General features: G+C 44.9%; 5 protein-coding genes and 2 long non-coding RNA genes across 7 annotated transcripts in view; 2 read left to right on the top strand and 5 right to left on the bottom strand.

Moving 5' to 3' along the window:
• Positions 1-8,591: 8,591 nt before the first annotated feature.
• Positions 8,592-17,577, top strand: DEPDC7 (DEP domain containing 7). The gene is made up of 9 exons (XM_027735702.2): positions 8,592-8,669; positions 10,899-11,286; positions 13,216-13,346; positions 14,229-14,418; positions 15,211-15,425; positions 16,479-16,621; positions 16,786-16,911; positions 17,006-17,084; positions 17,258-17,577. The coding sequence occupies exons 1-9, from the start codon at positions 8,597-8,599 to the stop codon at positions 17,470-17,472; spliced, it is 1,560 nt and encodes a 519-aa protein (XP_027591503.2). The 5' UTR covers positions 8,592-8,596; the 3' UTR covers positions 17,473-17,577.
• Positions 17,578-20,018: 2,441 nt separating this feature from the next.
• On the top strand, positions 20,019-31,378 carry TCP11L1 (t-complex 11 like 1). The gene is made up of 10 exons (XM_027735697.2): positions 20,019-20,084; positions 23,533-23,699; positions 25,622-25,754; positions 26,643-26,763; positions 27,468-27,688; positions 28,765-28,901; positions 29,330-29,523; positions 29,862-30,043; positions 30,709-30,881; positions 31,065-31,378. The coding sequence occupies exons 2-10, from the start codon at positions 23,546-23,548 to the stop codon at positions 31,298-31,300; spliced, it is 1,551 nt and encodes a 516-aa protein (XP_027591498.1). The 5' UTR covers positions 20,019-20,084; positions 23,533-23,545; the 3' UTR covers positions 31,301-31,378.
• A 3,183-nt stretch (positions 31,379-34,561) lies between these two features.
• On the bottom strand, positions 34,562-83,387 carry CSTF3 (cleavage stimulation factor subunit 3). The gene is made up of 21 exons (XM_027735695.2): positions 83,246-83,387; positions 74,639-74,740; positions 74,413-74,508; positions 50,944-50,976; positions 50,442-50,539; positions 49,002-49,068; positions 48,867-48,901; positions 48,642-48,768; positions 45,944-46,021; positions 45,589-45,751; positions 44,982-45,091; positions 44,427-44,543; positions 43,283-43,357; positions 41,806-41,949; positions 41,593-41,695; positions 39,796-39,865; positions 38,393-38,588; positions 36,764-36,917; positions 36,294-36,388; positions 36,108-36,168; positions 34,562-35,271 (listed from the first exon to the last, which is right to left on the bottom strand). The coding sequence occupies exons 1-21, from the start codon at positions 83,273-83,275 to the stop codon at positions 35,069-35,071; spliced, it is 2,157 nt and encodes a 718-aa protein (XP_027591496.1). The 5' UTR covers positions 83,276-83,387; the 3' UTR covers positions 34,562-35,068.
• Positions 83,388-90,784: 7,397 nt separating this feature from the next.
• Positions 90,785-92,711, bottom strand: LOC120325109 (maestro heat-like repeat-containing protein family member 6). Its single transcript, XM_039390490.1, has 6 exons — positions 92,651-92,711; positions 92,257-92,433; positions 91,973-92,128; positions 91,713-91,814; positions 91,360-91,462; positions 90,785-91,087 (listed from the first exon to the last, which is right to left on the bottom strand). Exons 1-6 carry the CDS (start codon positions 92,702-92,704, stop codon positions 91,023-91,025), a joined length of 657 nt encoding a protein of 218 aa, XP_039246424.1. The 5' UTR covers positions 92,705-92,711; the 3' UTR covers positions 90,785-91,022.
• Positions 92,712-99,708: 6,997 nt separating this feature from the next.
• Positions 99,709-105,348, bottom strand: LOC113995588 (maestro heat-like repeat-containing protein family member 6). The gene is made up of 16 exons (XM_027735790.2): positions 105,294-105,348; positions 104,861-105,008; positions 104,556-104,620; positions 104,294-104,443; positions 103,961-104,109; positions 103,558-103,705; positions 103,125-103,312; positions 102,900-103,037; positions 102,508-102,622; positions 101,946-102,083; positions 101,552-101,728; positions 101,268-101,423; positions 101,008-101,109; positions 100,655-100,757; positions 100,327-100,383; positions 99,709-100,018 (listed from the first exon to the last, which is right to left on the bottom strand). The coding sequence occupies exons 2-16, from the start codon at positions 104,982-104,984 to the stop codon at positions 99,903-99,905; spliced, it is 1,926 nt and encodes a 641-aa protein (XP_027591591.2). The 5' UTR covers positions 104,985-105,008; positions 105,294-105,348; the 3' UTR covers positions 99,709-99,902.
• A 14-nt stretch (positions 105,349-105,362) lies between these two features.
• LOC120325110 lies at positions 105,363-105,950 on the bottom strand. The gene is made up of 3 exons (XR_005566933.1): positions 105,929-105,950; positions 105,625-105,689; positions 105,363-105,506 (listed from the first exon to the last, which is right to left on the bottom strand). It is a non-coding gene; the product is annotated as an uncharacterized LOC120325110 (long non-coding RNA).
• A 10,948-nt stretch (positions 105,951-116,898) lies between these two features.
• LOC120325111 overlaps positions 116,899-118,507 on the bottom strand; it is a 1,697-nt gene continuing 88 nt past the window's right edge. The window contains exons 1-3 of the long non-coding RNA XR_005566934.1: positions 118,404-118,507; positions 117,254-118,211; positions 116,899-117,062 (exon numbers count right to left, since the gene is read on the bottom strand). The exon at positions 118,404-118,507 is cut by the window's right edge and continues 88 nt beyond it. This is a non-coding gene — a long non-coding RNA (uncharacterized LOC120325111). The remainder of the gene's footprint in view (positions 117,063-117,253; positions 118,212-118,403) is intronic.

The raw sequence follows: 118,507 nt of genomic DNA, 5'->3' as shown, positions 1-118,507 counted from the left end.
TAAATGGTGAGTCAGGGAAAACAGCAAACAAAATTTCAGGGCTGTACCTCTTTTGCCCTGGGTATTTCTTAGGTTTCTGCTTTTAAAAGTTTCACTGGGCATTTTCTTTTGTGTGTGTGTGTTTAGTTTTGGTTGGTTTTGTTGGGTTTTCTTAGCTACATGATGCCCAAAGGGAATCAGCAGTAACAGCAGAGCCCACAAGCAGGACTGAAGGAGCAGTTAAGGCCCTTCATTTTAGGGGGAAAAGACTGGGAATGATGTGGAAGGGCTCATATGTATGTGATGGTTTGTACAAGGAGGAATCTAAGGGAGAAGAGGGGTGGGAAGTTGCAAGAAACATGGGTCAGGACACTGGAAAGGAAGAATTTGGGAAGTGGGCAAGCCCTGAAACAGCCATCAGAGGAGGGGCATTCAGTGAGTGAACAGCAGTAATGCAAATGTGTGAGCAATGAAGTCAGCAGTAACTGAGCTGCAGAACTTCCAGCCAGTGCATTAACTTTAAACAACTGAGCCCTAATGGAACGTGCAAACTACTAATCATACAGTTTGTGTAACAGCTTCAAAATCAGAGTAATTGTCATCCTTTGGACACACTGGGATGTTTACACACAGGAGAATTTTAATTGTGCATCTGATTCTGTGTGTATGATAAAGATTATAGATGGGAGTGGCCACTCTTAGATCCAGTCACTAATGCTTTGAATTTTAAAAATCCAATTTAAAATGCTGTCATTGATTTCTTCATAGGTGCTTTTGGCTCAAATTATTAATAAATGAAGTCTCTTTTTATTCTGCGTGTGTTACTTGAAATCTTAAACTCTATCACTGGAAGTACATGCTGTAGCCTTCTCAGGCTTCCAGGGCAAGACCTTTTAAGTAAAACTGTGTTGTTTTCCATCATCCTTTCCTCTCTAACCATGGTGGCTGCTGTTGTGACTTGTCTATGCATTATTTATGTATCAGATATTTTTTGCTGAGACAACAGAAGGTAAATGATATGATAATTGAATAAAAGCTGAAGGATCAATGTTTTATCATGAGGTTAGGTCATATGGGCAAGTCATTCAAAGCTCTGGGAGTATAAGGATTTAAAGCTCTTCTCTAAATAAAGCAGCTTTGGTGGTTTCTGAAAGCTCCCAGATTTTTGTTGGTGGTCAGAATGCATAAATCCCTATCCCTTTCATAACAGAAGACAGTAAGGGAACACTTCTTTGTTTCAGTGCAACGTCCAGCAACTTTGTTTAAACAGCCAGAGAGGTGGTTTGACCACAGTCAATGGACTTTGTACTAAAGGAGTTGAAGAGAATGCTCACGTGTTCTGGGAGAATCCAAGTGTTGCAATTCTGGAACCAACTGGCTTAAAAAAAAAACCCACAAACCAGGTAATGAGAAATGCTTGTCCAGGGGTTATTACTTTCTTTTTGACAGGCGCTCTGCAAGTTCCCTTTGACTTTTAGTGGGGTAATAAAGCTCTCTGTGGGATGCTTCCAGGGCCATTTTCCCATTATAAACTGTGGGCCTGGCAAAACATGGCATAATTGAGTTTGGTGGCCCCGGCACATTGCACAGTAATATGAAAGGTAAATTACAGATCTTCCTGCTTATAACATGCATAAACAATAAGCCTGATTTTCTTCTCTAGAACATAAATGGTATGTAGCCAATTTCTAAAGAAGTCAAACCTCATGGTCAAAATCAGGAATTCAGTTTTGCCCAGCAAATCCATTTAGATTTCTCATTTTCCTCCTCCCTCAGCTCCCTCTGCCCTGAGATCAGCTCAGTTGGTTAGAGTGTAGTGCTGATAATGCCAAGGCTATGGGTTTGCTCCCTGTAAGGGCCATTCACTTACAAGTTGGACTGGATGATCCTTGTGGGTCCCTTCCAACTCAGAATATCCTGTGATTCTGTGATTCTATCCCATTAAGCTGGTGCCACCAATGACTGCTCATGTGGGGAGTAGGAATGTGGAGCTTATCCATGATAGATAAGTTAGTACCTCACCGTGCCTCAGGTGGACGTCACTGCTCATTCAGCTGGTCCTGCACAGGCTCTCCACAATTGTATAAACTGGTGAGAGCTGCTCCCTTAATTCTTTGTGGCTTTACCTAGAGCCCCTTTCACAGCAACAGAAGTTAGTGTATTTGGGTTTGTGGTGCAGGGTACAGGAGTTCACATTTGCAGCTCACCTGAGAATTGGTAACTCCCAGCTTGGGCAGAGAGGGACTTCTGACATTTTAATTATTCAATGTGTCTGATTGTACTTGCCCATTCTGGTTGAACAGGTTTGTGGCGTGTAGATGACAGTGAGTCTTTACTGTTCTGCGAGGAGTTGTTATCCAAACAGTGACCGTGCTATCTCATGGTGTACTCAGTCTCTGGCTAGAGTATCTAATCCTGCTTGGAGATCCCAGAAAACCTCCTCAAGAGGGAAAAATTGAAAAATCCATTTAAGGCAAAATCCTGTTGTCTTTATTAAGATTGAGGAGCAGAGGCTTGTGACATCACTACTGGTGGTTTTGGTGACCTCACGAATAGTCTTTGCCCCCTGTAGCCTTTCATTTCCTTACCACAAACCACCTCGGGTAATCCTGCCCACAGCCTGCTCCCTTTCCAGCCGCTGTGTGTGGACTCCTCCTCGGGGTGCAGCGCGTTCCACCGGGGGTCACTGTGCACCAGCACAGGCTCCACACGGCGCCTCCTGCCCTTCCCTTGCCACTGCCCTGCCTGACTTGGTCCCGCCGCCGTCACATTGGTATTCCAGCCCGGGAATGGAAGGACTGCGCCCCTGAACAATGCGCCCCTTTGTCGACTCGCTGTCAGTCACCCAGAAGCTTTTGTCCTGAGAACTTGTTTATTGTTCCAAAATGCCAGGGTGGAATCCTTACAGATTTCACTTCAGTGTCAAATACGGGAGTTGCACTTGGGGAGTAAATGGTGCTTGTGCCAAGCCAGAGAGCACCTGCAAGTGGCTTCTCCACGGTGGGGCAGAGGCTGAGTTTGCTCTGGGTTGAATGTTGCTGGGTGGCATCACTGTATCCCACAGAACCTAGTACTACGTGGTCTTTTTTAATTCAGGTAGGAAACTGGGACTAAGCAGAGTGAATTTGTGGATAACCTGCTCTGCACTGTAAAGGAGAGTGTCCGTCCTCTCCAGCCGGTGCAGTTCAGCCCTGAGCAATCCCTGTGCTCTGAACTGCAGTGGCAGAACGTGTTCCCTGGTAATTAAAGGGAGATTCACTGCAGTTCTTTCATCTGCCTTCACATCTGTCCAGTATATCAAACAGCCCTTTGCAATCCAGTATTGATGAATAGCTGTTCATTTTCTTAAATTTGAGATTAATAGAGAGGGCAGAGAGTTTTCTAATTTTTATAGGTCCGTTTGAGTATGAAAAAACAACCCATTGGACTTGTATCTTCAAACAATAAAACAGAGGAGATTTCATAATATCATGGTAGTTGTGACCTAAAAAAATAGCAGTTTCTGTAACTGAAGCTGCTGCTTTCCCTTACACGAGTATCTCTGTGTGACACTGTGACATATGTTGAACTTTAATTTGTCTCGACATTTGTGACTGGAATGGAGCAACATTTTAAGGGTTACTGTTTAAAATGTTCTCCTTTCATCAACTTCACCACTGTAGAGAATACAGGCATTGTTGATACTTAAGTGGGGAAAAAACAGAAGAGTAACTGTTCTAAATAACTGGAATATTTTTCTGAATTTTTATGGTAATTATTAATGGCTGTGCTTCTTCAGAAACGGCCACAAAGGTTGGGTTCAAGAGATCCTCGTGATTATGGCAATAAAGTTTTATGTATGTATACATTTAAGCTGTGTTGACATGTACTTAATCTTTAAAGCTTATATTGTTATGGGAAGACATTTGAAATCTAAAGAAAAAAGTTTGGTACAGGAGGGAGAGCCTTTTGTTGTGTGAGACGTAAGACTGGCATTTGAAATGCAGAGTTCTGGGTTAACCATTAGGAAAAGTGGATCTAAATTCTATTGAAAATAAGAAATTGGATAGTATTTTTCTGCAAGAATCCCCCCTTATTTCATGGTCAATTTTCAGTGACAAATCAATATCTATTTTTGGCACTTAAAATTTGAATAATAATTGGAACATTAAACACTGCTTGGTTTTAGAACATCTTATGTTCCAGGTATGGTGTTCTTTAAGTTTTTTTTTTTAAATTTTAAACTTTTTCCTCTGTTTCTTTCATGAACAGGTAACATTTCCCAATCACTTAACCAAGCATTGACTTGCTGTAGATAAAAAAAGCAGCACCCCATATTTTCTATTAATATGTCTCCAGCTTTTCTCTTTTTGATAGTGATATTGAAATACTTAATCACACATTCATGTTTTTACTTTGTAAAGTCTTGTATTCAATTATGTCTCCTTCATTCATGCCCAGAATACCTGGAGACTGCAGGTGCTCTCACATCCAAATACTGGTTGGCTGTCCAGCTTCCAAGTTCATTATGGAAAAATCTAGACAGCATTTTGCATAAAGGTGTGCATCATTCCTCACTTTGTGAGGAAAAAATTTCCATTTCGCCTTCTCTCTCCCCATGATCAGAGAAGACCTGAATGTGGGTCTTTATCCTTTATCATCATCTTTATCCTTGAGCAAACACTTAATTGACATCAGCACGTCAATCAGCTCCTGAGCAGCAGACATGCCTGAAAGTGTGGCTGTTGAATTTCAGTACTCTCTATGTTTCTAATTAAACCCTCAGCTCTTACATGAGACTCAGAAATTCTTGAAAACTGAAGTTTTTAAGTTCTCCAAAACGTAGCCACTCTCTTGATCCTTTTGTAGGTGGTAGGAGTATTTCTCCTAGAGATACGACCTGGAAATAAATGAAAATAGATTTTTATCTTGCTGTTCCTTGCTATAAAAGTTCTTTATGACAGCTGCAAAGAATCTGACATAACTGTACAAATTAAGACTTGGTTGCATAATTTGTTAAAAATACATTTTTAGTCACCATAACCATATCACAAAATTGTTGTTCTGTGCAACTTCACACAACGTTAATAGACAGAGAGCCAACAGTAAAGCTGTGTCTATCTTATCACTTCCATCTCTGGTGCTGTTTGCAGTCTCATTTGCAGATTACACCCCACAGACCAGGTTTGGGTATATTTGCCTACAGTACCACCTGTTTCTGTATGTAGGTCTGTATTTTTCAGAGGAACTGCTTTTGGAGGATAGTTATTGTTCCATGTGCGTGTAGGAATGCCACTAAGTTGGTCCTAAGTGATTTTAGGATTTAATTATATTAATTATGTCTTTGTAATTGGCATTCCCTTATGCATCCTGTGTTCAGCTTTATGGAGGTTAATTTGGGCAACATGCTGTGGAAGGGGAAACCAGATACAGGGAGCTGCACATTCACCCTGAGATCTTCCCACCACAGTCCAAGGAATGACACCAGCCAAGACCATACTGGCTGTAACAGGTTGCATTATTTAAAGTGACTATATAAAATATAAACAAATCAGTTATGTATATATTAATAATTAATAAAAGTCTTAACCGTGCTTCAGGAAAGCATTTTATAATGGTGTTATTTTAAGAAACACCAAAAGACAGCAGTTTTCAGCATTCTTTGATACCAGATATTGTTTGACAACAGCTGTCTGAGGAGCCAATACCTGCCATGTGCCCGTGGAGAAACGTGTGTCAGGGTTGTGGTCACTATGGGAAGAAGTACAGGGTAGATTGCTGATCCCCCAGTAATAAAATACAAGAGGAAAAAAATCTTATAAACTTCTTGATGAGCAGCTCACAGTGCTGTGATTCACTCTGCTCCCTACCAGCAGTATTTTGACAAATCATTCTCTCCTGTAAGGTGTAATGTTGTTTTTAGCTGATTGGTGCACCTCCTATTTGAAATTGTGTGTGGTTTTAAATTCTCTCCAGATTAGGTGAACCACTGCAGAATGACTGACTGCATCACTTTATTTCAATAACTATGCTAAAATAAATTATTTTTTTTTTAAATATGAAAATGAGCTCTGGCATTCACTGATTTTCAATTACATTTTGGCAATGCATCAAAAAACTGCTACAAAGTGCATCAAACTGCTATAAAAGTAGGGAATAATAAAATAACATATCATGGAAATCCCCACTAACCTGTGCATTATATGTTATTTTATTAGGTTCTTAATGGCACCTGTGAGTCAAGACAACTTCTTTTTTAACATCTTCCCCTAAGAAAGAAATCTCTGTTTGTCACTTCCTATTGTTGAGAAACGATAGGAACTTTCATTTTTAAAGGCTGGCATTTTGCTATGGTTTGAATAGGTTCCTTTTTCTCTGGGCCCAGAAACTCAAGACTTCCTTATCTGAAAACCTCCACAAGAACTTCCACTCCTAGAACTCCCATTATTAAATACTGTATTGCTCAGGCAATGAAACATCTGCTGCAAGTTTGTGGTATTAGTTCCCTGTACTAATTTTTCACAGCTTCAAATGAAGTGCATTGTTTATTCATTTGTATACGATGAATAAACTTGCAGTGCCCTACCTTTAAGTGTGACAAATTAAGATAAAAGAAGGCTGACCTGAGCTTCAGTGGGTGGCAGACATCCTGTATTTACACCTGCTTGCACAGAACTTGTCAGGGGACAGGCTGAAGTTTCACAGGGGATTTTGTTTTGCAAAACTGCCAACAACAGTTCAGTAATCTGATAACTCAAAATGAATTTTTGCATCGCTTGTAACATCTTTATTATTTGGTCTTTTATGGGCATTATGTACTTCTGAGTTTATATATCATGGAGATCGATTTGGCTTTGTTCCTCTTGAAATCAGTCTGAAAACATGATTGATTTTATGTTGTTCTAATACACTTTCATTGAGTAAGAATGAATTATCAAAATAATCCATGCTTAGAAAATGATGCTGAATCTCTCAACAGTTTGCTGCAGACAGTAGAAAACACTTTTACTACCCTGAAAGTGAATTTATTATTTTATTGCAGTGAGAAATGCCTGTTGCTATAATAAGGAGCTCATAGAAGACAGTAGAGGAAAACTTCAACCATATGTGGGTGTTCAAGCCATAAGTCCTGGTGACAGCCAAGGACAGTGTTCAGTTGTTCAGCCATGGTTATATACGAGGCCTGTGCTCAGGTTAACTCACAGAACTAGATCTGGCTGGTTTGGGGTTTTAAACAGCATGCTAAATACAGGGTAAATAGAGAGATTAATGAAGAGATTAATTAAGAGAGACATGGAGCTCCTTGAGTGGGTCCAGCAGAGGGCAATGAGGATGACTGGGGGACTGGAGCGTCTCTTACGAGGAAAGGCTGAGGGAGTCGGGTGTGTTCAGCCTCAAGAAGATACAACTGAGAGGGGACCTCGTTAACATGTATAAATATCTAAGGGGTGGATCCAGGCTCTGCTCGGTGGTGCCAAGCGATAGGACAAGAAGCAACTGGGCAGAAACTGATGCACAGGAAGTTTCACCTGAACATGAGGAAGAACTTCTTTACAACAGATTGCCCAGTGGAGTCTCCCTCACTGGAGATATTGGAACCATCTGGAATATGGTTCCACAATCCTGTGCCATGTGCGCTGGGATGACCTTGCTTGAGCAGGTTGGACTAGATGACCCACTGTGTTCCCTTCCAAACCGACCCATTCTGTGAAATCCAGCACCTGATCACGCACCAGGGATGAGTATCCCGGTGCCAGGAATGCGGGTGGTGTTCCCAGTGCTGTAGGAAGGGCCAGGCTGCTCCCGCCGGTGTGTAAGGGCAGAGGGCGCAGTTCCCCGCCTGGGAACAGCAGGGCCCTCGTACCGGGGCCCTGACCCCGGGCAGCACCAGCTCCCTGCAACATTTCCCCCCTTCCCGCTGCTGCCTATGGATCCCACAGCTCTTATTTGGAGAGCTGTGTCCAGTTCTGGGCTCCTCAGTGCAAGAGAGACAAGGAGCTGCTGAAGAGGGTCCAGCAGAGGCCACAAAGAAAACGAGGGGTCTGGAGCATCTTCCTTGTGAGAAGAGACTGTGGGAGCTGGGCCTGCTTAGTCTAGAGAAGACTAAAGAAGAGGGGATCTCATCAGTACACGTAAATCTCCCAAAGGCAGGTGCCAAGAGGATGGTGCCAGCTCTTTTCAGTGGTGCCCAATGACAGGACGAGGACCAATGGGCCATAAACTAAAACACAGGAAGTTCCACCTCAACACGAGGCGAAACTTCTTTCCACTGAGGATGGCAGAGCACTGGAGCAGCCGGCCCAGGGAGGTCGTGGAGTCTCCGGAGACATTCAAAACTGACCTGGATGCGTCCCTGTGTCACCTGCTCCGGGTGACCCTGCCTTAGCAGGGGGGTTGGACCGGACCATCTGCAGAGCGCTCTTCCAACTCTGGGCATTCTGTGATTGTCCAGGAAGTGAAACCGCGTTGGCGGACGGCCGGGCAGTGCCCAGGAGGGTCAGGCCAGGCCGTCGCTGCATTTTGTGCCCCGGGCTCGGGCACCTCCCCCGGGCGTGGGCGCGGCAGCTCCGCCCCCGCGGGTCCCTCCCTGAGCCGCGGGCCCGCCCGGCGCGGCACATCCGCGGGGACGGCGCTCGCCATGGCCACGGTGCGGGAGAAGGCGGCGGCCCTGAACCTCAGCGCCGTCTGCAGCCCCGCCGCCAGGCCCCCGGGTACGGCCGGGGAGAGCGGGGAACGGAGCTGGAGAGAATAGGGAGCAGGGAGCGGGCTGCCCGCACCCGGGCGCAGCGGGACGGGACGGGACGGGACGGGACGGGTCGGGGCTGCCCCGCCGTGGGATGGGGGCTGGAGCCGACCCGCTCCGCGCCGGAGCCCCGCCGGCTTCAGCTCCGTGTGGCGCCTTTCCCGGCTCCCGGAGGTTCAAAAGTTGGCCGCGCTCCGGACCCGGGAGGCGCTTCCGCGCGGGGGCCCCGTCCGGGATGTGCCGGCACCGGAGCAGCTCCGCGACAGGGAGAGAGACCCGGGAGAGCCCGGAGCTGCGGGCGGGGAGGGTGACAGGGCAACGCGGGGCAGCTGCGTGGCCGGAGAGCGGGTTGAGGTTAAGAGCAGGTGGCGCTCGCTGGGAACTGGTTTTTGGTTTTCTTTCCTGCCTTCAGCACTTTAACTTTGTGGGAACTTGTATCCTTGACGCCGCGCTCGTACCTCCCTCAAATCTTTTCTGTGGTATTATGTGTGTGTGTAAGGAAGAGGTGATAAAGCCGTGGTTAGTAGTAAAATTACTGCAGGTCGTATGTGTTGATGTTTATTTTAGCAACAGAACCAGCGCTGGTGTGTGTTTGGTGGTGTCGGGCTTGGGCTGTTTTTTTTCCTTCCGAAGAGGTCAGTCTGCTGTTCAGGTGTAGGGCTGGAAGCGAATTCTGCATTCTGTTGAGTTTCCTCTGCGTTCTGTTGAGTTTGCTCTGCCTGCCTGAAGGTGTCATCAGGTTAAAGTACCAGCAAGTGTCTGTGCCTTGTCTGTCTTGTACGTTTAAAACTTCAGAGATTGCTGGTTCTGAAAGATTGCTACCTTGGCTGGCTCAATGCTGTGCATTAAAAAGCTTTTTTTTTTTTCCCCATGGCATGAATCTTTTCAGAAAGATAACTAATGCTGTCCTTTACAAGTGTTGGTGCGTTCAAATTATATTGTGTTCTCTGCTTCCCCATCAGTCTTTACTGCCTCTCTACCTTCCTGCCTCTCCGTGCTAATTTGCTAATTTCTGGGCTTTCTGGTAGATGGAGATCAGCTGGAAACACTGGTGCTCCAAACTGGAATACAATTCTCTAAGTAAAGCCACTTCAGACTAAACAGAGCAGGAAAAAAACCACCTCCTGCATCTCTGTGGAAAATGCTCATGGTAATATGTTCCAGAAGGAGTTGCATGTTGGTTTTTTTCAAACACTGCATGGCACTGTTAATTCATTTGGTTTGAGGTCTGTCACAATCCCAGATGGCTTTCTGTAGGATTGCTGCCAGCTCTTCATTCCATATTTTATCCTTCAGCTTTTGATTTCCCTCTTCTTCCTCTGTTTCCTGTTTTACTAAATTATTCATCTGACTTACTGAAAAACATGTTTTCTAATTCTAGTCTCTCTGGTGGCTGCAGCCCTTCCCAGTTAGGTGCCACCTGTAAACTTTGTGTGTTTTCAAGTCCTTGTGGAGGCTGAGTGTAGCCTCCGGTCAAACTGTTGGCTGCTGGCACGTTGCTCTAATCAGACTGGTAAATGAGTAATAGTTCAGTGGCTTTACTGGGGGAGGGAAGGCTCAAGGAAGTGGCACTGAGCACACAGAGCCAAGGTCTCGGCGGGAGCCGTGGTGGCAGGACCTTGTTTGGTGGGACAAGCGTCCAGTGAGTGGTGTCTTAAGAGAATCCTTGAACTTGTCAGTGATGTGCTAAGCACTGATATTAGGTAGCTTGTGTGTGCACAATCCTGCAGGAAACAAGGTTCTGATGTGTCTCTTCATCCCTGCTTCCCTCTTCCCTGCCCAGCTGTTGGTGTTAGTAGAGGAACTAACAGGGCAGTTACAAGTACTTACAGCTGGTTTATGGTTGTGGGACACGTGTGCCTAGGAGTAGGTTCTGCAAGTGTAACCATTAGGTGACAGAGGGACACACAAAAGGACAATGCCAGAAAGAGAGGCTGAAAAAACCCAGGAACTCATGGTAGAAAAGCTTTAGGTTGATGTAGCCAGAGGAACCACCAGAGAGAGAGAGACAGCAGCACACAGCAGACAGACCTGCTGAGGAAGTCACAAAGTGTTAACGCATATGCAACCCAAGCCAAAGTGGAAGTCTCAAAGATTTTTTAAATCCTTAGGAGATTCATGAAAGCTAGGAGCCAGAAAGGGGGCTGTTCTGTTCTAGCTGCAGCATGAATTCAGTCTTTGTTGTCTCTGTTCTCAGGCTTTAGCTTGGCGCAGAAGCCGTTTGGAGCGACGTACGTCTGGAGCAGCATTATCAGCGCTCTTCAAGCTCAAGTGGAAGTGAAAAAGCGCCGCCAGAACCTGAAGTGCTACCATGACTGTTTCATTGGCTCAGATGCTGTGGATGTTGTCTTTGCCCATCTCCTACAGAACAAGTATTTTGGGGATGTGGATATTTCCCGTGCTAAAGTAGTGCGCGTGTGCCAGGCGCTGATGGATTACAAAGTATTTGAGGCTGTTTCAACGAGGGTCTTTGGGAAAGACAAGCGGTCTGTGTTTGAAGACAGCAGCAGCAGCCTCTACAGGTTCACAAACGCCTCAAACCAAACAGAATTCGATAGAGACTACCTGCAGTGTACCCCACAAAGGTTAGTACGTGGGGTGTGAAGGGAAGAATTTCTTTAGAGCAGGAAAATGTTAAGTGTTCCGGGGGAGAGAAGGGAAAACCGCTGTACAATTATAGGACCTAGAGGGGGAAAAAACAGATCACAGATGAGATGTTTGTGGGTGGAAGACAGGTAGGAAACAGCAATTTGAAGAGAGTAAATCACTCAACCTGCATAGTAACTTGTTTTCTGTGTCTGTTATCACATTGCCTTGGGGGAAGGAGGTAGGAGGGCAGAAATTAAGTGCATATTGATAGTGATCTAAACCCATATAACCAACTGGAATTCAGGTGCATCAAACAGGATAATGCAACAGAGCAATCTTTAGTCACTGCACATCTGGCTCTGGCATAAACCAGTAATCCATGCATCTTTTAAAGAAAAATTGTTTCCCCCTTTCATCATCTTTGCTTCTCTACACTTCAAATTTGGCTTTTCTTTTAGCCATTTCTTTATGCATATATGACTTCTTCCTAGGCTAGGTGGCAGGCTGTTTTGCTGTTGTGCTATTGCACACCATCCTAGAACCAGAGGGAAGTGCAGTGGTGAGGTTTTGTTTCCCTGTCTCTTTAGGAGTGGCCAAAGAAAACCCAGGTACTAAGCAAACCCTCACAAAGCAGAGCACATGCTATGTAGATGCCACTTTGCCAAGTAACTTCCCTTGAACTATTTTTGAGTCTTCATCTCTACACATAGTCCAGCATATTCTTACAAACTCCACTGATGTATTAAATACAACAGCTTTAGCAATATGCACTTTTGAAAATTGCAAATATTGACCTGAAAAAAACCCTCCTTATGTGACTGACATGTTAATGAGAGTAGCAGATGTGAACTTGAAGGCATCAACCCTGATGAAAAAATTATAGAAACAGACAGAATAAAAATAATTCCTTGATCCTGCTTCTCCTCTCTGGACCACTAGCTCTTGTTGTGTACTAAATCAAATAGTCCCAAGTCTTTATTTGGAAAGAGGAGAATTTGTGAGAAATTAAAAACACTTTAATCAAGTGTGGTATTTAAAAATATTTTCATCACAAGAATTGTTAAAGTAGACTTAGAACATATTGGACAAACAGTCATTAAACATGAGTATTTATGTTTTATTAGTGTTGAATGAAGGTTGTTTTCTTCCAGGCAGGGCACAGACCCATTGGGTTACATTTCTTCATTTAGTGAAAGGAACAGATCCATTGATCCATGCAGCTTGTCACATCCATAGTAAAGACAGTGGGCATCAGAAGGATTTTTGCAGTGTCCTAAACCAAAGAAACCCTGGGAGTTGAAATTAAATAGACGTGCTTGGAGAAATGCTAATTTTGTGGCTGGAGCAGTAATTCTGTCTACTCCACAGCCTGTGCAAGCAGTTGGGAGAAGAATTGGCCAGCACACAGAAGCAGGTGACAGGTTTCTGAAGGCTTCCATTAGCTGAAGGCATGAACAAGCCCCATAACTATGGAGCAATCGCCTCCTTGGTTTTTCAGGAACATCACTTAATTTTTGTCCTCACTTCGCTATCATGGAATATGCCTTAACACTCTGGAAGTTCTGAGGGGGGGGAATCTTATTTGGGTTTTGAAAATTAATTTCCTCTGCTTAACCACTTATCCTCTTAAACTTTCTCTGTGGTAATTGAAGTAACCTGCTGATGCCAGCTGTGACAAGCTCCAAGGGAGGAACTGTGCACACAACTGTTATATGCAATTAATTCTTTAAGGTATCATTTGTTCTCCTGGGTGGACAAAGGAAGTGTCAGGCAGCAGAGAAGAGGGGGAAGATAGTGTAAATATCTATATAGGAGAGAACACTTTTTAATCTTGGGACAGTTATTCATATCTATATGTTGCATGATACGTTTGGTTATCTATACGTACAAATATAGTTATATATAAAAACTGGTTTTAATCTCAGACACGAGAGGAGCATGTTGTTCCACTCCACTCCTGTCAAACCGGAAAACTTGGAGGATCTTTGGGAAAACCTGAGTCTAAAGCCTGCAAATACCCCTCAAGTAAACATCTCGGATAGTTTGTCCCGCCGAGGTAAGCCAAATAATGTCACAGTCATTTGTTTGTGGGAGAAGGAAGGTAAATCTGTAGGACTGGAAAGACTTATGCCTGTCAGATTGGAGAGGGAGACAAACTGAGTCTCACAGTATTTTGTTTTGAACACCGTGTCGTGAAAAGGCAAATTACATTTGTTGCAGACTTACTTTTTACCTTTCTATTAGACAAGAGCCATCATCTCTAGTTTTGTGGAGAAGAACACCCAGTGTGTAGAGCTTGATTTGAGTTAGGAATGTTCTTCATAGTATTCAATTACCTGCACTGCTTCTGTGCTTGACTAAGTCATGGCCAATAGTCTACTGCCAGCTAGAGCTCCTCCCTGGCTTTTGAACTCTCTATCTGCACATCCAGCACTCCTTCAGTAGTGTGTGAAACCATTCTTGACAACTCATGTCGCCCCTTTTGGATTAAACTATGATCTAATGTGGTTTTTTCCTTGGTTAAAAACGCTAATGCATCCTAGAAACTGTGGTTTCATCACAGGGAAACATCCTAGGAAGCTGTGATAAGGACAGTGTTGCTATTACGCTTTTTTTTTTTTTTTTTTTGTATCTTATCTAGAACAACGATTGTTTGCAAATTAGAGCACAAAGAATGTAAGGCACTTCAAACTTATCCAAAAAGCAGTTCTCTCACACTTATAGTTAAGTAAACAATTGGGTAATTCTTGCCTTTTGTGGTGATAAAAGGCACTTCAAGGTGATAAGGGGCCACACTCTTTGCTACTGTAAATCTCTATTTTAGTAAAATTAGTCTGGTAGGTTAGGCCTGATGGGAGGAAGGGGAGTTGTCCTTTTCTCATAATCTGTTTTTGCACTTGCTGAGTCTCCATGTGCTTTGTGTATCCACCCTTCCCAGTTATTAATGAAGTGTGGCAAGAACAAACAATTGCTCGTCTGCTGCAGCTGGTCGACCTTCCCCTCCTGGAGTCTCTGCTGGAGCACCAAGAGATCAGACCTCAGCTCCCACAGCCAAGGAAGGGAGCTGGGTATGTCATCACAAGCAACTACCTAGACAGAGAGATCCTCAAGGCTTTCAGTGACTCACAGTAAGTATTCATTGCTCTCCTCTGCAGATTTGTAAGACTTTCTGCTTCCATGGGAATGCAAAGCATAGTTGATCTTTGGGTAGAAATGTAGTAGTCTCAGTCCTACCAGAAAGGACTGAGCAGGCACTTTGCTCCCTGTTGGACTTGACTGGAATAACTGGTAAATAACAATTGCTTAGCTCTAAGCCAGAGTAGTGGGATAATTTCTGCTGCACACTGGAATGGTTTTTGAATGCAATGATGGTATTCAGAGGGGAAATTCTTTGCTGCATTGAGGGAAGAATAGAGCTTTTTACTACCAACCTGAAAGTTTTCCCTAAAGCATTACTTTTGAGGAAATCGTTTAGTTCCTCCTACTATATTAAAAGAGCCAAAAATGCTGAAATTGAAACTGTGCACAGAGTTAAAAATACTGTCTGAAAAACTTTTACCAGTCTAAATCAGATCAAGGTTCATGTTTCTGTTTATCTAGCAATAATTATGTCCTTATCTCACAGTAGAGGACATCACTGACTTCAGGTTTAACTGCTTGTGACTGTTTACCTGTGTGGGTTACTAATTCTTCATCTTGATTAAATACATAACAAAGAGGTATATGACTATGATCCACTTGAGTGTGTCAGGTAAAGTGTCCTCTGTGTGTGAGAATTTCTAATGTATTTAAGTACCTACACATGCAGTTTTCACTGGGATTGAGAAACCAGTCTACCTGCTTTCTGTGGAAAGCAAAGCAACCAGCTCTGAAAGGCACCTGTAGGCAATGCTACAAACCTAAATCACTCTGTCTTCCAGGACAGACGAATGGCTCTCGGCAGCAATAGATTGCTTGGAATACCTTCCGGATCATATGGTGGTGGATATTAGCAGGAACTTGCCTGATCAGCCAGATCAGGCAGATACATGGAAACTGCTGCTGTTTGACAATATTGGTAGATACTACAGCCAAAAAAAGGAGCCGCTGTTAAGCCATGCACCCGAAATCCATTTAGGAATTGCAGAGCTTTTAGGTAAGTAAAATAAAGCCGTGTTCCAATGCTTATGTGAGATATGTATTGAGAAACTGAGTGTTTACCTCAGCAGCCAAGATTAAATATTGACTTCTGCAAGTATTTTTTTTTCCTTTTCACTTCTAGCCATAAAGACTGTGCTTGATTTTGGTCCTGACTTTTATGCAGTTCTGTAATCTTTGATTGGGTCTGTGTAGAATGGCTGTGAAAATGGTGCACTATAATTTGGTAGCAATTGGTATACATAGAAGTTAAATATCCATGGGAAATGAAACAATAATATTAAATATTTATGCTATGAGAGCTAAACTGAAAGCTGTATAGATGCTTTGTACCCCATTCACAACTTTTCTTTTTTTTTTTTTACACAGAAATGTTTCTTAAATTTTGCTTAGACAACATTTTAGAAAGCTTTTGATGTTTTAGTCCTCAATTAACATCTTATCCCTGTTCTCCATATTTTCCATCCTATTTCTTGTTCCATGGGAATAGTTTGTCCTGTTGGTGGGAATAGTTTGCATTTATATCCTATTCCTCCTGCCTACATGAGAAAGGGATGATATTAGTACAACCTACTTCATTTAAATAATTCACATCTCTAAAATGGCTATTCTGCATAGTAAGGCAAATTAAAACTTAGCCAAGCTCTACAAAGTGGTTTGCAGTTAATTCCTCACACTAGCCCGTGTATTTAGAACATATTTCTCATTTTTTGGGAGATCTTTATTTCCTCAACAAGAGTTCACTCATTTCTTTAACAGAACCATTTTCTCTTTGCAATATTTCACATCCCATTCAAGATGGCTGAACTGTAATTGAACTTAATTGCAAGTGAGCTTACTTAAATATCAGCCTGAAAGCCTGTATGTGGGATGTTCTCAGACTGTCTGCAAGCAGCTCTCATTAACCTGTGAGAAGTTTTTGTGAGAATTAATTGCTTAGTTTGAGCAGTTCTGTGTAGAGAGATGAACGTCTCTTCAGTGGATATTTAGGTGTTTTATTGCAACATTTATGTAAATAAATATGGCAATAGATACCCTTATCTCTCCCCAGTGAATGGGAAGATGGAGCAATCTTTAGAAGCTGTTCAGCTGTATTTGAAACTTCTAGACAGCCAAGTCAGGGAGGAGTTCAGGAGACTGTTGTACTTCATGGCTGTTGCAGCACACAATTCTGAGCTCAAACTACAGAAGGAGGTAAGTGTGTACTTAATAGATGCTTTACACTTACTGAAATCTAGAGGTCACAGACACTGGTAAGAAAACATGTTTGTAGCTTAAATAGGTGACTACAGGAAGAGCAGTGACTCTGGAAGAACAACGGGGGAGACTAACTCTCTTCTTTTGTCCTTGTTCTTTAGAGTGACAACAGGATGGTTGTGAAAAGAACATTCTCTAAAGCTATTATCAACAATAAAAACTTATCCAGAGGGAAAACTGACCTCCTGATCTTGTTCCTTGTGGACAACCAAAGAGATGTGTTAAAGGTAAGAGCTAGAAAATGACCAGGTTTTGGCTAATCTTGTATGCCTATGAAGAACTGCCTTTTCTAAGATGCATTGTCATCTCTTTCTCTTCAAGATCCCAGGGACTCTGCATAAGATGGTCAGCGATAAACTGCTGGCTTTGCAGAAAGGCCAGGATCCCAGTAAGATAACAGGTAACAGTTCAAACTGAGCTTTTTAATCTCGTCATGCACCCAAAATGAGAAATAGGTGATGAAAAAAGACTTGCTGTAACGATGACTAATTTGACTCTAAAGGAGGATGGGTCTGTGGAATCCCTAGGGTGGCTGAGTGTGGTGTTAGCTCTGAATGTCTCGTTTCCTTTTAGGCTATACCTTTTGCCAAAAACTTGATGAAAGAGAGTATCGCTCCAATACAGAGAAGACCACAAGAGATGAGCTGTTGTCTCTGTTGAAAGCTATCGATGAAGACACAAAGCTCTCTGACAAAGAGAGAAAGAGACTGCTAGACCAGTTTCATAGTAGTAATCCAAGTATTTTTATGCAGTATTTTGGAGACAGAGTTACTAATATGTGTGTGTGAGATTTTAAATAGAGATTACTTTGTATACTCCAGCATTGAAAACACTAATATATTTGTAAATTTTTGTATTCATGTATTGTGCCTAATAAAGTTATTTTGTGGAAATGGATGGAATGTATTCAGTTATTACCAAAGCCAACAGTACAACAGTAGCCTTTATTTATAGTTTAGCTTTTCTCATTCTTAATTGCTATCGGATCAAAATAATCCTTCCTTTTCCTCACCTAAAGCCAAGTCTATTGACTCCCTCTCTTCAAATATCAAAATTCTTGAGATGGAAGACACCATGAATGAGATGTCTCTCTCACCTTTTACCTCAGCACTGAATCTTATGCTGAACATTTTTTTTCTAATTTGCCTTGCATTATGTGACTGACACGTAGCATTGATCTTTGCCTTGCTGTGTAATGGACAGAGCTGAAGAACATCTCCTGCTTGATGTTCCACAGCTTTCCTTCAAGCTTGCCAGCTAATGATACTGTCTATGTGTATGACAAATTACTGTGCTGTTTTAAGCTAAAATGGCACCATATTGAGGAATTGACTGTCCTGAGATGGTAAAGATATTCTGGATTTTTAAATCAGTCTGGCTTTGGTTGCCACAGGATGTACTGTTTATGACTGGTTATCTTCATCCCTGCAGTGTTTTGCTCTGACTGTAACTCTTATTGATGGCACCAGCTGTAATTAGAAAAGAGCTGGAGCGAAGGAAAGGCCTTTGGCTTGTCTTGTGGCTGTATAGTTTATCTGTGTCTGGTCTACGGTGGAAATCCCAAGCTTTGCAACACAGGCAACTGCAGGCAGATATAGAGCATGATTAGAGATCTAATTTTGGCTCTTGTGGGGTTATCTTTGGGATGATATCAGCCAAACTTCGTTACAGCTGCTGTTGAAAGAAATAACAAATTTTGTTCCATTTCTGTTCTCTTCTATTTGGGAACAAAAGCTAGTTTAATTATGACAACAAAGTAGAAATAACTGTTACAAGCACATCGTGATCTGATTTTTTAAAAACACGGCCCCATGTGAGATACTGTAATGTCTCCCTAAGTTACTCTTCAGTCATTAGTGGTGTGTGGTGCCAGTGGCCCAAGTGCTTTCTGTGAACAGAGTTGAGGGCTTGGTGTGCAATAGGACAGTGTGTTACTGTGTCCTGATGGGGGATGGATGACAAAGGTGTGAAAACCTTATTCTAGTCGGTTAGAAAGGACTTCTAAAAAATATCCAGTTCTAGTAGTGGGGAGGAGTATAACCCCTTTTTAGTAGTTATATTTTGTAGTTCTTAGTCTTAACTGAAAGCTTTCTATTATAAATGTACTTCCTCAGAACAGTTGGCTTAACTTACACTTTAAAATGTGGGGGTGGAAAGGCAGTTCCTTGTTCTTAGGAAAAATATGTTAAAATAAGTTACTTATGGTGCTGCATTGGTTCCCCCTTCAGCAGAAGTGTATTCCCTTTAACTCCTGCCTAATGTAACATCATGGTTAAGAGGATGAGATTTCTATCTTGAAAATGAGTTCCTGCCTGTGGGCATTGCCTGCTGCAGTGAGAGTTCTGAATTACAGATCCTGCCCTGTGAGTTACTGAGCTGGCTCTGCTGCCAAGTTTGCTTTCAGGGTAAGGAAAAGCAGCCTCCAGGGAGGAATGGGGCTCAAATGTTCACCAGTGGGCAAAAGGCAGGGGCAGCATGGCCTTTCCTCTGCTTGGGGTGGTACAGCTCCTCCGAAAGTCCCTAAGATTTCTCTTGGGAGGAACTGCTGTGAGCTGGATGAGATGTCTTAAGGACAGCAAGGACAAGCCATGGCTGCTTTCCCTGCTTGCTGGGTGGGTTTAATGTGAATCGGTACAGTGTGGTTGGAGCAGTTGTACATCTCTCTATCCCTCTATGTTAGAGCACAAGTCCTATGAGGAGCAGCTGAGGGAGCTGGGGTTGTTTAACCTGGAGAGGAGGAGGCTCAGGGGAGACCTCATCACTCTCTACAACTCCCTGACAGGAGGGTGTAGCCAGGTGGGCGTCAGTCTCTTCTTCCAGGCAACCAGCAGTAGGACAAGAGGGCACGGTCTTAAGCTGTGCCAGGGGAGGTTTAGATTAGACATTAGGAAGAAGTTCTTTACCGAGAGACTGACTGGGCACTGGAATGGGCTGCCCAGGGAGGTGGTGGAGTCACCGTCCCTGGAGCTATTTAAGAGACTGGATGTGCCACTTAGTGCCATGGTCTAGTAGACAAGGTGGTGTTAAGTCAAAGGTTTGACTCGATGATCTCAGAGGTCTTTTCCAACCTCGTTCATTCTGTGATTCTGTAGAGCCCCGGCGCAGGTTATTGGGGCGCAGCCCTTGCTCTGTTTGGGGTCGGGACCTCGCTCGCCCCAAAGCCGCCGGGAGCCCTGAGGGCTGTCGGTGCTCCATCAGCGCGGAGCAGAGCTGCTCCTCACCCCTTCCTGGAGGGAAAACCCCCCGTTCCCGGCGCTGGGGCCCCTCGCCCCGCCCCGGAGCCGCCGCGGCCCGCCCTGCGCTGGGGCTGCGGCGCCGGCCCAGCCCCGCTCCGCGGCCGCCGCCGGGAGGGAGCCGGGCCCGTCAGCGCCGGCGGCCGCGGCCCCTGCGCCGAGCGGCGGTAAGAGGGGGCGGCCCGGCCCGGGGGGCGGCCCCGGGCGTCCGGGGGCGGTGGGAGGGCGGGGGGCGGCTGGCAGGGCCCGGGCCCGGCACCGCCGAGGGGGCGCCGCGGCGGCTCCGGGCCCGGCCGGGTAGGGCTGCGCCGGGGCCGCGGGGTGAGCTCGGCACTGCATCCCCGTGCTCCCTGCGCATCCCACAGCCCGCTCCGGGCTCGTTTTCCCCCGTGGCTCATTGATGAGCCTCGGCAGCGGCGCCGGGAAGAGCGGTGCCCGGGCCGGGGCTGCAGCCGCTGCTGCCGGCGGGCGGGGTGGGATGGGGACGGCACCCCGTGTGCTCCCTCGGGAATGGCGCTGGGAGGGACCGGGGAGGGCCTCGCGCGGAACGGGCTGCGGAGGGGAAAACTGCGGAATTTCACAAGCATCCCTTGTCATTTGGAAGGCGGACGGGGCTGCAGCTCGCCTTTTTCCTGGGATGCAAGGGAAAGCAGGCTGCGATGTGGCAGGTGAACAGAGAGCGAGCTCAGCGCTGGAATGAAGCCTGAGGCAGGGCAGCCCTCGGGGTCAGGGCAGCTGTCAAGTGCTGTCTCCTGCAGAGCAGGTGGTGAGAAGGAACTGCTTCAGCCTTGGTCAAGGTGTGCTCCATGGAAACAGAGTGAAATTTATGTAGTGCTGGTGTGCATCTGATGGTTTGAGGACCTTTAGCGAAAAGAGCCGGTGGAAAAATGTTTTGTTTAAATTTTAATCTGTTGGGGTTTTCTCCTGCGTTTCTGTTTTTATTAAAAATAAATGAAAGTGCCAAGAAGTAGGCTTTGCTCCATTAAGAGGCAGAATTGTTTCTGTGAAAGGAAAGATGATGATTGTGCTTCTGGAAGAGGTATTGTCGAGCTTATTTACCCAGTGGAAAGAGGATATGTTCTAGATGTGTTCTGGCAAATAATAGCAGTAATCCAGCAGAAAAGAGTAGACTATTGCAAACTAAACAACTAAACCAACAAGTGTGCCTTTTTAATTCATCTGCTGAACAGTCACTTGGTAGAATGGCCCAGGAGTTCTTGTACCTGCCTTCCACAGCTGAAATAGGACTTTTTTTAAACAAATGGTAATTAAATGAAACTTTTGGGTTTGAGGCTGTAGCTCTTGAGCTGCCATTTTATGGGATGTAGTCTGCATGGTAGGAATGATGGCCTGGTGGGCAAAGCTGGGGGTAGCAGTCATGAGACTGATTGTCATCTTATCCCTGTCATTTATCTTCTGTGAGTCCTCAGGCAACTTAACTCACACCTCAATTTCCTCTCTGTAAGTAAGGTATATTATATTTCCCTGCTTTTCTCAGCATAGTGAGCCTAAAGTGCAGTGAGAGATTGAGAGGCACTAGGAAGTGTTATGTGCTTTAAAGACTTAAGTGTGTTTTGGTTGAGTCATCTTTGTGGTTCAGATTTTGACTTCAGGAGGATGCTTTGTGGATGAGACCGGATAGGAAGAGTGGCTGTCTAGTCTGGTGGAATGAATGTGGAAGCCTTTATGATAATGCTTTTATCCCAGCCAAATTCAACAACAGGCCTCCCTCCTTTGTTTAACCAGTCCTGGTTTTTATTTTATATTGCAACTTGTTGCTATGATCTTCTTTATGAACAACTCCTTTATTAACAGAGCTCCTCATCCTCTTGCTGGTGGAGTGTTTGCAGTAACAGACCTTCTGTCCCCCAGATGGGAGATCCACTTCTCCTGGAGTGTGTTACTGGTTTCCCACTGGTTTCCCAGTTCCTTGCTGGGTGGGATGCCTGCAGTTACACCCAGCTGGAGGCTCTCTCTGCCTTGGTTCAGAGGGTGGCAATGTGACTGCAGCTGTGCACAGATCACCCCTTCCATGTCCCAGCCTTTTTGTGTGTGAAGAGGGACATAGTGAAGCATTTGGAGCAGGGACATCAGTGACTCTGTTCCAGCTGTAGGCCAGTGTATGATTCTAACAATATCTGTACTGATGCCTTGGTTTTCCCATGTAATTTATCCCATGTTTTTTGTGCTGTTTCCTTTTCTAAAATAGAAATCACACAGTGCTGTGGGCAAGTGTTGCATGCTGTTGTCTCTCATGCATCAAGCAAGATGATGATCCTGAGTCATTGCTGTGGAACAAAACTGTTTCTTACATGCCCTGAGCTTTCCAGCTGTCCTGTAGAATCCCTCTGGTGCAGTCAATTTAAGCACTGATGGAGCAGGGTTGGTTATTACAGCTGTTGTATGAAAATAAAAAAGTCTCAGTGTGCATTTTATATTTTTGCTCTGTTGCTTGCTTCTGCTGCATCCTCTTTGGTGCTGCAAGTATTTTCTCCTAGTAGCTGTGAGGTGCCTCTGGAGGGTGAATCTCTTGCTCAGAGCTTGTTTCTTTCAAATTTTGAAAGTGGGGATGGTGAGATACCAGAGGAAAGAGGAAGTTTTTCCAGAAGCTTTCTTTTATTTTGAAAGGCAGAATCCTTCTGACTCCCACTTCACAGAACATCCAGGCTATTTAATTGAGTTAGAGACATCATATGCTCTCTAACAGATCTCTGTAAAACTGAAATCTTAACAGCAGCTTCCTGCATGACAGTTTTCATGGTGGATGTACAAATTACATTCTTCAGAGGGAAATCTGAGTGTGAAATAAGTGAAGATAATGAATGGTGAGGCTTGCTTTTCTTATGGTAATTTTTTCATTATAACTTTGGCTACACTGTATGTGTCTGTGTCTGTGATGTAATATAAATATTTTGGTAATATAATAAAAAATTAATGTAATAAACTAATATTTTAAATACTATAACTGCTCTTTACTGTCTTTATTAAAAACCCCTGAAATTTTATGCATAAATCATGACTCTTGCATGGAATGAAAATATGGGAGTAGAATTTTATATTGATTTCTCTCTAGTCCTTTTCCTGCTCCTTAATGCTTTTGGATGGCTCAGAGCAAAAGCTTTTAAGTTCTGAGCAGTTGGGGTAGATCATAGTTCAGGAGTATGTTATGCTGAGGAAGGCTTGTTGCTGTGTAGTGAGGAAACATCTCATTTGACATAATCTTTTTGTAAAACATTTCTGTGATACTGTTCTGAAGGTCTTTTTCACTGCTCTCTCAGAAGCAATGCTAAGAAAGAGAACTAAATATCTTTTTCTCTCTCGTCTGTATCATTATGGCAAAAGGGAGCAGTTTCAGATTTTTGAGAACTTAGTCGGAATGCAGATTAATAAATGGTAGCTGTGTTGAAAGCATCCCATTTGGTGGGACATGGGAAGTGAGTCACTGAGTCCAGGTCTCCTACCATTATAGGGATGACATCATATAATTCCTCATAAGAATTCTTTCATTCTTAATTTTTTTCTCAATCAGGAGAACTCCTGGTGATGTTTTCCCACCCAGCCATGTCATAAAATGCTTATTCATTCCCTTTTCCATATTTTTTCTTTTTCTGTAAGGAACCAACTGAAAATGTCTCAGAATCCTGACAAGCTACACTCAAGTGAAGAAAGGCTGAGTGGTTTGGAGGATGGTCAAGAGGAGAACTCGGATAACCCGGATCAGTCTGTCCGAAAAAGGATCCGGCAGAGCGCTCCAGGGTCACACAGAGATGACACACCCAAGTGTAAGCAAAACTGCTTTATATGAAATATAATTAAAAAAAAAAAATCTGTAGGTTTTGGTGAAGGCAATCCTAATGTTTCATACCATTCTGTGCAAGTTTGACTGTCTTGCAGTTAAATGTAGTGTGACTCCTGATGGTTTGCTCTGAAACTGTTTGTAACACCCTTTTCCCCATTTTTTTTAGTACTTAATTATACACAGTGACCATGTTGCTCTGGTCCCCATATATCTTAAATACCCTGGTGTGTCTGTGCTCATGGAAGGGGTAAAGCACCATCCTGGGGTGTTCCAGCTACTGCTGCTGCTGTTTGCCTTATCAGCTGAACCTTCTGGATTGTTGCAGCCTCTGTTTCCACTGCAGGGCAAGGAAGGCTGTTATCAACAATGGAATGTCCTGTCATCCCCCTCACAGTATAGATGGAAAGTTGTATGTTTTATCCTAATGCTACTTCCAGTGTCAAGCAGGACTGCATATTTTAAGCTTATTCCTAAGGCGTATTTTTCCTTGTCATTCTGCTTTTAACATGAGGAGCTGGATGCAACATGGCTACCAAATATTCCTGGCAAATCTATAGATGAAACCAAGGGGAGGTTTTTCTGGCTCCAGGGGTTCAATTCAAAGAGGCAGAAGTGCTCAGATAACTAGTTCTAAATTTCTGTAGAGAGTGTCTCAGCCTGTAACATTTTGTTTGTTGTATTTTTTTTGGTTTTTTTAATGGAGTTCATTATTACTTGAGGTTTAGTGTTGTGTTTAGTGTCATGTTACACAGAAGAGATGTTCTGAGGGAGTTTATGTTCTTATGCCCTGCTGGTTGCCTGACAAAGACGGGATGTATGTGTGGAGAGAGGCTCTGAACACGGGAAAGTAAAAAGCATAGCACAGTCTTGCACTGCACTGTACCACAAAGAAATGGTTGGTTTCAAGCCCTTCCCTTGTTTAAGGGAGCAGATGATGTGATTTAAGAGTGTTCTGTGGCAAATGAGAGTCTTGGCTTTTAGTGCACCCACTGCTGGAGTGAAGTCATTTGGCAGGGGGACAAGAGCACTCTCATTCAGCTGTGAACTTTGCTGTCTGCTAGTGCTTCTCAGAATATCAATCCTTGCTGTGTTCCCGGAGTCACCCTGCAACATTAAGCTCCAAGCAGAAGGAAACAGGGATTTAGGAGGGCTGCAGCAGAAGAGCAAGATATTGATGATAAATTAGCACATTGGTGCTACTCACTTATGTGCCCCAGGGCCCAGTTTAAACCTGCTGGTCCATCCTGGGCAGTCCCAAATGCCTGCCAGGGAAAGAGGTCTTAGGCATTGGAGCTGGGAGTAGGTCTTGACATCCTTTGTTGCTTGGATGGTGGCCTCTGGGGGAAAAGAAGAGTTGGGAGGAGTGCCAGTTGCACTGGAAGTAATGAGGATAATTAGCTACTGGTGTGTTACTGCTTAACACTTTTGTGATTTGTTTGCTGGCTGCTTTAAAGATGAAATAATTTCCCTAAAAAATGTAAAATTGAAATGGCAATGTCTACACAATACTTGTGGAAATAGTGTGGTGAAAATGCTGGTAATTTTAATTATTTCTTCCCACAGTATGGAGAAAGATGGTAAGATGCTATTAATCCATCATAAAGAAGTACTGGTTTGGGTGTGGGGTTTTGTTTGGGTTTGATTCTTAAAAGAGCTTGATAGAACTTGGAAGCAAGTTCTGAGCCCTGAATATCAACTGGGACTCGCTCCTTTGCTTTCTGTAATACTCCAAACCTGTGTCATCCACTAGATGGGAAAGGAAGGGAAGGCAAAACATCTTCAGGTGACACTGCCATTTGACCCTCTGTACTGTCAGTAAGGTGGAAAGGGTCCAAAAGTCTTAGGAGACTTTATTTTCTGCAGGCTTTTGTAGAGAACTGTCTGACAGTGTAATTCGTGTTGCAGCCAGTCCTCCTCGGCCTGTGTCCATAGAAGAGCTCATGGAAACAGCCAAGGGAGTCACCAACATGGCATTAGCACACGAGATTGTTGTCAATGGAGACTTCCAGATTAAACCAGCTGAATTACCAGAACACAGGTAAGATTGTTACCTAATATATCTATTAAAATATATCTATATATATATCTGTAGATAAAGTTTGCATTTGTAGAACTGCAGAGCAGCTCTGGGCGATCAGGTGAAGGCTCTGGCTGGTATCTTGTCTGGCAGTGCTTGGTAGGGAGTAGGAAACAATGTAAGAAGAAGGTGGTAAAAGTGCAGTTCTGCTGCCCAGATATATGTGTGAGCATGAAAGGTGAACCTCTTGGAGTAACTGTGGGACAAATCCCAGTGTGCTGTGGTTTCTTGTCCCAGGAGTCAGGCTGCAGTCTCCCACATAGCCCAGTCTGACTGCAGCATTTTGAATTAGGAATTGGTACTGAAGCAGTGGAATTCGTCTATTTTTTTTTTACACAAAGTGATCTGGGCCCTTATCTCAGAGTAGTTGCAATATTTATGCACTGAAACACAGAAGCTTTTGTGTCAGGGAAGTTACTTCATTTCTGTTAGGTTTACTAATGACTTTTACCTGGTAGAATTGCCTTTACTTAGTGAGGCCTTTAAAAGGAACATGAATACTGGTCTTTTGAAGACACACTGTAATTTTTGTGATTTATTTTTTAATTTATTTTAGTTGTCTAGTTTAGGTGTAGCATAGGATGAACTTTCAAGTACTTTAATTTGTAGCCGGCTTTGCTTGTATGTAACCCTTTATTAGGACATAGGCCATTCCAAATCCTGCATCCAGTTTTTCTTGCTTTTCCAAGGAACATAAAATGACAGATCTCTTCTCTGTTAATCATCATATATTCATTATTATGTTATATTCATATTATTACGTGCTCTTCCTCAGGAGCTGTAGGTTATCTTTGGAAGGTGGTGCAGAGACAAGTATCATTCTTTCTAACTGGTCATGTTTACCCACAGCTTGGAAAAGAAAGTAAGAGACATTGTGCATAAAGCTTTCTGGGATTGTCTGGAAGCTCAATTAAAGGAAGACCCACCAACATATGATCATGCAATTAAACTGTTGGGAGAAATTAAAGAGGTAAGATGATGTGATACCAAGGTAAATTATTGAATTTGAGTAGTGCATTGATATGAATGAGCAAAAGTGGTCGAAGCTTGGCTTTTCATAAAAGACTCTCTTGTTCTTTTTCATTGCTGTATCATTGTCTGTGAACATATATAAGTTGTATAACCCCAGAGGAGAAATTTGAATTTAAAACCAAATGCAAATCCATGTAAGATGATTAAAAGGTAAGTAATACCAGTTTCATAATTCCAAGCTTCCTTCATGTTATGGCAGCAATATTAGTTATGGAATCAGTGAGATGCCCCAACACTGGGCTGATAAAACTGAGCACAACAGTCTGAAGTATGATCTGTGCCATAGAGTATTTACCACTTAGTAACTTCAGTATCACACAGAACAAGGTAAAACATCTGAAGTTGGTGAGTGGTTGGTTAAAAAAAAAAAAAAAGAGAAATTCTACTTTTAAAGGGCAATTAATTTAAATAAGAATATGCCCCATCCCTTGAAGTGTCCAAGGCCAGGTTGGATGGGGCATTGAGCAACATGGTTTAGTGGGAGGTGTCCCTGCCCATGGCAGGGGGCTTGGAACCAAATGATCTTTACAGTCCCTTCAACCCAAACCATTCTGTGATTCTATGACTCTGTAAGAAGTGGTTTTGATCCTTGTGCTCTTTGATATGTAGAACTAATGCACTGTTAAAAACCTTCCATTGCAGAATCTCCTGTCTTTCTTGTTGCCTGGTCATACTAGACTGAGAAACCAGATTACAGAAGTTCTTGATCTGGATTTGATAAAACAGGAGGCAGAAAACGGGGCCCTTGACATTTCTAAGTTGGTCAAATTTGTTATTGGGATGATGGGGACTCTCTGTGCTCCAGCTCGAGATGAAGAAATTAAGAAACTGAATGATATTCATGAAATAGTTCCTCTGTTCAGGTACTGAAATGGTGTTTATTAGTCATGTTCAGAGTCCCTTAAATAGTTTTAGATGTGGGGGAGGGGGGGTTCCAGCAGGGCAACCTGCAGCTCCTAGGAAAGAAAAGAGTGATAGGGAAAGGGAAACAGCTGTGGGTGTGAAGGGGAGAGGTGCTCCAGGAGTCATTAACAAGGACCATCTCTGTTCTGGTGAGTTGGGGTATTTGTCTGGCTCCTGCATGTCGGTGAAGGACATTTTCTTAAATGCCAAATGCATATAAGCCTTAAGACAGCAGGTGAAGAGTCAGTTTGTATCAAAAATTAACATCAACAGCAAAAGGAGAAAAAAAGCCCACAGGAGCATAGGGAAAAAGTTCTACTGGTTTCCAACCAGTTTGTCCTTTCTTTCCAGTTTGAGCTCTCTTTACCCCACTCCCTGTGTAAAGTCCTGTCAGTTCTAAAGGGAGTGTGTTGTACCCACATCTGGGAGCATCAGGGCTTCTGCTGTCACCATATTCTCAATTCAAGGTCTCAATAGTCAGAAGTTTCACTAACCTTGCTGTTTTCTAACTTGCAAAGCTTCCAAGAGTTCAGGATTGGCTTGGCAGAATTATGGCCAGCAGGAATTAGGTTGTTTTAAAATTAAGATGTTGTTATTTGGTGGGGGGTTTTGTGTTTGTTTTTTCTTTTCTTTTTTTTTCCCTTGGGTCTGATTATTCACTTCCCACTGAGGTTGGCTTTCTAGGCTGCCAACAGAGAGAGCATGCAAGGTTGGAAACCCAGATGGCTTTTTATATACTCAAGATACAGCACTGCACATCCTGGGAGATGTAACCTATGGAGCTAGTGAAGTTAATTCCATGGAGGCTTTTTTACAGGAGAGCAAGATTTCTTTCCTACTTGGAAGAGGCACATGCATGCATGTACATGCTTGCTGAAGCTTTCTCTCTGTCTCATGCTTTTAAATGGTTAAGCACCCTGTTACTGTTTCCCATGCATGTTTTTGCTCTTTCCTTAGACAGTCTGTAATAAATCTTGTAAACAGCACCTCTGAAACATCTGCAGCCTTGAATAACTTTTTCTGTTTGTTTGTTTAGAGCCATTTTCTCTGTATTAGACCTAATGAAAATGGATATGGCAAACTTCGCTGTCAGTAGTATTAGGCCAAAATTAATGCAGCAGTCTGCTGAATATGAAAGAAAGAAGTTTCAGGAGTTTCTTGAGAAACAGCCAAGTATGACTTTGTTCCTTTCTTTCTTCCCCTCTGACCTCCTAGTAAACTGCGTGTCTTTGCTTGTAGAACATGAAAAAACCCCAGATATTTTTATAAGCTCATATGGTAAATGACAGCTCGTGCCCCAAAACTGTGGTTAGAAAAAATCTGCCAGAACTGTAGTTCTGCACTTAGTGCACTGGAGTCCAGTTTAATCTCAATACAGTGTAGGGCATGATTACCCAGCATCATCTCACCTCTGATTTCCTGTAACTGTGTGGTTTTGTTTTAGATGTTCTGCTTGATGCAATAAATGAAATGCATGTCACCAGTTGATATCGTGGGTATTAGTCATAGTAACTAATGGGCTTGTTTGGAAATTATTGCTGGAAAAACCTAACTTTGAGAGGGAATTTTCCTAACAAGATTTTTTTCCCTTGCTCCTCCAGATTCTTTAGACCTTGTCACAAAGTGGTTGCAAGAAGCAGCGGATGATCTTGCAAAGCTGGGACATGAAATGTTGCCTCCCCACTCTAATGATGGTGCTACTGGTGGAGCCTCCACCTTGTGCTTCTCTGCTGTACAAAATCAGGCCTATCTGAAGCTCCTAAAGTGGGATCATGTGAACAGGCCTTTTCCAGAAGTAGGTATTTAACAAAAAAAAAATGGGTGCTGTGCTTGTTCCGCTCTTCTGTTTCTGGGACATAACAGAAGCTGTTCAGATTTGTAGCCTTGCGACAAGTGCAATACTGAAACATTTATCTCTTCATTGGGAGCTTCTTGTACTACTTCTCTTTCAGTTCTGAAACCTGCTTAGTTGGAAAAGAGGGGTTAATGCTTTTCATTTCACTCCTGGTGCTGTCCTGCTGAGCACCTTGCTCTTCCCTGTGTCATTGTTGTACCTTTTCTGTCACATCCCAGTGTCCCTTCCCAGCCCAGCAAACTGACCCCGTCCTGTGCTGGCTTCCTCACTCATTACAGACAGTGCTCATGGACCAGACCCGCTTCCTGGAAATACAGCTGGAGCTGGAGCAACTCCTCCTGGTTGGGACAGTGCTCCTGGTCACGTTCAGTGCAGCAGGCCCAGCACTTGTTGATGTGCCTGGATTTGCGGAGAAAATCAAAACCATTGTCAAGGTGCTGCTGACGGGAACGCATCTTCCGTGAGTATGGGATGGTCCTGGTCACGCAGGGGCAGGTGTAGCTCTGTTTTCACCCTGGTAAATAACCAGTGTAAGCCTCTCTGTCTCCTCCTGGACTGCAGGATATGCAGAGAAGGTGCTGAGGGCTTCCTAAGAAACCAGGCCGACAGTTTTAGTTCAACTCGCTCACTTGGAGTTGTCTTTTCTTGCTCTGCTCTTCTATGAAGTGTCCACACTGCTTTTCCAGTGTGCTTTTATGATGCCAGGCTGGCACATGAGGCTGCCAGCAGCTAACCCTGCCCATGGTTTGGGCCAGGCTTCCACAAGAACCTGAGTGTGGCACAGTGAGCTGCCTGCAGATTTAGAGTGATTGCTGTACACACAAGGGTTGGTGACTGGTTTGGCATTAGTCAGAGCTGTCTGCAGGCAGAAAGTCAGCTCTTGTGTGTATAGATTGTTCAGGCTGGAAGTCTTTAATGCTCTCCTACTTCCTTGGTTTGGAGGTCAGCTTTATTTTTCATACATCTCTAAAAGGTACTATTCTTTATAATTCTGGCTTTTGTCTGCATTATGCTTTTCTCATTGCATTTGATAAATAAGGCAACTCTAATTGAAAGGTTTATTTTTAAAAGGTGAGAAAAAAAGTAAATATCTGGTTCAGTAATGCTCTACTCCACATTCTGCAGCTCCTTTAACCTGAAGGAATCTCTGGCCACCATCGGGGAGAAGGTGTGTGCCGAAGTGAACAGCTGCCTTTCCCAGCACGGCTTTACACCGTTCTCAGCAGAGAGAGAGACTGTGCTTAAAGGGCAGATCCAAGCAGTGGCCAATCCAGATAACACCATCTGCAGGCTCATAGGTATGTCTGGCACTGCTGCTCTGCTCTCCTGTGACTGTTCTCTGTGTAACTGGTGGGGGGGTGTCGTGCTGGGCTTCCCATTTCATGTCTCAGATACTTGACTGTGTTGCATTTTATGTGAGATTACACCATTTCTAATGGACCCTCTCTTTTGCAAACAAACCAAGCCCCATTTTTTTCCAGATTCTCGAATTCAAAAGTTTCTGGAGAATTATCTTGCATCCAGTCACCAGAAAACACTACCTGCTATCCCTGGAGGGTTAGGCCCTATCCAAAGGGAGCTGGAAGAGGTTGCTGCCAAGTACGTTCGTCTCGTCAACTACAACAAAATGGTCTTCAGCCCTTACTATGATGCAGTCCTTGGCAAAATACTGACTAAGGAAGAATCTCAACTTGTAGGGAAGCCAGAAGAGTCATAAACCCAGTTTGTGTGCTACCAACACGGTATTGTCAGCTATTAAATAAAAATTGTACCAATATTTGTCTAGGAAAACAGCTTTCCGTGTAAATACTGGTTCCTTCTAATTCACGAGCGATGGTCGATGAAGGAAATACACGAGGTGCAAAAGGGGTTCTGAAGTAAATGATGAGAGATGCATTTTTAATGTAAGGATGCAACCTAGGGGGGAATATCATGGCAGTTTTCTGGCTGTAATTTTTACATTTTGGAGCTGATTCTAGGTAGGGCAAGTTTAAGAACAAAACTTCGTATTTAACTGGCTCATTTTAGGGCATTTAACTCTTAATTTACAGTGAATTTAGTTTAATTAATCCAGAGCAGTTTAGCAATGGTTCTTCCCAGAAGAGGTGATATGGTTTTAAAAAAATCTTACTTTAAAGAATTAAGAAAGCTAAAATTCTAGATAAGAGGAACTTCAACAGACACAAAACCAACCCAAACAGCACTTTATTGTAACATTATGGTCACTATGGTAGGCTACTAGTTTTTTCTGCATTTTACTGCATTTTTAATAGCGTTTTTTTGCTGTTTACCTGCAGATGTTACAAAACATAATATATTTTTGTAGTAAATTTTCTGGTTATTGGGTAACTGTCCTCTGCTATGTACAGTACTTACAAAGGTGGCAATCTTATAGATTGCAGCTGTATTTATCTCTTGTAAAGACTTAAGAAGGGCAGAGCTAAAATGTTTTGATAAAAGTGGTATTTCTTACCTTGTTTTGCTAGTAGTTTCCTCCTTTTTATGTGAGATACTAATTTTAAAGTAAATCTGTGTCACTTTCAGAAGGTGGATTTAAAGTGTGTGAAACTTCAGGCTGGAAAGTTTACATGGTTTTTTTTTTTAAAAAAAAAACTACAACAGGAGACGGTTGCATATTCAATCATGTCTTCAAAAATAGCCAGGAAGTGCAGAGCACTATGGGCAGTATAAGTGATTTTAATGCAGTGTGAGAGGTGAATGACTTAGTTTGAATACACAGGGAATATTTTCAGTAGATTTTTTTTCACTTTGTAGAGGTGTTCTTGGAACTTAGAATATTTATAGGCCTTGAATTTCATTAGCTATGTGTTGTGTAGATGAGTGTTCTCAGAAGAGCTCAGTGATCTTACAGCCTCGTTGCAGCTTCAGACTCAGCTGGGAGGTAAGTGCATCTGAAATTTCCCTCTAGTTGAGCACAACAGTGTATTACAGTAATCAATATTTGATGGTTTTAGAAAAGCAAAGTTCATAGCTATAAACAGTAAGTGGTCCAAGTACTAAGCTATCCAAGCCAGAATGTCTTTGAAAAAAAAAAAAAAACAACCAACAAGGTATGTAAAATAAATAAAAGGGCCCTTTTATTGCCAACAACCAGGTTAATTTATGAATCAACTAGCCAACCAAAGTATGAGAACTTCTAGAAGCACTTGATGTTAAATAAGTGTTGATGCTTCCCTTTCTGGTTTTCCTTTAAATCTCAGTGTGGATAGAGGTGCACTGACTTTGATTTTGGAGGAAGACGAGATAAATAAGACCTTTTTTCTATATTAGCCTATGCAACTCTAAAACAAATTTTTCTCATTGATTACAAACCGCTTTCCCCAAGGGAAAAAAAAGCAAACCACCAAACCCTGTAAGAGTTTACCACTTCAGACAGATTTTTCTCTCTTGGCTAAATAAACTCAGATAGTGAAATGAATGTCTTTGAATCTTTGGCAGTTCAGAAATGAGTAGGTTGGTTAGCCAGACAAAAAGGGTTCTGAGTAGGCTTTTGGTGTAGACTGTGTCATTGTTTGCATCAGCAAAGGATACTAGAGAGGTCTTCAAGGTTGCTGTGTCTGCTTAGTGGGCTTTGTTGTTACTGCAGGACCCACCTCTCAGTGCAGCCACAGAAGTTAATTCGACAGAGTAACAACGAGCTGCCAGAGCCATTATGGCTGGAGATGTAACCAAAGTAACAAGACAAAGCTGTTTTCAGTTTTGCTGCCGTTATTTTATCTTTTAGCATTGCCTAGGAGCTGCCTTTAAAACCCCTGGGACTTACACACTACACAAAGTTAGATGCTGTAGGGGACGATCTCGAGGATGTGGGGAGGAACAACAGGACAGTGAGACACTCAGAAAAGCCCTTGAACAACATAACTGACTGCAGAGTGAAGGGGACTGAATTAGCAATGACTGCTCCCAGGGCTGGGATTCAGGGTCCAGGTGTCCTGACATTGCAGCAGCGATTGTGCTGCCAACAGTGCTCGTGTGTTGCTCACAGGGTTGATACAGTAAATCCCATCTCTCCTCACAGGAGGGGTTTGATCCTAAGGCTTAATATAGGAAAAAAACATAGACCCATAGAAGAGTGCAGTACTCTCCTCTGGCTCCAGTCTCACTTCTGGGGGCACACACAGTGGGAACAAATGCCTCTGGGAGTGGGTGCTGCAAGCCTTCCAACAGTAAAGATCTGAAGGGACTGTAATAAATGCCCACAAGTGCAAATCACCTTAATGATTTTCCCAAGTTGTTTTTTTTTTTAATCAGAGCATCTGACAAACAGTGTCTCTACATCCTCACAGAAAGAAATAGGGAGATACAACTGAGGAGCAGAGCAAGAAAGGAATTCCAGGATTGCTAAGGCCAGTTCCTCCCTCCACCTGAACCTTTCCGGGGTTCACCTCTCCCCCTGGCAGAGAGAAGCACTGACCCACAGGCAGCTGTGCTGCTGGAGATGGGAACGTCTTGAACTTTCTCGAGTATCTGAATGTCCTGTAGTCCAAGGGTGTTCTTAAGATCCTATCAGAGTGCCATTCTGAATAGCCAATTACAAGTTAAAAGCTCAAGTACACATAGAAACTGCTTTGAAAGCTCATACAGTGTTTTTTTTTTTTAGCTTGTTTGAAGATAACAAGTGAAACGATGTAGCTGATTATTAACATTTAGCTTTGTACCTTACAGTGGAAGACTGGTGCAGGTATCCAGGACCAGCCTGTGTTAGCCAGTGGTCCTGGACAACCCACCTTTGAAACATATACTGAGTTAGTCTTAAGATGCTGTCTTCTTCAAACAGTCGTGGAATTACAAGCAAAAGTGTACTGTATCCTCTAGAAAAGTGGAGAACAAGCTAATTCTAATATGTATGCTCTGACCAGTTTCCTGTGACGGTCTTATTAGCATTGCTTTTGAAGTGGCTGAGTAATATTTAAGAAGTACCTTGTTGTGTTTGAATAAAACCAGAATGAGGCATGAAGTTATGGACATCCTTTTATTTTAAAGGAATGGTTTTTTTGGTTTTTATTCGATTTTCAACTACAAAACAGATTTCTTACATTCTGCCATAAATAAAAACGGACAATAAGGCAGTACACTACATGAACAAACTGAGAACAACTGTTTTCCAGAAAATGTGAATTAAAAATGCTTCACAAGTATAAGCCATCCAGTTTTTAAAATAAAACTGTTAAAAAAACCACAAGATTTCAAGTGGTAGATGTGAACACCCTCGAAGAACAAAATACAGTTTTGACATTTTTCACTTCAGGTTCTGAAAACCTAGTTTTGTTCAGAGCACATTCTAAGGTTGTTCAGGCTGTTTTCAGATCAAGAACCATATGGAAGAAGAGGCACCACAGTAACAAAACCATTTTCAAGGATTTTTTTTTTTTTTCGTTTGCAGCTGTCCCTTTTAAATGCTTGACTTTTAAGAGACTGATTCAATGCAAGTCTTTGTCTGTCACAGCAGAACCCCAGACTTGTTTCACCGGATTCTCTTTTGCTGTCGTGCTCTGTAAATGTCATGTACAGGGGGAACTACGGATCCTTTCTCCTCGTCGTCATCAGAATCCTCATGTGATCTCTTCACAGCCTTGTTGAGGATGGTGCTGTTTTCCACAGGTCCATTGCCCTCCACAGCTATTTCTGGCAGGCCGCCGGTGATGATCCGTACAGCTTCATCGACAGCTTTAGAAAGAGGCACAGATTCATTTGAGTTGTGAAACTAAATTCCCTGATCAGAAATCAGCATGCCAACAGGGGCACCAAGAGAGAGACGTTGTGGAGATTTCCGGAACATAAAACATTTTTCCTGCCCTGTTCTACAAATATTAAGCCTTGACTGTCTGAAACTCTGAGCAATGGTGAACACTAATTACAAAGTAGATGCTGCTGCTTCAGCTGGAGCCCTCCCTCTGCACAGGCATTGAGGTCACCTGTGAGCTTAAATAAACCAGGGAGGCCTGCTGGGGAGCAGTATAACTAGTTCATGATTCACCAGAAAGTAGGCAGAGCAGTTTCTGCTTATCAACAGAGGAAGCCCCAAAAATACTGCATATGATTTAAATAGATACTTTAACTCAAATTCAATCCTAGCTTGCTTTCTCTGTGATCTCCCTTAGCTTGTCCTCAAGGACGTGCATTCAGAGTTATGACCACCAGTGAACTGCTGCAAATCTGTAATCCCATGTTACAGCCACGATGCTGCTGGAAGTAATGCCCTGCTGCTTTTACAGGATATTCTGAAAGTCTGAATTTCTTTCCTTCAATGGTTATCTCACCAACATCTTATTAAAGGAGCAGCTGGTGATTTTCAGCTTTTTGGCTTTTTGTTATCTCCCCCCAGGTAAATGTACAAACGTCTCTATGTAGATTCCAGCCTAGAAACACAGCCAATATCTTTTGCTCTTAAACACAAATTGCACATCTGTAAATGAGGTCTGGATTTCAGACAGCAATATCCATATGTAAAACCATGTCTTATGCAGCACTGTCACAGCTTCCAGAGAGGACAAGTCACTTACTGTCTGGCAGTTTGCATCTTCTAAATATCTCCATGAGTTCATCCACTTGAACAAAGGGACCCTGATTTGTTACAAAAAAAAAAAAAACAAAAACCAAAAAAAAAGTTTAGGTTATTTTCAGTAGAGTGATACATACTGTGGCTGTTCCACAGCTTTCTGAAATTTTGAGAATGCATTAAAACAAACCTGAAAACAAATAGGAGGTGGCAGGAGCTTCATGAGAACTACAGCTGCTGGTGGAACAGGAAATACACCACCTGGGACGGGATGTAAACCTGGAGCTGTGGGAAGAAAAACTATATGAAGCCAGTGCAAGACAGCTAGACCAGAATTGTTCTTGCAGCATTAATATCTGATGCAAATAATTGCTACCCTGTCCCTTTGGCCTCTACTAATTACATATTGTTTAGTCAGTGATCTGGTCTATGAGCAGTGTGTGTAACAGCTTATTATCATTTAACCCAAACTACTCGTACTTATTTCCATGTGACCTTAATACTAAGTAAAACATACACAGTGAAACAACAGCCTCAAATTTAAGTACAGGTTTAGCTGACTGGAGACTGGGGAAGTCTCTGATTAGGCTGACTCAACACCCAGGTTCATAACTCGCCACCAGGTGAAACACAACCCCCTCCGACCGAGGTCTGACTTACGTGCTAAGTGTCTTGGCTGAAATGGAATCATCTGCTGAGTGTCCGGTTTTGGATATTCGGGTTTTCTGTCTACTTCATCCTTGAGAACAGGCACGATGGAAGGTGCAACCACAGGGTCTGGAATTATTGCTGCTAGCTTGGCACGGGAGACATCCTGAGAAAGGCAATCAGAGAGCGCTGAACTCGGCAGGACCACATGGCTTGTTTAAATTACAGAACAAAACATCTTGTCACCATTATAATTTCAGATGTCCTCTTACAAGACCATCTGGGCAGAACTTGCATGTTTTCATCAAGCATTTTAGTCCCAGCTGGGAGTGGAAACACTTGTTTCTGCTACTGAATGGGCCCATATTTGTCATTTTTGAGCGGCCCCACTTTTAGGTTAAAAAGATTTAGGTGAACAGGTGCAGACCACTAGGCCTTCACAACTATCATTTCTCCCTCATTTCATTCCCTAGATTACTTTAGCTGGATAAGAAATAAAGCATAAGGCAGTCAGCAGGCATGCAAAGCATCAGTTCAAACAGGATTACGTTTTGGCACGTTACAAGCAACAGGAATCAGCCCAAGGGCTGAACCATCTTAGGTACACACTGCCCTGCAGGCACCTCGCAAGAACCCTTGTACCTCTTGTACCCACACCTTTAACTTCAAAATAACTTTGTCCCCACTGCATTCAAAGGAAAGTGTTCAGTGGTTCAATGTGGCTCTGATTTCCACCTGTCAGATTATTTTACAGCTCCATGATGAGCTGCTTTGCTAACTTTGATGTCATCTGTATTTTTCATAAATTATTCTTCTGTGTAAGAAATAACTGGAAGCTGAGGCACTGTTTTAGAGACGTAACTTGAAGGCCCTCTTCCTGTCCATGCAAATGGCAATCAGCTGTTTCTCTAGCAGCCCATTTACTTCACGCTTAAAAAAACATTACCCAACATCCTGTTCTATTGGTTTTGGAAGTGTTATGGCCTTCCACATGACTGAAATAGTAGTTAAAATATAAGTGGTTAGAAACAAGACAGGAGACCACCAGATAACAGGGTCTGGCCCAGGTTTTAAATTCCAAATGGCAGCACCAAAGCACTTTAGCCATAAGAAACAACAGAAACAAGCAGGCAGCCACTGATCTCTGTGGACAGTTTTCCTCAGCCATTGGCAGCAAACACGGGGACTGCAGCCTGTTTGGTTTGATACAGTTCTCAGTGAAATGGGTGGAGTGTTGCCACCTTGGAGTGGAAGGACAGCCAGTGATGTTTCACACAGATGACCCAATTCAACAACCTTCTGAAAGAATTTGGGTTTTTGAAAGAGCTCGGGCTTATGTCGGAAGTGGAGGCCTGTACTGAGTGGTGATGGCATGAACACATCGACCTTTCCGTGGGAGGATGAAAGGTAAGTATGAATACATGAGGCTGCAGTTGTCAGTCGTGTTCCTTGCTCCTTTCTAGGCCCACTAAGCAAAGCCTGGCACTTTGCTGCCCAATGAGACAAGGAGGAGGAGAAGGCCTGTTTTACCTGCTTTTCCCTCAGGGGGAAAAGTGTAAGGCAAGTCCTAAACAAGGAATTCCTCAAGTTTACTGGGACTGAAAAGCACAACAGTAAATTGAAGTGTTCTTACCCACTTACCTTATAACCAAGGGCCTTGAGTTCACTAGCAGAGCAGGGGTACAAGTCCATGAACTTGTACCTGTCCACCAGCAGAGCTGTTTCTTTGCCCTCATATTCCTCCTTGAATGCTGTGAACCTCCTCTTCTCAACTTTCAGTATGCTGGCTAAATCACCAATGTTACTTTCAAAGGCTAAAAACCGAGCCCAGATTTCACTGTAAAAGAACAGACACAGTGACAGCTACTGAAGGAGGAAGAATTACTGATCACAGCCCAGTTAAAGAACACAAAGGAAGGACTCAAAGGAGGCGATCTGGGAGCACGTGGCCATTTCTCTGATTTACTTCAGATGCACCTCACACATGCATTGCCATCCCAGTGCCTTATATATTTCTGTAAAAACTTTCAGTCTAGTGGACTGCAAAGGACTTTGTTATGGAAAGGAAAGGATTACTGGTGTCAAGGACTTAGCATCTGAGGTAAGCTTTTCTCAGTGTAAGACACACAAACATGTGTCAAGGCCTTTTCAACATACATTATGATCTAGTTCTTCTGCACAGACCAACATATTCTAGCTGGCAAGAGCAGTAACCTATGACACAGCAGGCACTGCTTCAGAATTTTACATAGTCCAAAAATATATATAATTACTGCAGATTTCTCTGTGGAAAATCTCATATGTAACTTAAGCAACATCCGACCACTTTTCTGGACTTGATTCAACTTTCATTTTAGCCTTGGAATTCACCTTTGAAGATGATTCAGCTTTTAAATTCTTGGGTTTTCTCACTTTTAAAATGGACATAAATGTTATTTCTCACAAAAAGAAGACGATTAAAGTGCAGAATGAATATGCACAGCAGTGCCATGTTTGACTGCTTAGTTTTGATGCTTATGTCTACCAGAATAATACTGGTGAACACTCAGACTGCAAGGGCTGGGTAAGTATTTTTTTTTTGAGAAATCAACTTAAAAAGTAGCAATGAAAATGTGGTGGTGAGTGGTTAATCCAAGTCTTTTCTAGTTCTTTTCCTATTTTATTTTCAGTTGGCTGGGAGGTGTTCAGCACCCTCCTCAACAAATTCCTGACTCACCTCCTCTGCTCAAACTATTGAATCCTTACTGCTCATTGAGTCCCCCTGCCCAAACCACTGAATCTTTACTGCACAGCAGGATTTTGCACTTTATCCTCAACAATCCTGCATCAATGAGGTTTATAAAGTCAATAAACAAACGAATTTCACTAGAAGTGGGATAGGGACTTTCACAAATCTGTCACAGTTGTTGCTATTTTAGGCAGCACGAAGAGGGGAAGGAACACCTGTGCCTAATTTTGTCCTGCTGTTGATGTTTCTGATTTCTTTGGGATATTTATGGTCGAAAGGGGTTTTTAGCGTAGTGAAACTGCTTTTGCAGACATACCCAGACTTCTCAGGTGGAAGGCTCCCTGAAGTTAAAACACGTTCAAACAAAACTCTTGTATTGTTGTCCTCTAGAAAGACAAAAAGAAAAATCACACTAAGTAAAATACATTAAAGACAATTTAAAATCATGTCCTTTCAAAGAAATGTGTACATTGAATTAGATAGGAGGCTGATATTCTGATACTTGGATTTGAATTTCAGTAAGTATAAAAAGAGATCTGAATGCCCACATAAAACTTTACTGATGTTAAATTCCATTGCAAATTTGTTCTTTGGAAGTTTATTTTTGTTGATAGCGACAAACTGATCCTAATCCAGGTTCTTCTATAACAGCACAGCAATTGCTTGGCATCTCTTCAGGATTTCTGGGTTGTTTGGTTTGTTTTTTTCCATTTTCTTTAATTATCAGAATAGCATATCTTGGTAGATTTAAATTTGGCCTTTCAATTCATTACTTTCCTTTTAAACTAGGGCTATATTAATATACTTGTATATTCCTCAGAAGCCCTCCCCAAACTATTAGGCCTGGTCCCCAACAAGCACTCAGTGTCTGTACATTGCCAGCTGGGGCAATGGAGTGGTTGGTGGTTTTGTTCCTGAAAGTGCCAGCTTCTGCCCTGTGTATTGTACCATCCCTTACACTTAAAGGAGTCCAGAGATCAATTCCCTTGGTTTGCAGTAGCCTGCTGGATCATTAAAACAGAGCAATACACTAGGGAATTTTAAGAACTTTTTTTATTTCTGATGGCAACCTATAGAAAGGCATTGCAAATATTCATATAGACCCACAATAGTTTATTGCAAAATTAAATATACTGGAACTTGGGAAAAAAAAATCTCTGTTTAAAACCTCCAAGCCTGTTCAAACTTTCAGAGCCTGAAAAACCAAAGTGCTGTAGTCTGACAGGAGATTCATGTGCCTGGTGCCTGCAGAAGACAGTGTAGGTTCAGGAGATGTGCAGCAGAGCACAACTGCCCACAGCCCCTGGCTCACACAGCTGAGTTACACCCACCCTGTGTTACACCTCTGGACTGTTATGCCACAAACACTGAACCAGAGAATTGACTACTTGAAGAAATACCTGAAAAAATCTTAAAATCTAACGGGTACCAGACAGGACTGGGCAGAGGAAGACCCTGGGATGAACTGCTCCCTCTTCTTCAATTCCCCATGAAACTTCCACACAAAGGTCTCTGTCAGCCCCTGCTCCCCACAGCAGCCTGGTTTCTTGTAGGAGGGATATTCATTCACTCCTTGCCTCAGGAAATCCCACACAGAGACCTTCCACCACCACCTCCACCTCCTGCCTGTGCCCTGCTCTTTCCAGTGCAGACCAGCTCCCTGGCAACTTCCAAGCAGGACTGATATGCACAATACTGATTTTGTATCTTGCTCATCTTATCTACCCCAGGAGAAGGAGTTTAAATTAATTCTAGTCAGGACCAGCTAATCCCTCACTCCTCTCATGCTGATTTGGAAGTCCTACAGATCTTTTCCTCAGGATTTAGATTTCTCAGTGCCCTTCCCACTGTTCACAACAGATGCTGTAAAACTCCTGCAATGCCAGTGAGTTACAATTTTGAAAGTTCACTCTCCTCTAATCAGGATGTAATGTTCTGGAACTTCAGTAAGGACAGAAGAACAGGTTTTGTTTTCAAATTAACTCCCAAATTTCATGAAGAGATTTCATTGCTCTTCAAGAAGAATTTTAAATACAAGGAACTTGGCCTGAACCTAAACTCACAGAGAAAGCAGATTCATGCTCCATTAGACCTCCCAAAGCTCAGAGCTTACCATTAAGGTGAGAAAGGTAGTCGATATATGCCAGCACATATTCCGGAATGTCCCCATATTTTTTCAGCCCTAGCTCGAAAATCTTAAAGGCCACAGACTTGTCCTGCAAACATTAAAAAAAAAAACCAACAAAAACAAACAGTTATTAGCTTCAGTGAGCTCCACACACCCTGCTGACACTTCTGTGGTGTCAGACTGAGCACCTGTGATTACCTTGCTACAGTAATACTCCATCAGAGCTGCTGTAACATAGACGTGGTGGCGGGTCCGGGCGTCCTCTCTCGCTTTCTTAAATATCGTTCTTCCGGATTTTATGCCCTCTGCTCTCCTTGCAAATTTCATATATTGGATATAAACCTAAAGGGGCATATTAATATTGATACAGCATCACTGCTAACAAAGAATACCAGGATATCACCAAGTTTTTGTTTGGTTTTTTTTTTATTGTATCTGAAATAATCTTCACTCACAAAATACAGCGAATAAGTCACAATAGAAACAAGGCTGGGTTGTGCCTCCGTGTTGTTTTGCTATAAATAATGAGGCAAACCTTTTTATGGATTTTTAAAAAAGAAACTGAACATACCTAAGACTGATTCCCTGAAAAGACAATAGTTAATACACATATTTTTCAAGGAAGGGGAGGTAAGGAAATGAATGTAATTTACATAAGCTGTTGCCTTCAGAGAACTCGAGGATCAGTGTAAAGATGGTAACTTTCTAATAAAGCCAAGACATCCAAAAGGCTAAAGACCAGCCAAAAGGTTTGATGAAGCATTTTACTGTACATTATACAATCCAAGGTAAAAATAATCATCCAGTCTGCAAATATTTGTACCTGATCAAGGAAATAATGAATGTGCTGCTTAATTCAGTGGCCAATTTGTGGTTTGCCTTTCTTTGGGATTTAACTTTCCTTCACTCTGAATTAGATCACAAATAACAGCATTCCTCAAGCAGGAGGAACCGGGACACGGTTTCTCATAAAATGTGCATTTGGGAAACATTATGATCTGTCTTTAAAGAATGGAAAGTGTCAGTAAATGGATACCTTTCCTCTAACACTGACCTGTTGTTTCATTTTAGACCTCACACCTTCTTTTTCCTTCTAATGCTTTGATGTGTCTATTTATAAACTAAATTGCTTCTTGAGAGCAGGTTACTTCTCACACCACTTGTTCAGCACTACCACAGCTGGCACTAGGGACAATGTCTATAACTTCAGCAGATGCACAGCAATACTCTTGGATACTTATATGGTGCATTACAGATTTATATACAAACTACAGGTACACAGGATGGTGTATTTTTATGTAGGGAGAACAACGGACAAAAGCAACGTGGTTTTAATCAGGTAAGGGGAGGCAAAGTGAAATTTTAGTTGAGACAAACGTACATCAATTCTTAAGAGCTGTGTCATGAAGTATTTTATATCTTACATCTGTTTTAAGAGACTGTCCAAAAGAGACAGAGGAGGAGAATGCACATGACTTAGTGTATTAAGGTGAATTAAAGACTATACTTATCAACCTTCCCGAAATTTTAATCTAATTCTGTCATCTCATTACTCCACCTGCTCCATCACCCTTGTGAACCAAGGAACTCCTGCAAGCTCTCCCCCACTCTGTGCACGTGTTTGAGTGACTACCCATGTAAATGTGGGAAAACTCAATACCAGGCATCATCTTACCAGGGTGGGGTCAATGTCTTCGATAGCCAGGAGCCGGTTATATATGCTGTGCACTTTCTCATACTTCATTCGACTCTGAGTAAAAAGAAATACAGACTGCTTGGTAACACCATTCCACATCACCTCTGAGAATGCACAGCTCAATCTGAATTAAAAACTAGACTTTTTCTCTTTCCATTTTTCCCCAGCTGAACACTGTGCATGTCAGTCCTTTTACTCGCAAGCGTTTTCTGTCTCGTGCAGTCATTTTTTTACTTCCCAACATTAATTTCACAGTAGTGCTTATGCACATGCTTTTCAAGAGACTCTGAACTCTTTTTCTAATGTAGTAGTACTGCAGCAGAACTGTCATTGTAGGTGTTTGGGATAAGAAGACTGTTTCCTTTATCCCTGTCTAAAAGTAATGTGTAGACAGGTAGGAAAAGCACCTTCACTCTCCAACCTACACATTTCAAATAATCCATTCAGTTCCCTGCCAGCTCCAGTCCTCCACGTTGTATTGTGCAGCCTTAAAAAACCAGGACACTTAGCATACAAGAAGCTGCACTGAAAGCCAAGGAAGGCTCTTTCTTTTAAGGGCAAAAGCTTTTTTTTTTTCCCCTGTTGTCCTCACAATCTTCCTGCAAAGATTCTTCCATGTTACAGTAAGTGGCAAACTACACCTCACAGAGGACTCCACAGTCCTCATCTGATCAGTGGGAAACAGCCTTTATTCCTGGTGGTTCATGTGCAAAACCACCCAGAAAGCTGCAATACAGGTGCCTCCCATCTTCCACCACAGCAAACACAAATATTAACCCCTCAGAACTAGATAGAAAAGATGCTCTTTATGCCCATTTTAAAAGTGAAGAAGCTGATGCTCTGGTAAATGTACATTTATAAGCATTTCACCCTTATGACAATTTGAAAATTATAGTCAATATTTAAGTGGAAAGACAGTAGATTTTCAGAACTTTTGTAACTTATACTATGAGATTTTCCTCTCCATTTCATCAGCTCAGAAACCCTGAATGAGAGTAAGGCTGGAAGAATCAGCAAATTAATTCTACAGAATTCTGTGTATTAAGTATGTTTCAAATAAATGGCATTATTGATGGGAGACATCTTTGGATTTTAAAGTCAGTACATCACTGTTTTTGCTTACCTCTTCATAATCTGCATATGCAAAATAAAGAAGCATATTCTTCTTTAATAAAGTGCTGATCGCTCTTTCATAAATATTAGCAGCCTCATCACTGAAGAGTTTGGCATTGTTCATGTCCTGTTATAAAATAAGTATAATAATGTAATTGTTCAGCATCTGTGACAATGAAGGTCAATTTATGGAATATCTTGTGTGTGACAAGTCACAGTGAATTTCCATGCAGTGCTCCAATAAAGAGTTAATCATGTCCCCAGCACTTAAGGAATCACAAAACCAGGCCAAAAAACTCCCCCAAACCTAAAAATGAAACCTAAAACTCCCTCAAACCTACCTTTGCAAGACTGAAATAGTTTTTCATAATTCTTACCTCAAATAAAGAAATTTTTATTTCTTACATCAGGCCCGATTTTAAAATTCTGAACACGACACAACTTACTGTACCACATATATTTTTCACACCCCCCCTTTTTGGTTCTTAAGTATTTGACCCAAAAAAATAACAGTACACCATGTCAAAGCAATCAAATAAGAGAAAACCAGTGGCAACCTGCTTACCCCTTTCTCAGCCAGCAGCTTGCTGGACTGCTCGAGGTACTGTGCTGCCTCATACCAGATGTCTGGGTGATGTCCCAGCACCAGAAGACATTGCTCGTAAGCAAACATCACTGTGGGCAAGAAATGTAGGAAACACTCCTAAATCACTGCAGAAATGGTACCATCTTGCACAGCGGAAGAGTGAAGTACAAAAATCATCAAATAAATCAATGTTAACACTAACTGGCTACAATGATCACAACTGCAGCCCTTTTATATTGCCAGAAACTTTATGAATCATAACCAGAAGCTAAAATCTGCTTGAAGAACAACTCATTCAATAACAGCCATAAAAACTAGGATGTGATCCACTGTTTCCTGACTTCCAACTGAAATTCAGTGGCACATGACTATAACACTGTCCCCCAAAATCCTGGTGTTGCTTTCATCTTGGCTTGAGTAAAACGTAGTTTGTTTTTTTAAAAGAACACTCACACAATTCAAGGAATATGATTAACTTCTGCTCCAGCAGGAATCCTGAACACCAAATGACGACATTATTTGTGCTGGAGGTCATTAATGAAGCCAAGAAAATATAATTCTACCTGTCCTAACAGTATCTAATTACCTCTTTTTGTTATAAGAGTTTGATCTTCTGTTCGCAGTGGGTTGCTCTTTTCCCACTGGATGTACTTTTTCCACATGTCCACCTGCTGAGCCTCCTGGGGGGTGTTTTGAGGAGGGACAGAGGGAGCGTTGCGGTCCAGGCCTTTCATCACTGTCTCATATTCCTGAAGCAGAAGCAATGTTTTGAAGAGCAGATTTAAGCTTATTTTATTTATCTTATGCTTTCTAAAACAGATACAAATATTTTATCAGACCAACCTTATTAGTCTGACACAGCTTTATTTAAAATAAGGACCGATTTTAATGATGGTTTGTAGAATTAAAGAGCACAAAGGAAAGCCAACAGAAGGTTGTACCTTTGCAACGCGTCGTGCATTCATATAATCTCTACTCCTGTCTTCGATCATCTTCTTAGCTAAGTGAATATTGATGCCCTGGAGAAGGGTGAAAAAAGGAATTGGGAATTTGCAATTTCACTTTGGAAATACGGAATCTTATTTTATACAGGGAAGAGTTTGAAAAGGGATGCAAATTTGAGCAAGGACAAAGTTATTTTAAAATACCAATCTCAAGAGGTATTGCATTTCTCCTAATAAAAGCATGGGCAAGATCTTGTATCAGAGAACAAACTCACTACTAAAAATCAACTAACCTCAAGCACCTCAGCATACTTTTAATTACTTTCAAAAATACTTTACATAAACTGCTGGGGGCAAAAGTGGAAAGAAGTGTTTGTGATTTACAATTTTGCTTTTAAATGACGATCAGTACCTAGTCAGTCACAGCTCCCTGCCTTGCTGCTCACCAGGTGACAGCATATGAACAACTCCATTTTCTCATACAAGAAGTAACACAGATTGACTTCCAGGCTCAAAGCTCTGCCTTCTCCTCTGTCCCTGAAGTAACAGCTTTTAAAAGAGGTTCTATTCAGCACACTCCCAGCTGTGTACCTTTGTCAGCTGAGAGGGACTCAAGATGTGTCACCACTGAGAGTGGCACCCCTCCAGGACTGCACACGTGTGAGAGGGCTCTGCTGTGCTGCTGAGCAAGAGCAGAGGGGTTGGGGGCAGCTGGGCCCTGCTCACAGGGCCCTGGGCATGAACAAAACCACAAAGAACTGCTCTTACAGCAGGGTAAGAACCCCCCTTTTGCTGCTGCCTGTGTCCAGGTGGATTTTGCTGGCGTGACTTGGTAAGACTTTGAGGAAGGTGGGCACAGCTTTCAGTCCTGTTCCAAACAGGCACCTAGGCTGGGTACTGACTCAGTAGGGAAGCAAAGGCACTGTCTGGGCTCGTGCAGGGTGCTGTCTGGGCTAGCACACAAACCCAGTAACGCCCCAGTTAACCCAGGACCAGGCTGAGGACGCAGCTGGATCCTCCAGGGATGCACTCCCAGCTCAGCAGCCGTTCAGCTTGGTGAGCCAAAGACTGTCCCTTTGTCACTGGGACAGGGGGCTCACTGGGGGCGTTGCCACTTCTGACCATTTAGTTAAATAAAGACAGTGGTGACTGACAGGCTGATATTGCTACGTGGTGGTGGCTACGGCTGAGCTGAAGGGAAGCTTGAGAATAGTCTCAAAATAGAGCAAACAGTCATTAATCTTTCATACAGAGACCTGCGTGTGATCACTGTGTTGTTGGGCTACTGATGTGGGGAATCACCCCCCCCTCAAAGAGCCCTTCTGGTGAGGAGCATTTCTCTGTGCCAGGACCCCTGCAAGCAGCAGCCCTTTCCCTTGAGGCCAGAGGCCAGTTTAGCCAGAACAGAAACCTGTGTCTGAGCAGAGCACTGGCCCTCAGCTTTTGCAGCTCTGAACAGCCTGAGGGACAGGTCTGAGTTACAGATGTCAGCCAGAGCTGCCTCAACTAGAAACTGGACAGGTTTGAGCTGTTGTTTTGACAGTCTCCCTATGTACTAATGAAAGGAGTGGGAACCAACAGTGACAGCCTCCATTTGCTATGTGGGAGGGGAAGAGAAAAGGTTTACAGGGAAGTTGTATTGGGGATTTTCCTGCACAGGAGAAGGCACAGCACTGGATAACTTCCCTGGTGTCAGCAGGCTGGCTGTGGTGTCCCTGAACAACAGGGCAATGAGCTGTTACAGTACACGCTTGTGGGTCTGGATGCCTGGAGTTCTCCCACCCAGAGGTCCTCCCATCCAGAGCTCTCCCACCCAGAGGTATTCCCACTCAGAGGTACACCTACTGGCTAAGCACATCATGAGAGGTCATCAAGAGCATAACTTGCTTAATTAGCACAAAGGAAAGGGAAACTGGCCCTTCTTCCTTGCTGAAGACACAGCTGCCCCACAGCATGCTGGCACCTGCCAGCCTGGGCACAATCAGCAGGACAAGGGAGAGTAGTGGATGAGCATCCCTGCCTGGCAGTGCTGAGCACGAGGGCAGCTACACTCAGATCTGCATTCTCACTGCTGCTGACTGGGGCTGGTCAAACAGCTGTTAACAGATGTGTTTATAAATACACTGTAAAGGTGCAGCTACAACTTAGCCTGTAAGGCCAATGAGCTGAGGTCACACTTGCTGAAACTCATCTGAATGGAGGCTGGAATGGCTTCAGGGGAAGGATGGTGAGAAGCATTTTATAAATACTTAAGACCACGTAACTTAATGCAGTGAAGGAAATCCAACCCATCATAGCTGAATGCCATTTCACCCTGTTCAACTCGAAGTGAAAGGAGGGGAGTGCCTCCTGGGGGACACCAGCCCTCACTGCCACCTGAGCTGCTCCAGCTTCCATTAGATACATTCTCCATCACTGGTGACAGCGATTTCTAACTCACTAGCAATCCCACTGGGCCAGCTGGGAAATGGGGCAGTCAAATTCATCTTTTGGAGAGTCTTTGAAATAAATTTTAAAATTCACTCAGGTACCTGTAGAGTTTCGCCACAGGTCTTTGGTACAAACTGCACCCACAAAAGGTGTTCATACTGCTGGTCACCTCTTTTACACATAATTATTTAATGGATATAGTTTGGGCACCACATTTGGCTGTTATTTCTTTCTTAATGTCACAAACAATCATGTTGTTGATTACCTCTTCGTATTTGTTATAATCTCTCCAGAGCTGCTCTATGTTTATCATTGGATTCACACAACCACGCTGGTAAACCCTACGGACAGCTGTTATCCTCTGGTTCTCTGCATAGGATCCTACTGCTTCTCTAAAGAGTGGGAGAGAAATTCATGTCAGGTCATCACTTGTGAACACCAGCAATTACATCAACTGAGCTTAAAAAAAAGTCTTTTAGAAGGTACTTACACGCCTTTCAAAAAATTGATGTAATCCACCCAGATCTACGTGAGAAAAAAATATTACATATCATGAATCCAATGTTCAGTTGTACTTGTTAAAAAATTAGAAATAAAATGTGCTTTGATTAAAAAAAAAACATACCTGGTATGACATGATTTCCATGCCAATCTTATCCAGAGCAAAATCATATGCCTGAGCCATTTTTTCTCTGAGGAAAAGAACAAACCACAAAGACCATAGAGCAAGTGTTTAGTATTTAAAAAATTCTTTATTTAAAGAGCATTCCTTTGTGCAGCAAATTCTAACGAAACATTGAGGAATGAGAAATATCATTCAACAGCTGAGAGCAAAAACTGGCATTCAGATAGCTTTAAATTCCGTATTTAGGTTATGTTGGGGTTTTGCCTATTTGTTTTATTTAAGAAAATGATTTAAAACTATTGGTGGCAATCCAGCATAATAACAGCTCCTGGTCCACCCTCCCAAGTCAGTGGAAACCCATGTATACTATGAGAAGTTGAGAAGACAGAAAAAACCTGCTCTCCACACCTTCTTAGCTGACAGATGCACCCATGGTTTCTTTTTTTTTTCCTTTTTCCCCTCAGATCTTTTTGCAATTCTCCAGGAATACCAAAACTCTGGGACAATTAGAATTAGCTCCCTTGTGTGGAAACTGATTTCTTGGTCCCCCAAATTCAAAGTATTTTCCTTCAGATTTAAAATGTTCACAGAATTTCCTTGGTTAAGTTTCACCTACGAGTGTTTTTTCTCCCTACCACTTCTCTCCCAGTTTCCTTTACTCAAACATAGTTCAGCACCTTATTACCTCCTTGACAAGATTAACAGGAAAAAGAGAAGAAAGTTAAATTGGATAAAAAGACTGGGGATGGGGGAGTGGGCACCGATACTTTTAAAACTGTTTCAAAACAGGCTTGTAATATTAGAAAATCCTGCTTTTCCCCCTCTGTTAATGCATTACTTATCTTGCCAGTTATTGTGCAAAGAAATCATGTTGGGCTGGGGAAGAGAGATTTTATAGACGCTGGAAGTTACTGATATTTGCTGAAACTCAGACCATAAACGAGCAAAATGTAGTAACTGAAAAGGGATGAAGATTAATACACCCCAAAATTCAGACACCCTGAATTTTATGCCTTTTTTTCTGCATTCCAAACCTTTTCTCTAAGGCCTGAACTATCTCCTATTACTGGTTAAATACAGTACAGTTGGAATTAATGCTGAATTTTGTGGAGACTGTAAACAGGACACCGAGGGCAGGGACAACAAAAGCACCAATCCCACCTGCAGGGAACTGCCATGGATACACCAGCTACCCCCCTGCTCTTGTCCAGCCTTGTTATACGAATCCAGATTAAGGCAGCAATTTTACCCAGGAAACTCAGCTAAAGAAACTTTAAAGAAAATGTTTTCTAAATGCAGATTATACATCAAACCTCCAATACTCCACCAGAATATCCCCAGACAGATTTGTCACACAGGTTCCTCCCCACCCCCTAGTGAAAAATGAAGAAGAAATTCGCCATAAAGCTAGAATAATTCAGAGCAACTCTGTTAACTTACTTGTAACTAGGCAGCTTCCCCTTGGTTTCTCGTACATAGGAAAGGTAACATTTCCATAAATCAATGTGTAAAACCTTCATAAGGCATCGCTGAAATAACTGTTTAATACATCAAGAAGACGTGATCAGGATTCCAGATACAGAAATTAGGTTTCTACTTTCAAAACTATACAGTGTGGATTAAAATAACCTTAGTAATTATGATTGAGATTTACAAAGAGTAAGTTAAACTACTCATTCTTTTGACTAAAGCATCCCTGTGCTATGCAAGGGAACTGGAAAGAATTAAGCAGAAAAATCCCCGTGCACAATTCACTGATTACAGCTTATTATTATTATTGATTTGTTGTAGCAACAACAAATGAATTGTAATGATACTTTTTATCTGTGTCTTTGAATAGCACATTCAGTGACAGCTATGGCTTTTTTCAATCTGATACAGCCCAATTACAAGGTACTTCTTCTTGCTATAGAGATATATTACATATATTAATAGGACTCACCTTTTCCACTTTGTCATAATTTTTTGCTTTAATCTATAGGGAAGCAGAAAAAAACAAATCACTTAAGAAACTACTTTTGAATAGTAGGAATATATTCTTTATACAGTACTAGAGCATTCCAATTTGTACTCTGGTTGCCTTGAACTAATTACACTGTAACACCACATAATGTTGCAAAAATATAATTAAACACACAAAAATCATGTACTTTGCATAGTTTTTGTAAAATTGGCAGGCTTTTTATTTTTATTTTTAATTCTTCACTTCCAAAATGTAGGTATCAGTAGGCAAAGTTGCTTTCCTGTATTCTGGTTTGAACAGCCAGACTTAGCCTCTAATGTCAAGATATTCTATTACCTCCAGTGCATACAATGACTTATGTACCAAAGGTTCTAGATCAAGATTTAGTAAATTAAGGGTAAAACACCATATTTACAAAACTACCAGGCTAATAAATCTATTACACTTGAAAATTTATTTCTTAAATTACACATTGCTATAACACGCTGATGTTGGATCAGGGAATAATAAATATGGAGAACCTGTTTTTCGAGAGGTGCCCCATCCCTGGTGCTCCCAGGAGGGACCAAACCACACTCACAGCTCAGCACCAGTTTCATTCACACAGCTCACACACCACAGGGGCAGAGGGTGAAAGCCAGCAACCAACAGGCTGCCTTTCAGACAGGACAAAGAAAAGCACGAGACTGCTGAGGAGGACAGACTGGCGTCCTTCATGTATTTATTAGCTCCAGTTACAGTAACGTGCCAGGCAATCTCTGGAGACACACCCCGAAGAAACTAGGAAAATCAACACCAGCCTTCAGAAGATGTTTATCTTCGTTGAAGTAAGGAATTTTTTAATGAAATAAGGATTCATTATGCTGTGTTGCATTTGTAAAGCATCAAACCTCCCCTTTAAATCTCATTGCTCTTCATTTACTTAGAGGATTCGAGCTCAGCAGGAGCAGCTCCGAAAGCCTTTCTCTCCACTTCCCCAAGGACCGTGGTGGCAGGCAGCAAACAGCACCCTTCTGCACCAGGTATTCATTATTCCCCTTTACATCATTCCCACACTAAAGCACAACAGAATTTTTAATGGAAGCATTGGGAGACACCGACTCACGTGCAGGAGACCTAAAATAAGTAAGCCCTGTACTGCTCCGTGCACTGCCTTTTCTGCCTCCCGCTTCCCCAGTGTCCGTACTCCCACAACACCCCAGTCCCCAGAGCATTAACGTTTCCCTCACTCCTGAACAAGATCAATTAAAAACAAGAGAACTCGAACAGGTTTTGAAGAAAAACTTTAATGGCACACATGGCAGACTGGACCCTCATGTCAGTACCCCACTCCAACCGGAGCAGTATCCCGCCCAGCCTGAAAGACTTTCACAAAATCCAGGTCTGCAAAGAGTTAAGCTCAACTGTGTCTTGCACACACGAGTTTCACAGAGTCTTCCTGCAAACTATTCAGTTAAAAGACGGATGACCAGAGAAATGACCAAACAGACATAATACTGCTGTGAAGTAACACTTCACTAAAATCCAGAGGCGGCATTTCTGGAGAACACCTCTAACCCCTGGCAACACACCCCGATCCCACACGCTCTCAGGGACATGTCCACATCCTACTGCCGCTTTCTCACAAACTTTTTGTGAGTTGAGCCCATTCTTTCTGCCTTTAAAGAGCACTTCTAATAATTGTAGGGTTCTGGAGACGGAAGTTTTTTTTGTGGACACGAATTAAGGAGCCTGACGTTGCTCTGCTTCCAGTTGAAGGAAAAGTACATTCTTACATTTTAAATTTCTCATTCCTTTAGTGTCCAAAAGAAAGGAAGACATCTCCCATTTTTACTTCATCCTTTTTTTGACAGTAATTTTTCAGGTTCCTCAGCCCATCTTATAATATGATGAAAAGGATTCAACTCTCACTAAAGAGAAAGAGCTCCCAGTCCATGCCTCCCACATCTGGCAATCTCCTTCTTCTATCTTTGGTCACCACGTCAAAAAGAACAAATGAACCTTGGTTTGTACATCTTAGCACACAGCACAGCTGCCTGCACCTTTTTCCCTTGTACTTAATTCAATAAAGCCTTCATCAGGATGGGCAGAACTAATTTGTTTTTAATAGAGTGAGACAGGAGATAGCACAAACTCTTTTTTTTAGTGAAAATTAAATAAAATTAATTCATGGCTTTGTCACTGACAAAAGGCATCACCTTGTAGTCATTCAGGAACAAGATGAAAAATAATTCTTAGAAGCTCAGAATGAAAAGCTGTAAGCAGGCAGAGTAATAATGAGCATAGCCATGTAAACAGTGCCACACAAGCCAAGACAATTCCTAAATGAAGCTGGGAATGCTCTCTGCCTGCTCAGCACTTCCCCTTGCTCCTCCAACACCCAAAAGCCCAGTGACAACCATTACTCAGCAGAAGTGAACTCCAGTGACCTCAGGAATTGCATCCAGCATCAGGTCATCCCATTTGCTTATAGAGCAACTTCATTAGTGCCCTGGCAGCACTGTCACCAGGCAACAAAACACAGAGCACAAGGAATACATATCCACTGGACTGCATGCACCTCCCATAACCAAACACCTTGAAAAGTTATTTTGCTAAGAAAAGTAGGTATATTCTTCATTTGCATGTGTTATGACTCAAAGCTAAGTATTTTCTACGTGAATTATCAGGCTATTGACAAGCTGCTGACCACATCGAGTCAGTGTTCTGTATTTGTTAAAGCCACACAAACGGTCTGACATCTGAAAATTCAGAAATCTTGGTACCAACAAAGTTAGGAGGTTGGAGACCAGCAGGATGCGTTAAAAGAAATAAAGGAAAAGCAAAGCAATATTGGCCAGTGCTTATTGGGTCTCTCAGTGGACAAGCAACTATTGCTCCTGCAGGAATTTGTTTGCCTTTCTTAGCTCACCACTCCCAAGCAAACATCGTGGCAGGCCTGGCTCAGGGATGCCACAGGAGTGGGGAAAGTCCACCCCCACCCAAGGGCACATGCTGCCTCCAGGACCCATCACACATTCCTGCTACATTTCCTGTTTTTCCTATTACAGACACAGGAACAGGCAGTGATTAGATGTGGAAAAGCATAAAGAATTGACATTATACTGTAATTTTGTCCTTAAAAGACAAACATGAAGCGAACTATAGAGATGTTTACAGCAGATTATCCTTTCATTTCTAAGGCTGCCTGGATTCCTATTCTGGTTTCTTTAATTGAGGAGGTCGGTGTTACCCTCACAGAGGTTGACAAAGGAGTGGTTCCAGCAAGAGTCCACCTCCTGTTAATGAGCTGAGACACTGCCATTCCAAGGTAAATCCATACAGATGAGTGTCTCCCCTCCATCCTTGAAGACTACACAAATGCCACCTTGTCTGATCAGCCATACTTGGACACTCCTGTAATAAAACACACCTGAGCCTGCCTTCCTCTGCCTGTGGCAATGAGAAATTCTGCCCCTTTTGCTGAAAGAGTAACTTTAAATTTGATGCTCTAATAGGAAATTTAAGTCACTACTGTATCAGTTTTGTACAAGGTGAATTCATAATAAGTCAAATTTCTTCCCAGAATATACAATGTAATTCCCCATAATGAGCTTCACCAACATTCAAAGGCAAAACTTAATCCATAGATTACACAGCACTTCACCCTTTTTAACAGACCTTTACAAGACATATGAACCACTTATGATAGTGCAAGGCACGTGATTTTACTAATCTAGGGACATAAAACTCTTTGTAGTTGCCTGGCAACATACAACACAAGCCTAAAAAGCATCCCAGTTTTGTTTTAATCTTTTCAGTGTTTCTTGCTTTCCATCAAGCTCCTAAGGAAGCAAAGTTAGTATGTGGTAATTAAGGACCAGCATGGCTTTTTCTGTCATCCATTTCCATATCCCAACTCCATCTTCCTTTTTTTCAAAGGTTATTTTCCAGGGAAAAAATTTGTTTCTCAGGCATAAAAATCTAACACTCCCTTATCCACTGTCTCCAGCTCTCCCCTTGGTGAGGTAGATCCTCTTGCCCTCTACCCACTGCCCTTGCACTACTCAGGGGTTTTTTGTGCTTTTTTTGGAAGAGGGAGCTGAAGAGAAACACTGTGCACCCCTGGCAGACTGCACCAGCTGACAAAGGGACAGGCTGGGAGAGAAGGAAACGCCACAGCTGTGCAGGTGTTAACTTTCTGAGAATTTTCCTGAAATCTGGATTTGTTATAAATATTAACATGCATGCACCATCCTTAACGTTAGCTGGGGTTTTTTTTGCTTGTTTGTTTTGAAAAAAACATACACAACATATGTTTCAGGGTACAAAATTACAACCAGATCCTACACGTATGTATTTGGAAGTATTGCTCTTGTTTATTAGCTGAAGGGAACTCGCTGTGAAAGACCTATATTCATTGGCAGTTAGATGACTAGGTATTAGACAAATAAAAGTTAACATTTTAAAAATAAAATCAGACTACCCAAAATCTGTCATGACTGAACCCATTTGCTTTTTCTTTTTTTATATCTTGGTTGCTAGAGGAAAAGAGTCAACTCCCAACCTCGAGCACAGTGGGATGTAATTTCCGTCTCTACCAGGATAGAACTGTGAGTGTAATCAAATACATTCACATTTCTCTAACCTGTTTCCAAAATACAGGCTAGGGCTGGCTGGAGAGATGTTCCCACTTTACTTGCAGAATAAATACAGCTTGGACCACAGCAGTTCAAACTTCTCAGACTGCCTCAAAGAAATGTCACCTTTGAAAGGATGGAGAGATGCTGATTCTCTGTTCTATCTTTAGCACATTTGGCCTTTTGCTATTTGCTGAGGCTCCCAGTCAGTGACTAATTTTGTGAGCACTTAATGTGACAAACTTGCTTTCCTACAGGTCAAGTAGCAGCAATTAGCCTTGCAAATAACAAACCAAGTTCTGATAAAGGTAAAATGCAGGACTAACACTGCACTTCCACGTGGTCATTGACCCAGAGAGGTTGGATTATAACTGTCTAAATAACTGGATGTAAAACTTATCTAACATATGCCCAATAAAGCACATATTTGATTTGTGCAAGATATTCCAGGGCTTAAGCAAAGAAATGCTTTATTTAAAAGCATTAGCATATAATTGCAGATGCAGTTTCTGTAATATATTGTTTTACTACAATCTGTACCAGCTAAGGATTGAATGACTGGGTATTTCTGTAGTCTTCCTTTGGAGTTTTAATATTCCCTGTGAACACAGCTTTTATCTTGCTATTAGTAAAGCCTGCAAGGAAGAGGCAGGCAAGAAGTACACTGACTATGGGAAAACTCGTTTCCTCAAAAGGCACTAAGATGAGATTCTACATGTTTTCATTCAGAACAGTGTAATGTCTCACATGCACATGGTTATGTGTCTCAATTTCAAAGTCTGCCATAAAATGGGATTTGAAAAGTTCCTTAAAATTATTCTAAATTAAATGTCTCCAACTACTATTACAAGTATTATTTCTAGAGCTTCCTGAACCATGGTATTACACCGAAATTTAAGTCATGTTGTTTACACTAGATACATCATCACTTGGAAAACACCTTTCAGTCACAGTTGCCAAAAAAATAGTTATAATGTAGATTGCACTATTGTGCAATCCATTTTTGAGGAAACCTAAGAATAGAGTATTTCAGGTGGAAGGAACCTACACTGGTCACCTTGTCCAACTGCCTGACCACTACAGGGCTGACCAAAAGCTCAAGCACGTTGTTAAGGGCACTGCCCAAATGACACTTAAACACCAACAGGTTTGGGGCACCAACCACGTCTCCAGGAAGCCAGTCCCAGTGTCTGACCACTGTGATCTTCCTGATCACAATCATCTTTATGTTTCACAGTTGTCTCCTGATTACCAAAAGAGTGGTCTGTGACATACACTACTGTATATTTATAGTTACATATACTCTCGATTTGCTCACAGTATTTAGGAATAAAATAAATTTTACAGTAACCAAGATTATTGGTTCTGCTAATGAACAGAACCTGTAATTCTGCAAATCCAATTACCAGTTAATACCCTGCAGCAAGAACAGACACCTCCTGAGCAGCTAGTGAAAAAGGTAACTTTTTATAGCAAAATTCTGAGCCACATTACCATTTTCAATAGCAAAAGGTAGTCATGTCTACATGTAAAGTGGTAACTAGTAAATGAAGGGCAGCAGTTCTCATAAGAAGCCAAGTTGCAGTGGGAAATGGGGACCAGTGGCAGAGCCAGAGAGAGCTGCTGCATGAACAGCCAGTAACAGGTAAGGCTGTTCCTCTGAACTTTTCGAAAACTGTCTTTACAGCCTCATCACCCCAAACTTTTAATAACCTTCAGGAACATTAAACAAAGCTCACCAGGTTAACACACTCTACCCACATTTCTCCTCCCAGAGGCAGCAGCCTAGAGAGATCACTGCATGAACTTCTCCACCACCTGACTAATTAGATAAACAAAATAAAAAACAGGCATGCCTGAAGACTTGAAAAGACTATTTTCAAAATTGTGAGCATAGAACTAGATTTATCTGGAAGTCTGGGATAAAAGAGACCCAGCTGCACCTGCCTGGGGGTGGCAAGGGAGCAGCTCAGAGCAGAAGTCTTCAGAAAAGAGTACAAAAGAAGACCTTGTGAAATGCGACTCTGCAGGCAGAGCAACACGACCCAGTTAAAGCAGTGTTAAGAGTCATTCTCAATTTAAAAAACCTATGTAAAGAAGTAATTACCAATTCAAAAAACCTGCAAGTGGAATGTGTCTTTTTCTATTAAACTAAAAAACCCAGTACCTTTAATTTTCAGATGTATTAGGAAAGATACCAATCCCTACAAATACGTGAATAGAATATCCTAAGGTATGAGCAAACTGTCTGCTTTCTACAAGTGCAGCAATACAAGCACTGAGAATCTGGACAAACTCCCTGAACAAACTTACAGTAAGCATTGATCTAGAAGTGATGAAAGATTGATGACGCATTGCAATAAAGAAACTTAACTTTGCTACTAACAATATAGTGTGGGATATTTAAGTAGTACCTAACCCATCTAATTCCTAAGTATCTACTCCAGTGTAAAGAACAAGGACTTTGTTAACGAGTAAGAGAGCTCAGAGACAGAGCAACTAAATATAGTTGCTGTGCTTCAGTTTATATCTTAGTGCAATTTGAGTAATTTTCACATACCAATAAATCTTCAGGACATCTGACTCTACTCCCTCACAAAAAATGCTGCCTCTTAGTCCTGCAGGGAGGGCCTTCCTTCCTGTTAATCTTTGAAAAGCATGCAAAACTTTCAGGCACCACTATCAAGAGACCAGACAGAGGCTGTACAGAGAAATACTTATTTATAGGCAGCCTGAAAAAAAAATTGGGGTGACAAAACTCCGAAGTGATTTTTCCAGTTGGAGAATGAGACTGAATTGCAATCACTGATTCGCTCCCTACCTCATTGATTTCTGACCTCACATACGCCTCTTTCCTTTGTCTTCAATCTAGATTATAAAAACAAAGAAGCAATTTTTTCAAGCGTATTTTCTCTTCCTTCCTGTCTATGGCATTCTACTGCTATCTCGTCTCATTTTGTTTAAGTGTATTACTTCCTTTCCAAAACACTCTTTCAGGAAAAAAAAGGCAGATTTGCAGTTATGTCAAAACACCAAACCCATCTGTTACTACTTGCATTGCTATTGTCCTTCCTGACAAACTGAGCCCCATTATTGCAAACATCTCTTGTGGACTGATATAATTCGAGTGAAGCTGCAGGAACAGCCCTTTTCAAGTCATGACGAAAAGCACACTCTGTGTTCTTCAACAAAGAAGACAGACAACTTCACTTATCTGTTACTTCACCACCCTACACATCTGACATTTAAAAATTGCCTAGAAATTGAGGGTGAAGAAGAGAACTGCTCCATGTCTAGGTTTTCTTTCCCTGAACTGACTGTTCTCTGCTCTGCTGGGTGAAGCTCACAGATGCACAGCTCATATAAAGCAGCAGCACTACCAGCTTTTCTTCCTTGTTCTACTTCTACCCATTCTTTAATATCTGCTCCAAATTAGGAAAACTACGACCTTTTTTATTTAGGCAATTTGCCCATTATCAAATTCAATGTAATATTAGCCACATGAAGTAGTTTATATATGCTGAGCATCCACTCCTTTCTACTTCATACCCGGATTCTCAATTTGTCCGCAGATCTTATTTTAATGAAAAGTCAATTTTCAACCTGCCCTGTGGCTTGTCATTTCCTTTTCAATGTCACACTCCCTTTAAGCCACAGCAGAAAACACCCCCCTACACTCACACCCCTGCAAACTACCTTGCTTCCTTCCCAACTTAAAGCATTTGGGTTCTTCCTATGCACTTTAGTCCACCTCTGCTTCTCATTCCTGTCTCTCAAGGTCTTTTGTATTTTACAGAAGCAGTGGGAGGTTTTAAGACGTGTTTTCAGATGTCTAACATAAACAGACCTACTGGGATCCTTTGCAGTTCTTAGGAAGTGTGCCACTTCACAAAGCAGCAGTGCTTTTTCTCCCAGAACCCGTTTTATATTGTTTAACTCTCAAACTACAGGACTCAAAAAGCACATACAGCACCCACGGATTGCAAGAGACATGACAAAATGCAATGAGATAAATGAAAGACTTGCTGGCTTATCTGTTGGCCAGATCATTAAAGTTAAAAAGTTAAATTAAGAGGGAAGCCTAAAGCCAATGTATTTGGTCCATCTCATCGGGCTAGAGATCCCTAATTGGTGAACTCAGATAAATGACACTGTTTTTCTGCCTCAACCCCCTTTCATGAACAAACAGTCCCTCAGCAGGGGCAATGCAATTGGACATTTACACTCCTCTAATCCTTTTTTTCCAGCTACATTTAGTGTCTTGCACAAGGTAGGCAGCCTGAGGAGCACAGACACACTGCAGTCTGCCAGTGAGGCATTACCCCATAACCCAACCTAAAAACTCCTTGCAACCCTAAGACCTTAAAAAACAAGGCAGGGATCCGACCACTGCAACAGATTACAAGTCATAAATGGGCTGTGAGGCATCACCACCTGAGGGAAAAATAAAACCAATTGTTTCACTACACAGATCTCACACCTTACAAGGCTCTAACTTAAGATCTAATTTATTAAGGCTCTGAATTTAAAATGATTCTTTTCACTTCTATCAGAAATCAGTGTTCATTACAGTAACGCAGAGCTATTAGAAAAATCACTCCTCCTTGCACTTTGCTATCCTCAATATACATCAAAAAGAGTAAGAAAGCAAAATTTGTTAAAAAGTGGCAATTTACCATTTAATTTGAGATTGCAGCTTGGGAAAATAGGGTATTTTAGGGTGCATTAAGTTCCCCATTAGGTTTCTAGTTTGATCATTTCTCACTATACCCATCACACCTACAGTTTTGATACATTCTTTTCAAATATTCTTGCATAAAAGGCCAGAAAAGAATAAGTTAAATACTCATAATTTTTTCACACTGTCAATTATGGTATTTCAGGAAATTTGTTTCAGTAAAATATAGTTATCAAATAATAATAATTTTTATGGAAGTTTTTAAGAAGTCTCTGTTCATTCACCAAGAATCTACGTTAATAATACACCCGAATGATTTAGAATTTCAGAGATCTTACTTTTTAAAGGGATCCTTGAATATCTGCTTTTTAAAAAAACAAAACGTCTACAAGGCAGAGGTCCCTCAAATGGCCTCCATACTGACTTAGCAAAAAGGGCTAAAAGCCTAAATGAACCCATTAAGACCAGAAGGAACAGCTGCCCTTTTGGGTGCTCAAATTCATTCACAGACCATGCATTAATGCCTCTCATTTTCCAGCATGGTATTGGTCTACTAAAAGCTCTCCTCAAAACAAAGACACCCAAACAAGCAATTCTCCTCAGGAAAAGGAACACAGGTGGCTCAAAGAGTAAAAAATGGTACTAGAAGATGTAAATATCATGCAGCATAATCTTCTTACTCCTGTCATATTAGCACATGGCCTGTTAGCAGATGACAAATTGTTCTTAACTCTTTGTCTCTGCAACTAGAATGTCGAGAGCAGTTTTCCAACAATTTGTAGCAAAAATGGCCCCAAGAATGGCTCTCAAAAACCATCAGACTGAGCCTGAGTTCCAAAGGTGCCTGGGGGCTCTCATGTCGGACCACAGGAAACCAAGAACCAGAAACCTCCAAGTAAATAGTGCAGATTAATGCTGAGGCACAAGTAATTCTCTGCAACTGCATCTCAGCATCGATATGCAGTTGACAAGGTGTATATTCCATTGCAAAATAAACCTTACTGAAGGTAAACTAAACCCAAACCGAGCGCACTTTAACCGCAATGCTATGGAAATAATCTTAGGGAGGGATGTGGTTCCTGGTTTTGCCATGGATTTTCTAGGAGGTCATGAAGAAACATTTATTACGTCAATAATTTACTAAACTGGGATAATAATCTGCTTCAGATAATGATTGAGCTGCTTTTGTTTTACAGCAGTGAGGCACTCCTGCTGAAATTCCGGAAATAACCATATTTTTCTAAGACGGGCAGCTGCCCTAATCAAAAATCCTTCTGCCAGAAATCAAGGAAATTCTCTACTGTGTCTTTTATGAGAATGCATATTTTTAATCACAGTTACTGAAAGACTGTATTTGAAAAGTCAATTACAGAATTGAACACCCAGATTTCTGCCTTTGGCAACAAAGAGAAAACAAAACTCACTAGAAAAAGTAGCATTTAGTGGTAAGAATTAATAGTTTCCTTCAAGACATGAGTTTTATTGCAGGGTTTTCTCAATATCTAGTTACCAAGTCTGGACTGATCACCAACCACCTAATCTGAAACCACATGAACAATGCAAATATTTTTGGTTAAAGCCTTAATCCAAAAACACTTAGGTGCATAGGCTCTGCACAACTACACTGGCTCCTCTGCTTCCAGAATACTTGAATTTGAGTGCAATTACTATCCTAGCTAATGAGACTGCTTAGTACATTAAAAAAAAAAACAACAGGTTTCTAGAAGATTTAAATGCTATACTGCTTTTCTCCATTTAAACACTGTATAAGTAGTTTTTAAAGTGGCTTCCCCTTCTCCTTGTCTTTTAAACTTCAGCTTCATGCCCTGCTGGACTTCCATCTGTGGGAACAGTCTCACTTCATAAAACAGAGTCAAGACAAAATATATGTACAGCTATTTTTAAGTCTGTCTGAGTTGATAGTAGTGCTTAGATAACATTAAATGACATTACACTTGAATAATTGGCTACACAGAGATGCACTGCAGTTGGAAAATAAAACCACAGATCACACATTCCCATGCTTTAGAAATGAAAGCTATGTAGGTGACATTGCTGCTGAAAGGAGAGAGGGGTTAGCTCTACACTGACATCTAATTTTACAGGTCAGCTCGAAATAACTTACACTTTATTTGAGGTTGGTTTGTGTTTGTGGTTTTTTTATACACTCCATGCAATTAGAATTGTAAGATTAAACCCCATTTAAGACAGCTGTACTTCTAAGATAAAAGACTTTCACAGACAATTCATTATGTTGTTCCTATTTGAAATTCATTGGTTAGCAGAAAGAAGAGCCGTTCTTCTGAGGCCAAATTTCAATGTAACAAAGATCCCATGTGCTAACATTCATTTCACATGCAGCCTTGGTAGGTGCATTTGCAGCTTATTTCACATCTTAGGGGAAAGATGAAATGTGGAAGCATGTCATAAAAGCAGTACAGAAACTCACAGCCCTTGTAGCCTGCACAAGAGCGAGACGGAATACAACGGAATTCCCAGTTTCCTCCCACCTCCCTCTCCCCATCTGAAGAAATATCAGGAGTTAGGGTCATGTATTTCAGCTAAAGATTCTGATTTGGGGGTAGTGAAAAGACACTGGCAAAGGCAAACCTCTAGACCTGCCAAAGAAAGGTTAGCCCTGACCTATATACTATAAAGAACACCCTGCTCATGACCAGATATGTGCTACTGTTACGAACACCAGCACAAAACTAATAAATACCACTGGTAGTTCTGTTCCCCTGTGCTAGAGAGCACTGGGAACAATTAGTGTCTTTTCAGTAAAGCCTTGTGTGGTACTAATCATCCTGTTTCTTTGTTGCTTTTCACGGTGAAAAGTGTGTTTTCTTCTACATCCACCCACCACCAAGTGCTGTCCATGCAGAACGAGGCATATTCTAGGTAACTGCTGTTTTGAGACAGCAGAGATCCAGTTTGATATTTCTTTCCCCTCTCCCTCTAACTGAGCATTTTGTGGCTTCTCTGCTGTAGCTGAAGATCCAGAAACCCGTGGCGAAGTGTTCTAAAACTTCCTGTGGAAAACAGCCTCTTTATGGCAGACAGAGAGCATGTAATTATTTGATTTGGACTGTGAGGACTTGACTTTAACTGCCAGGCTAGGTGGAATGTTATGTAAATAGAAAATATATTCAGACAGCATTTGCATTAAAGAATGCTGCAAAATGATTGCAAAAAAAGTTTAAAATGTTAAAAATAGTATGCAGGCTCTCGACTAACTTCTTACATCTAATTTGCATAAAAGAACAGGAGGGATCTCAGAAACACTAAAATAGCCCTTTTTGTTGTATTTTGCTGCTTTAAGCCAAGAGCAGCACTTGGTCTGATGTAAAGACACCAAGCACACAACACCAAACTGCTCTGTAAAACTGACACGTAACTAGCACAGCATCTCAACTGATAATCCCCATCACTGGCAGAAAATATTAAATATAAAACAGAGAACCTCTACCAAAACACAATGTAAACCACCTAAATTGAGAAAACGCAGCTCACAGCAAGGCTCTCAAGAAAAGGTGTGAACTCCCCCACGTTAGTGCTGGAAGACAACAGTGTTTGACTTGGTTTTGGTGCATGTTGAGTGGTGACCCAGTTGAAGCATCACTACAAAACCCCTGTGATTGAATCAGCCAGCACTTGAGAACTGATTTCAAATACTGATTGCAGCAGGAAACTCTGCACACGGGTGAAAAACGTCACAGTCCAGATGTTAGTTCTTAGCACCTCTGCCAGCCTGGGAGGAAGGCAAACACAGCCAACACTACTGAGTTCAAGTAGCTGGTGCAACTGAGCAGCTGGGCAACATTTCTTTGCATTAGAGGCACAAAATACACTCCAAGAGCAATGAAAAATGTTTTGACTATGAAGCTTTTGCAGAAATGACAGACTGCTAGAAGTCTGTCATGCAGGCTAGTCAGACCTCATCAGTACAGAGTCTTCCTTTGATTCAGACCAAAGATCAGCTGGAATTATCAAACCCAATTATTTAGAAACACCCATATTTTTCTGATTAGTAAATTAAAAACCCCATAGATTGACCTTATTCACAACTTTTCTAGGGCTAAACCCAAATTTTAAGAACATTAAAATAACAAACGTGATATCTAATTTCATGCTTTTTTTTTGTTAAGTAGATGAGATTTCTTATGCAACAGTAATTTTTTAACAGCTAAGACTACTAGCACAAAACTTACCTCCATCTGCTTAGTGCCAGAAAAATATTTCTGCTGAATTCAAGTCTGTCTGCTAATTTTAAAGTTCCACAGTACTTCCCTTTTATACCCATTTTGAACACATACAAAAAAGCATGTGCTATGTAATTTCTGAGTATCAATCAAATTGAATTTAAAAAGTCAAAAACCCCAAAAACCTGAAGCCTGAATTCTATTTAGTCACAGCTTATGTAGGAGAAATTAAAGTTTTATCTTTTAAGGATAAACCAGACCACCTGTTTCCTGCTCAGGGTTACCAGCACTGATAGTTTACCAAGGGCAAATACTGTGGAATATTCTGAGGTATTTGCCCATCCTGCTCAAGTATTCCTGTGCAGAATTTCAGTTGATGTAAGTTTATTGGTAACATTTCCCTGAGGAAATCTAGCTAGTGGGGCAACAACAATGGGCAAGTAACATATACTTACCGGGGCAGCAATTTATTTTTTAGGGAATGGAGCAGGGATGGGGACCCTGCTCTGTATTAAACATGTTAGCTTGCATACACAGCAGTTTTTCAGGTAACTTGGATGAAAAAGCCATGCATTTGGGACTATGTTAAGAGTGCATTTTTAGAAAGGAAAGCTCAGTAGGTCGTAGGGTTTTCAGAGGCACCTACGTGTACTTTTTAACATTTATCCCAGTCTATTTACAACCAGTCCACTTGAAACTTCACATTTTTCATTATAGATTAACTATACTTTTTTCTAGTCACCTTTTACATGCCATCAGTCATCATCACTGTGATGTGCACATCTAGCACAATCTTACAGTTAGGCAGAATTCACAATTCCCAAACCATGGTCAGCCAGGACTAGAATGACAAAACCTCCCTAATGAAACGAAACCTGCTCGACTAAGGCTCTCAGTGTAGGGCCTTCCATTCAAACCTGGTATGAAGGATGTGTTTCTTCATGTATGAACCTGTCAGCACTGTCAGTTTAGGCAGGTAGACTGTAACTAAAACTATTAGTTACTCCAATGTCATGGAAAATCTGGGGAAAGGGGTCAATTGGCAGAGGTGGTGGAAGGAAAACTGCAAGCTGAGCTTCCACCAGCAAATGTATTACAAAAGCAATTTTTTTGCAAACTTATTCACTGTCACTCATCTTCAACTTGCATTAATTGCACATGAGAAGTGCAGAACACCTTTAAGTAGATGCAAGCCTACATATACTAAATTACCACCACTCCAGTGTCTGCAGTATTAACATCAATGACAGGGCTTCTTTTACCTCAAACTCCAGCATGATATAACGTGATCTTCTAAGTACTGTGATACAGTGCAAAGGAGTAAACTACGGAGACTAACCAAACCAAGTTCCAGGGAAAGTTTAAAGGAAACTAATTCAGAACTGCTTCCACAATATCCTGCATATCACAGGCTGCTAAATGTGTTTGCATGCTTTACAAATGCAACACCATTACAATCTCACCAGCAGCTATTCAGTTGCATAAGCATAATTAAGAGTTGGTTAAGAGCACCAGATTTCTTCTGCAACAATTAGGATGCTAAAAAGTTTGTCACAGGGTTAGTTTTACATTTCTTTTTAAAATAAACTCAGGAAAGTTACAGAAGGGCGACAAAAAGTTACTTATTTCATTACTAGGGAATCTCCCCTCACTCCACTCACTGCCCCATCAAAAATGGTCAGTACAATTCTGACACTTAAAGAAAATGTCTGAGCTGTCCCATCACAGCCTCCTGGGACCTCATCATCTGAAAGGGGAACTGCAAGTGCCCATTGATGGCCCAGAGCAATACCTGAGAGCCCACAATCCTCACACCAAATATACTTCTACATCTGCCCACAAAAAACACACAAAAATAGTATTTTGATGGGTAGGGAGGAATGGAGAAAATGCAGGCCAATACTGGGTTCAAGACAACAAAAATAAAAATGAAATCTAGCTCTGTCTTTCCCACTCCTTTACATACAGCATCAAGTCACGTTTTTGCACTCAGGCTGAAGCTGCACATAATAAAATTCTTTTCATTGTTATTTTAAATATATTCTAAACAAATTATTTTTCTAAGTACCTATAAACTTTTAGGTAATCTGAGTAAATTACCTGTAGACAATTCACATTAACAAGCTCATACACCAACATTTCTATTCTATGATTTAAAAAGAACGTTAATTACGCTGTGTGACCTCATTACATAAACATGTATAGACACAAATGAGTATCTATACATGTACATATGTTGAGAGATTCCTGAGGAATCCACAGGCACAGAACCTAGTATGCCCTCATTTAACCATAAAAATTAATCAAAATCCTAAATTAAGAGAACATTTTAAACACAGTTTGATGTATAACTAGTTCCACTGAGCACAATGAAGTGAGCTCACATTCTAACTTCACCACATCTGTTTTATCTGCAGGATAACACACACATAACCACAAACCTGCCACCCCATTTTTGTCAATCTAAACAAAATTTCAACCTGAGGGTTCATTTTTATTTTGTTTCAGCAGTAAGAATAGTGTTTGAACACCTATACTTTCAGGGTGAACAACAGCTGACCGAAGTGGATGACTTTGTTGCAGTCTGGACATCGAAAATCCCACAAATCGAATAACTAGGCATCGTTTTAGTCCAAATGTAAGACTTGAGAAGTATTTTAAATAATGTTTTGATATTTATTCTCACATAAACCAAATACAGCAGTATCAGAATGTTTATAGCAAGAATGGATGGTTATGTCTTGTTCCAGTTTCATGCACTGGTTATTTCTTATTCTCTATTTCATGCACTAATGCAAACCATGGGGAACTAGAGAGAATAAGCTACCCTCATTAGAAAGTCTAAGTTTTATCTAGATATATTACAGGAATCAAAGGAGGTAAGACAGTTGATCCTCCATCACACTACTAAACTTTTCAAATTAACTAATATGAATTTAGAGGAACAGCTTGAATTAAGAATAAAAACTATATAATTTAGATATATGTACAAGCTGTTCTGCTGAAACACAGAGCCAGCGTGAATGTATGAGTAAAATTCCCATGCAACCTCAGCACACTAACACTTCTCCCTCTCCTCCTTTTGGAGAAGCAGATGATGTTAAAAGTCTGAAAGCCTTTACCCTGGCAGCCTAAAGGATCTTTGGTTAAATCATCTACTAATAGATCAGCGGCGTGTGCTCACTGGAACTTGTGCAAACTAAGGTTAGTGCAGAGCCTCTGCCACAGGGCTCAGAACAATCTGCTCCTAAAGGAACAGGCCCAGAGCCAGATGAACTGTTTACACTTCAGGTTAACAGTGAGTTCTATCAAACAGCCTTGCCTCAAGATGCAATAGGACTCCACTCCAGAAAAGTATTACTGAAAACCATGCACAAACCAAATTTAAAAAGAACATCTTTCTCCTTATCTGCCTATCCTTAATGCCAAACATTTACCATGCCGCAGTTCTAATGAACTCTGGACACGCTCTCATGTTTCTACATTATGAATATTTGCCACTACCTATCCAGCTAAACCCCAGTATGGATCAGATTCAAATAATTCTAAGATCTCATGTGTAATTAACTGCATGTATATAATGTGCATTAAAAAAGTGAGTGCTGCTTGTGCAATGGTGGAGTTATGAACCAATGCCTGTCACTTCTCACTTTTGATTCGTTTTATGTAAGAAAGCAAAAAAAATGTCATAGGGTATTAGGTACACCACACAGAAATCCAAAATTGCTACTGGATATAGAGCACCTGAAGCCAGTGGTGAGAAAAAGCAAACCCTAATGAGGGGAAAACCAATGCACACTCTAAAATGAAGAGCATTTCTTCTACCAGGGCCCAGGACTGTCACAGTGAATGGCTTGCCTTCACAGAGCTTCGAGCTAAGAGAAGCCACTGCATTTCATGACAGCCATGACTCAAAGCCTTTTCACAACCTAAAGAGATTCCACAGCAAATAAAGTAACATATTACTGTATGTAGTAGCACTGGTAGGAAAGGTTTAGCAGAGTGTTCTCCCAGCCATCACACTTCTCAAAATCTGAATAAAGAGCATCAGGAAACTCAACCAGCTAGAAGCTGGAAGAGATGTAGAAATGAATCAGAAATTAGGACTATAGCTCCCTCTCCCATGCAGATGAAGATAATCAATGTGTAGCAAGTACAAGGTACACAAGAAACCTCTGTTTTTACTTCTGGTTCTTTCAGGTTCAGACATAAGAAGCTCGAGTTTGTGCCTGACCTGACACACATATTCCCCCCTCAAAATATCAACAGAAGAATCAACGAATGACTTCAACAAAATAAAGCACACGATGAGAAAAGTTTTCACTGTCCTTGTTACATTTGAAAGTGAGACTTCAACAGTGTTGTGAACGAGAGTATACAGCTAACATTTCTAACAGGGATATTTCTGTCACCCCACATGGAAAGAATACAACAGAACAGGAAGCAGTTCGTGTTTATTCATGTGAAAACAGCAACACACGACAGAAGAGGGTTCATAGTCATCTCTTCATTAGGCATCGCTTCCACTTCAAAAAGGTCCTAAAAATTTCCCATGATATTTTCAATGATCAAATACAGAAAACAGTCACGAAGAAACCCACCAGTGTTGTACTGTGCATCTCCTGAAACTACAAGTGTCAGTGTGTGGGTAACTTTCTGATATTGTACAACTTGTAGGACCACGGCAACTATTTGCAAGATGTACAGCCTGTATTTACCTATTGAGCAGAAGAGACAGGAAAGAAGTTGCATCCACCTTCTAGTGCAAGTCTACAATAATCACACAGACAGAACAACATTTATTAACAGGAATGGAACAAGTCCACACACGAATAAGAAAAGATCATAAATAATACAGTTGTAAAAAAGACTGAAAATCTCAGACTGAGGCAGTCAAGACTGTGCAATACGGGTATTTGTACAGAGCACCTGTACAGGAGTTTCTCAAAAGCAGAAGTTTACCATGAGAAATGTGGGAGGCTAGAGGGGTAGGCATGGATTATCATGGGAATGCCTTCCAGGCTCTCTTAACAAAGAGCAGCTGGTGAGACAGACAATATTTTCGGTTGAAAGCACCACTAAACACAACCTCAGCCAAGGAGTCTATTCTACTTTGACTTCTGATCACTCCAACTTCATCCTGACAGAAGTCAGTTCCCATTTTATCCCAAGCAGAATAATTTTGGTGGTATGTTCCACAGTTTTTTTTCCTGAATTCATAACCAGATTAAAGTAAAGCAGGGGAAGAAAATGCTTTGAAGAAACACAAACATTTTAAACAAAAACAGTCATTTTTCTAAACGGTTTTATTTACATTTTTCATATACAAGTATGTTAAATGATACATTCTGACTAGTATCCACACCAGTGTGAATTACATGGATTAAAGATACTGATGTATTGCATATGATGAAATGCAAAAGAATCGACCCTAAGCTTTGGTCCCACCCTCTGAATCCTCATACAGAATCTGGTTTGCTACGAGACATCTAAAATTCAGAGTGTTCATATCAAATAGAACTTATGTAAACAAATGTATCTAGTTTCATTTCTTTGGAATGAGCAACAACACAGGAATCTTACTTGCAAAATTCTCGAGATGAAAAATACATATTAACAGCCCAACGCTTCACACGCACGTTACCAGGTTTGTATTTATTGTTTCTAGACTTGGGGTATTTGTCACAACTGTCTTGTACTTATGAATTTTAAATCTTTAGTTATGGCAACCTTTTAACCCCCACTAACACCAGTTTAAGGTGACCACGATATAATGCAATATACTCAACAAAAAAAAAAGATAAAAAGGTGTAGTGTGAACTGGCCTGAAGCATTCAGGACAATTACAGATGAAAGTTTCCATTCAGAGTAACTGGAACTAAAAATTCTTTAGCTCATTAAAAAAATGTTGCAAATACATGACCACAGTTTAATAAATGTGCTTAAGAGGATTTTCAACCTGGTGATTTCTCAAAGGAAAACTAGCAGAGAAAAAAAGAGACAACTTCAAATGTTGGCTTCAGAACTACTGAAGTATTTACGACACTGGTAATGTCAATGTTCTTTCATGTGCATGAAAAGCATTATCAAGTCTTTCTGTGTCTAAGAGATGGTTCAAACAGTCAAAGAGACAAAGAAAATAGTAACAGACAGCTGGGCCTATGGGATCATAGGGTATTAAATCAGAATTTATTTTTACATTCCTGTAGCACCTTTTAGCCAGATGCCAAAGCACTTTAATCACTATATCAAGCCTCACAACAACCCTGTGAGGTAGGTTGTTTTAATAATGGCAAAACAGGTTAAATAACTTACCCAAGAAGACACAGCACATCAGCAGAGCAGGCTAGAGTCCAGACTGTGTGATCTATGGATTTTACATTATGGCACATTTGGCACTGAGACTTACATACTCCTTTATAAAAACTGGGAAAGAGGCACTGCCATGTGAATTGATTCAAGTTTTCTGGAAAGAGGTTTTTTACGAGAAAGGTATCAAGAGAAAAACGTCCTTTAAGCAACTAGAGAAAACAAGAGCCTGAGAAAAGTGGCATTACTGTTCCACTTCCTAATTTTAAGAGATGTGCAATAGCAAGTTAACTATTTCACTTGCTAAAATATGTATCAAATCCCAAACTCTATTTAAAGTGTTCAAATACTATGACCCCAAAAAAGTTGTGAAATCGGAGTTGTTTCATCCAATTCTATTATTTCTACGTCCTGCAATTCTTCTCTGAAGGTCAGAAGAAATAAGAACCAGTGTGAGAATCCAAACTTTTTCACCAATTCAAACTTTAATAGTATAATTCCCATTAAAAAACAGCCAAAGCATGCCCTTCCAAGTTAATTTCCATGTTCTACTGACTACCTAAGAGAGCAGAGCATATAAATCGGTGCTTGGCACCCGAAATGCCAACATGAAGTATTTTGTTCCTTCAGCACAGTCTGTGTATCAGCTGCAGTGAGCTGGATGATACACCAGGTGCTGAGCACTGCTTTGCACTGTATTCCACTAGGGAACACAGTCATGCACAGAAAGGGAAGCAGTCAGGGAGCTGAACAGTCATAAACCCAAGAGGGAATCACAGCAGTAAGGCCTGCACTTGGATGTTACACGTTACAAAATGGACTGGCTTATGCAGGGCAACGGTTTTTGTTCATATAAACAATGATTCCTATTGAAGTGACTAAAAAGAACACATTCCTTGAGTTAGCCAAACAGGAATTTGAAGACTTCTAACAACTGTATCAATAGAGTACAACTGTTAAAGGGCTAATTTCATTTTCCTAAGGCCACAATCACAACCCTACTTCTGACTAATCTTCCAGTAACAGCCCACAACTCGGCAATGTTTGCAGCTCTGACTTGTGCCTTCCAGAGGACAAAATTCTCTAGCGACAGACAACCTGCCAGAAAACAACCCCCACTTTCCTCTCCCTTTCTGTCTTTCTGTGAGGCAAAGAGGAAACATTACCATGTTAAAGAGTAAAATGCTTCTTTGACATCAGGAGAAATGCACTTACAGATGACTAAAGATTCAGCAATTTTCACATTTCAATACTGAGGCAGTGAAAGTAAATCAAAAGCTATGCTGAAGAGCTACCACAGGTTGACTTTCCCAACTCAAGGGTGAAAAGATCTATACTGAACAGTCCAAGAGAAACTTTCTAGCAGGAGGAGACTACTAAGATTTCCACGGAAAAGAAGTCCTTGGGAAATACCTTCCCTGTATTCTTTGTACATCTTAAGGCTGCAATCAAAGAAGTCTCAAAACAATTGCTCTACCTCAGGTAGCCTTCAAAAATTAATTGAAGACTTAATTTATATTCAACCACAGTGTTAAAAGAACGTGTGAGATAACATTTCATTTTAAATTTACTCTCAGATGAGCTGTTCATATGATATGCAACTTAAAACAACATTGACAAGAGCATCCAATTGTGTGAGCGTGTATATTTTTAGGGAGGAATTTGGAAATTAGAAGCTATTTCAACTTACAGCTACAAATGCTTACATATACTAAGAAGAGGCAGAGAAAATCTTATTGCTGTGTAGATAAATCAGTCACTATATGAGTTCTGTGATATGCTAGTGGAACCAGGAAAAAAAAGGTTGAAAATTAAGTCATAACTGGGATTTTTAAAATTTGGCTGTTAAGTTGGAAGATAAATTTCTAAAAAGTGCCCTCTTCCATTTCTTTCAAATATAATCCTCTTCAGTTGTAACCTCTAGCACAAATCTACAGCTCATATTTTTCCACTGTTTTGAATACCAGAATCATATTCCATATCTCTAATATCTGAAGTGTATTAATTAGGCAGACACAAAAGAACTTGTGATCATTAGGCCAATTCTCTCCTTCTCAAATTTACCTCATGTTACCTAGTTACCAAACCTGCTGAGAAGCAGCTGATCTTCCTTCCTTGAAGGAGCACATAAAAAAATGATACCCTAGACTGTTACAAGCTTTGCCACTGTTAATGTTTCTAAATACTCTTAGATTATAGATCAGTTAAAAGGTATGGATTAAGGGAAGTAACACCTGTCAGTTCATCTCTGAATGTGGCTCAAGACAAGAAGGTTCACACTGGTAACAGGACTTTCTGCTGAAAGATCTACAATGTAGTACCAGCTTTCTGAGGTGTTCTTACTCTTAAACTTGAGGCATGGGAAAGGTAAAGGTTTTAAATAAGCACAGAAATCAGGTAACTGAATGTAAAAATGAAATTAGATGACATTCTAAAGACTAGAACCTGTAGCAAACGTTACAGGATACAAAAGGCTTAAGGATTTGGCTGCAGGGTCCCAATGGCAAAAATATGTATCTGCATGTTAGTCCATTCACAATCTCCCAAACATGTATAACCACCAACATTCTAACTCCCACTACAAACTGCTGGAAAAAAAAAAATAGTGAAAACTATTTAATTTGGTAACATCAATTCAGATTGCACTGTAACATCTTACTTCAAACTGCAATATAAAAATTTTTGTTAAGATTCCCATCATCCCAATTTTATTTGTCTTCGAAATTTACTGCCAGGCATGTCTGGATATGTAAATTTAATGTAAAATAAGATATGATAACTATACAATGAAGTTTTGCCACTGAGATTGCTGCACAGCAAGTGTCACATGAAATGGAAAAATACTGAGGTCATTTCTCATCTACAGAACACAAGTCCCCACCCCTGTAGTTTAACACATAGAAAATCTGTCCCAAGAAAAATGGGCAGCTGGAAGCTGCATTAGGATTAAATAACAACTACAGAAATGAATAAAACCAGAACCAACACTCCTCCCACCCCCCAGTTCTGCAGGGCATTCCATGGCATGTCATTAAACGTGGTCTAAATGACCAATGCACTTAGGGGTAACTCTTACACAGTTATGTAAACAAACACAATTTTTGTTGGGATTTTTAAAAGCTATTGAGTTGTGCTAATGCATATTCCCAGCATTTTCATTCCAGAAATTAGCTTCCACCCCACACCCTCCCTGCAAACACTGTTCACAGAAACACTCAATTCCCTAAGAAAGCAAAATAAAAGAAAAATAAAATCCAAATATTCAGAGAAAGTCATTCAAATAAGTTTGTATGTGTAAATAAAAAAAATAAGTCCTCTAAGTAAATGACACGGGAGGCAATAAATTGACACGACAAGCAAATAAAAGGCTAAAGCACTCCAATACCATTGAAACAGTTTTAATGTTGTTGCAATTCCATAATGCAACAATCATCAACTCATAAAAGACCCAATACTTTAGAATTCATTTTAATCATTCCTTTGTACCTATTTTACAAAATAAAGGCAAGGCATATTTAAAATCCCCTTTCCCCTAGATATTATGTGCCTATCTTAATCATGCTTATAAAAGTAGAAACTTAAAAACTCCTATTAAATGTCATATAAGAAAAAAACAAAAAAAAAAAGTAAAAATATTAACCTCTGCTTCAATGTACAGTTTCCAGAATCTGCCAGAACTGGGGAACTGGGCAACAAGGCGTTCATAGGTCTTCCGTGCTTTGTCTATAGGCTGATTCTAAAAATTAAAAATCAAAACAGCATTTACAATATTATGACTTCTGTAAATGAATATGCTGATTTTTACTCCAGAACCAAATAGTGTGAGTGGACCATAGATAAGGAAATGTAATCCTATATCACTAAACCTGTGCCTCTCGAATGAGAATGCTCCAAGCGTCAAGGTCATATGGATTTTCTTCTAGTTTCTTTTCAGCTTTCTTCACTTTTTCTGGGACATATTCAGCAGTCTAGAAAAATCAAAAAGAAGACATAAGAGATCACAAGCAGTGTTTGAAAAGTTCTGCCCCAGCCACGAAGTCAAGCCAACAATAACATTCTGACAACGTAACATTTCCCGAGCTCGGTTTTCAAGCTGGATTTCCTAAACTGTAATTTATGGGGAAAACAAGCTGGCCTGGTAAGATAATGCACTCTTAGCACAAGTTCTACCTTTGTGGAGATCCAGCAAAGAGTTAGACTAAACACACTGCATGTTTCTAAAACACAAGAACAAATTTGAGTTTGCTGGAAAATTTACTTCACTAAGAATTTTAAACATTTTTACCACCCTTGAACTTTTAAGATGCAATAAGTAAATTCAGACCAATATTTCTATTGCAGACCCCAGAAAAACAAATCCCAGTCACTGCACAAGTCCATCTGTGTATGGAGAACAGTATTTTGTATCAGAAATTTAAGATATAAACTAGGAGATGACAGTTTTAGCAGGAACATATAGATGCTATCCAAGCACAGTTTCTTTGTTAACTTTCTGATCTCTCATCTTACAGTTGCCTTCCTGTAGTTTTCACACTAAACTATCCTTAAATTGCCCTTTTTCTAAAAAAGAAAAACCACTTTACCAAATTGAATGTGTACTTGTTGACACAGTTACCATTACAGAACAGGCTTAAGTCTTCTTTCAAAGACCTCTGAAAACAGATGCTTTATGATTTCCAGATATTTTTTCTAGATTTAACACTGTTATCACGAAGTAGATTAAAAACAAATTACAATCTGAAGATCACATACAGACACCCCTTAAACTACATGCTTCTTACAACCCTAAAGGATATGAAGTTTATTATTAAGCATAATCTGACCTGTATTCCAAATAGCTTATTTACAAACTTTCCAAATCTGACTCATTTTCAGGCAGTTGTTAGCAATCCAAAAATCACACCACCAACCAAATTCTTGCCTTTGTGAGATGCAATGGTAATAACCTGTAAGTCATTACTACAAGAGCTTGCTGGTGAAATTTTATTTACAAGTTAGCTACATAATTACTGTTAGAATATATAATTTTGTATTATATATTGTGTATATATATATATAGTATATATATTCTGCACTGATTTACCGTGCAGAAAAAATTCTAAAAGCCCCTGTCAATTGCTAAATGATTATTTCAAGGAAATAATTTTCATTGTTAACATTGGGTCTAGGTCACAGAATCACAGGATGGGGCAGCTTGGGAGGAACCACAGTGGACTGTCTGGTCCAAGCTCACTGGCCAAGCAGGGTTATCCCAGAGCTCATGGCACAGGTCAGTGCATCCTTCTGAATTTAAAAAAAAATTATTTTTTTAAATAAAATTACTTATAAAATGGACAAATGATCAAAAATGTTGCAGAACTCTGAAATGGACATGTAATGGAAGATATGCATTAAAGGGAAAAGAAAAAAAAATCAAGTGGAAGGGCTTTATAGGAGTTTAAAGATCATTATTCTTTTTAATTTACTTTTCAAGTAATTCTTAACATTAATTGCTCAGTGAAAAGCAGTGTAGCTTGAAGGGAAGTATCAAGTCCCACATTAAACTATTACCAAATTAATTTGATTTAAAAAATCAAATTAAAAAGCAGTAACTCAAAATTGTCAGCTCAAAAGTAGTAAATTTATAAATTTACTGTTCAACTAATACAAGTTTGAGATGCAAAACGGTATAAAATGAACCAGTGTTTTTATTTCTTCTTTATGACATGCATAAACATATTTCAGCTTACAGAACATAGCACTGGAGCTGAAATTTCCAAGGTTTAAGCACTGTCTCTACAGGTGACCCAAAGCAGCAGCGTGTCAGTACTATTAATGTCCCCTACAATAAAGAGGACCCCACCCTACAAAAACACAGGGTCCTGCACTGTAAAATACTGAATTTCAACAAGAAAAAGTAGAATGGGCCACTGAAGCACATTTCAACTATCTTAGTAGTAGTTTAGTTGTCTTATCTCAAACCTTCCAGTGTGACAAAAAAAATAATTGTTTCACTGCAGTGTCAGCTGAGTGAAGACTTCCAGGAATTGGATTTCACCTGTGCGGATAGAGTCATAAACTCAGGCTGAAATAGCTCATGAAAAAGGAGAAGTGGGTAAGATGCATAACTATAGCAATCCCAAGTTAATTTTGTACATTTGATACAGGACTCAGTGTGTGTAAGAAGCACACTAAGTCCATTCTTTTGTCGGAAAATAAAAAAGACTATAATTTCCTAAATTGGCAAATATTCCCTTGGCAGCAGCAGATAAGAGTTCTCCACGCTCTACACAGGTGCTCTACAGAATTGAAAATAACTATATGATCAGAGTTTTAAACTAGACTGCCTGAACTTGCTTCTACCTTATGTAAGAAAACACTTAATTTTCTACAGCCAGTGTGAATTCCCTCTCCTGTCCCTATCCATCTCCAGGATGTGTAGAAGCCATCCACATTTCATGGACACACTGCACTACAAGCAAATCAGTGTCCTGGTTCTACCTGAGGGAAAATAAGACCTCTTTACTTTGCATCTTCACAAATTATCACTCCTGACAGACTGGAGGAATCAACCCTTAGGATTTCCAGGATTGCCAGAACTGGGTGTGCGAGCAAACACACGTTGAGCCACACACCAAATCTGTGAGGATGAACACCCACTGCACACAGACAGCAAAAGGGAAGCAGGAGCCTGACCTCCAACCTAACTCAGCTAGAGGCAGAGACATGTGACCCCACTTTTGAAAGCTGCATGTTCACTGCACTCTGGGCTCACACCTGCTGTTAGCAGTTCAAGGCTACGTAGCTTTTATTTTTTTTCATTGTACAGCCTGCACAACCACCAATATCCCAAACTGTGAACATTTAATTCTTGGGTGTTCACTGCCATGATCCTGCCCCTAGATAAGCATTTTCACCTCATCTCATCCTGAAACAAGCCAGTTCCTCGAGTTAAATCAGCAGAAAAATAATCTCTCAGAAAAGTGATTAACTTTCTAACAGTTCAATCCCTTGATTTCAGGACCAGATTGATGCAGAATAAAGGATGCAAAACATTCAAGACCTCAGCAGTCCCAACTCAGATCAGCTTAAACTACTGTAAAACTGAACCTAATCACAGATAGATACTGGCTTTTAACTTTTCTTTACTGCCTTAAAAAAAAGTGTCACAATGAATTATTGTAATTACTGTAAATTACTGTAAAAACACTTTTTCCCTCTGTTTTTGATAGCTGTTTTCAGTATACATCCACATAATCAGGCTCCTGTCCCATAAAAAACCCTCTGAAGATCATGGAATTATTTTAGCACTTAGGGTTCTGTGTCTTCTTACCACCTAGTCCAGTTCACAGCTTCCCTTTTATTATTTATACACTGACAAATACAAACAGATTTTGGGTTTCACAGATACTAAAAGTGCAAAATGATCTTTCCAAAATCTGAAAAGATCTAAAACCAAATTATCTAGCAGAAAGTCTAGGAACTCCTTCCTGCAAAATACATCAACTGCACAAAATCCAAATCCAAATTCATAAAGAATGTCAGAGAGAAAAAAAATCAGAAGATACAAAGTTGACTTCTAACATTTACTTAAAGTTATTTATCAATCACCTTCAAGGAAAAATTGTTTTATATCATCCAGGTAAAAGCAACAGTTTCCTCAGGCCTCTTGAATGAACCTCGATTCCAAAGAGTGTAAGAAAATACTTAGCTAAACACCTTTCAATTATTTGCACCACTTAATGCATCGAATTTCTTAAGGCATCCTCCTGTTTCCACAGAAGGATCTTCTGCAGGAAAAAGGAGATGTATTTAAACCAGCTGTTCCACCTGTGAAGTGGCCAGTTTACGATGATTTAAAAACCAGCGCTAATTAGGAAATAAGAACTCCTACAAACAAGACACACAGGCTGTTGTACACGAAAAGGCAGGAATTTCAATGGCTAGTTTAGTCAAACTGGTTCAATATTCAAAAGGAAGTCTATGTCCATTCCACAGAAGCTACTGCCTGGTTTTGGCTGGTTATTGCACAGTTTATCACAACCTGGACTGTAACAGACCCAACGCATACAACTTCAAACATATTAACACTCAACAAGCATTGTTACTTTCCCAGTTTGGTAAATTTACAGGTTTGCCAAGCCTAAAGGTTTTCTTTCCTGAAAGTTTATTTATAGCTGTATGTGCATAGAAGAAGTTTTAAAATCCTTTCCTCAGTAACACATCCCTTCACTACAGTTACAGCTTATCAATCCTTGCGCTTTCTTAAATGCTTTTAATGCCTTGGCTTCTGTTCTGCTATTAAATGAATTTAACTGTGAGCAGTCTTGAAAAAATGTTGTTCTTTAAAGATTGGATCACTATGAGCAGATATAGCCCAGCACATTCATCTCAAATAACTAAAAAAGGATACTTTTGTAAGTACTGCCCCAGCCCAACACATTCTGGGCTGTTTCAGAACTCTAGATAAACCAAGAGCTTTAGATTAGTAATGATTACTCTTCTTTCCTCACAGGACTGTTTCCCAAACTTTAGACTGACACATTTTCCACTTCAAGTTCTTGTTGCAATACCTGGAACTTACTGACTCTGGAAATGCACCTAAATCATAGTTTATTTACAACTGCATAAACACTGGCATAAAACCAACACATTGCCAAGACATAAGTCTTCATCAATACTTGTGTTCATTCTGTTTACAACCTGTTCTTACAGTAAACATTAACAGTGACAATAAACCCAGTTTTACAGGTATCATATAAAATATGCTCTTAGAGAAGTTTCCTTCAAATGGCTCCTCCTGAGACGTTAAACTCACACAGTCCTGCAAGAATAACCTTCTGCTTTCAGCCTTGCACTCAATGACATCTATTTTTAAAATGTTGAACTAAAGTTAATTACAACATTTAGTATTGTAGAATTGTATTTAGAATGCAAAAACTTTCATGATGTACCACCTCAGACACAAGACATGAACTTGAGAAAGGAGTAAAAAAAAAGGAGAAAGGAGAAAGGAGAAAAAAAAAAGAGAAAGGAGTAAAAAAATAAAAAAGAGAAAGGAGTCAAAAAAAAAAAAAGAGAAAAGTAAAAAAAAAAGAGAAAGGAGTAAAAAAAAAAAAGAGAAAGGAGTAAAAAAGGGAGAAAAGTACCAGCAAGAAATGAGAGTAGACTGTTCTAGAGATATCTTCTATAGTCACAGAGACAATACAGACATCTTTTTCCCCCAAGTTCAGTCTCCATATTCATATAACACATATACATCACACACACTGGGGGATGTGTCTTGGAAACAGTCACAGCAAGTTTGAAATGCGTGTTCCAGCCTTAAAAGATTAGAAGGCAACTAGTGCAGAGGTAAAGCAAACGTTGCATCGTCTTCAGATAAAACTGATGCCTGGCAAATATATATTAAGTGGGGAAAAAAAGCGTTTCTGTCATGGTAAAAAGAGGAAGAAAGCACAATGACTTTAGGTCTTGTCAGAGAGTACATGAAACAGCCACGATTGAAATGGAACTAGATTTGTACATTAAGGTTCAAAAAATGTAAAGACAGACAGAGGTGCAAGCATGTGCTCTTTGTAAGCTTGACACAAGACTGGGAACAGCTTGTCAGGGAACTTGCTGGCCAACAGTGGCAGATGCAGCCTTCCAGTCTACAAACGTGTATGTCTATGATATAGAGAGGGCTGAGTGTTTGCTATTCCAAAAACTAACTCTGGAAAGTCTGGTTTGTTAAACATCATGTCTGGCAGGGGCCTAACAGATTTTAAGTCCTGACACCATTCAACTGGTTCTGCAGAATTAAGTTGGATCCAGAACAGTTAACACAGTGCAAGAATTTAAAATCTACTAGAATAGTGATGGCTGCAGCTCCATCTTGTTCTACAATAACAATGTAAGGAGGAGACAACCTACATAAAACAGCTCAGGCTCCTGATCCACCCAGGAAAGCAGCCCAACAACTCCTGGTGCTAAACTTGGCCTAAATGCAGTAAGGCCACATTTCAGCTGCGCTGCCCCCAGTACAATAAAGCCTCCTAAAGCCCACCTAGTTCTTAAACCCTGTAATACCTTTACTCTCCTGCCCTCCCCACATCCAACATTCACCTCTGTCCTTCCCTTCTACACTGCCAGAGCCCTGTACTTGCTGGAGACAGCAGGACAATCTGGACAGCAGGACAATTCCCCTGGCTGCCTTTGGAAGTCCCCTCCAAAAGCTGAGCTCTGGGAAGCAAGACACAGACTCCCCTGCAGGTCAGTGAGTCAAACACTGACTTGTTAAAGAGCTTTAAACCTGCATCATGAACTACCACATTTCCATCTTATGCACAAGACAGATGCAAATGAACTTCGTAGTGCCCCCTTCACACTGATCCGTGTGACTGCCAATGAAAATGGCACCCAAAACCTCAGGAGCTGCTCGGGGAAGCAGAAAATGAAACCTGAAACAGGAAAGCCAGGTGCAACCCAACCTCTGCCCAGCTTCAGCCTCCCACAGAAGGGCACATTTACAGCCCTAAGAACACTGTGTTTGCTAAGTCAGAGTGCCCCACAGCAGCTGCTGGGTGGGGCAGGGCCAAGGCACAACTGCCCCACTCGCAGGGCTCTGCTGTTCCTTTTCCCACAGACAGGAGGATTTGGGTCTCCCATGCCCTGCACACCCACAGCCAGGTTGGCACCCTGCTCACTGAAGGGACCTCTCTCCTACACCACGGGATGAGTGGGAGCTTCTGGTGCTGGAAACTCCATGGCAGTGTTGCTAAAGGCACAGAGATCAAGTTGTGGCTTGTTGTAACATTCAGAGTCAGAGACAGAAGTCTGTCAGGTAAGAAAAAAAGGCTGTGGAGGACAAGCTATTGAAGCTGAAGAAACCTGATGGAAGGGAGAAAAGTGACTATAACAAAATTAGAGACTTGTAGGAAATCAAATCCATCATAAAGAGGATGAAGCGGCAAAAAAACGACAACAAAAATTAACCCAGTCTACAAAAGCTTTATATTTTATTTTTATTTAAAGTGCACCCAACGTGAACACAGTAATCACAGTGGGCAAAAAAGATGAACCTTAACATGGACCAACCCCTAAGTCATATGTTAAACCAGGTGCTCTTGTGGGTTGCAAATAAACATTTACAGTTTTTTGAATGCTAGACCCATCTGTGACGTGGCACAGCAACGCTGCAGCTGTTACTTCACAGAATAACTTTTACTTCACTCTACAGACAGCAATTCAGCCTTTTCTTGCATATCAAACACTCCCTTGCAAAACAAAATAAAACCTTAAGCCAGCATTGTTTAAGTTAAATAGTAAGGCGTTACAAGCTACAGAAACACACACACACTGCTTTGACCAACAGCTCAACTGTGCAATAAAACATCCATTATTTTTTATATATATATATATATATATATGAATGTGAAGATTAAATGTGAAACATTAACACACCAGGATTAACAGAACTTTGCTGTAGCATATTCTTATTTCTTTGCAGCCATGAAATGAACCATCCTGAAGAATCTCCTACTCAAAAACATACTCCGAAGTACACTTACTAACCTGATCAGCTTGGAGCACAGAGGCTGGCAATTTTGGGGATATTCTCCCAATGAGGCCAAACCCGGATATTTTACACTGTGTGCGTTTGTCTTTCCTACACCCACTCACCCCCTCCACCGGATTGGTGATTTCGTAAAATTTACACCCCCAGCCTTTCGGGGTAAAGGCCCAAACACAGAAAAATTAACCTGTTTTTGTAAAGAAAATTACGTTCTACAAAAAAAAAAAAAAAAAAAAAAAAAAAAAAAAAGCTTCCTAAAGAAGCACTGAGTCATCAGCTTTAACTTGAAGTGTTTTTCAAGGCTACCGTGGCCACTAAGGCACGTGACTGTGTTATCAATCACTCCTCCCTCCGCCAGGAACTTCCATCCCCACCTCTCCAACTGACACCGATTTTAAACCTAATCCCAACTACAATTAAGCCAGTTTGGAGAAATTCTGCCAGCAAGCAGCAGACAGTACACAGTAACATAAGATTAAAACAGATTATGTACAACACCCTGACTGCACCTCCCTATAAAAATAACAAGTCATGGTAAATACGTATTTTAGTCTATTAAAAAAAAAACAAAACCAGGCCAAATTCCACAGAAACTGCAGCTATTTTCACGCTAGAGGAAATCTGTGCCGTACAATAAAGAAGTCTCGTAATCAAATAAGTGTATTTTAATTATTTTTTTTTCTAATTTAAACGCGTTTTAATAACGCTTTTTCCCGGAAGAAGAAGGTGTCGTTAAAGAGGCCTCGTTCATTAAACGGCAAGCGCTCGCTTCACCAAACACAGCAAATTATCAGCCTAAAAAGCTTATCCGGGTCGGAATTTTCCTCTCGAGCGAGGTGCGCTCAAGGACTAGAAATAAGCGAGGCTCCCTCGCTCCCCTGGGCCCCGCGCCGCCCCGCTTCCCTGGTCGGCTGAGCTCACCCAGCTCCCCGCTCACCTGGTCGCCGGCGCTCCCCTCTCCGGACATGTCGCACTATAGGCCGGTCTTGGGGCGCGGGGGGCCCCGAGCGAGGTCAAACAAACCTCCTTTCAGGAGCTGATCCCGCCGCTACCGCCGCGCCCGGACCCAGCAGCGACTGAGCGGCAAAATGGCGGCGGCGCCTGCGGGCCGGGGGCGAGGGACGGAAGTGCGTCATCGCCGCGCGCGGGGGCGGGCGGAAGAGGCCGCAGAGGGGGCGGCCATGAGGGAAGCGCTGCCCGGACTTTCTTATTCGCTCCCTCCCAGCCCTGTTTTGCTCCCTCTCTCCCTCACCGGCGGCAGGGGCAGGATGGAGCCCCGGCGCCCGCCCCGGACCCGTACCTGAGGGGGTTCCCCGTTCCCTGGGAGGGCCTCGGAAACCGGGAGGCTTTGGTGTAGCCACTGCTCAGTGAATTTTCCACCGGCCTTCATAGTGTAAAACATTAACAGCAGTAATGCTCCAATGTTCAGCAGTTTTCTATCGGCCTCTACAATGTAAAAATAAGAGCAATAATTCTCCGTTGTTCAGTAAATTTTTGTCGGCCTTTACAATGTAAGTTTCTGTTAAGGTAGTAACAGAATAAGCCAAGGTTCTGAATGCTTTAGTTAAAGCAAGGGTAACATAAGTATCCAGTTTTTGGCTAAGAAATGCTGAACAAAGACATTTTCCAATCACCTGTAAATAGGCTGCTCAGCGGGCAAGTTCTAGTAAAGTTCAAGCTCCAAACGACCACTAAGAGACCACCAGAACACCCTCTAGTGACCAAATTAGGACTTTTGAAGAAAAACTTCTTAGAGCTAATTAACATATGTATGAATTTTATGCGAGAAGGCGTGAATATGTAAGACCTTTGTTGAATATGTAATATTGTAAGTAAACACACGCGATTAGAGGAGTGAGCCTCCTGTGTGGTCAGCGCTGATAATAAAAGAATGTCTGGCCACTAATGCTCTCAGATCGAGCCTTGGGGGCTTCTTGTTGCCGATTTACTGGAACAATTCCACCTCCCCCGAGCTCCTGCTCATCGAGGAGGCAACTTCAAAACACGCTGTCTCAACAGACCTCGAGAGCACAGGAGGCAGCTCCCCCTAAAGCTGCTTAATTTTATTTACAAAATATTCACCCACCCTGACCGTGAGAGAAAGTCTTTGAATTAGCCGGTGCAGAAAAACTGTGCTGTGTGATTAAAAAAAAAAAAAAAAATCACCGGAGGAGGTTTGGCAGGTACCAGGGTGAAAGCTGACTTAGCTGCCTCCACAGCAAGTGTGATTTTAAAATTGTACAATAGTCACGCAGAAAGACGTGAAATATCTCAGTGCTGGTTCTGTGGGTTCCTTTCTGCTTCATCTTCCAACAGCCACTTTCTTAAGCCACAGAAATGTGTGGAAAAAGGACACAAGGAAAACATCACATGCAACCTGAAGCTTCGCTTGAGAAAAGAAAAAGATAATAAACACTTACTTATCAGTGCAGTAACATTTTTCTTCTCAGAATTTTGATTCTTCAGAACTGAAATACAAACATGCCTGTTAATCTGTGGTGATTAATAAGCTGTCCTCTTCTTGGAGAACGGTGATTTTGTGACATGGGCCTAATTTGTTGTTTCTTAGGGGCTATTACTTCCATGTCACAACAGACTCAGTTTTGAAAATATTTGATAAATAAATACAATTTCTTTCCCCAAAAACCTGCATTTCCAATTCATCAGTGTGTTGTTTTTCCATTTCCCACCTAGGAACTAGTTCCTTCAAAGTAATTGCTTAAAGCAGTGCTGGTGACACCCCTAATTAGACAATAGGTATGTTATTCTAGGACTGCAGAGTGTCAGCTGTCTCACTGGCCTGGTTGAATTTTTATCTAGTTCTTTGGGTTGTTCTAATTTTAGCTGCTTCTATTTTTGGGATTGACTCCTTCAGCGTCATAGAACAATAAAGGTGTTTTTGGAAGGTGACAGCACCAAGAGCATCTTGTCTAATGGAACAAGTTAGTGGATGAGCAAAATAAGTGATGCCTGATGTCATTAAGACTTTTGCTCCCTCATCCCACATAATAATAAAACAATGTGTCCTCTCTCAAACTGGTGCTGTTCTTGAATTCTGTGATTCCATCCATGGGACAGACCTGGGGCAAACCCCTGCTGCTGTAAATACAACTGGTACTGTTCCCTTCATGCTGTGACAGCTTCAATGAGCTGCAGCTCTAAGACATGGTCTTAACCCTCAGCTGTTGGTTGCAGAGAATTAAGAGGAGCACTCATGTTCAGAAAGAAAACAAAATTTTAAATTCTTACTGGTGCATTGTACCACTTTCAGCCCCAATAACTTGCATTGTTTTGCAGTTGAATGTGAACCTCTTCACAGCTGTGTCATAATGCAGGTGTTTATGCTTTGGTGTGAATCTCACAAGGGGCAGTACAACTTTAAAAAACTGTAAATGATAGGTTGTGCCTCAAAGTAAGTTTGAAAAGGTTTCCTTGTCTTTAAAATTTAGAGTTTAGAACACAGCAGGGTTAGGTTAACTCAGGTTTTGCCTCTCTGTTACTTAAATTTGGGCCTAACACAGAAGTCCCCTGGCTTGTAACTTCGTGTGACTTGGCCCATTTGACAGAGCTGATCTGGAGCTTCCTCCCTTGTTGCAGCTAAGCTTGCAACAACTCCTTAGTCGCCAATTCCTTCTGCACAGTCCAGAAGTTCTTTTGGAATGGGGCTGTTCCTTCCCTTCCTTCTGAAGCCGTGTCATCTCCTGTGGAGCAGCTCTAGGCCTCACGCCCGGGGTAAGAGAAGCAGCGAGGACCACCTGGGCTCACCTGGGCTCAGCTGGGCTGAGTGGAGAGGAGCTTCTCCGTGCAGTATGAATTTCCCACCAACAAGCTCGGCTCTATCCCTGGTCGTCTCATTCGGTCTTCCAGGAGAGCTAGGCTGAGCTGGTCTGCTCAGATGCTGGGACAGAAAGCTCTTGCTGCCCATGGAGTGCCCAGGCTGCCCCACCAACTGCAGGGGAACCATGAAGGTAAGGGCTTTCTTTCCAGGGGAAACGGGCTGTTGTTCGCTTGCAGGAATCCTAGAGCCGAAATAGGCAGTCCAGCTCTAAAAAAAATATGGATGAGGATTCCTCCCAGACAAATGGTGCAACCAGAGAAAGCTCTTGCTGCCCATGGAGTGCCCAGGCTGCCCCACCAACTACACAAAAACCCACTACGGTAAGTGCTTTCTTACCTGTGGAAAAAGGGTGTTGTTCATTTTCAGGAATCCCGTGCTGAAGTCAGCACTCAAACTCCCAAAATTGAACATGGACGAAGATTCCTCCCATACAAAAGGTGCCACCACAGAAAGCTTTTGCTGTTCACAGAGTACCAAGGCTGGCAAAACAACTGCACCTGAAACCCAAAGGTTACAGTCTTTCTTTGGGGGGGGGGGAAGAGCTGTTGTTCTCTTTTTTCAGCTCTGTGCTGAAAGTGCCAGTCCGACTCCCAAATTTGAATTCTAATGAAGTTTCGTCTGAGACAAAAGGTGCCAGAACAGAAAGCTCTTGCTGCCCATGGAGTGCCCAGCCTTACCCATCAACTGCACCTAAAACCCAAAGGTTAGCGGCTTCTTTCCTGCGGAAAATGGCTCTTGTCCTGTTTTTTCAGCCCTGTGATGACATTACCACTCTGAATCCCAAAATTGAACACGGACGAAGATTACTACCAGACAAAAGGTGCCAGGAGAGAAAGTTCTTGATACCTATGGAATACCCAGGCTGGCCCAACGACTGCCCAAGGAACCATAAAGATAAGGGCTTTGTTTCCAGGAGAAAAGAGCTGTTGTTTGCTTGAAGGAATCCAAGAGACGAAATAGGCAGTGCATCTCCCAAAATTGACTATGGAAAAAGATTGCTCCCAGACCAAAAGTACCACAACAGAAAGCTCGTGCTGGCCATGGAGTGCCCAAGCTGGCTCACCAACAGCACCTGAAACCATGAGGTAAGGGCTTTCTTTCCAGGGGAAAAGGGCTGTTGTTCACTTGCAGGAATCCTAGAGCAGACATAGGCAGTCCAGCTCCAAAAATTGAATATGGATGAAGATTCCTCCGAGAACAAGGGTGAGAGGAGAGAAAGTTCTTAGTACCAATGGAGTGCCCAGGCTGGCCCACCAACTGCACCAGAAAGCCAAAGCTTGCAGGCTTTCTGTCCTGGGGATAAGGGCTGTTTGCTTTTTTCAGCCCTGCAATGCAACCATCAGCCCGACTCCCAAAATTCCATAGGGACGAAGATTGCTCCCAGACCAAAGGTGCCAGCCCAGAAAGCTCTTCCTGCATACGGAGAGTCCAGGCTGGCCCCCTAACTGCACCAGAAAGTAAAATCTTACAAGCTTTCCATCCTGGGGATAACGGCTATTTTTCCTTTTCTCACCTCTCTGCAGAAAATACCACCCCGACTCCCAAAGTTGCACATGGACGAAGATTCCACCCAGACGAAACTTGCCACGACAGAAAACGCTTGCTACCCATGGAGTGCCCAGGAACCGCCACACACTGCACCTGAAAGCCAAAGCTCACAGGCTTTCTGTCCTGGGGCACAGGGCTGCTGTCCCCTTTGGTCAGCCCCGCCCCGCCATTGCCGGCCACCCGATCCAAAACCGATCCAAATGAGGATTCCTCGCAGGGAAAAGCTGCCAGCACAGAAAGCCCTGGCTGCCCACCGAGTGCCCAGGCTGCGCCACACACTGCACCTGAAAGCCAAAGCACAGAGCTGTATGTCTCAAACTTTTTGACTTTCTTTGGCGATTGTCTTTATTTACCTTCTTCTAGAGTTTCAGGAAAAATATGCTGTGCTTGGCAAAAAGCCTCCTCCAAACTGATGGTCTTGTGGTCCCTGTGAGAGCTGAGAACAGAGCACAGCATGCAGATGCAGACCATGTCTCTAGTCAGTGGTCTGATCCACATGACTTGATAACTTGGGGAAAGGGATATGTTTGTCTCTACAGATAATGGCCCTCGCTGAATACCTGCATGGTATGTACGTCCTGCTGTTGGTCCTGAAAGTCATCAGTGCGGTTCCCGACCTGTGAAAGTTCACTCCATGGCATAGTTGAAACGTCTGGGTGACACTAATGAAGGAACTGAATCACACGACCTTTTGTGCATCACTGGCATATCCAGACCAGCCATTTCACACCTGTCTTGTTGGTGTTCCTCTGGGTGACACAGAAGCGTCTCTCCTGGTGCAGGATGTCATCCGATGGCGTGACTTATTGAAACGGGACTGCCATACCGTGTGCAGGTGTCTTGATCATGTTGATGGCTGGGATGATGTGTTGTCTGTTAGCACTCCACTTCAAAAGTTAGGTATTTTAGAGTCACTGTTTGTAAAAGACTGTGTGTATTTTAATCATTGTGTAGGTTATGACATAGAACGAGCACGTGGTGAGTCTATGGTACGGGATGTGTTCCCTGAATTGTCTTTCTATAGAAATAGTTCCTTCTGGTGTCGGTAAGAATCGGACTTGGAGTACTCCAGCAGTGAGTGCACCTTGTCGACTCCCTGCGGGAGTGTTTCTTCTGTGTGGAGATAAAATCTGGCCAGGAATCCCTGCACAGCCAATAGGGCTGTACATCTAAAAAGTTGGTTGGTTGTAGTTGTGTTGCTAATGCTGCCTTGTCTAGTGTCGTTCCTGCAAAGGGCCCTGCAGGATACGATCCGGGCAGTCTTTGCTGCTCAACTACAGAACAGGGGGAATTGCCTAGCTATGGTACAAATTAAGTGCCATGGTCAAAAGGATGCAGATAATTTGGGCACTGATGCATACCTATCAAAACCCATTAGAACTTGATGAAGGAATTCGTAAGTTATAAGTAAAAGGGGGGACTGAAACAGGAGGCCAGGCCCAAAAGAGTTAACTAAGAAATTTGGGCCTGCTAACAAGCTACTAACATCCAAAACGATCTGTGCTTAAGAGAATGGTAAAAGAACATGTAATAGGCCTAGAGGTAATAAATTAAGATGCAGTAGGATAAAGTAGACATTTGAATAGAAAAAACAGGCTGGAAGCCAAGGCCTTCTCCAAGCCTCAGTGAGTGGGTCAAGAACAATAGAAGAGAAGAGAGGTCAGGCCGAGGAAGGTGAGAATTAGCCCCCAGACCGATGGGATGAAGAGCAGATGTCCCACCAAAATTGAGGGCCAAGAGAAGCACCGCCCCAAGCCCCACCTGAGCTCCACCTATACTCCACCTGTTATTAATATGTATAGATAGATGTTGTAATCGTTTCAATATGCATTTAATCATACAAAGATTGTATAAAAACTGCTGATTTTGTGTGAAGCCTTCGAGCAAGTTTGTCCAGCGCGAGCTGGCTTGCTCCCAACGTTGAATAAACAAATGCCTTGCTGCTTAAAGATAAAAAAAGTCTCTGAGCAGTTTCTCAGACCGATTTTTCGGATTCAGTCTCCTGCCCAAAGAACTGTGCCCCCAGGGGACGACTCCCCGAGGAGGCCCGGGCGTTGTGGGTGCTGCTGCTCCTGTGCACAGCCTGCTGCTGTTGTCTGTGGCTTGGGCAGCAGCCACTGCGCAGCCCTGCCCGAGGAGCCCCGCGCCCTCCCCGTGCTGGCAGCAGCTCTGCGGGCCCAGAGCTCTGGCTCAGCGGGTTCTGGGCCACAGCCCCGTGGCCTGGGCAGCCGCGGGGGTCCGGGCTGGCCCACAGCCCTGCCTCTGCCCCTGCCCCTGGCTGGCAGCACCCAGCGGGCAGGGCCCCCTTGCCCTCCTTGTCCCCAGCCAGGCCAGCCTGGTCCCCTTCGCGCTGTCCCCACCCTCCTGACCAGGCCTCCAGGCCTTCTGCAGCAGGCATGGCAGACGCCCCAGGCAAGCGCCACAGCAGCCGGCCAACACACGGGCAGGACACAGACAGCACTTCCTGCCTGTGACAGGGCTTCTGGCCATCTCCAAGGACCTTTTTCTCAGGGATCCCCACAGCTCCAGGCTTTGCCCATCTGCTCTGCTGCAAGCTTGGAGGCTTCAGCAGAGCACCACCAAAGGCCAAGGGGACTTAGGGTTCTTTCTCTTCTCACCGCACACCTGGGCAAATGTTGCTAAGCCCAAGGACCCTTTGTCCCCTCTTCCCCAATCCCCTGTGGAAACTGGGCACCAAAAAACACTCCTGAGCCTCTGTACGTGACAAGAGGAATTTTATAGTCCCATGCTGGGGTAGAGGAAAGTGCTTGCAGAGCAGGGGTCTTCCTCGCAGGCTCACGTGGCCCCAGCAGACACAGCTTCCCACGTCAATCCTCCACAGAGCTCTGGCAGCACAGGCAGAAACTGCCCCACAGAGCAGGCCGGGTCTTGCAGGCCCTGCAGAACCAGTCTCACAGCTGCGGCTGTGTGCAGGATGGAGCTCTATGGACAGCTTCGATGACATGGAAGCTCTGACGTGCCAGGCTCGAGACAGTGGGGCTGGTGTCATTCTTCATACCCGGAAGGGCTGCAACAGGGAGCAACAGAGCCAAGGTCAGAGCCTGGATCTGTGGCCACCCAAGAAGCCACTCCAGCCAGGGCCATCTCACCCAGTTCTTGCCATGGCCAAAAGGGAGCGGGGCCCAACAGAAACAGCCGGTAGGCGCTGGCCACCAATCCCCTCCGCGCCCCTGAAATCTCTCCCTGCTCTGCCCAAGCCGTTCCTCATGCGTGCAGGGAGCAGAGCCCTCCGCAGCCAGGACAGGATTGCAGCTCCCTGCCCAGGCTCTGTGCTCCTCCACCAGCCCTCACTGAGACCGCGCTGCCCTCACTCACTGTCCATGATGTCCTGCAGCTCTTCAGGCTGTCCCTGCATATACCTCCCGGCCATCCCTGGGAAGACAGGTGCTGTCACGGCCCAGCGGCACAGCTCCCCCCCCAGTGGTGCTGCCGGTCCGGCCACACGCCCTCTTGCCCTGGCAGGGCTGAGCCCAGGGCCTTCCGGCCTCGGGACGCCCCAGGGCTGGGCTGGCACAGGGCGGCGGCGGCATCCACCGGGGCACTCGGGGCTCCACAGCACATCCCTGGGCCGGATCCTGCTGCCGCTGCAGCAGCCGGGGCTGGGGCCGAGCTGCGGCGGGGCGGGGAGGGACCTTGTGGCTCACCTGTGAACCTGACGGCCGCCTCGCGCAGGGGCTCCTGTGGGCTCTCCAGGTATGGAAGGGCCTGGCGCAGGTACTCGGCCACTCGGCTCCGCTCCTTTTCCAGCTGCAGAGAGCGGCAGGGCACGGAGGGAAGGGTTGGCTGGGGCTCTGCCCCTTGGCCGGGTGCTGCCTGCGCCCAGCACTGGCCTCCCCTGCCCGCACCCCCCAGGGAAGGCAGCAGCGTGTGGGGCGCAGGCTGCTGTCCCGCAGGCGGCTGCAGCAGTGGGCAGGGGCACAGGGCCAGCCCCACACTCCAGGCATCGGGGGCTGGGGGCTGGTCCAGCCTGGGGCTGGGGCTTCATGGCCGTCCTTACCAGGCACTCGCTGAACCTCCACAGCTCCTTCTTCTTCACGATCTTCTCGAGATCCCTCCTCTTCACTAAGCCGGCCACACAAAGCAGCGCTTCCCCAGAGGCCTGCAGAGCAACAAGCACTGGGACATGGCACCACAGCCCAGGGCAAAGGACCCGTGTCCCTGGAGCAAGGCCAGCAGGAGGCTGGAGCCCGTGAGGTGCCAGGGCAGGAGGCAGCCCGGCCCCCTCCCGCGGGGACATCAGAGCCCACAAGTGCTCACCTCTGCCACTCTCTGGTTCTCATCATGGCAGTGGAAGAAGAGTGGAAGCAGGCTCTGGCGGACGTGTGGCTTCAGGGGCTTTTTTCCCTCTTTCTCTACCATCAGCATCACCCCACGGAAGAGGAGGATGGAGGACAGCTGCACACTGCTGTCAGCCTGGTGGAAATGGAAAGACCTCAGCACTGAATTCTCCAGGCCCACCTGGGCACAGGCCTGAAAATCCACAAGGCACAAAGTTTCCTGCCAGCACCCATGGCCTGTGGCTGCGGGGCACAGAGCCTTACGTTGTCGAAGAGCGGCTGGAGCGCCTCAGCCAGCTGCAGGGCGGTGGGGCTGGAGAGTCGGATGTCTTTGTCCGAGAGCAGAAAGCCGAGTAGAGCGACGGTCATCCTGACCAGCTCTACATCTGCGTCCCACAGGAGCTGAACCAGGCTTTGGGTCAGGCTGCGCATTCTTTTGGCCTGTGAGGAACACAAGGCTGTGCTGTGAAGCCCTGAACGGCTGCGGCGCCAACCCCGCTCTGGCGGGGCAGCTCCACGGGCTGCTGTGGGGCCCAGAGGCCAAAGGCCTGTCCCGAGGCACTCGAGCAGCTGAGCGGGGAGGCAGCAGAGCTGGCAGCAGCTGTGCTCCCCGGCTCCAGGATTCCAGCACGGCTTCAGCCAACTGCCCCTTCCTCACCATCACAGCATCCTGGCTGAGCACCACGAGGCCTCTCAGCACCTGGCGACGCATCTCTGGGCGCTCGCTCCACAGGTGCCTTGAAAGGATCGGCAGGATGCTTTCGCCGCAGTCGGTCACCTCCACGTAGACCAGGGCCTGAAAGGCACGGAGCGGTGACGGGCTGCCCGGTCGGCAGCAGCCCGCACCCGCACAGGGCTGGGCCCAGGCAGCAGCACAGGGTGCGGCACCGTCCCAGGCAGCCCTGCCCAAAAGCAGCAGTGGCTCTGCAGAGCCCCTGGGCTCCCTGCTCTGCGCAGGCCACTTGCCCACTCCTCTGTGCCACCCAGCCCTCGGATTCCTTGGCCTTGAGGAGCCACGAGGGAAGTGCGATTGCTGGCAGCAGAGGGACCCAAAACACAGCTGGGCACAAGTGTCACCCCAGCAGCAAGGGGCCAAGGGCGCACGGTGGAACCCCCCCTCTGCCCCAGCTCCGTTCACTGGGCTTCCCCCGCAGATGCGGCTGCAGAAGGCCAGAGAGGTGGAGGCAGCTCGACCAGGCAGCGCTCGCCATCAGGCTCACCTCCACAAGGAACGCCATGGCAGGGAGCTCCCAGGGACACATCTCTTCACTGAGCAGCTCCAGGAGGCAGCATACGATGCTGCAACACCAGGCTGTGCAGGCAGAACCCATCTCCCTGGCAGGGGGAAAAAGGCACTGTCATGCCCGAGCTGGCTGGGCAAGCCTCTCCCGCCACTCACTCCCAGAGGCCTGGTCTTTCCCCAGCACCCCGGCAGGGGACCAGGGCACTCTGGCAGGCGGCTCCTCCTGTGCACCCGCCTCTCCCAGCCTTTTCCACTCTGCTCGGCCATCCCTCGGTGACAAGGCCCTCTGGCCCACGACCACGGGCACTGTAGGGGTGCCCCGTGCAGAGGGCAGAAATGACAGGGGCAGCGGGGACAAGGGGGTCTCACCTGGCCAGCAGACCCACCGCGTAGTGGTGGGTGTCAGCGCTGAGCAGCGTGTCCCAGCCACGCTTGCGTTCCATGGCCACCAACACGCTCTCACAGCGCAGACGGTGCAGCAGGGCTTTGATGGTCAGCACTGCAAACCTGTGTGCAGAGCAAAGGCCAGGTCATGCTGGGAGCCCTGGCCAGCCCCAAAGGCGTGGCAGGGACAGGAGGACTGGGACGGAGCACCTGTTGGGGTTGGTGGGAAGGCTGTGTTGCTTCCGGCATTCCCTCCACAAGGTGTCAACCTCCTCCAGCATCTGCACGGTGCTGAAGAACACTTGGAACAGCAGATGCACAAAGAGGTTGGGGAAACACCCCCTCACTGCACGCGTGCAGCAGAGCAGATGGAGGATCTTCCAGAATGCCAAGGTTGCCTGCGAAAAGTAAACCAGCCGGAGACAGCGCTCAGTGCCCAGACATCCATGTGGCAGGGCCCGAGCGCGGCAGGGAGAGGCCAGGGGAGACGCAGGAGGAGCACCCGGCCTGGTGCCCCTGAACCTGCCCCTAAGCCAGCTTTGCAGCCCAGTGCCTAAGGCAGGGAGATGCAGTGCTGGGGGAGGAGGAAGAGCTGCCGGGGAGGAGACGTGAGGGTGAGCAAAGGCCGGTTCCAGAAACTCACAGCCAGGGCAAAGACTTCCGTTTCATCCCCATCCGAGGTGCACATGCTGCAGGCTGGCCAGCTTCCCAGGACAAGGGCAAGTATCTGCAGCACCGACTCGGCAGTACTTCTTGAGGAGATGATTGTCCTCCACATGGTCACCGCAGCTCTGCGGGGTCAAAACTCTGTGTCAGCGGGCTCTCAGCCACAGTGCCACGGCCTGGGCAGTTCCCACTCCCAGGTGACAGAGCCGCAGCACCGTGAGGAGCAAGGAGGGCACATGGGAGCAGGATGCACGGCTGGCATGCCAGGGCTGGGAAACAGAAGAGCCAGAGGCTCCTGGAACTCTCGGCCTGACAGACACCTGGGATGGGCTCTACAGGGGGATGGGCTGGTGAGCCCTGGAGGCAGGGGGGCCCCATACCTGTCACAGGATGGGGCAGAGCGCAGCAGAGTCACCGCCACATCCACGGGGTGTGCCTCGACCAGAGCCAGCACAGCCTTGTCTAGTCTGCGCTCAGCAGACGCATTGGCCGTGAGCCACCGGTGGATGTACCTGACCAAGGCCGGCACCTGGAGGGGGCACGGGGGAGAGTTGGAGAGCTGCCAGAGCCAGCAACTTGCCTGGCTTCCCCCGACAGGTGCTTCCCTTCCCACCACTCTCCGCCGGCCTCAAAGGCTGAGGGGGCCCAGCGGAGCCGGCGTGAGGGGCCACCCAATCCCTGCAGGGCTGGAGCCCTGGCCACAGGCTGCTTACTTTCTTGGCATTGGAGACACCATTCTCCACAAGCAAATCCAGCAGGGCAGCACTGGTTTCGGCACTGGAGAGGTCAGAGTTTGCCATGCCCCCAGCGCCCATGGCAATGGTCTCTTCCCTCCAAATGCACCTGGTGAATTCGCAAACCATCTGCAGGAGAAAGGCAGGAAGAGAGGGATGTGCCCTGGAGAGCTCCCACAGCGGTGCCAGGCTGAGCAGGCCTGACAGCAGGCCCAGCCCAGGAGGCGACGGCTGCAGGTACCTGTGCTGCCCTGCGGAAGCGGCCACGGGCGCGGTCCTGCTCTTGTGTCCGAGCCCGTCCTGGATCTGGCAAAGAGCGAGCGCGGTCAGAGCTGAGGGGCTGCGGGACAGGCCGGAGAACACGTCCCAGCCCCAGGCTCCACAAGCGGGGCCGGCCCAGGGATGCCCAGTGTGTGGAGCTGCCAGGGGATCAGCCCCGGGCCCTCCTCCCCCCTCCTTTTCCTTGGCCATGTCCACAGGGGATGGGATGGCAAGAGGCCCATCTGGCTGCGGCCACCAGCCCTGGGGCCCAGCTCTGCCACTCACCCTCCTGCAGGGGCTGGGACCGCTCCGCCTCCTCAGGCTGCTGTGATGGGGCAGCTCCAGGGCCTTCCTCCTCCCCCTCCTTCAGCCAGGCCAGCTTGGGCACCCTGGGGGGGCTCTGCTCCATGTCTCTGTCTGGCTTCACGGCTTCCTGCAGGACAGATGGCACGCAAAAGCTCTGGGTCACCAAGTCCCGCACAAGTGCCTTGAAGGCACCTGCAATACAGGAGGTTTGGGAACGCTCCGGCTCATCAAGTCCCACAGGCTGGCCTGGAGGGGCCATGGGGGAGTTGGAGAGCTGCCAGAGGGAGCAATTTTCCCACTTTCCCCCGAGAAGGGCTTCCCTTCCCACCACACCGTGCTGGCCTCAAAGGCGGAGGGGGCCCAGCAGACCTGACTAGAGGGGCCACACAATCCCTACCCACAGGCTGCTTACTTCCACAGAGACAACTCTCTCCCCGGGAATGTCCAGACTAGGAGCATCGGGCAGGCGCTGAACGGGTGTGATGTCAGTGCCTGCCATGCCCTGGGTGGTTGCACCATCAGCCTCGGCCGTAGGCTCACTCGGCGTGGGGTCAGGCTGTGCCATGACCTCGGTTGGTGTGACCCTGGTCTTCCTACGCCGAATGCCCACAAATTTCAGAAAGGCCTACAGGAAAACAAAGGGCAGGGAAGAGAGGGATGTGCCCTGGAGAGCTCCCACAGCGGGTGCCGGGCTGAGCAGGCCTGACAGCAGGCCCAGCCCAGGAGGTGACAGCTGCAGGTACCTGTGCTGCCCTGCGGAAGCGGCCACGGGCGCGGTCCTGCTCTTGTGTCTGGGTCCGTCCTGGATCTGGCAAAGAGCGAGCGCGGTCAGAGCTGAGGGGCTGCGGGACAGGCCGCAGAACACGGCCCAGCCCCGCGCTCCACAGGCGGGGCTGGCCCCGGGATGCCCAGCACGTGCAGCTGCCGGGGAAAAGCCTCGGGCCCTCCTCTCCCCTCCCTTTTCCTGGCCATATCCACTGGGGATGGGATAGCAAGAGGCCCAGCCGGATGCAGCCACCAGCCCTGGGGCCCAGCTCTGCCACTCACCCTCCTGCAGGGGCTGGGACCGTTCCGCCTCCTCAGGTTGCCGTGCTGGGCCAGTCCCAGGGCCGTCCTTCTTCTTCCTCCCGAGACACCCGCCCAGGCTGAAGCGTCTCCCTGCCATCCTGCAGTCGGGCCTCAAGGGCACCTGCTGCAGGGATTGGAGACACCAGGGAAAAGCTCTGGGGCACCGAGCCCCAGAGAATGGCCTCGAGGGCACCTGCCGCAGGAACTGGAGACTCCTCGCAAAAGCTCCGGGTCACCAACTCCCACGGTCTGGCCTCGAGGGCACCTGAAAGAGACAAAAGCCTACGAAACGCTACGGGTTAACAAGTCCTGCAGCGCGGCCTCAAGGGCACCTGCCGCGGGGCTTGGAGACACCTCGCAAAAGCTCCGTGTCACCAAGTCCCACGGTCTGGCCTTGAGGGCACTTGCAGCACAGAAACGCCTCCAAAACGCTCCGGATCCGCAGGGAAGGAGTTGGCTGCACGGGGGCTCCGCACAACACCGCTCTCTCCCGTCCGTCCCGTCGCACGCTCCGAGGAGCACTGAGGCGTGGCCACCTCACCACCGCTACTATGTCATCACGTGTCACAAAGGGCCCTGTGACACCCTGCCCAAGGGATAGTGCTGAAGCAGACCAAGGAAAATCCATATGAAATCCATATGGAATCCATAGGGTTTGATGGAGTACTGTGTGTGTTACAGCCAGATAGGGGAATTTAGTGCTCTTATGTAATGAGGGGTCACTGGGAGAACAGGTTTAGTAATTGAGGCATAAAAGATGAAAGCAAGAAACCAACAAACCCTTACATTTTGTTGGCTTTGTGGCATTCAAGTGACTGCCTCAGTAGTCACTGCTTTTTCCTGTCGTTGTCTGAAACAGTTTCTCAAAAATAAATCATATTGCTTTTCATGTTTTTGCATAACATTGAATAATATGAAATCTTTGGGGATCTCTGTTTGGATTGGGTTCTGTAAAACTATGGATACTTGAGAAGAAAGTCTTTGAAAAGGAAGAAAGGTTGTGTTTAGTTGGGTTTTTCTCATGTGATAATATCATGCATGTCTTGTTGAAATAGACTTGGCATGGCAACAAATGTTTGGTAAATTTGACTTTTTTCCTCGCATCGATTTACAAACTGTCTATCATTTTTTCTTCTGACTGGCCATTCCTACTCAGTAGGGAGTAGAGGATCACTTCAATCAGTTCCCCACCAGTGGTCACAATTAGCTTTTACTATCTATTCCATAAGAATAACACTCTGAAATTTTTATGTTTTCTTTTATTCATTATCGATAGCAAATTTAGAAACAAGGACTTATTTATTATTTATAATTACAGTAAATATTATTTTTGTACCAGAGTTTCACTGTGTAGGACATACTTTTATTTCGTTTGTTTCCTGCCCTTCCTTTGGTTATATTTTTTGTCTTATTGTCAAAACTGTTCAAGTCTAAGTGGAGGAGTCCCAGAAATTGCAAGCTCTGTTGAAGAGAACTTGCTGTTCTTTAATAGAGCAGTGCTTGACCTGCCTATACATGGTGCAAGTTGGGGAGCAAAGCAGTAGCAAGAAACAAAAATTCTTGACTTTTTCATCTGTTCTTTTTTCTTTTCTTTTTATTAATGCATTCATCTCCAGATAGAGACGTATTCTGGTACAGCTGGTGGGCCAGCCTGGGCACTCGATAGGCAGCAAGATTACTATGTCCTGGCACCCATGGTCTTGGAGGAATCTTCATCCGTATTCAATTTTGAGAGTAGGAATAGCAATTTCAGCGCAGGGCTAAAAAAAAGGGAACCAAGTGGCCTTTCCCCCAGGAAAGTAAGCCTGGAACCTTTCGCTTTCTGGTGCACTTGGTGGCTCAGCCTGAGTACTCCACGGGCAGCAAGAGCTTTCTGTCCTGGCACCTTTTCTCTGGGAAGAATCTTAGTCCGTCAGGAATTTTGGGACTGGCAGTTGCAGTGCAGGGCTGAAAAAAGCCAACAACAGCCCCTATACCCAGGAAAGAAAGCCTGGAACCTTTGGCTTTCTGGTGCACTTGGTAGGCCAGCCTGGGCACTCCATGGGCAGCAAGACCTTTCTGGTGTGGCACCTTTGGTCTGGGAGGAATCTTGGAATTTTGGGAATCCAACTGGCAGTTTAAACACCGGGCTTAATAAAAAGGAACAACAGTCGTTATCCCCAGGACAGAAAGCCTGGAACATTTCAGAAGAAACAAAGTCCCAATTCCCCAGGTGGGGGGAAGAAACCCGTGGCAACCTCGGGAAGGGGGAGGGAAGGCAGGACTGTCCCCGCAGTTCAACAGCTGCTCACAGCCACCTGCCACTGCCCCGAGTCCTGGCAGGGCTGGTGCCCATCTCCTGCCCAAAGAACTGTGCCCCCAGGGGACGACTCCCCGAGGAGGCCCGGGCGTTGTGGGTGCTGCTGCTCCTGTGCACAGCCTGCTGCTGTTGTCTGTGGCTTGGGCAGCAGCCACTGCGCAGCCCTGCCCGAGGAGCCCCGCGCCCTCCCCGTGCTGGCAGCAGCTCTGCGGGCCCAGAGCTCTGGCTCAGCGGGTTCTGGGCCACAGCCCCGTGGCCTGGGCAGCCGCGGGGGTCCGGGCTGGCCCACAGCCCTGCCTCTGCCCCTGCCCCTGGCTGGCAGCACCCAGCGGGCAGGGCCCCCTTGCCCTCCTTGTCCCCAGCCAGGCCAGCCTGGTCCCCTTCGCGCTGTCCCCACCCTCCTGACCAGGCCTCCAGGCCTTCTGCAGCAGGCATGGCAGACGCCCCAGGCAAGCGCCACAGCAGCCGGCCAACACACGGGCAGGACACAGACAGCACTTCCTGCCTGTGACAGGGCTTCTAGCCATCTCCAAGGACCTTTTTCTCAGGGATCCCCACAGCTCCAGGCTTTGCCCATCTGCTCTGCTGCAAGCTTGGAGGCTTCAGCAGAGCACCACCAAAGGCCAAGGGGACTTAGGGTTCTTTCTCTTCTCACCGCACACCTGGGCAAATGTTGCTAAGCCCAAGGACCCTTTGTCCCCTCTTCCCCAATCCCCTGTGGAAACTGGGCACCAAAAAACACTCCTGAGCCTCTGTACGTGACAAGAGGAATTTTATAGTCCCATGCTGGGGTAGAGGAAAGTGCTTGCAGAGCAGGGGTCTTCCTCGCAGGCTCACGTGGCCCCAGCAGACACAGCTTCCCACGTCAATCCTCCACAGAGCTCTGGCAGCACAGGCAGAAACTGCCCCACAGAGCAGGCCGGGTCTTGCAGGCCCTGCAGAACCAGTCTCACAGCTGCGGCTGTGTGCAGGATGGAGCTCTATGGACAGCTTCGATGACATGGAAGCTCTGACGTGCCAGGCTCGAGACAGTGGGGCTGGTGTCATTCTTCATACCCTGAAGGGCTGCAACAGGGAGCAACAGAGCCAAGGTCAGAGCCTGGATCTGTGGCCACCCAAGAAGCCACTCCAGCCAGGGCCATCTCACCCAGTTCTTGCCATGGCCAAAAGGGAGCGGGGCCCAACAGAAACAGCCGGTAGGCGCTGGCCACCAATCCCCTCCGCGCCCCTGAAATCTCTCCCTGCTCTGCCCAAGCCGTTCCTCATGCGTGCAGGGAGCAGAGCCCTCCGCAGCCAGGACAGGATTGCAGCTCCCTGCCCAGGCTCTGTGCTCCTCCACCAGCCCTCACTGAGACCGCGCTGCCCTCACTCACTGTCCATGATGTCCTGCAGCTCTTCAGGCTGTCCCTGCATATACCTCCCGGCCATCCCTGGGAAGACAGGTGCTGTCACGGCCCAGCGGCACAGCTCCCCCCCAGCGGCGCTGCCGGTCCGGCCACACGCCCTCTTGCCCTGGCAGGGCTGAGCCCGGGGCCTTCCGGCCTCGGGACGCCCCAGGGCTGGGCTGGCACAGGGCGGCGGCGGCATCCGCCGGGGCACTCGGGGCTCCACAGCACATCCCTGGGCCGGATCCTGCTGCCGCTGCAGCAGCCGGGGCTGGGGCCGAGCTGCGGCGGGGCGGGGAGGGACCTTGTGGCTCACCTGTGAACCTGACGGCCGCCTCGCGCAGGGGCTCCTGTGGGCTCTCCAGGTATGGAAGGGCCTGGCGCAGGTACTCGGCCACTCGGCTCCGCTCCTTTTCCAGCTGCAGAGAGCGGCAGGGCACGGAGGGAAGGGTTGGCTGGGGCTCTGCCCCTTGGCCGGGTGCTGCCTGCGCCCAGCACTGGCCTCCCCTGCCCGCACCCCCCAGGGAAGGCAGCAGCGTGTGGGGCGCAGGCTGCTGTCCCGCAGGCGGCTGCAGCAGTGGGCAGGGGCACAGGGCCAGCCCCACACTCCAGGCATCGGGGGCTGGGGGCTGGTCCAGCCTGGGACTGGGGCTTCATGGCCGTCCTTACCAGGCACTCGCTGAACCTCCACAGCTCCTTCTTCTTCACGATCTTCTCGAGATCCCTCCTCTTCACTAAGCCGGCCACACAAAGCAGCGCTTCCCCAGAGGCCTGCAGAGCAACAAGCACTGGGACATGGCACCACGGCCCAGGGCAAAGGACCCGTGTCCCTGGAGCAAGGCCAGCAGGAGGCTGGAGCCCGTGAGGTGCCAGGGCAGGAGGCAGCCCGGCCCCCTCCCGCGGGGACATCAGAGCCCACAAGTGCTCACCTCTGCCACTCTCTGGTTCTCATCATGGCAGTGGAAGAAGAGTGGAAGCAGGCTCTGGCGGACGTGTGGCTTCAGGGGCTTTTTTCCCTCTTTCTCTACCATCAGCATCACCCCACGGAAGAGGAGGATGGAGGACAGCTGCACACTGCTGTCAGCCTGGTGGAAATGGAAAGACCTCAGCACTGAATTCTCCAGGCCCACCTGGGCACAGGCCTGAAAATCCACAAGGCACAAAGTTTCCTGCCAGCACCCATGGCCTGTGGCTGCGGGGCACAGAGCCTTACGTTGTCGAAGAGCGGCTGGAGCGCCTCAGCCAGCTGCAGGGCGGTGGGGCTGGAGAGTCGGATGTCTTTGTCCGAGAGCAGAAAGCCGAGTAGAGCGACGGTCATCCTGACCAGCTCTACATCTGCGTCCCACAGGAGCTGAACCAGGCTTTGGGTCAGGCTGCGCATTCTTTTGGCCTGTGAGGAACACAAGGCTGTGCTGTGAAGCCCTGAACGGCTGCGGCACCAACCCCGCTCTGGCGGGGCAGCTCCACGGGCTGCTGTGGGGCCCAGAGGCCAAAGGCCTGTCCCGAGGCACTCGAGCAGCTGAGCGGGGAGGCAGCAGAGCTGGCAGCAGCTGTGCTCCCCGGCTCCAGGATTCCAGCACGGCTTCAGCCAACTGCCCCTTCCTCACCATCACAGCATCCTGGCTGAGCACCACGAGGCCTCTCAGCACCTGGCGACGCATCTCTGGGCACTCGCTCCACAGGTGCCTTGAAAGGATCGGCAGGATGCTTTCGCCGCAGTCGGTCACCTCCACGTAGACCAGGGCCTGAAAGGCACGGAGCGGTGACGGGCTGCCCGGCCGGCAGCAGCCCGCACCCGCACAGGGCTGGGCCCAGGCAGCAGCACAGGGTGCGGCACCGTCCCAGGCAGCCCTGCCCAAAAGCAGCAGTGGCTCTGCAGAGCCCCTGGGCTCCCTGCTCTGCGCAGGCCACTCGCCCGCTCCTCTGTGCCACCCAGCCCTCGGATTCCTTGGCCTTGAGGAGCCACGAGGGAAGTGCGATTGCTGGCAGCAGAGGGACCCAAAACACAGCTGGGCACAAGTGTCACCCCAGCAGCAAGGGGCCAAGGGCGCACGGTGGAACCCCCCCTCTGCCCCAGCTCCGTTCACTGGGCTTCCCCCGCAGATGCGGCTGCAGAAGGCCAGAGAGGTGGAGGCAGCTCGGCCAGGCAGCGCTCGCCATCAGGCTCACCTCCACAAGGAACGCCATGGCAGGGAGCTCCCAGGGACACATCTCTTCACTGAGCAGCTCCAGGAGGCAGCATACGATGCTGCAACACCAGGCTGTGCAGGCAGAACCCATCTCCCTGGCAGGGGGAAAAAGGCACTGTCATGCCCGAGCTGGCTGGGCAAGCCTCTCCCGCCACTCACTCCCAGAGGCCTGGTCTTTCCCCAGCACCCCGGCAGGGGACCAGGGCACTCTGGCAGGCGGCTCCTCCTGTGCACCCGCCTCTCCCAGCCTTTTCCACTCTGCTCGGCCATCCCTCGGTGACAAGGCCCTCTGGCCCACGACCACGGGCACTGTAGGGGTGCCCCGTGCAGAGGGCAGAAATGACAGGGGCAGCGGGGACAAGGGGGTCTCACCTGGCCAGCAGACCCACCGCGTAGTGGTGGGTGTCAGCGCTGAGCAGCGTGTCCCAGCCACGCTTGCGTTCCATGGCCACCAACACGCTCTCACAGCGCAGACGGTGCAGCAGGGCTTTGATGGTCAGCACTGCAAACCTGTGTGCAGAGCAAAGGCCAGGTCATGCTGGGAGCCCTGGCCAGCCCCAAAGGCGTGGCAGGGACAGGAGGACTGGGACGGAGCACCTGTTGGGGTTGGTGGGAAGGCTGTGTTGCTTCCGGCATTCCCTCCACAAGGTGTCAACCTCCTCCAGCATCTGCACGGTGCTGAAGAACACTTGGAACAGCAGATGCACAAAGAGGTTGGGGAAACACCCCCTCACTGCACGCGTGCAGCAGAGCAGATGGAGGATCTTCCAGAATGCCAAGGTTGCCTGCAAAAAGGAAACCAGCCGGAGACAGCGCTCAGTGCCCAGACATCCATGGGGCAGGGCCCGAGCGCGGCAGGGAGAGGCCAGGGGAGACGCAGGAGGAGCACCCGGCCTGGTGCCCCTGAACCTGCCCCTAAGCCAGCTTTGCAGCCCAGTGCCTAAGGCAGGGAGATGCAGTGCTGGGGGAGGAGGAAGAGCTGCCGGGGAGGAGACGTGAGGGTGAGCAAAGGCCGGTTCCAGAAACTCACAGCCAGGGCAAAGACTTCCGTTTCATCCCCATCCGAGGTGCACATGCTGCAGGCTGGCCAGCTTCCCAGGACAAGGGCAAGTATCTGCAGCACCGACTCGGCAGTACTTCTTGAGGAGATGATTGTCCTCCACATGGTCACCGCAGCTCTGCGGGGTCAAAACTCTGTGTCAGCGGGCTCTCAGCCACAGTGCCACGGCCTGGGCAGTTCCCACTCCCAGGTGACAGAGCCGCAGCACCGTGAGGAGCAAGGAGGGCACATGGGAGCAGGATGCACGGCTGGCATGCCAGGGCTGGGAAACAGAAGAGCCAGAGGCTCCTGGAACTCTCGGCCTGACAGACACCTGGGATGGGCTCTACAGGGGGATGGGCTGGTGAGCCCTGGAGGCAGGGGGGCCCCATACCTGTCACAGGATGGGGCAGAGCGCAGCAGAGTCACCGCCACATCCACGGGGTGTGCCTCGACCAGAGCCAGCACAGCCTTGTCTAGTCTGCGCTCAGCAGACGCATTGGCCGTGAGCCACCGGTGGATGTACCTGACCAAGGCCGGCACCTGGAGGGGGCACGGGGGAGAGTTGGAGAGCTGCCAGCGCCAGCAACTTGCCTGGCTTCCCCCGACAGGTGCTTCCCTTCCCACCACTCTCCGCCGGCCTCAAAGGCTGAGGGGGCCCAGCGGAGCCGGCGTGAGGGGCCACCCAATCCCTGCAGGGCTGGAGCCCTGGCCACAGGCTGCTTACTTTCTTGGCATTGGAGACACCATTCTCCACAAGCAAATCCAGCAGGGCAGCACTGGTTTCGGCACTGGAGAGGTCAGAGTTTGCCATGCCCCCAGCGCCCATGGCAATGGTCTCTTCCCTCCAAATGCACCTGGTGAATTCGCAAACCATCTGCAGGAGAAAGGCAGGAAGAGAGGGATGTGCCCTGGAGAGCTCCCACAGCGGTGCCAGGCTGAGCAGGCCTGACAGCAGGCCCAGCCCAGGAGGCGACGGCTGCAGGTACCTGTGCTGCCCTGCGGAAGCGGCCACGGGCGCGGTCCTGCTCTTGTGTCCGAGCCCGGCCTGGATCTGGCAAAGAGCGAGCGCGGTCAGAGCTGAGGGGCTGCGGGACAGGCCGGAGAACACGTCCCAGCCCCAGGCTCCACAAGCGGGGCCGGCCCAGGGATGCCCAGTGTGTGGAGCTGCCAGGGGATCAGCCCCGGGCCCTCCTCCCCCCTCCTTTTCCTTGGCCATGTCCACAGGGGATGGGATGGCAAGAGGCCCATCTGGCTGCGGCCACCAGCCCTGGGGCCCAGCTCTGCCACTCACCCTCCTGCAGGGGCTGGGACCGCTCCGCCTCCTCAGGCTGCTGTGATGGGGCAGCTCCAGGGCCTTCCTCCTCCCCCTCCTTCAGCCAGGCCAGCTTGGGCACCCTGGGGGGGCTCTGCTCCATGTCTCTGTCTGGCTTCACGGCTTCCTGCAGGACAGATGGCACGCAAAAGCTCTGGGTCACCAAGTCCCGCACAAGTGCCTTGAAGGCACCTGCAATACAGGAGGTTTGGGAACGCTCCGGCTCATCAAGTCCCACAGGCTGGCCTGGAGGGGCCATGGGGGAGTTGGAGAGCTGCCAGAGGGAGCAATTTTCCCACTTTCCCCCGAGAAGGGCTTCCCTTCCCACCACACCGTGCTGGCCTCAAAGGCGGAGGGGGCCCAGCAGACCTGACTAGAGGGGCCACACAATCCCTACCCACAGGCTGCTTACTTCCACAGAGACAACTCTCTCCCCGGGAATGTCCAGACTAGGAGCATCGGGCAGGCGCTGAATGGGTGTGATGTCAGTGCCTGCCATGCCCTGGGTGGTTGCACCATCAGCCTCGGCCGTAGGCTCACTCGGCGTGGGGTCAGGCTGTGCCATGACCTCGGTTGGTGTGACCCTGGTCTTCCTACGCCGAATGCCCACAAATTTCAGAAAGGCCTACAGGAAAACAAAGGGCAGGGAAGAGAGGGATGTGCCCTGGAGAGCTCCCACAGCGGGTGCCGGGCTGAGCAGGCCTGACAGCAGGCCCAGCCCAGGAGGTGACAGCTGCAGGTACCTGTGCTGCCCTGCGGAAGCGGCCACGGGCGCGGTCCTGCTCTTGTGTCTGGGTCCGTCCTGGATCTGGCAAAGAGCGAGCGCGGTCAGAGCTGAGGGGCTGCGGGACAGGCCGCAGAACACGGCCCAGCCCCGCGCTCCACAGGCGGGGCTGGCCCCGGGATGCCCAGCACGTGCAGCTGCCGGGGAAAAGCCTCGGGCCCTCCTCTCCCCTCCCTTTTCCTGGCCATATCCACTGGGGATGGGATAGCAAGAGGCCCAGCCGGATGCAGCCACCAGCCCTGGGGCCCAGCTCTGCCACTCACCCTCCTGCAGGGGCTGGGACCGTTCCGCCTCCTCAGGCTGCCGTGCTGGGCCAGTCCCAGGGCCGTCCTTCTTCTTCCTCCCGAGACACCCGCCCAGGCTGAAGCGTCTCCCTGCCATCCTGCAGTCGGGCCTCAAGGGCACCTGCTGCAGGGATTGGAGACACCAGGGAAAAGCTCTGGGGCACCGAGCCCCAGAGAATGGCCTCGAGGGCACCTGCCGCAGGAACTGGAGACTCCTCGCAAAAGCTCCGGGTCACCAACTCCCACGGTCTGGCCTCGAGGGCACCTGAAAGAGACAAAAGCCTACGAAACGCTACGGGTTAACAAGTCCTGCAGCGCGGCCTCAAGGGCACCTGCCGCGGGGCTTGGAGACACCTCGCAAAAGCTCCGTGTCACCAAGTCCCACGGTCTGGCCTTGAGGGCACTTGCAGCACAGAAACGCCTCCAAAACGCTCCGGATCCGCAGGGAAGGAGTTGGCTGCACGGGGGCTCCGCACAACACCGCTCTCTCCCGTCCGTCCCGTCGCACGCTCCGAGGAGCACTGAGGCGTGGCCACCTCACCACCGCTACTATGTCATCACGTGTCACAAAGGGCCCTGTGACACCCTGCCCAAGGGATAGTGCTGAAGCAGACCAAGGAAAATCCATATGAAATCCATATGGAATCCATAGGGTTTGATGGAGTACTGTGTGTGTTACAGCCAGATAGGGGAATTTAGTGCTCTTATGTAATGAGGGGTCACTGGGAGAACAGGTTTAGTAATTGAGGCATAAAAGATGAAAGCAAGAAACCAACAAACCCTTACATTTTGTTGGCTTTGTGGCATTCAAGTGACTGCCTCAGTAGTCACTGCTTTTTCCTGTCGTTGTCTGAAACAGTTTCTCAAAAATAAATCATATTGCTTTTCATGTTTTTGCATAACATTGAATAATATGAAATCTTTGGGGATCTCTGTTTGGATTGGGTTCTGTAAAACTATGGATACTTGAGAAGAAAGTCTTTGAAAAGGAAGAAAGGTTGTGTTTAGTTGGGTTTTTCTCATGTGATAATATCATGCATGTCTTGTTGAAATAGACTTGGCATGGCAACAAATGTTTGGTAAATTTGACTTTTTTCCTCGCATCGATTTACAAACTGTCTATCATTTTTTCTTCTGACTGGCCATTCCTACTCAGTAGGGAGTAGAGGATCACTTCAATCAGTTCCCCACCAGTGGTCACAATTAGCTTTTACTATCTATTCCATAAGAATAACACTCTGAAATTTTTATGTTTTCTTTTATTCATTATCGATAGCAAATTTAGAAACAAGGACTTATTTATTATTTATAATTACAGTAAATATTATTTTTGTACCAGAGTTTCACTGTGTAGGACATACTTTTATTTCGTTTGTTTCCTGCCCTTCCTTTGGTTATATTTTTTGTCTTATTGTCAAAACTGTTCAAGTCTAAGTGGAGGAGTCCCAGAAATTGCAAGCTCTGTTGAAGAGAACTTGCTGTTCTTTAATAGAGCAGTGCTTGACCTGCCTATACATGGTGCAAGTTGGGGAGCAAAGCAGTAGCAAGAAACAAAAATTCTTGACTTTTTCATCTGTTCTTTTTTCTTTTCTTTTTATTAATGCATTCATCTCCAGATAGAGACGTATTCTGGTAGTACTTTCTTGAAGGAAAATTACTTTAAAAAAATGAAACACTCGGGTTTGAGTCAGTGTTTTGTGGCTTTTAATTAGTCCTTACCAACAAAGAGAGAGAGTAGGTGGTTATGTCAATGGAAGACACTACTAAATCAATTGTTCCTCAGTTGTTGCACCAGGATCAATGATTACTGATACTGTCAAGAAGCCCATGAAAATATTTACCCTTGAAGCAGTTGAACAGATAATATTAATGTGAACTTTAGTCAGTAAAGAAGCTACTGAAAACTCCAAAGTTAGCCTTAATAGAACTTAGGAATTAATCTGTTTCTTAAGCTTACTTCCACAAACCTTTACCTAATAACATACTCTGCTTCTCTTCCCTGCTGCCCCCAACTTTAGTTCTGTTCCAGAACACAGGTGCAAGCTCTAACAAACAGAGACAATTCATACATAGATAGATTTCCTTTCTTATGGAGCCTGACTCTCATGCAATGCTTTTTATGACTCATTGGGTCTTTTTTTTGTCTACCCACTTTTTGTTCCATGTAACTGTCCCCCCTTCTAGATGTATATAAGCTGGATGAGATTTAATACACAATAAAGTATTTTGTATTTATTGAAAGTATTTCAACCAATACACAATCAACTGAATTTTTCAAGCTTGGGAACAGATGAGCATAACGTCTTTATGCTGCTTATTGGACAAGGATACACAAAATTACAATATGATTTCATGGAAAATTAGGAAAAGTCTCTCTCTCAAGGTAGCCACAGTACCTGAATTCATCATTATAACAGTTATAATAGTGTTATTATTATCACTTTATAGTGATGGTGATGATTTACTTAACAGAATATTCAATTCACTTATCCTAACAATACAGTAAAAAAATAGAACATTTACATTGTCTTCCTTGTGCCAAAAGGAAACCAAAATGGAGAGAGTGTATGTCTTATCCTACACAAAATCATCATGATCTCAGTTCATAAATCTATGATGTCATCTTGAGTACCACAATAATTATTTACTCACTGAATTATCTGTCATCTTGAAAGAGAAAATAATAGTTCATTTTCTTGGCTTTTGTTTTAAAGTAAACAATAGTAGTTTTCCATTCCAAAATAAAGAGGACCTTTCCATTGATCACGAATCATGCTCATTGGAGGGGGGCTTAAAAAATGATTCTTATCTTCTAATACCTGGAGGAAGGTGAGATGGCTACTACTGTTTTCACACAGAATAAATGCAGGTTGACTTCAGCTTCTAGTTAAAGTGGTGTGTAGATAAGTGTAACAAGTATTTGTTAACATGCGGTACTATTAAAGCCAGAATGTTTGCCTCCTAAATACTAATAGAAATCCCTTGAGAAAAAGCAGATTTTTATCAACAGTCACAGTATCTCCTGTAAATTCAGAGACAAGATAATGTACCGCAGTTTAGGCAGAATTTGGGTTTACACCAGACAGATAAGCAATTTTGCACAAAGTTGAACTACTCCTTTGTCTCAGTTTCAAATTATTTTCTTCACTTTGAATGCCTATTAGTAACTCATAATCGCTTTCCAAAATGAGTTTTCCACACAGGTTTTTTTCCACCAAATAAACCCAAAGCCCTATTGATTTGTACTCATTATTGTACACTTCTCTGCTACTGTCAGAAAATTATTTAAGTATTTCAAGTGATATCAGCATTGTGGCATTTAAAAAGTTATTCAGAAGGTGTACTCTAACAGACTGTCATTCGGTCTTTCAAACTCTACAGAAGATACTTTTTTCACTAGCATACTGATGCACAAAAATCTTTTCATGCAAATGTTCCCAAGCTCTATAACCATCAGCTGCTCTCAGTTCCACATTATTTCAAAGGGTCTTAGACAGAACCAAGAAACATGTGAAAATTACCAGTTACTGGAGAGCAGAGTACAGGAGATTACTAAATTGGTACGGGCTAAACTGGACAATAAATAAGATCACTTTAATTGCACTCCCTGTGCACTCACCTTGACTTACGAGACATCTCAAGAAACAAGAGACATAAATCTATTTTAGTCCTTTCAATGAGGTTTTCATTCTCACAGAGGGCAGTCTGAGATAGGTTCTTTACTGCGTATACAGTCTGTGTGTTCCTATGAGGTGTGTAACACTATCTAATGTAGAATAACCCTGATATTCACTCGTTTGACCTTCTACAGGCCATCTAAACATACAGATTGACCATGTATCAGAGACTGCAGAGTCAAGAGCCTTCTCTGGGGCTTCTTTCAGTAAGAAACAAAAAAGACTAGCCAGTTTATGGGATGAACTCTTAGAAAGTGGCCTCCTTCAACCTGAGCATTACCTAATTAGGTCAAGTAATACTGAAGGGTAAAAAATTGAGGATTACATTAATGAAGGAACTGTGTATCCCAAAAACTCACGCTATGAAAATAATTTCTGGGGAGATGACTTACTGGATAATTCTTTAACGGCTGTAATCTTATCCTTCATAGAGCCAGTCTAAATAGAAAGGAGACCAGTAACAACTAAAAGCTTGTCAATAGCTCCTCTAAAGCGAATTGGGCAAGAATGAGGAGTACTGTGAAAACAGGGTGCTTCTCCCACTCCATCATCTTCCTAGACAGAGGAGTTCTAGTCCTTAAAACTGCCCATCTGGTATTTTTTGGAGTATCATTTTCATTACTGTTTCAAAACGTAAGATGAAAATAGGGAGTTCTGTCTCTTCCCTCTTGTAGATTTCATTTATCCTAACATTAGATGGCTTTGTTTCTATAGCACATACCAAGTAATTAGATAATAACATTAACTCGTGTTTGCCAAAGTGAAATGCATGGATGGCACAAGCATTCTCTTCAGGGAGACTACATACTCAGAGTAAAAGCAGCAATATTCAAACATGCTGAGAAGGAGCAGGAAAGAGAGCATTTGCATTGATTCTTCTTCAAGTGAAATTAAAACTAGCAAACACAGCAAGGGCAGTCAGCTCAGTGTCAGCGTCACGTCATTAGGAAATGCTTGGCAAATGAAGAAAGATGCAAACATACTTATTCCCATTATGCTCTAATCCAACTGTTGTGATGGTGAGCTCTGCACATATGGAAGAGGATCAATACATTAAAAATCTGTTTTATCCTGGGCCTTTTCTATGTGGCATTACTGGTATTTTTTTGCAAATAACCATTACATTTTAGTACCAGTCTGGGTCCCACCTCAGCATTCTTTTACCTTTATTTCCACAGTAGTATTTCTACAAAGGTATTACCATTGAGGTGCATTTCATTAGCATGAAGCTACATAGATTTTTTAGATTTGGAATAATGGGTGCGCTGCTTGAGTTTAGGGGAACAGTATCAAACTGTTCCATTCTATCTCATGGAAACAAAAGAACTGTTATGCTCCAGCTCAAAATGCTGGAGGCAAACATAGAGAACTTCACTGGTTCTAGCACCATTTAGGGATTCATTAGGTGGCTCTCAAGATATCCACCAGTTCTTAAGGAGCAGAATGTTAAGACTATGGGAATCGAACTTGCTGTTGAAGAAAGGAAAGTGTTGGCAACTCCCTGGCCACTGTAGATACTCTTGCTAGTCTTCTCTGTATTTCTTTGCACTCCATTAGCTGTTTAAAAAAACACAGGAGAACTACCCTCAAGCTAAACAAGAGGTTTATACTAGGCATAAACTCAGGTTGGTAATGTAATTTCCAGTAAACCGTTGGCCAGGCTGACAATAATTACATTATGCCACTGGTTTCCATCAGGAAACACACTGAGTGTGAGAAGTTGCACTGAAGCTTGATGCTTTGAAGTTTAACGTTTACTAGAGACAAAGTGAGATATCCTAGATATTTCTTTTTTTTTCTTCCAGAAGATCTACGGTGTGTGTATCCATCCCAAGTATGGTGGTTGGTTTGCTATCCGGGGTCTCCTCCTGTTCCCAGACAATCAAGTGCTTTTCCTGCTGGCAAAGACCCTCGGCTTCCAGGAGAAACAGTCACCTCCCCAGCACAGAGTCTAAAAGCACAGAGTGCTCCAGAAAGTTACTCAATCCCGCGCTGGAGAGAGACGTCCATCCCGGCCAGGCTGGCTGTCGCGGGGCTGAGCTCAGCAGAAAGGAGCCCTCTCGGCCCATCACCCCCCCTTTCAGCCACTAAAGTTCCTTCCCCTTAATTAGAGATGCTAAAATAACCGGGGAATCATTTTGCAGGCTACAAGAGTATGAATAAAAGATGGCAAAGTGAGGGGGAAACAATGCTCCTGTCAGCTTTCAGCATCGGGTCTGCCCTGGCCTTGGAGACGTGAGTGGGTCGCAGGGTCCAGGTGAGTGGGAAGTCAGAATCAGGCCAGGGTTGGAGCTCATTCCTCTGCCCTCCATCACTCAGGATCCCACTCCCTCTCCGTGGGCAGAGAACGTGGTAGATCCCATGATAACCCGTCCCAGTCTTTTACCCTCTGCATTTAGCACAGTTTGTTAATGGTAATTAAAATGTAAGTAACTCTGGGCACAGAATGTTATTCTAGGGAAGGAGAGGAGAAATAGGTGGGAAACAACACACTGAACCATCTTCACTTTTTTCAGGGAAAAAAGAAAAGGATCTGTAATGGAGAAAAGACAACACAGACTCTGTGAGCTGAAAAACAACACAGAAAAGGCTGAAAGCTGGACAAACTCAGACTCAAGGAGAAGCTACAAAATCCTAGTGATGGAGGGTAATTAACAGTGGAACAGGGGAGTGTTGGAACCCAGGCACCGACTGCTCGACTGCTGGTCCAGCCAGGAGAGGCTCCATGAAGCTGAAGTGGGCAGACCTGCCTGTGGCCGTGCAGTAGTCCATGGGAGAGCTTGGCTGGCTCCCCCAGACTGGCGAGAAAGATCCTTCTGTTCTCATTGGCCTCATCCGCATAAAGAATAGCTTCTCTTCACCCTGGTTCTTGTCCCAGTCACTGGGCAGAGCATTCTCCAGCAGAGGCAGGCTGGAGGAATCTTCATCTGTGTGGAATTTTGGGGAGTAGGACTCGCAGTTTCAGTGCAGGGCTCAAAAAACCAAAAAAACCCTCTTATTCACAGGAAAGAAATCCAGGAACTTTTAGCTTTCTGGTGCACTTCATGGGTCAGCGTGGTCACTCCATAGGCAGCAAAGGCTTTTTTGGTGGTACCTTAGCTATGGGAGGAATCTTCATCTGGCTGGACTTCTGGGACTCGAACTGGCAGTTTCAGTGCAGGGCTCAAAAATCAAAAAGAAAAACGCTTATTAGCAGGAGAGAAAGTCTGGAAGCTTTGGTTTTCTGGTGCACTTGGTGGGTAAGCCTGGGAACTCCATGGGCAGCAGGAGAATTCTGTTTTGGCAGCCTTGGTCTGGGACGAATCTTCATCTGGGTGGACTTCTGGGACTCCAACTGGCAGTTTCAGTGCAGGGCTCAAAAAGCCAAAAAAAACATACTTATTGGCAGCACAGAAAGCCTGGAAGCTTTGGCTTTCTGGTGCACTTGGTGGCTCAGTCTGGGCACTCCATGGGCAGCAAGAGCTTCTTTGGTGGTACTTTTCCTCTGGAAGGAATCTTCATCTGGCTGGACTTCTGGGACTCCAACTGGCAGTTTCAGTGCAGGGCTCAAAAAACCAAAAAATAAAACGCTTATTGGCAGGACAGAAAGCCTGGAACCTTTGGATTTCTGGTGCACTTGGCAGGCCAGCCTGAGCACTCCATGGGCAGCAGGAGAATTCTGTTGTGGCACCTTTGGTCTGGGAGGAATCTTCATCTGTCTACAATATTGGGAGTGGGACTGGCAGTTGCAGCGTAGGCCTGAAAAAGCAAACCACAGCCCTTCTCCCCAGGAAAGAAAGCCTGGAACCTTTGGTTTTCTGGTGCACTTGGCGGGTCAGCCTGGGAACTCCTTGGTCAGCAAGAGCTTTTTTAGTGGTAGTTTTCCTCTGGGAGGAATCTTCATCTGGGTGGACTTCTTGGACTCCAACTGGCAGTTTCAGTGCAGGGCTCAAAAAATCAAAAAATCAAACGCTTATTAGCAGGACAGAAAGTCTGGAAGCTTTGGTTTTCTGGTGCACTTGGCAGGCAATCCTGAACACTCCATGGGCAGCAGGAGAACTCTGCTGTGGCACCTTTGGTCTGGGACGAATCTTCATCTGGCTGGACTTCTTGGACTCGAACTGGCAGTTTCAGTGCAGGGCTCAGAAAACCAAAAAAACCCTACTTATTGGCAGGATAGAAAGCCTGGAACCTTTGGTTTTCTGGTGCACTTGGTGGCTCAGCCTGGGCACTCCATGGGCAGCAGGAGAATTCTGTTTTGGCAGCCTTGGTCTGGGACGAATCTTCATCTGGGTGGACTTCTTGGACTCGAACTGGCAGTTTAAGTGCAGGGCTCAAAAAACCAAAAAAAACACTCTTCTTCACTGGAAAGAAAGCCTGGAAGCTTTGGCTTTCTGGTGCACTTGGTGGTTCAGCCTGGGCACTCCATTACCAGTAAGAGCTTTTTTGGTGGTACCTTTGTTCTGGGAGGAATCTTCATCTGGGTGGACTTTAGGGACTCGAACTGGCAGTTTCAGTGCAGGGCTGAAAAAACCAAAAAATAAAACGCTTATTCGCAGGACAGAAAGCCTGGAACCTTTGGCTTTCTGGTGCACTTAGCAGGCAATCCTGGGCACTCCATGGGCAGCAGGAGAATTCTGTTGTGGTACCTTTGGTCTGGGAAGAATCTTCATCTGTCTACAATATTGGGAGTGGGACTGGCAGTTGCAGTGTAGGCCTGAAATAGCACACCACAGCCCTTCTCCCCAGGAAAGAAGGCCTGGAACCTTTGGCTTTCTGGTGCACTTGGTGGCTCAGCCTGGGAACTCCTTGGTCAGCAAGAGCTTCTTTGGTGGTACTTTTGCTCTGGGAGGAATCTTCATCTGGCTGGACTTCTGGGACTCCAACTGGCAGTTTCAGTGCAGGGCTCAAAAAAACAAAAAAAACATACTTATTGGCAGGACAGAAAGCCTGGAACCTTTGGCTTTCTGGTGCACTTGGTGGGTAAGCCTGGGCACTCCATGTACAGCTTGAGATTTCCGGTGTGGCACCTTTGCTCTGGGAAGAATCTTCATCTGGCTGGACTTCTGGGACTCCAACTGGCAGTTTCAGTGCAGGGCTCAAAAAACCAAAAAAAACAAATGCTTATTGGCAGCACAGAAAGCCTGAAAGCTTTGGCTTTCTGGTGCACTTGGTGGCTCAGTCTGGGAACTCCATGGGCAGCAAGAGGTTTTTTGGTTGTACCTTTCCTCTGGGACGAATCTTCATCTGGCTGGACTTCTGGGACTCGAACAGGCAGTTTCAGTGCAGGGCTCAGAAAACCAAACAAAAACGCTTCTTCACAGGACAGAAAGCCTGGAAGCTTTGGCTTTCTGGTGCACTTGGTGGCTCAGCCTGGGCACTCAATGGGCAGCAGGAGAATTCTGTTTTGGCACCTTTGCTCTGGGAGGAATCTTCATCTGGGTGGACTTTAGGGACTCGAACTGGCAGTTTCAGTGCAAGGCTCAAAAAAACAAAAAAAAACTGTTTCTTCACAGGAAAGAAAGCCTGGAAGCTTTGGCTTTCTGGTGCACTTAGCAGGCAATCCTGAACACTCCATGGGCAGCAGGAGAATTCTGTTGTGGCACCTTAGGTCTGGGAGGAATCTTCATCTGGCTGGACTTCTTGGACTCAAACTGGCAGTTTCAGTGCAGGGCTCAAAAAACCAAAAAAAACCTACTTATTGGCAGGACAGAAAGCCTGGAAGCTTTGGCTTTCTGGTGCACTTGGTGGGCCAGCCTGGGCACTCCATGGGCAGCAGGAGAATTCTGGTGTGGCACCTTTGCTCTGGGAAGAATCTTCATCTGGCTGGACTTCTGGGACTCGAACTGGCAGTTTCAGTGCAGGGCTCAAAAAATCAAAAAATCAAACGCTTATTAGCAGGACAGAAAGCCTGGAAGCTTTGGCTTTCTGGTGCACTTAGCAGGCAATCCTGAACACTCCATGGGCAGCAAGAGAATTCTGGTGTGGCACCTTTGCTCTGGGAGGAATCTTCATCTGGCTGGACTTCTTGGACTCGAACTGGCAGTTTCAGTGCAGGGCTCAGAAAACCAAAAAAAACCTACTTATTGGCAGGACAGAAAGCCTGGAACCTTTGGCTTTCTGGTGCACTTGGTGGGTAAGCCTGGGCACTCCATGTACAGCTTGAGATTTCCGGTGTGGCACCTTTGCTCTGGGAAGAATCTTCATCTGGGTGGACTTCTGGGACTCGAACTGGCAGTTTCAGTGCAGGGCTCAAAAAAACAAAAAATAAAACGCTTATTGGCAGGACAGAAAGCCTGGAAGCTTTGGCTTTCTGGTGCACTTGGCAGGCCAGCCTTGGCACTCCATGGGCAGCAGGAGAATTCTGTTGTGGCACCTTTGGTCTGGGAGGAATCTTCATCTGGGTGAACTTCTGGGACTCCAACTGGCAGTTTCAGTGCAGGGCTCAAAAAACCAAAAAAAACAAATGCTTATTGGCAGCACAGAAAGCCTGGAAGCTTTGGCTTTCTGGTGCACTTGGTGGCTCAGTCTGGGAACTCCATGGGCAGCAAGAGGTTTTTTGGTTGTACCTTTCCTCTGGGACGAATCTTCATCTGGCTGGACTTCTGGGACTGGAACTGGCAGTTTCAGTGCAGGGCTCAAAAAACCAAAAAATAAAACGCTTATTGGCAGGACAGAAAGCCTGGAAGCTTTGGCTTTCTGGTGCACTTGGTGGCTCAGCCTGGGCACTCCATGGGCAGCAGGAGAATTCTGTTGTGGCACCTTTGGTCTGGGAGGAATCTTCATCTGTCTACAATATTGGGAGTGGGACTGGCAGTTGCAGTGTAGGCCTGAAAAAGCAAACCACAGCCCTTCTGCCCAGGAAAGAAAGCCTGGAACCTTTGGTTTTCTGGTGCACTTGGTGGCTCAGCCTGGGAACTCCTTGGTCAGCAAGAGCTTTTTTGGTGGTACTTTTGCTCTGGGAGGAATCTTCATCGGGGTGGACTTCTGGGACTCCAACTGGCAGTTTCAGTGCAGGGCTCAAAAAATCACAAAACCCACTCTTCTTTACAGGAAAGAAAGCCTGGAAGTTTTGGCTTTCTGGTGCACTTGGTGGCTCAGCCTGGGCACTCCATAGGCAGAAAGAGTTTTTTTGGTGGTACCTCTGCTCTGGGAGGAATCTTCATCTGGCTGGACTTCTGGGACTCGAACTGGCAGTTTCAGTGCAGGGCTCAAAAAAACAAAAAAATAAAACGCTTATTGGCAGGACAGAAAGCCTGGAAGCTTTGGTTTTCTGGTGCACTTGGCAGGCAATCCTGAGCACTCCATGGGCAGCAGGAGAATTCTGTTGTGGCACCTTTGGTCTGGGAAGAACCCTTATCTGGGTGGACTTCTGGGACTCGAACTGGCAGTTTCAGTGCAGGGCTCAAAAAAAACAAAAAATAAAACGCTTATTGGCAGGACAGAAAGCCTGGAAGCTTTGGCTTTCTGGTGCACTTGGTGGGTAAGCCTGGGCACTCCATGTACAGCTTGAGATTTCCGGTGTGGCACCTTTGCTCTGGGAAGAATCTTCATCTCGCTGGACTTCTGGGACTCCAACTGGCAGTTTCAGTGCAGGGCTCAAAAAAACAAAAAAAACTGTTTCTTCACAGGAAAGAAAGCCTGGAACCTTTGGCTTTCTGGTGCACTTAGCAGGCAATCCTGAACACTCCATGGGCAGCAGGAGAATTCTGTTGTGGCACCTTTGGTCTGGGAGGAATCTTCATCTGGGTGGACTTCTGGGACTCGAACTGGCAGTTTCAGTGCAGGGCTCAAAAAACCAAAAAAAACCTACTTATTGCCAGGACAGAAAGCCTGGAAGCTTTGGCTTTCTGGTGCACTTAGCAGGCAATCCTGGGCACTCCATGGGCAGCAGGAGAATTCTGTTGTGGCACCTTTGGTCTGGGAGGAATCTTCATCTGTCTACAATATTGGGAGTGGGACTGGCAGTTGCAGTGTAGGCCTGAAAAAGAAAACCACAGCCCTTCTCCCCAGGAAAGAAAGCCTGGAACCTTTGGTTTTCTGGTGCACTTGGTGAGTCAGCCTGGGAACACCTTGGTCAGCAAGAGCTTTTTTGGTGGTAGCTTTGCACTGGGAGGAATCTTCATCTGGGTGGACTTCTGGGACTCCAACTGGCAGTTTCAGTGCAGGGCTCAAAAAACCAAAAAAAACCTACTTATTGGCAGGACAGAAAGCCTGGAAGCTTTGGCTTTCTGGTGCACTTGGTGGGCCAGCCTGGGCACTCCATGGGCAGCAGGAGAATTCTGGTGTGGCACCTTTGCTCTGGGAAGAATCTTCATCTGGCTGGACTTCTGGGACTCGAACTGGCAGTTTCAGTGCAGGGCTCAAAAAATCAAAAAATCAAACGCTTATTAGCAGGACAGAAAGCCTGGAAGCTTTGGCTTTCTGGTGCACTTAGCAGGCAATCCTGAACACTCCATGGGCAGCAAGAGAATTCTGGTGTGGCACCTTTGCTCTGGGAGGAATCTTCATCTGGCTGGACTTCTTGGACTCGAACTGGCAGTTTCAGTGCAGGGCTCAGAAAAACAAAAAAAACCTACTTATTGGCAGGACAGAAAGCCTGGAAGCTTTGGCTTTCTGGTGCACTTGGTGAGTCAGCCTGGGCACTCCATGGGCAGCAGGAGAATTCTGTTGTGGCACCCTTGGTCTGGGAGGAATCTTCATCTGGGTGGACTTCTGGGACTCGAACTGGCAGTTTCAGTGCAGGGCTCAAAAAAACAAAAAAAGCACTCTTCTTCACCAGAAAGAAAGCCTGGAACCTTTGGCTTTCTGGTGCACTTGGTGGCTCAGCCTGGGCACTCCATTGGCAGTAAGAGCTTTTTTGGTGGTACCTTTGGTCTGGGAGGAATCTTCATCTGGGTGG

This window comes from Pipra filicauda, unplaced genomic scaffold (genome assembly GCF_003945595.2).
Source record: "Pipra filicauda isolate LSUMZ 115617 unplaced genomic scaffold, ASM394559v2 scaffold82_size2718185_pilon, whole genome shotgun sequence".
Taxonomy (NCBI): domain Eukaryota; kingdom Metazoa; phylum Chordata; class Aves; order Passeriformes; family Pipridae; genus Pipra; species Pipra filicauda.
The sequence above is the reverse complement of the archived record's forward strand: the minus strand, read 5'-3'. Positions and strand labels throughout refer to the sequence as shown.

What these genes read in the sequence shown, in the direction of transcription:
- DEPDC7 (XM_027735702.2), top strand. Translation starts at nt 8,597, where the DNA reads ATGGCCACGGTGCGGGAGAAGGCGGCGGCCCTGAACCTCAGCGCCGTC. An exon ending in ACCAAAGAGATGTGTTAAAG is followed by an intron (nt 16,912 to 17,005) that starts GTAAGAGCTAGA and finishes TTTCTCTTCAAG; the next exon opens with ATCCCAGGGACTCTGCATAA. An exon ending in GGATCCCAGTAAGATAACAG is followed by an intron (nt 17,085 to 17,257) that starts GTAACAGTTCAA and finishes GTTTCCTTTTAG; the next exon opens with GCTATACCTTTTGCCAAAAA.
- TCP11L1 (XM_027735697.2), top strand. Translation starts at nt 23,546, where the DNA reads ATGTCTCAGAATCCTGACAAGCTACACTCAAGTGAAGAAAGGCTGAGT. An exon ending in GCTGAATTACCAGAACACAG is followed by an intron (nt 25,755 to 26,642) that starts GTAAGATTGTTA and finishes GTTTACCCACAG; the next exon opens with CTTGGAAAAGAAAGTAAGAG. An exon ending in GTTTCTTGAGAAACAGCCAA is followed by an intron (nt 28,902 to 29,329) that starts GTATGACTTTGT and finishes TTGCTCCTCCAG; the next exon opens with ATTCTTTAGACCTTGTCACA.
- CSTF3 (XM_027735695.2), bottom strand. Translation starts at nt 83,275, where the DNA reads ATGTCCGGAGAGGGGAGCGCCGGCGACCAG. An exon ending in TGGAGTATTACTGTAGCAAG is followed by an intron (nt 41,696 to 41,805) that starts GTAATCACAGGT and finishes TAATGTTTGCAG; the next exon opens with GACAAGTCTGTGGCCTTTAA. An exon ending in CTTCCACCTGAGAAGTCTGG is followed by an intron (nt 38,589 to 39,795) that starts GTATGTCTGCAA and finishes GTTCTTTTACAG; the next exon opens with TGAAATCTGGGCTCGGTTTT.
- LOC120325109 (XM_039390490.1), bottom strand. Translation starts at nt 92,704, where the DNA reads ATGCGTCGCCAGGTGCTGAGAGGCCTCGTGGTGCTCAGCCAGGATGCT. An exon ending in TCCAGCCGCTCTTCGACAAC is followed by an intron (nt 92,129 to 92,256) that starts GTAAGGCTCTGT and finishes CATTTCCACCAG; the next exon opens with GCTGACAGCAGTGTGCAGCT. An exon ending in GGCGGCCGTCAGGTTCACAG is followed by an intron (nt 91,088 to 91,359) that starts GTGAGCCACAAG and finishes CTGTCTTCCCAG; the next exon opens with GGATGGCCGGGAGGTATATG.
- LOC113995588 (XM_027735790.2), bottom strand. Translation starts at nt 104,984, where the DNA reads ATGGAGCAGAGCCCCCCCAGGGTGCCCAAGCTGGCCTGGCTGAAGGAG. An exon ending in TCTGCCCCATCCTGTGACAG is followed by an intron (nt 103,706 to 103,960) that starts GTATGGGGCCCC and finishes TTGACCCCGCAG; the next exon opens with AGCTGCGGTGACCATGTGGA. An exon ending in GGAGGTTCAGCGAGTGCCTG is followed by an intron (nt 100,758 to 101,007) that starts GTAAGGACGGCC and finishes CGCTCTCTGCAG; the next exon opens with CTGGAAAAGGAGCGGAGCCG.